Consider the following 144179-nt stretch of genomic DNA (forward strand, 5'->3'; position numbering starts at 1 on the left):
ACTTTCTCTGCGGTTTATTGCCCTCCAAAGCACAAAATAACAAAAGAAGACTTTAAAGTGTTCTTCGACGAACTAGGCAACCGATTTATTTGTGGCGGTGACTATAATGCCAAGCATCAGAGTTGGGGTTCTAGACTAGATACGACCCGAGGAAGAGAGCTATACAAAGCAATAAACAACGATAATCTAGAAGTAGTAACAACACGAGAACCAACGTACTGGCCAACCGACTTAAATAAAACACCCGATCTTCTGGACTTCAGCATAACTAAACAAATTAACAGGAACTATATGCATGCGGAGTCATGTTATGAACTTTCTTCCGATCATTCGCCAGTTGTTATAACACTAAATAAAAAAATTCTCCACAGGGAAAAACCATGTGTATTGCATAATCGAAAAACAAACTGGAACATCTTTAAACAACTGGTCGAGGAGCGACTTCAACTAAATATTTCCCTAAAGACCAATGAGGAGATCGAATATGCAGTAGAACACCTAAATTTAGTTATACAACAAGCTGCCTGGGACTCAACAACACCCAGCAACAATGAAATGAAGAATGAATACACTTCATTATCAATAAGAGAGAAAATAGCCCAGAAAAGAAAACTCAGAAAACAGTGGCAAGCAACTAGAGCGCCACAAACAAAAACGCAGTTGAACAATGCTGTTAAGGAGCTAAAAGAAATGATAGCAACAGAAAAGAATCTTCATTTCAGTGAACACATAAAACAACTAGATACAACTGAACAAACAAACTACTCCCTATGGAAGGCTACTAGAAAATTAAAAAGACCCCAATACAATATACCACCATTAAAAAAAGAGCAGGGCGGATGGTTAAAAACACCAAAGGAAAAAGCAGAGACATTTGCAAACCACCTAAGAACTGTGTTCATTCCCAATGAAACAACTGACCCCAACCAAGAGGAAACAATAAACCAAGCACTTGAAGAATCATACCAGCTAGAATTACCAGAAAAAAGATTCAAAAAAAGTGAAATAAAGGCCACAATAAGATTCAATACCAACCCTAAAAAAGCTCCAGGGTACGACCTAATCACAGGACAAATATTACAAGAACTGCCGGAAATAGGATATACATATTTAACACAATTATTCAATTCAATCATGAAAATCAGCTATTTCCCGCCACAATGGAAAGTTGCCGAAATAACACCCATTTTAAAACGAGGCAAAACACCTGAAAGGGTAGAATCATACCGGCCCATCAGTCTACTACCCGTGCTATCCAAAGTGTTCGAAAAACTTTTATTAACAAGACTAACACCTCTCCTAGAAGACGAGGGAATAATTCCAACTCACCAATTTGGATTCAGGCAGAAACATTCTACCATTCAACAAGTACATCGACTAGTAAACAGAATCCATAAAGACCTCGAAGCATCCAGATATTGCTCCGCCCTATTCATAGACATAGGACAAGCGTTTGACAAGGTATGGCACCAGGGGTTGCTCTATAAGCTGAGGAGTTGTTTGCCTCTAAATTATTACACACTACTAAAGTCATACCTTACAAATAGACGCTTTAGAGTCAAATACGACAATGAAATATCAGAACTTCAACCCATAACAGCGGGTGTCCCCCAGGGAAGTGTTCTGGGTCCTGTCCTGTACCTACTCTATACTGCCGACCTTCCAACATCACCTGCCACAACAACAGCTACATTTGCAGATGATACTGCGATCTTATGCTCCAACAAGAATCCAAACATCGCATCAGAACTATTACAAAATAACATAACTGAAGTCGAAAAATGGTTACAAAAATGGAGAATTAAACCAAATGAGCAAAAGTCAATACATGTAACATTTACAACCCGTAGAGGAACCTGTCCACCTGTATGTATTAACCGCAAACAAATACCACAGAAAGACGATGTAAAGTACCTTGGGATTCACCTGGATAGAAAACTGACCTGGAAAAAACACATTTTTTCCAAACGAAAACAATTGGGCCATAAAGTGAGAGACATATACTGGCTAATAGGAAAACAATCCCAGTTATCAACACAAAATAAATTACTCCTATACAAAGCGGTGTTGAAGCCAATTTGGACCTATGGGGTAGAACTGTGGGGAACAGCCGCAAATTCTAATATTGAAATAATACAAAGGTTCCAATCCAAAATACTAAGGATGATTTTAAATATACCTTAGTACATCACCAACAACGCCGTACATCGAGATGCAGAGGTAACTTATGTAAAGGAAGAAATTACATATCGAATAAAAAAATACAAGGACCGATTGCGGGAACACCCAAACCACCTAGCAAGGAACTTGATGCAGATGTGTGCAGTGCGCAGGTTAAAACGTAAAGTGACCAGTGATTTAGTGTGAGCTAAAAAAAAAGTGTAGTACTTATTTATGTTTTCCCAGAACCAATAATAGTTTAGTAGACTAACATTAAGAGCGGCATATTAATGGGTATGTTCGCCACATGTCAATAGTTTAGCCGACATAAATATTATTTAATGCTTATTACTTTGTAAAAAACGGCAGATTGTAATACATTGGGATGTCAATAAAAAAAAAAAAAAAAAAAAAAAAAAAAAAAAAAAGTATCTCGGAAACGAAGCATTTGCGGACATGTGTTTATAAAGCAAACGGCCATTATTTTTTCATGCAGATTTACCCCTTAAAGTTTGCCGCATTTGTTTAGAAACACCCTCTATTAATTAAAGTCCACTTTACATCAACAATAATTGAACAAGAAATTGACAACAAGTTATTCAAGGTCAAATTTGACTTATACAAAACACAATTCTACATCCAATTTTGCCGTGAATAAAAAGAAAATAAAGAAATTTGACAAAATAAAACATATCCAATTGTTCTATTTCATCAAATTCCTTTATTTTCTTTTACAAACCATACATTTTGTACACGCAAATTTGGCCTTGAATAACTTTGTCAATTTCTTGTTTAATTTATTGTTGATGTAAAGTGGACATAAGAACATGGCTAGTTGCATAGCCACCTTTACTTAACAAGCCATGAAGTTGAAACTTGGCAACATCTATTGGTAGACCGATTAATTCTGACAGTTCTCATTTGTTTTTAAATAATTTTCACTGTATTTACAGAGAAACTGAAATATTTTACAATACTTCGTGCTACCAATTATAAAGCACATTAAAAGGTATGTTATTAAGATGATTTTAGTTCAATATAATATATTTTTATATAAACTTGCGTGCATATAGAAATCCGTCCACTTAAAAAATTTGTCATTTTTAATGTGTTATATTTCCTAAACCTGTTGGCAGATTTAAGTGATTTTTTTAATATGTTATAGCCTAATTCTTTAACAATACCGCTGCAATAATATTGTTGCTAACCAGTTAAATTTTCATGGTGTACCGGGCATTTATAAAATACTGAAATTAAAACCCAACTATAGACTCCGGTTTTCTTAACATTCTGTTTTTTTGATTAATTCGCTTATGTTTAACAACTAGATTTGTTCTTTATCAATTCAGGGTGTTTCTAAATAAGTGCGACAAACTTTAAGGGGAAAGGAACAAAATGCAAAATTTTGACGCCTGTATTTTAAATGTAATCATTTTTTTCGAATTCTGAGAAAACTAATAAGTATTTTTGAAAAATTTAAACGCAGAATAAAAGATTACTTTATTACCGAGGGCCAAAAGTCCCTTAGAATGAATAAAAAGTTTTTTTAATGACTTATTTGAAACTAAAAATCACACTAAATTTTCTTAGTTTTTCACCCCTGTAACTTATTAAAATAAACATAGAAGTTTTCAGGGACTTTGGGCCCTCGGTCCTAACGTAATCTTTCACTCCGAGTTTAAATTTTTGAAAAATACTTATTAGTTTTCTTAGGATTCGAAAAAAATGAATCCCGTTTATATTCTTGTTATTGTTTTTTTTTTGTATAATAAACGTTACTTACAAGGAATTACTTTTAATATTATTTTGTACAAACTTCTAATTAATAATATTTTCTGGTTCGACTCAAAAGATACTATAAATTTTACCAGAATTTGTACTTTAAAATCGTAATTTCGAAAGCGGCAGTCCGAAAGTCGGACTACGGACGTCATCAATTGCGACGTTGCCTTTTTCTCTTCATGGCTTGTAAAGTAAAGGTGGCTATGCTAGTTGTTAAAGTACCTAACTTTTTAAACGCTAGTTCAATAGTTTGCGTCAAATCTTTAGACGTTAATTTAACTGCCTTATCTCCAATGCGAATGAATGAAAATTTGCAGACATATGCATTCGCGGGAACAATACACGAATAATCAATAAAAAAATGTTTTTATGTTTTTTAATTATTTAAATAAAAAAAAAAAAAGATTTTAATGGAAAATGCTTAAATTCTCCTGTTTTTTACAATGTAAAAACTTAAAAGTTTTGCGGATTGTAGCTAATGATATGAGCTATACATAATTTCACTTTTTACGTTAATTGTTTACGTTATGCTTCATAAATAAACAATAAAGTTTCAAATTTTTTGCCGACTCCGACTACTTTTCCTGTTAGAAAACATCATATGCTTTATACATATTTTAATAAACATAACGATATATTTTAATGTTTGAAAAGTGTAAGACTAAAAAGTAAAAAATAAAAAAATATGAAAAAAAAAACGCTTTTCTTTAGTTACGAGTGACTAAAACTAAAATTATTATAAAAAAATCAACTGAAAAGCAAAAAATAAAAATATTTGAAAAAATTTAACACATTCGTTAAAGAAAAGCGTGGGGCGAAAACCGTGTATTCGATGAAGACGCGCCACGCTTTTCTTTGACGAATGTGTTAGATTTTTTCAATTATTTTTATTTTTTGCTTTTCAGTTGATTTTTTTATAATATTTTTAGTTTTAGTCACTCTAACTAAAGAAAAGCGTTTCTTAAAAAAATTTTTCCATATTTTTTTATTTATTATCCAACATAAGCGAATGAATCAAAAAACAAAATGTTATTAAAACCTGAGGCTATAGTTCAGTTTTAATTTCAGTACATATTTTATAAATGCTAGAATATTCCATACAGTGTGGTGAACTTTGAGAATAAAACACAGTTTGATTGGTACACCCGGTATACAATGATAATTTACCTGTCTAGCAACAATTTTATTACAGAAATATTGTTAAAAGATAAGGCTATAACATATTAAAAAAAATCACTTAATTCGGACAACAGGTTTAGGAAATTCAAGACATCGAATATTACCCATTTTTTTGGGTTGCCGTTTTTTGTGCCGGTCTGTGTATATGACAACTACATGTGAACTGATTAAAAAACGATAGAAATAAAGTTTAAATTTAAGAATTTTAAGTAATTCTAGTAATTTTGAAACTATGTGTTGACTCGAGAAAATGTGTTGCATACGCGGGAAAATTTTCGTCTGTTTAATTGGCGGGGGAGTTATTAAGGTTCCATATTTCTTATAAATAAAACAGAAAATATTAAGACAAAAATCAAATCTCCCACCAACAGAAATCACAATACCCTGTATGTTGTGCTATTAAGCCTTATAGGGGAGTGCATTTAGATTTTCACTTCGGAAAAAATCAAACAAGATAAAACTTTTTGTAATTTCATTAAGAAATGTTTAATAAACAACATATCAAAAAGTTCTACTCGAGAAGTGGGTGCTTCATTTTTTATTAAACAAATGAACAGCGAAGTTAGATGTTTTTTTTAAATAACTCCGAGAATATAATTTTTAGAAAAAAACTGACTTGACCATTGAAAAATTCAGAAAATTTTACAAAAAGAACCTTATATAAAGATTTTTCTAAAATTAAATCTCTAGCTTCTGTAATTTTTTATTTATAACGCTAAAGTCACCCTTCTCACACACATTGGCGCACTGTAAACTAGCGTTGGAAGTGCACGGTTGAGTTTTTTAAATGTAATTCTTTAACTAATGTATCAAAAGAAAATTTACAAATTGGACATGAAAGAAGATGAAATAAGCTATCTTATGGTTGTAATAAAAATAAATAAAATGTATGGACATAAGTACGGTGTGGGCGGAAAATGAGCCTTACATGAAATTTGTTTAAAAATGATTTAAACATGTGTAACTAATACAATTTTACTTATAAAACTCTCAAATTTGCACAACTTACCTCTCAATCATCTTAGTAAACGATGTTTCATTAAAAAAAATCTCAAAAATTTAATTCAAATAATACGCTGTCTGAAAAAATGAAATTTTTGAAAACTTCGTAGTTTTACAGAATTCCCACCACTTTAAGACGGTATTACTCAAGTCTGAATAAATCTAATAAAAATTGTTTAATCTTTTTGTAAAGCTTAGGATGTAATCTTTAAAAAACACTGAATTATTTTAGTTTAAAAATGAAATAAACAATTTCTTTTTGAGAAAACTAAGAAAGATAACAAAAATGTAATACAAAAACCGAAATGTACCAGCTGAAAAAATGTATATACAGAGTGATCAAAACTTTTTTCTGTAAAACTTACCTAAAATATATTTAATAAGCTTAAACAATAATAAATGTTCAACAAAAATTTTTTTAGCTCTTATACAGTCTGCGTAACTTGGAACCTATTGATAACTTTTTTAATATCAGTTTTACGAAAAAAAGTTATTCTTTATAAAATACTCTGCATCGTATATAACATAAGATGCAACCATCAAATATCAAATTTTGTTAATTTTGTACGAGGTATGTAAAAAAATATGAATTTCACCTAAGAGTAAAGTACCTTTATATTTCACAATATCGAAAATTTTTATAAAGAAAAGTTGTTTGGAATTAACAACTATGTTCCAATATGTAATTATATCCTTCTAATCGAAAATTTGTTTTTTTTTTAAATATTGTTTCAAATTAATTATACCCAACATCATTAAATTTTCACTTATTATTTATGATAACTAATTTATTATTAATTTTATGAAGAAAGTTATTCGTCATAAATAGCTGTGCATGGTCTAACACTTAATATGCAAATATAAAATATTATAATTTTATCAATATTATACGAGGTAATACCTTGTATACCATACTATGTAAAAAAATTATATTTCGCGCAATAAATATTGTAACAAAATAATTATTGACCTACCCTCGTATACCAGCTCCCGTCTTAGCACAGACAGAACACTATCGATGTTTCGAGATACGCCGATGCAGCGCCGATGACGTGCAAGCGGTCACATGGACATAGCTGGAGATATATAGATATTTCTGGAATATCTGTATCGCATATATAAATAGGACATATTTGTAAATAGAGTTAGTCTTAAGCTAAAGTTTGTAAAGTAAACTTGTATAAATATAAATAAAGTCGTATATAAATTACGAACCGCTAGTTTTATTGTAATTAGAAGTAATTACACTAATCACGCTACAGTTGGTGTCAGGTGTGGGGTGTAAATAAATGAAAAGTGAAAAAAAAAGACTTTTGAACTTTATTCGTCGAGAATAATCGGAGTGCGTTAATTGTTCGGTATTCGGAAAGACTTTTAAAAGACTTTTGAACTTTATTCGTCGTTAATAATTGAAGTGCGTTGATTGTTCGGTATTCGGAAAGACTTAGACATTTTGAAAAGTACGTGTGTGCCGACCAAAGATGTTGCTACAAGAACTGACCATAAAACAGCTCCGTGAACAATTAGAAGAGTACGAATTAGACAGCAGTGGGTGCAAGATAGTCCTACAAGCACGACTCAAGGATGTCCTCACGAAGAACGGAGATGACCCAGAGACGTTCCACTTCCAGTCAGCAGAGCAAGTAATCTTATCGAAATTAAAAACTGTTTCTGAAACGATCGATGAAACTTCTAGAAAAAACAACGAAAAACTTGAAGAAGTTAGTAGAAAAAGCGACGATAAATTCGAAAATGTTGCTAAAAGATTCGACGAGACTTCTCAAAAGATCGATGAAACTTCTAGACAGAACAACGAGAAATTTGAAAGTGTTTCTCAAAAGATCGATGAGAAATTTGAAAGTGTTTCTCAAGTAATAAAAGACGTTTGTAGACAGACCGACGAGAAATTTGAAGAAGTTTCCAGAACATTCGATAAGATACAGAAAAGCGTAGACGACAATAAAGAAATGCTAGAAGAGAAGATCAAACAACTAGAGAGCATGATAACTGATACAAAAGTACAACCATCAGTTAATGCAGTAGCTTTAGATCTTGTAGTGAAGGATGAAACACCGAGAGACGAAACATCGCATCATATGAGATTTAAATTACCACCATTCGATGGGAAGTCCTCTTGGTCCATATACCTTAGACAATTCGAAGCTATTGCGACCGCCAACCATTGGACCGAACAAGAAAAGGCTGTTTCCTTGACTGCTGCTTTGCGAGGTGATGCTGCAGATATATTAAGATCAATTCCTAAGGGTCAAGAAAAATGTTACCAGACCTTGTTCACTCGTCTAGAAAAACGCTATGGAGATGCCCATCTACAACAAGTATACAAAGCACAACTGCGAAGTAGAAGTCAACGAGCAAGTGAGAATCTGCAAGAATTTGAAGCAGATGTGGCTCGTGTGGTGCGGTTGGCTTATCCAGAGGTGCCAGACAGCGTTTTAGAAGAAATTGCAGTAGATACCTTCGTCAATGGGCTGAAAGATAATGAACTACAGAAAGCTTTACGACTAGCAAGACCGAAAGTTTTAGATGAAGCACTTGCTATTGCATTGGAACACGAAACGGCTAGTCAAACTTCACGAGGCCATAGAGTAAGAACCATTGAAGAAAGTGACGAACACAACGATGAACGTCTGGAGGAAATGATACGGAGAGTATTAAGTAATCAGATGCCAAAGAGACGCGAGCCTAGATGTTGGAATTGTGGAGACGTAGGCCACATTCGTCGTAATTGTAAGAAGATCGTACAGCCGTCGGAAAACTAGAGCGGGTCGACACCAAGGGGCAACTGCCGACCTCGAGAACTAGAGCCCCCATAGTAACTGTCAACCTTACGTCCTCCGGTGGAATCCACAACTTATACATCGAAGGTCGTATCAGTAATAGATGTAGATCATTTTTGGTGGATACAGGTGCAACGAGAACTATCGCACGTCCAGATGTAGTACGAGACCATAATAAATTATCACCTGCAACAGTAAAGCTTAGAACAGCGACTGGTGAGCTAATTAATACATATGGCGAGGCTAATATGTCAGTATCCATTGGCCAGACCACAGTTGAACATCAAGTATTAATTGCCGAGATCTCCGACGAGTTCATATTGGGGATGGACGTACTACGAAAAGTGGGGGCAATATTGGATGTTCAAAATGGAGTTCTCAGGATCAACGGTGAAGAGTTGCCCTTTCACGACGACAAAGAAGATGTCATCCGCTTACTAACTACATGCGACGTAACCATACCCGGTAATAGTGAGAAAATTCTGATGACCATGCTTGATGGACACTGCCGAGAGGGAAGTTTAAGGATGGTCGAAGATGTAGAAAATGTCGAGTTCCTAACGGCGAAAACTTTGGTAAAAGTTCGAGATGTCATCCCTGTAAGAGTTATGAATTTAAGGGAAACTGCTATTAAGTTAAGTAGAGGAGCTTTGATCGGACAGTGTGTTCCCGTGGCTTCAATTTGCTCTATGAATACCAATGAGAAATCATCAAAGTCAAAGTATCCAAAAGACCTTGTCGAGATGATCATTGAAAGATGCCAAGACCTTGACTATGAACGAACGGAAAAAGTAAGGTCTATGCTGATAGAGTATCAAGATGTTTTTGCTATTGATAAGAAGGATAAGGGCAAAACAAGCATAGTAACGCATAAAATAAATACCGGAGACGCTCAGCCAATCAGACAACGGCCTAGACGACTTCCATTTGCGAAAAGAGATGAAGCCGAAGAGATTATCAAGGATATGGACAAACAAGGGGTAATTGAACCATCGAACAGTCCATGGACATCACCAGTAGTTCTGGTAAAGAAGAAAGATGGTTCAACGCGTTTTTGTATCGACTACCGCCAGCTCAATGCGGTAACAAAAAAAGATAGTTATCCTTTGCCCAGAATAGACGATACATTGGATACTCTCTCCGGTTCTCGTTGGTTTTCCACACTCGATTTAAAAAGTGGATATTGGCAAGTAGACATGGAGCCAGCCGATCGGGAGAAAACCGCATTTTCGATAGGATCAGGGCTTTGGCAGTTTACGGCTATGCCGTTTGGTTTATGTAATGCCCCTGCCACATTTGAAAGATTAATGGAGGCAGTTTTAAGAGGTCTAACATGGAAAACATGCCTGGTTTACTTGGATGATGTAATTGTGGTTGGAAGGTCCTTTGATGAACATGCCAAGAATCTAATAGAAGTCTTTCAACGATTGAGGGCAGCGAACTTGAAGTTAAGTCCGAAGAAATGTCACATGTTTCGACGAGAAGTTAAGTATTTGGGACATATTGTATCGAGTAATGGTGTAACAGCTGATCCCGAAAAGATTGAAGCAATTAAAGATTGGCCAGTACCAAAAGATAAACATGAAATTAGAAGTTTCCTTGGCCTATGTACATATTACCGACGATTTGTCAAAGGATTTGCCAATATCTCCAAGCCCCTAACAAAGTTGACGGAGGAGGGCAAAGAATATACATGGAGTGAAGAGTGCCAAAAAGCTTTCGAACAACTACAAATGGCTCTGATCAGTGCACCGATATTAAGCTACCCGGGACAGGCAGGAAAATTTGTTTTGGATACCGATGCTAGCAACAGTGCTATAGGAGCTGTTCTCTCCCAAATCCAGGACGGACAGGAAAAAGTCATCGCTTATTTCAGCAAAGTCCTGTCGAAACCGGAAAGAAACTATTGCGTTACCAGAAGAGAACTGCTGGGTGTAGTGAAGGCTTGCGAACATTTCCATAAATACTTGTATGGCAGAAAGTTCCTTCTTCGCACCGATCACGCTGCTCTAAAATGGCTCATACAATTCCGTAATCCAGAGGGCCAGATGGCAAGATGGTTAGAACGATTACAAGAATATGATTACGAGATAGAACACAGGGCCGGAAGAGTTCACTCAAATGCTGATGCCCTTTCGAGACGACCATGCAGTGCGAATTGTAATCACTGTGCCAAATTAGAGGAACGATTTTGCCCCGTGAGACGAACCACCGTAATTAATAAGCAATGGCAGCCCCAACAGTTACAAGACGCCCAAGAAGATGATCCATGTATAAAAAGAGTATTGGATTGGATGCGGCAAGGTGAGAGACCTAGTTGGCAGAACATTAGTGCATGTAGTCCAGAAGTCAAGGCCTACTGGAGCCAATGGAATTGCCTGGTACTAAAAGATGATCTTCTGTACAGAACCTTTGAGAACGATGATGGTACAGAATCTAAGCTTCAGTTAATTGTACCTAAAAGTAAAGTGTCAGAAGTATTGCGTCAGTTGCATGACGGTACATCAGGTGGACACTTTGGTATTACGAAGACTCTGCAAAAGGTTCGAGAACGGTTCTATTGGGTGAACTGTAAAGATGATGTAAGAAGATGGTGCCGAAAATGTGAACCGTGTGCATCCGGTAATGGTCCGGTTGGTAAAAAGAGAGCACCCATGAGACAGTACAATGTTGGAAGTCCTATGGAAAGAGTAGCTATCGACATTGCAGGTCCATTTCCAGAAACCGATGCTGGAAATAAATACATTCTGGTAGCCATGGACTATTTTACGAAATGGACCGAGGCCTATGCATTACCGAATCAAGAAGCTGCTACCGTTGCAGAGGTACTTGTTAAAGAATTCTTCAGCCGATTTGGTGTTCCCTTGGAGATCCACTCCGACCAAGGGCGAAACTTTGAGTCAGCTCTTTTCCAAAACGTTTGTAAATTGATTGGTGCCAATAAGACCAGAACAACACCCCTGCATCCTCAATCAGATGGAATGGTCGAGAGGATGAACCGAACGATGGGTAAACACTTGTCCAAAGTTGTATCTGAACATCAGCGAGATTGGGACCAACACATTCATTTATTCCTGATGGCCTACCGCTCGGCCGTGAATGAAACTACAGGTCAAACACCAACCTGCCTGATGTTGGGTCGTGAAGTTCGTTTGCCCTGCGACCTAGAGTTTGGCTGCAGACCTTCCGAGGAATATGTTGCAGGCGAAGAATACGTAGACCGCCTGAAGTTACGAATGAACAACATTCATGAACTTGCCCGACAACACATCCAGATAGCCAGTGACAGAATGAAAGATCAATATGATTCTCGCTGCAAGAATGAAAGCTTCGAAGTAGGTGATCTTGTCTGGCTTTATAATCCACAACGTCGTCGAGGCCTGTGTCCTAAACTGCAAAGACAATGGGAAGGTCCGTATGAAGTTAAGAAGAAAATAAATGACGTAATATACAGAATTAAGAAGTTACCAAACGGTAAACCAAAAGTTATTCACATAAATCGTCTTGCACCATATGCTGGCTCAAATGAAACAGAGGAAGCCCGAGTCCTCCAACAGGAGATGAAAGATGCACCACAGCCAAGTTTTAAGGAATTTATGTCAAATTACGCAGAAAGAAAGAGTGCTAGATTCGGCGTGACCACAGAAGTTCAGCAAGATCTGTTTGGTGTTCCAGAAAACGTCTCTCTAGCCCACTGTGTTGCACAAGACCTCGAGATGACTAAAGGAATCTCGTCCGTATTCAATAGAAAGTTCGGCCGCCTGGACGAGTTAAGGAATCAACAACCTAAAATTGGAAGAGTATTGCGATTGGAAGATGGTCCTCGATCTTTGCTGTATATAGTGACCAGGAAGTCTTATACGGACACGCCAAGCTACGAGAACATATGGCGTGCTCTAACTAATTTGAAGAAAATGGTCTGTAATTATGACATCAAAGATTTGGCTTTACCAAAAATTGGCCATGCAGTAGAAAATCTGGATTGGAAGATTGTGAGAAGCATGCTGGAAGTGATCTTCAGAGAAACTGGCGTACGGATTACTGTGTGTTGCATGAACCCGAAGATGTCATACCCTTCAAAGACAGTAGACTGTTACTTCTTTTCTAGGGGTGTATGCAGAGCTGGAGAATCCTGTAGATTCCGCCATCCTGGGCCATCTAGAGTTGCTGATCGGGACGCTCAGATCTTAAGAGGGGAGCAGTGTAACAAAATAATTATTGACCTACCCTCGTATACCAGCTCCCGTCTTAGCACAGACAGAACACTATCGATGTTTCGAGATACGCCGATGCAGCGCCGATGACGTGCAAGCGGTCACATGGACATAGCTGGAGATATATAGATATTTCTGGAATATCTGTATCGCATATATAAATAGGACATATTTGTAAATAGAGTTAGTCTTAAGCTAAAGTTTGTAAAGTAAACTTGTATAAATATAAATAAAGTCGTATATAAATTACGAACCGCTAGTTTTATTGTAATTAGAAGTAATTACACTAATCACGCTACAATATGTACCTTTGTAGTTCACAATATTTCGATTAGAAGAGTGTAATTGCATATTGATACATCGTTTTTAATTCTGAACAACTTTCCATAATAACAATTTTCAGTATTATGAAAAATATAGAGGTATTTTACTCCTAACTGAAATTTTTATTTATTGACATATCTTGTACAAAATTGATATTTTATGATTGCATTTAAAGTTTTAGAATATGCAGAGCTTTTTACTAAGAATAACTTTTTTATTTATGATCCCACTGCGACAATTTTTTGAATATTGAAGAGTTAGATTTTGAATAATTTGTTCTTTCTTTCTAATACATTTTAATTTTTAATATTATTGTGAAAATTATTTGTTTATCTTTTTTTTAAGAATGAAATTCCATATTTGTTTGATTGGATTCTACTTGTTTTTCATTTAAATATCCGCCATTTTGAAATTGAAATTTTTCATCTTTAATTCAGATTCAACAACCTGTTAAAAATAAAGACAATAAATGTTTTAGAAAAATGTTCTAGGTCTGGATCCCTCGTATGAAAAAAAAGTTGATTAATAGCAAGCTGAAAATTTGTTAATAGCTTAAGGGTGTCTAGTCGGATAAACTTTGATATATAGGAACACTAGAACAGGGGCAGTTTTAATTGTGGAACAGGTTAAAAATTTGGAACGGTCAGATCACGAAAACGACACATTTATTTTGTCCGACAGAACAGACTTTAACTCTCCGAATAGAGATTAAACTCTCATGCAAAAATCAGACTTCTATTTATCACCTGTCATAATTCCTGTCATTTGACATATTCTACATGTTCCACTCATTAAAACGCCCATTTGGTGATAAATAGCAGTCTGATTTTTGCATGAGAGTTTAAATCTGTTCTGTCGGACAAAATACATGTGCCGTTTTCGTGGTCTGACCGTTCCAAATTTTTAACCTGTTCCACAATTAAAACTTCCCCTGTTCCAGTGTTCCCATATATCAAAGTTTGTCCGACTAGACACCCTTAAGCTATTAACAAATTTTCAGCTTGCTATTAATAAACTTTTTTTTCATACGCGGGATCCAGACCTATTCTTTTTATGTTCTTTTTAGAAAATCCGCATTTTGGATCCGCCATTTTATAGTTTACAATGTTAACATTTAAGTTTATAAAAGCTCTCAAAAATAAATATATGTAGAAATAAATACATTTTGTAAAGAAATTATGATTTTACAACTATTTCTTAAGTTATCTCCCATTTTGGATCTGCCATTTTATAATTTAAATTATCAAAATTTGATTCACGTTCAGCAACCTCTCAAAAATATTCACATATATGTAAAAAAAAACACGTTTTATAAAAATAATACGGATTTTACAACTGCTTTTTAAGGATTTTTAGGAAAAAATCCGCCATTTTGAATCCGCCATTTTGAATTTGCAAATTGTAATGTCAGATTCGGATTCAGCATAATCAAAACTAAAATAAAAACATTTTTTATCAAAATAAAATGTTGAATTCACCCATATTCTTAACATTATTTATACAAAACAATTGTTATTGTTTAAACAATTAATAAACAATTAACGGCGAAATTTGTGAGTAGAACTTTTTACTTTAACATATTTAGAAACTAACAAAAAAAGTTTTAGAAAAATATAACCTTGTTTGATTTTTTCCTAAACATTGTATCTTTTCGTTCTAATTGCACTCCCCTATTAGATATAGAAAGTGTTTTTCGGAATTAGTGTATCGTGTTCGGGTAAGGACATTCCTAGAAAAAAACAAGCAATATATTGGTTTTTCTACCGGCTAGTTTTTGTAAATTTTGTTAACAGAATTTGACGTGGAACTTTCTATAAATTGTACTGAGTACCACGAAAAAAGACAAATCAGATAAGAGTAGGTAAATATCCTTTTTTCTTTAGAAATTGAAAATGTTTAATTTTGTAAGATAAAAGTTTTTTAATCCTAATTGCAACATTAATAATATTGAAAAATATTAAAAATATTACTAAAAGATTTTTAAATTGAAAACTTATTGGTACATTTCCCTGGTGATACCTACAAGGCTTCTACAATTTGCAAGCCAAATGGATGCTGCAGTGAAGACAAAAGGGAAGGAATTCTACACTATGCAATTCACAACCCCTGTCTGCAGCTTGGTAAAGTTTCAACGGAAAATGCACCTAGTTACTCTACGGAGCAGGGGCGGTTTCTCCATTGGTTCATTTGTGCAGTGAACACCCAACCAAATTTCATTAAAATACATATTTTTAAAAATCTCATAAATATCATTAAAATATTTTTTCTTAAATCTCATAAATATCATAGTATCATTAAAATATAACTGTATTTATTAATCACATAATTTGTTTGCACAACACCGCTACGCTAGATGCACGTGGTAAGTGCAGAATTCAAATTGAACCCAACGACTATACAGTAACCCTATAGAAGAACGAGAGCTCTTAAATCCGTGAACCAGGGATTCTCCTATCTTAACCCTCCGTTAGGCGCGTGGTCTACAATCGTAGACCACTCTCCTTTAAGTGGTCGCCAATTGCATAAAACTGCACATACGCCCCCATCCCGCTTAGTAGCTGTCACTAATACTTCCAACTTACTCTTCAGTTTGCTAAACGCCGCCGATCTGTTTGCATTATTTTTTTACCATTATTCAAAGAGCGCTGGTCTACAACCGTAGACCACGCGACTAAGCGCGTTCCAGTTTTTAGTTGTATATATAAAGCTAATATGTAGCCTGCTGTGTATATAAAGCTAATAACATAAATGAAAATGTTTCAAGAAGCGACTTCATTGAAAACTTAGCATGGGAACTAATCAAACAGCAAATTGAATATGGATCAACTATGTCTTCCCTGCTAAGAGAACTTAGACGACGAGCTCGCGTACTGCTCGGAGTTCAAGAAGTCGTACCCCCTTCCCCTAATATTCCAATAAATTACGTGGGACGAAGTTGTATTTGTGCATGAATTTGCAATATGTCAACAAGAAGGGCATGCCAAAGATGTGACACTTTTGCATTTAAGGATCATTTTGGGGATATTTGCACTGAATGTTTGACGGACTAAAATTGTGCCACTTTGACCATTTAATAGTTTTGTTCTTTTTTACTTTTTAGTTCTATTCTTTATTATTTATCCCTATTGGTCATTGTATAAGTTCAAAGATAAAAAATATTTTGTGTTTTTTACTAAATTGAGCTTATTTTTGTGACCATTTTCATTTACTTGCGAATAAAGACCCAAAAATCATGACTTGGTTTTTAATTTTACCACTCTCAAAATGAGAAAAGCCAAGGAACAAAACATATCTAATATCAAAGTGCGAACATAAATAAACATGTTATTAACCACTAATTTGTTAATTTTGCCAAAATCCGGTATTATACGACAAAAACTATTGGTCTACGATCGTAGACCACGCGCCTAAGCTTGTCAGCAATAACGACGCGCCTAACGTAGGATTAAAACATTGACCATTTGTGCACTGCACACAGAGACCGGGCCGGGGCCGAAGCGTTTCGATTCACAGTTTGGCATTTTCTGTTGTGGGATTTTATTAAATACAATATTGGTAGGTAGTTTTTTAGGATGGTGGAGCCTTATTCAGTAAAGTTTATAAAAGAAAATGCAAATAGTTTTGAAAATCGACTTCTTATAAAAAGAATGGACTAACTTGGCAGGACATAAACTTGGTACAGGAATGTGCAATAGAAACAAAAAGTTTAAACATTGTTTTAAAGTTGAACAATATAGAAAAACTTAGTGATTATGTGGGTGTGATAAACTACATTCTTTATTTTGTTTTCCATGTTTAGTATTTTCAAAGAATAAAACTATAATTTCAATCTCGGTCTTTGGATGCCGTTAAAATAAACGGATTTTTAAACAGTTTTGACAAAGCCATTTCATTATTCGTAACTTCTGCCTCCACCTTCACCACCGAAGAAGCGCCATCATTCAGTAGATATCATATTCTGCACAAAACAAAAAAAGTGTGTAGTGTGTGACATCCTGACTAATCGGGTCAAAGATAGGTTTCATTTTACAGAACATCTTTTGGCGAGGCCCCAAAAATTTTTCGCCTGCGGCGCGTATTCACCGTTCGCATAATTACATTCTTTAATTGAACACCCTCCTTAAATTACCACGAGCCGCCACTGCTACGGAGTAATACTACTATAAAATAAAAATGTATACCATTTATTATTCAGTTGCAATGCGAAGCCAAAAATGTCTTAATTTTTTAAGACAATAATGCCCGGTTGCACCAACAGATCTTAAGTTTAAGTCGAGAATATCATAATAATTAATATAATATAATTATAATATATTACAATAAGAATACCATAATATAATAATAGATATAATAGATAACAAGGTAAGAAACTAAAATTATAGTGCAACGTAAGTGATACTTAAGGAGGCCCTATTTATAAGTAGAGCTTATCTAAGCTGGAGCTTAAGATTTGTTGGTGCAACCAGGCATAAATGGTATATATTTTTATTTTGTTTAATTTTGTCTTTACTAAGAATGACTTACGGATTTTTGATAGTAGAAAGTTTGGTTTTAGATAAGACAGTAAAATTTGTTTGGATGCTGGTACGTTCTGATTGGTTAAAAAAAGAGAAAGGGAGGTTTTAGGATTAGATGGAGCTTTGCTACGGGAAGAAATGGCATTGTGAGATTTGAATACCGGGCGAGAACACTACAGTTTTGCTGAGACGACAGTGCTAAGTAGCCAAGTGTTATGAAAAGTATATGTTGTGAAAAGTTGTGTTTGTGGAAAGAGTTCGAACTGTGGTAGCAGGCAGAAGAAATCGAAGAAATAACTGACATGCTGTAAGTAATAAACATATGTATAGTTTTATACTGGTCTATGTCGATTAGTTGAGATATCCTCGTGTTTGTAGAGAAGGAGTTGTTCATGTAGTTAAGTGTTGGAGCAGAGGAGCTAGCAGGAGTATTTGGAGAAACTGATAAGTACGAGCAAGGTGAAAAAGTCATAATCAAAGGAGAGTGAGAAGTCAACAATTTTGGGGACAAAAGGTTAGTTTTGTCATTTTAGTAAACAGAGACTATCAATCACGACCACCTAGTTAAATTAGAGTTATTCGTTTCGTTGGTTTTTTATTGAGAATTAAAGTAAATTATAATTTATCTTGAATCGCTAAAATTAAGAAATCTTTGATTTGGATATAAGTTTAATTAATCTTTATTGATAATTTTGGGTGTATGATTTGATGGATGTTTGAATTTTTTATTATTCTGATCATTGTATATGGTATATGTTTATTTGATCTTTTTACTTTCAATACTTGATTGATTTTAAAATATAACTTGCTTTGTAATTTCATAATTTTGCTGTAAATTTATTTTCCTATTGACTATCCCTTTCCTCAAAGGCAACTACAGGGGCGTCATTTGAAATTTTGATTGGGGGGCAAGCATTATATATACCAGGGGTCACCAATTAGCGGACCGCGGTCCGGATCCGGACCGTGGGCTAGTTTTATGCGGATCGTCAATAAATTCAGAATATACCTTCTTCTTCTTCTTCGTCTAGCCATTCACGTTCACATCTGAACATAAGCCTCTTCAAGTCTTCCTTTCCATTGTTTTTTGTTGTACGCTACTTGTAGCCAATTTTTGGGATCATCTGTCCATCTCATAGGAGGTCTGCCTCTGGGTCTTTTGTGTTTGTATGGTCTCCAGGTTAGAATTGTTTTGTGCCATTTGTTTAGATCGCTCGTAGCTACATGTCCAGAATATAGCTTTGATTGCGTTTGGCGATTTTAAAAATGTTTGGCCATGAAATTGTGTACTATGTTTGACTCAACTTATGTGTGCGAAGCCGTTTTATCAAGAATGAACTTTATTAAAAATCGGTAGAAATCTCACTTAACAGATGAATATCTTAACTCCCTAATGAGAATCAATTGCACTAAACTCACTCCAAACTTCAGACATGTTGTACATAACAAAAATGTCATTTTTATCTTTGATAATTTAATTTTGTAAAGAGTTTTTCCCCTTAGCGTTATACTTACTATTGTAATCATTAATTTTGAAATTAAGTAAACTGTAATATAAAATTGTCATATGATTTTTATATATTCAATTCCTCTCTACTATAAGTAGAAGTACTTTTTAGATGTGCATTTAGTTAAAATAATTTTCAGATTTAATAAGTTTGCAACAAACACCTTGCATTGAAACTAATGTAGAAAAAATAACATGTTAATTAGCATTTTGTACTAAGACTATTTATTTTAAATTCCTCCGTTTCCTTTCTACAAAACTGAAGATGTCTAAAAACTTCATTAGCATTCAAAATATAAATTCCTAACTTTTAAAATATTCTCAGTAACAATTTACAATACTGCTGTTGTCAAAATATACTAACATCAAAACAATACACAATGAATTTATATTGTATTTATTGTACCAGGAAAACTTACAGAAAAGTATAAAGTAACCAAAAACAATCACATATTATTAGTTTTCCTTTCCATATTAGACCATGTGTGTGATGCCACTTTCGTATGAAAAATGTTTCCGACTTGATTTCTTTGCGAATTCCTGTTCAAAAATCCCTTTAAACAAATCAGAAGGGTGCCGGGCGAAACAATTTTTTTAAGCAAATTCAAAATAACTTTTTTGCCTCGGAAAATGTATTTTTAGGTTTCTTGGGTAGTTATAAACAAAAAAGGTATGTTGTGATATTTCTGAAAGTTAATAGTTTTCGAGTTATAAGCGATTTAAAATCTAAAAAATGCGAAAATATGCATTTGCAATGCTTGAAAACTGTTAAGTTTTAATAAAATGACATATATTTTTTGTTTAACATGACCCAAAAATGCTAAAAACATATTTTCGGGGACAAAAAAGGTGATGTTTTGAATTTGCTAAAAAAATGTTAAACAATTTCTGCCCAAACATTTCGCCCGGCACTCTTTTGATTTGATTTTAGGGGATACTTTTAACAAGAATCCGCAAAGAAACCCAATCAGAACTGCCAAACACAGGCAGCATAAAACCGGAACATGGAAGTGTCATAGGTTTTCGAAATGGACCCTCAGGGAAACTAATTGGTGACCCCTGATATATACAAATATGATGTAATGATGAAAATTGATGTATCTTTTGTAAATTTCAGTCATTTTCAGGGTCAGGGGGGCAAATGCCCCCCTGACCCTATCAAATGACGTCCCTGGGGAACTAGCAAAAAATACTTTGAAGCCACGTTTTGTTTTAATTCGTAAAAGAGCCCTGAGATATCGTATCTATTTGTTTAAAAAAAAATAAGTCCAAGTAGAGAGAACTTTAAAATAAATATTATAAACATACATTTGGGCAAATCATGACAATATATATTAATTACCTTAAACGGGGATGGGATCCCCTTAAACGGGAATGGGGTCCCCTTAAACGGGAATGGGGTCTTCCAGCTTTTAGAGGGTCACGTGTCTTCAGCACAACTTCAATAAAGAAACCCCTTTCTGGCCTCAAACCAGACATTCATTAGTTATCCAATCGAAATCGAGATGACACCAAAGCCGTATTGTATCCCAAAAATGAACCAAACTAGCGATTTATCACTCAAATAAATTCTAATTTCCAATAATCACTAGTGTACGCAAAAGCCTGAACTGGGTTTCCGAGACGTGTAGAAATCTATCAATCGACTCGTTTCTATACGACTGGTATTCCGTGCATCAAAATATTCGCCTCAAAGCGTACGCCAGAAAGCGAGGTGTCAAGACGTATCGTTTTCTATCATAATCGCCACGGGACAAAGAAAGAAGGTATTTTGTGTTCTCCTCCAAGTAACAGCTCAGCGTTGCCACATTCAGTAGATTTATATTTTTTGGAAAGATTTTTGATACCTATTTGGCTTTTGGTTTTTTACAAACATTCACATTATATTAATTTCGAGTTAAGTTAGATGTTGATTTTATTATATAAAAAACCTAAATTATATACAAATACGTTAATTAAGTTTTAGTATATTTTAGTTTTTGATATAGTGGATTTTAGCTAAACATGCAATAGATTTACTACATCAAATGTGACAACGCTGTAACAGCTGTCCTTACTGTATGCTTACTGTGTTAAACATCAAAAATGGCGAATAGAAGCATGCAAAATTTATTATTTTGGCGAATTTCAGCAATATTTCATTTTAATCCAGTATTCTAATAAAAAAATATGAACTATACCATACTAATATGATATAAATAAAAGGTTAGTACACAAAAATACTTCTATTTTATAAAAACATGTCTCAAATGAAAATGGAATTTAAATCGTACGGCATCCATCTTCATCCTATTTGTAAATATAATGATAATAAATTCTGAAATATACAATAACACACTGACAGTGACAGTAGTTTAAATACGAATATGAAGAAAAAATTCTAAATGTCACCAGATTTCCATGAATGTTTTTCGTAATACTGTCTTCTACTGTTTTTCGCTGCCTGTCGCGAAAAACTTCTACTGTCTCAGGAAGACATTCACACAAATACATGAAATTGTTTTTAATGCAAAGAAGGTACTAGATTATAAATACTTTAATCGTGTACCTGACATGATTTAAAGTTAATTAGTAATTTTGGCCATAACATAACTATAATATATTTAATAATAAACAGCAATAAAACATTTGAAAAAATAAATATTTTTTAATATTTTGTTGAGCTCCTGACCTTTTTCCTATAGAAAATGTTTGGGAGCTTTTAAAACGAGAAATTTCTAATGAAAAGGTCACCAACAAAATTGTTTTGATTGAAGAACTAATACAGTGCGGTGGAATAAGTGTTGCCCCCCCCCCCCCCCGTTAACTTGTTTATTTTAAGAATATAAGCAAAACGCTCGGACAGGTCGATTTTTAAACTAATCATAGTATATCATAGCATCAACGTTTCGAACTTTACGCGATCCCTCTTCAGGTGACAGGCATAACTTTGATTTTTTTAAATGGTAAAGTACATCATGTGACACCTCATTTAACAGCTTTTAAAATACTGATTTCAAAAACGTATAATACTTTAATCCTTTTTGAGATCGCAGGCCCAAAATTTCGGTCGAACCCTTTTTAAACGCATTTATTTTTTTCGAATTCTGAGAAAACTAATACGTATTTTTGAAAAATTTAAACGCAGAATGAAAGATTAGATTATTACCGAGCGCTGACAGTCCCTTAGAATAAACAAAAAGTTTATTTTGAATGATATATTTGAAATTAAAAATCACACTAAATTTTCTCTTTTTTCCACCACTGTGACTTATTAAAATAAACATTATAGGAGTTCTCAGGGACTTTGGACCATCGAGAATACTGTAATATTTCATTCTGCGTGTAAATTTTTCAAAAATATTTATTAGTTTTTTCAGGATTCGAAAACTCAAACAGGATTAAAGTATTATACATTTTTGAACTCAGTATTTTAAGAGCTTTTAAATGAGGTGTCACATGATGTACTTTCCCATTTAAAAAAATATTAAAGTTATGGCTGTCACCTGAAGAGGGATCGCGTAAAGTTCGAAACGTTGATGCTATAATATACTATGGTTAGTTTAAAAATCGACCTGTCCGAGCGTTTTGCTTATATTCTTAAAATAAACAAGTTAAGGGGGGGGGGCACCACTCATTCCACCGCACTGTATATCATTGGAACCACAACGATCAATTATTGAAGTACTAGTACTAGTAAAGTGAATTTAACTGCATTCAAAGTATGCTAAGACAGGTACTAAAGGTAATCAAAGTTAAATGGGACTCAACAAGATATTAAAAATTATAAATATTTATTTATTTTTTCAACGGGCTACTGACCAATATAATATGTGATATTTTCAAATGTTTTATTGCTGTTTATTATTAAATATAATATTAACGCAGTTTACATTTTTTATTGATAAGATAAGTTTGTTGATCTAAATTTCACGATTCTCAATTGTGTACCAAAAAAAGTGGAAAACTAAGAAAATAGTAACGAGGAGAGTAATAGAGAATTGCTTCACGAAGTGAATCTGATGAATTACTATAAACCTGAAATTATGCTTCACTGTAACAAAACAAAAGGAGTTGTTGACGTAATAGACAAAATGGCACATCAATACACAACACAGAGAAAAAAAATTTCTCCTTAACAAATATACCTTTTAAGGATGCTATGTTTTTTTTTTATTTCTAAACGCTTTTAAAATTTGGAAAATAAAAAATCCAAATTACGATGGGAAATATTTGTATACAAGACTAAGTTTTTATTAGTCTTAGGACGGATTTTTATTTTTTAATGGCATGGACTTTATGTCATTCAGCCAGTCAGAACATGAGGTACTTAGTGTCATGTGTAGTGTGTGTGTGTGTGTTGAGTAAGTGTCTTGTTATTTTGCAAAGTCGACGTCAATGTCTTTGCAAAGAGACTCTAATTGTATCCGAACGTCTGCGGTCCCTCCGGTGAGTACTAGGACAGAATTGGTGAAGGAAAAAGTTCACAAGATCCGTGTTACTTATGCCAGAGAAAAAAAGTCCCGGCATTAATGTATTGTGTATAAAAACTTTGTTTTTGTTGCACACTCTGTAAAAAATTTCATGTTTGTCTTGCAACGGTAATCATTTTTGGACATGTTGTACAAAGGGGCAATGAATATTAGATTTAAGCTTGACATATGACATCATTATCATATCCTCAATTTTTTCATACTATCACATTCCATAAAGTTACATTTAAAAAATAGTTTTGAAAAGTAAACAGTACAATATCAGTGTGAATACTGGAAACACAAATCTCAAAAGAGGCATTTTAAATTAAAGATAATTAAAAATGTTATAAAAAAGAAGATCAACTGATAAATAAAAAAGATAAATAAAGATAAATTTTATAATTTTTTTTAAATCAAAGATAATTTAAATTGTTATTATTGATTATAATTATTAATAGGTACATTAATTATAAAAAAAATTTGTAGATTACATTCAAAGTTAATTAAAATTGTTATAAAAAGGAAGATCCACTGATAAATAAAAAAGATAATTGTAGATAAACTGTATTAAATGTTTTTAAATGAAAGATAACTTAAATTGTTATTAAAAAAAGAAATAAATTGATTAATAAAAAAGATGAATGATTATAATAAATTAAGATAAACAAAAGACTACACTACCTTAAAGTAAACTGAAACTAAACTAAACTTATAAGCTATAATATAAGCTTATAAACTATATAACTTATTATTCTTGTACATTATCCCATTGACTGAAATTTTACATGAAATAAACAATAAAGTATGGCAACACTGTGACTCCTAAACATAATATCTCAGATGCCAAATGAATGAAGGTTAGGTTCACTGCCGTCTGATACAACCCGTCCTAATTTTTTTTTAGAAGAAATAAGTTCTGTTTGTAAAATTATGTTTTATAGTACAGTGGAACCCCGATAAGTTGGCCTCCGGTAACCCGGATCGATTTTGATCAGACAAGACAAATATTTTTTAAGTTTGACTGCGTTTTTAGCAAGAAATGAACAATACTGTATACGTAATTTAGGGTTCCATGACATCTCGTCACGCGACAGTTCGTAACCGGACAAGTGGTAACGGACAACTCGTAACAGCGACAGTTCGTAACGGCGACACTTCGTAATGTCCAAATTGAATTATTCTGTTTATTCTTGTTAACATGGAAACTAACTCTTACTACAGTTATAAATGAAATTATGTTTATCAATTAAACGAATCAGTATCAATAGGTATAAACATTTCATATTTCGCTGATTGAAAACCCCAACGCTATAACCAATCACAAAGTTTATTATAATAACAGGTAATTATAATCTTTCCTTAAAATGTTTACTTAGAAAGATGGGAATGTCTAAAGACGGTTGTCAGCTTAAAGATTTCACTAATTATTTCATTATTCCTTTATCTAGGTATCTGCAAATTTAAGGAACAATAAGAGGGATAAACTTTTAAAAATATTGTTAAAAGGTTTTTATGTATTTAAATATTTGCTTGTGTTTAAAGACTTTTAATATATTCAGAAACACGAAATATAAAATGTGTTAAACCTGTTTATCCCGGTACTGATTCGTTAAATTGATAAACATAATTTCAATTAAAACTGTATTAACAGTTAGTTTCAACGTTAACAAAAATAAACAGAAGAATTCAATTTAGACGTTACAAATTGTCCGTTAAGAGTTTGTATAGTTACGAACTATCGCCATTATGAAGTGTCGCTGTTACGAGTTGTCCGGTTACGAGATGTCTGGTCACGGTAATTTAGATGTATACAGGGTGAGTCATGAGGAACTGTACACGCTCCTACCTCGTATAGAGGCCCCCTATGGGGAATAACAAATAACCATTAAAAAGTGTTCTCATTGTTTAATAATATACAGGGTGAGTTTCGCATTTTGACAGAAATTTATATTCGTCATAATTTTTGAACGGTCAGATCGATGTGTCTCTTATTTTGGTCAATCGTTACACTATTACCACCTAATCAACTGATTTATTCAAACTAGAAAAAAATCAGGTCCGGCTTTAAAAAATTAGTTCGTTTGGGTCTTAGAGGAAATTTCACCCTGTATAAGTTTTTTCAAAACTCTAATATTAATTTTATAAATTAGACAAATAGGCAATTAAAATGACATATTTATTTTTTTCCCCACACGATTACTTAATTTTTTATAAAAAAATCAAATTTGACTATGAATTAAAAATTTGGTAAAGTGAACCATAGATTTAAAAAAAATTAACTTTTATTACAAAAATTAATTTTTTTAAACAAATATTTGATTTATGTTACGAACCAATCAACTGATTTATTCAAACTAGAAAAAAATCAGGTCCGGCTTTAAAAAATTAGTTCGTTTGGGTCCTAGAAAAAATTTCACCCTGTATACGCTTTTTGAAAACTAATATGAATTTTACAAATTAAACAAATAGGCAATTAAAATGGCATATTTATTTTTTCCCCACACGATTTCTTAATTTTTTATTAAAAAATCAAATTTGTCAAAATCGCAATTTTACTTAAATTTTATTAAATTTTTATTTTTCTTAAAATTAAAAGTTTCACCATTTTTTTTTTCTATAACACGTCTAGATCTAAAACTCCCCATAACACTTCTCTTTGGACTCTATAGTTTAACATAGACGTGATCAAATAGATGAATTTTAAATTTTTTCACTTAATTTTTGCGATTTAACTTTGCAATTCACGAATCTGCACCTTTTATTTTTAAAAATTCATAACTTTTACGAAAATAAGACTGAAAGTCTACAACAATTGTCATAGTCTTCACAATGGTAAGAGATATGTGCTGTAAAAATTTCATAAAAATTTTTTTTAAATGGAACGTTGTAGCGAGTTAAACCGTGATTTCATCTTTTTTTTTTCATTTTTAGTTTAAAATTCGATTTTGACAAATTTGATTTTTTAATAAAAAATTAAGTAGTCATGTGGGGAAAAAATAAATATGCCATTTTAATTGCCTATTCGTCTAATTTGTAAAATTCATATTAGAGTTTTCAAAAAGCGTATACAGGGTGAAATTTTTTCTAAGACCCAAACGAACTAATTTTTTAAAGCCGGACCTGATTTTTTTCTAGTTTGAATAAATCAGCTGATTAGGTGGTAACATAAATTAAATATTTGTCCAAAAAAATTAATTTTTGTAATAAAAGTAATTTTTTTTAAATCTATGGTTCACTTTACCAAACTTTTAATTATTATTCATAGTCAAATTTGATTTTTTTATAAAAAATTAAGTGATCATGTGGGGAAAAAATACATATGCCATTTTAATTGCCTATTTGCCTAATTTGTAAAATTCATATTAGTTTTCAAAAAGCGTATACAGGGTGAAATTTTTTCTAAGACCCAAACGAACTAATTTTTTAAAGCCGGACCTGATTTTTTTCTAGTTTGAATAAATGAGTTGATTGGGTGGTAACATAAATCAAATATTTGTTAAAAAAAATTAATTTTTGTAATAAAAGTTAATTTTTTTAAATCTATAGTTTACTTTACCAAACTTTTAATTCATAGTATAATTTGATTTATTTATAAAAACTTAAGTAATCGTGTGGGGAAAAAATAAATATGCCATTTTAATTGCCTATTTGTCTAATTTGTAAAATTCATATTAGAGTTTTCAAAAACCTTATACAGGGTGAAATTTCTTCTAAGACCCAAACGAACTAATTTTTTAAAGCCGGACCTGATTTTTTTTTGTAGTTTGAATAAATCAGTTGATTAGGTGGTAATAGTGTAACGATTGACCAAAATAAGAGACACATCGATCTGACCGTTCAAAAATTATGACGAATATAAATTTCTCTCAAAATGCGAAACTCGCCCTGTATATTATTAAACAAGGGGAGCAGACACTTTTTAATGGTCATTTGTTATTCCCCATAGGAGCCTCTATACGAGGTAGGAGTATGTACAGTTCCTCATGACTCACCCTGTATATATACTGTGCATATGTATTTCATGTTTTTTCAATTATAAGAGTTTATCTGTAAGTATACTGTATTTTATTAATGTTTACCATATCCTCTGGCTAAACCGGATTTTTGGATAGCCCGGATAGGCCGCGGTCCCGATTAATCAGGCTTATAGAGGTTCCACTGTATTATAAATAAGTGAATGGGGGTTATAAGAGAGAAGCCTGGGTGGATTGAGTAGCTCAGAAGCCGCATTCACGCTTACAGCCGGTCCCAGCCCAGATAAAAGAGGAGGGTTGATGGACCAGGTTAGCATCCTACCCAATGTAAAAGAAAACAAGGCTCAAAGAACCGATATAAAGCCTCTCAACCTGAAGGAACCTTAGATGACGAACCACGTAAAGAAAAGGAAAACGAGAAGGAAAAATAAGCCCACAATCAGATTAGCAACGTGGAACATCACTTCTTTCAACAACAAAGACCAAGAGATAATAGAAGAAATGATAAATAAAAACATAGACATTTGTCCAATCCAAGAAACCAAGAAGAAAGTTAAAGGCCAAAGAGACTATAACCAATATATTTTAGCATATAGTGGAGTGAAGAAAGAAGAACGAGCACATGCAGGTGTAGGTATACTTGTTCATAAAAAAATTTAAAGACAACATAAGTAACTGCTGTTATATCTCCGAAAGAATAATACATATGAACATCACAATGGACTACCAAAAATTAAATGTCATATCTATCTATAGCTCCGAGGACTGCAAACCTAAGAATGAACGAGAGGCATTCTATGAACAGTTGCAAATCATCCTGGATGAAATATCTCATGAAGAACCCTTAATTCTTATGGGTGACTTTAATGCACGAATCAAAAATGAAATAGTTCCAGGACTAAAACAAAGATTCAATGAAACGCATGTCAATGCAAATGGAATCTTTTTAGAGTAGATTATAGTAGATTTTTATAGAAAAATCCACCCGAAGCCGATTCTAGATATTCGAACTCAGCAGACGCAAAGAGTGAACACAAGCTAGTCCTGGCAAAAATAAGAATGAAAATAACACCACAACATTTTATACAGGAAATCGCCGAGGAAAAATTCAATGTAGCATCACTGTGGAACGACTCTACAAGAGAAATCTACCAAAGGAGGCTAGCACAGAAGATACAGCTGAAACAAATAGATCAATAATCGAATATATAAAAGTGAGCTGAGAGAAAATTAAAAACAACATTGAAGAGGCAGCAACAGAAGCTCTAGAAAAATGCAGTCTTTTTTTTTTAAATGGCTTTGGCAGAGCCAATTAGCCAGACTTGTTTGTGATTGATTGCAGATCATAGTCATAAAGGCTATAGCGGGATAAGATGGTCAAAATTGCACCAGGCTCGATTCAGTTTTGGGTTTAGCCATTTGAAAAGATATAATCGAAAACTCACTCAGCCAAATTTTCACGTCCCTAGGTGCTTCTGGGGGTCAGCTATGGAAAAAAACGTGTTTAAAAAAAAATTTTTAGACGCTGTGTTGCTGCAAAAAATCTGAAAAAATTAATGAAGGCGTATCTTAACAATACAAAGCTACCTGATTTTTTTCAGATTTTTAGCTTCAAAATTGTGCTCAGGAAAAATTTTTGAAATTTTCAAAAAAATTTTAGGTTATGTTGGAAATTTTTCGCCAACTTTATAATATTGTTTTTTGGTGAACTTTTTTCCATTCTTTCGAATGGCATAGGCATCATTATCATTTTCGACGTGGAAAATGCCTAAAAATTAAAAAAACTTTTTTATACATAACCTCAACAACATACAGCTAAATTAATGATCATTTACTTTTTTATATGTATTTTTTTACCATCAAAATAAAACTTATTTTTTTCCTACAGCATGCACAAAAACCCAAAAACCCCGTTTTTGGCGATTTTACAAAATAGCTTCAAAAATCAGCCAAAAAATAATTTTTTTAACGTTTAAAAAATAAAATTTTTGTAGTGTTCGATAGAAAATGTTCCCCCTTTATAAAAATACTCGTTGCGGTTGTGATTTTCAAAGCGTGCTTAGGTTAAAAAAAGCACGCTACTTTGGTGCCGTACGCAACAAAGCGCTTCTAGCCAGGTTTTTGGGAAAGACTAAGGAAAAACCACTCCTCAAGTACTGCCGTCGAAGCCACTAACTACTTAAGTAATAAAAATCTTTTTATTAAACGTTAATGAGGAATTATTATTTAAATAAATTACTAATTTATTTGAATTAGGTACTTAATTGATTAAATAGTGCAACCTAATGAGAACAGTGTTTAAAGGGATTAATAAATTAATTATTAAAAAGTTACTACGGACTCATGAAATTACAAAATTAAAATTGCTATTAATATACAGTATGATGCAAAGGAAAGGAATAAATTCGTTATTTCTTAAACTGTCGACTCTATAGAAAAATCCAGAAAGAGGTCGATTTTTTTTAATTGTGATTTTTTGGCATATATATCTTACTAGCAGTGACGTCATCCATCTGGGCGTGATGACGTAATCGATGATTTTTTTAATGAGAATTAGGGTTATTTGAAAAACCATAGTATGTAGTAAAAAACTTCGGTTTGTATAATGGTATAAAATTTTATTAAAAACTTTTAAAAAAGTCATCAAGAACGTCGAGAACGTTTTCGATCTACTCAAATCATCTTCAGTGACATTCTGTGTAGTAATTGAAACTAGCCCACTAGTTGCTATAGAGTCTTAAAAATTACATAATTTTATTAAAATTATACTTTTGGAATGACAAGTCAAGACGAGTGACACAGACCGAATTTCGTCTTGACCTCGAACTCGTCTTGACACTTGACAAGTACCCCTTCAGTTTTTCGAGCAGGGAAGCCATGCTGCTTTTGAGTACTAATAGTAAAATCCATTAATATCGACATTGTGCCGCATTTTAAAAGTATAATTTTAATAAATAATTATGTAATTTTGAAGACTATATATATCAACTAGCGGACTAGTTTCAATTACTAAACAGAATGTCACTGAAGATGATCTAACTAGATAGAAAATGTTCTGATGTTTTTCTATAATCTATTTGGATGAATTTTTTAAAAGTTTTTTAATAGAATTTTATACCATGATACAAACCGAAGTTTTTTGTTTCTGTGTAAGTTTTTTAACTATGGTATACAGCCAATCACTGGGACTTTACTGTAATTTGGTTATTCAATTTTCTATTCAGTAGTATAAACATTACCATTATTAGAAAAGACTAAGTTTTCAATCTAATAGCACATAAAATAACATCAAAAATATTACTCTACATCCCACCAGATTAAAAACAATGGAAACATTACCATTATTATTTATACAGAGTGACCAAAAAATATTTTACTTTCAGAAAACGAAAAAAAATGTTTATTCGAAAAATAAACATTGCTTTTCGCTTAAATTAAATGTTCAAACTTCCAGGAGGCAGGTGCCTGGGAGGAGCTGGCTTGAACATTGAATTTAAGTGAAAAGCAATGTTTATATCTCAAACATTTTCTTCTGTTTTCTAACAGCAGTAAAATATATTTTGAAGTAAATAAATTACTTAAATTCTTCTTTTTATGTCAATTAATTTAATTCAAGTGCAAGTGCAACTGAGCAAGTCAAGGAATTCACATATCTTGGATCGCTAGTAAACTCAATAAACACGACAAGCGATGAAATAAAAAGATGCATAGCAATAGCAAACAGAACTGTTCACGGTCTCCATAAACATTTAAAAAATAAAAATATAAAACGTGCAGTAAAGCTCAAGTCAAGGAATTCACATATCTTGGATCGCTAGTAAACTCAATAAACACGACAAGCGATGAAATAAAAAGATGCATTGCAATAGCAAACAGAACTGTTCACGGTCTCCATAAACATTTAAAAAATAAAAATATAAAACGTGCAGTAAAGCTCAATATATACAAGACCTTAATAAGACCGGTTTTGATATATGGAGCTGAAACGTGGACCCTATCTCAAAGTGATGAAAGACTTCTTGGTATTTTTGAGAGAGAAATTCTTAGAAAGATTTTGGGGGCAGTAAATGAAAATGGGCTATGGCGTCGAATATACAACTTTGAACTGTATCAGTTATACACCGATCCAGATATTGTGAATCGCACCGATCCAGATATTGTGAAATTCGTTAAAGTCCAGAGACTTAGATGGGCTGGACACATTGCTAGGATGTCAGATCACGAATACACTAATAAAGCACGAATAAAGTAGAGTGCTTTTTTTAATCTAAGCACGCTTTGAAAATCACAACCGCAATGAAGACTTTTATAAAGGGGCAACATTTTCTATCGAATACTACAAAAATTTTATTTTTTAAACGTTAAAAAAATTAATTTATTGATTTTTTTTATAAGCCTATGGCAGGGTGCCATTAATGGGACGATATTATTATATTATATGAAATTCAAACAAACGTGCAAAATAAAAAATCATTTATTTAAGTATTAATTGGCGGTACGGCGGGAAAAGTAGTAAAAATACGATAAAGATATACGATAAAGATTTTTGTATCGAAAATACGATACGAAAAATTGCACAAAATACGATAACTGCATAGGGGAAAGGGGGGTATGATGGGGTATCTAAGGAAAATAACAAAAATACAACAGAATTACTACATTTATTACTATTACTAATTGATGGCGCGTTACGTCATTAATCTAACTATGATTTGGTACAATCTTTGGAAAATCAACCTATCACATTTTTCAACAATTAGTCATTAATAAGAACCTTATGAAAAACCATCTTGCCCCATACTGTGGGGTATGATGGGGTAATGGAATTAGGGCATGATGGTGATGCTAATTAATTCTCACAAAACAAACAAAAATGTGTATTTGCTCCAGATCTTCATTGTCCACCCCAGCACAAGCATTGTGAGCTCAACATCCATAGATATGGCAGCCTACCCAGGGTTCTGACGATGTCACTTTATCTATGGCTGTTTTCATAGCATCTCTCGACCACTCTCCTCTTTTTGTTTTTTTTTCTTGTAAGTACGTACCATGGTATTATCTAAAACAATAATCCAATGTTATTTATTAAGAAATTTAAATTAACCCAGACTTACCACCAATTTCCCATCATACCCCGCACCCAATACCCCATCTTGCCTCAAAAGGTAACTTTGGACAAAAAAAAATTTCACTAATTAAATGCTTAACGTATTCACACAAACAATGTGCCATTATCAAAATAAGAATACTAGTAAACAACGATAAAAAAGGCATTAATGAGGTGATCATAATTACCTTAAAATAACGATGGTTGTCCTTGCACAAAATTAGATCAACGGACCGCTAAAACAGTTTTCCGTTTGTAAACAAAAAACGCGTGCACTTTCATTCACGGTTTCTCTTGCAGTGATCGTTAGTCGAATGACTCTTCCTATTGAGTTATTGCATGCTATTCACCAACGTGTAGTTTCTTGTTTGTGTGCGGTACCCCGTCTTACCTCGCGACCCCGTCATGCCCCCCATTCCCCTATCTGACATTGTCTGTAAGTTAACTTTGTTGGGGAAAGGTATTATAAGTCAGTATTATCCAGAACGTCGATGTAAAGGAACGTGGCTCATAATATATGTCCGTTTTATTCGTAATTGTTGGGAGTACTATAGTAGTAATAGGTATCTAAATAAACGTGAAAAGTAGTATAACTTAATATAACTTGTTTGGCGCAATAGTACCAAGGTAAACAGAAGTATAAGTAAAGAACCCGAAACCCGATAAGCCCGAAAAGATTGGTCATAAATTATACCACAGATTCTGGGGTCAAAACTAGGTTGATTGAACCTCACTTTCCTATATACAATAGTGCACACAAAAAAAGTTACAGCCCTTTCAAGTTACAAAATGAAAATCGATTTTTTTTTCATATATCGAAAACTATTAAAGATTTTTTATTGAAAATGGACATGTGGCATTATTGTAGCAGCAACATCTTAAAAAAAAATTTAAAGTGAAATTTGTGCACCCCATAAAAATTTTATGGGGTTTTGTTCCCTTAAACCCGCCCAAACTTTTGTGTACGTTCCAATTAAATTAATATTGTGTTACCGTTAGTTCAACAAAATGTTTTTAAAACTTTTTTGTCTCTTAGTAATTTTTCGATAAGCCAGTGTTTATCGAGATATTTTGAATATTTGTCGAATCCACCACATATTTGTATATGGTTAAGTACGATTATAGAGACCTGTTAATAATCTGAAAATTTATTTATAATTTACATTTTTAGGTATATTTTGAAAAAAAGCCACATCTCGATAAAACGTAACTTATCAAAAAAAGACTAAGAGACAAAAAGTTTTAAAAACACTGTGTTTAACTAATGGTACCACAATAATAGTTTAATTGGAACGCACACAAACATTTGGGGGGTTTAAAGGAACAAAATCCCTATAAAATTTTTACGTAAATATATTGAAAAAGAAGCCGCATCTCGATAAAAACGGGCTTATCGAAAAAATACTAGGAGTCAAAAAAGTTTTAAAAGCGTTGTGTTTAACTAATGGTAACACAATAATGAATTAATGGGAACGTACACAAAAGTTTGGGGGGGTTTAAGGGAACAAAATCCCCATAATTTTTTTATGGGGTGGACAAATTTCACTATAATTTTGGTTTAAGATCCTCCTGTCATAAGAATGATACATGTCCATTTTCAATAAAAAATCTCTAATAGTTTTCGATATATTGAAAAAAATCGATTTTCATTTTGTAAATTCAAAGGGTTGTAACTTTTTTTATGTGCACATTTGTACTAAGGTAAGTTAGGTTCAATCGAACTATTTTTGATCCCAGAATGTGTGGTATAATTTATGACCAATCTTTTCCGGACAGCCTGTATAATTATTAAATAATGGTGACTATGATTATAACTTACTTATTATTAATACTTATATTAGTTTTCCCATTTAAATAGAAGGGTAATTCTAACCTCAAAAACTGTCATTATACACGTGTAGGTATTGGGACCGTGCAAGTTCGGAAAAGCGACACCTGGTTTCTTCGCTCTGCACTTTTATTCGCACTTTTAATTATATTGGCCAATCATATGGTCCTGGTTACTGGATAATTGTCAAGGCCATAGTCCAAAAAAATAATAAGAAGAAAAAAATAAGATTTAGGTTATGTTATTAAAACGTAAACAATTGTATGTAGTAAATAACATTAGTTATTAAAATGCAGTACTGCAAGCAAAATAAAATTAATTAAATTTACCTTTATATAATAATTGTATATCATATCAATATTGTGGAGCAATATATAATTTTTCTTCTTAAATGACAATAGGTATGAAATGTACGTCAATTTGACAATTTCAATTGACAATATGAATTATTTAAGAAAGTTGCAATATTTCTCCGCTATTCGCGCACGATCGTTTCGCGTATCCCTTCCGAGTACTTGCACACCGCGAATACTGAGTGAGTGCATTGTTGATTGCAGCTTGTAGTGACAGTTATTACATATTTCGATCTACGTTTTTGCGAAAAATGTTTTCTAAAAGAACTCAGTTGATTATGGAAAAAGTGAATAAACCACATGAGACGAATAATCATAAAGGTAAGTTACACAGAGTTTAACATAATCTTAGAGCGGTACAAACTATTTGTGGTTGTATAGGTATACAAACTGTAATAGCTAGAGGGGCGATGTTATTCTGCTCGTAAAACGAAACAAAAATTTACATTCACTGTGTTGATATAACTTTAATGTTTTTTTAAATAATAATCTTCGTAATAATACTTCGTTGGTGTTCGTTTTGTGTGTGCAAAACCGTAGAGACCGCGGGAAGTTAATTTTGACAAAATATATTATTTCATAGTTTGTTATTAAGTACATACCTACATACCTGCTGATAGTAAATCAGAATTATTTTATATGATAAAATTTTCCGGAAAGCACGTGATGAATTGGCAACAGGTGGATGTATACAGATTGAGACCAAATTGTTACTAGGGATTAGACAAAAACATTGATTAAAAGAATACGAACGAAAATTTAAAAGTTTAAGTTACAAGTTTTAGTTTGTAATAGATACGTTTTACATTTTTAATCTGTTGACTTAAGAAGACTTCATTTTTTTATCATTCTGAGTATGACAGTATAAATCGTTGAAAAGTTGACTGTAGAATAAAAGTGATTGTCTTTAAGAATTGACTTTCACGTTAAAATAAAATAGAAATTGTTACTTCGTAAGGTTAAAACTATTTATTGTTTAATATTTTAGGGTCAACTAAGTTAATTACTTCTACAGGAGGACAAGAAGATCCTATCTTAGAGACTGAAAATACTGTTTCATCAACTTTATCTGTGGAAGTAAAACGTAGGGATGTTACTCCAGTGGATGTTGATGAAGCAGAAGTTGTGTTTACTGGTAAGCTCGTGGTTTTTTTCCATATTACGATTGAATAGTAAAAGCTTTTTGATGAAACTGTAATAACCATAAACTTATTATCAAACGATTTTTTTATTTATGGGTAAGCGGTCATTATCTTAGGTACACTAAAAAACCCGTGACTTAAACTTTTCGGTTTGTTACATGCCAAACCATCTTCAGAAATTTGATGGAAAAAACCAAACGTAAAGTCACAAGCTTTTAACTACAGTAGAACCCCGCAAATCCGAACTAATTGGGGGGACAGCCTGTTCGGATTCCGAAAAGTTCGGATTCCGAAAAGTTCGGTTATCCGAAAGTTAGCCTAAGAAGCTAACGACGATGGTTTTTAAAAGATATGGTCTACCACCGATCCCTTTATGAAACTTTATCCGCACGTTTATGCCTCCAATCCTCCAATATTCTAAAGCTGAAAAATCTTTAGATCACTGAAATATTAAATCACTAACGCCAGTAGTTTTGCTTCGTCACGGGACATGGGAATTCGGCCATGTAAATGATTCATTTAATTTGTAATCTGGATATTGATTACACTATGTTTCTCATGTTTCTTATCTTTTTCAATGTTTTCGTTCATAGTATACCACGGGAAATGCGTATTATGCACATTCCTTTATTGATTGTGTTTAAGTTTTTATAAGTATGTACATACTATGTGTATTTGTTTTCAATAAATTTCACATGTCCAAATTCCTATTAATTTTACATTGTTAAATTTTCTGGTTCTCTGTACATATAATAAACATGTTTTTAAATTTTTATTTTGAATTTTTAGAATTTTTTTCACTTTCCGTTGGTTCGGATTTTGCCGAAAGTTCGGATTTGCGGGGTTCTACTGTATACCTAAACACTGACCGCGTACCCACTAGTAAAGAAATTATTTGATAGTTAAACTTTGGTATGTTAAGAAAATTCTATTGCTATATACACTTGTTATTATTTATAGAGCTTGTTCCGGTTAATCCTTTTACTGACTCAGTTGCGGAATCAATTGGTTCGTCAAAAGAAGAACAAAGGATGTCCATTTTAGCAGGTTGGTAGTTTATAAAAGTAATGTAAAAAAACCAAGCAAAGAAAAAAACGTATCGAAAAGGAATATTGACGGCAAGAAACATAAAAATCGAACGATTACACATTCTTACTCCCTTTACATCAACGGAGAGAATGTAAACATCTGTAAGGCGTGCTTTATGACCACTTTTGATGTCACAAACATGTTTATGTCAGACGTAATAAAAAATAAGAATGCTTCTACTGCTGCCATTGTTCACTCTGATTTGAGAGGAAAAGGAGAACCATATAATAAAACCCCTCGAGAAGATATAGAATTATTGAGATCTCATATTACTTCAATTCCGACTTACGAGAGTCATTATGCAAGAAAAGAGTCAAGTAGAAGATATTTACCAAGCCACTATACACTTAAGAGAATATATGAAGAATATAAGATGTGGTTACAAAAAGAAAGAAGAAGTGTGTCACAAAAAATATATGAAAATTAATTTCGAAGTCTTGGTATAAAAATTAAAAAACCAAATAAGGATACCTGTGCAACGTGTGATAAGTTCGCCATGGTCATAAAAAATTCAAGTGAACAAGATAAACAGAGGTTGCGAGATGAACTAAAGGTTCATCAAACAGAAGCAGCCTATGAAGCAAAAAGAAGAGATAAAGAAAAATCTGCAACGGATCCATGTACATTAGTTTACACTTTCGATCTCCAGCAGTGCTTGCCTACACCCGATATAAAAACATCCGTAGCATTCTACAAGCGGCAATTGTGGACTTTCAATTTCACCATGAGAAGATGTGATGATAAGCAGTGTTTCTGTTACATGTGGCACGAAGTAATAGCAGGTTGTGGTGCTAATTAAATAGCATCATAAAATTCATACAAATATTTTATATTGTGTATAGGAATGACTGAAAAATATTTTTGAATGTTTTATTGAAAAACAACAGATATAAAATGAAAAACGCTAGTATAACAATTTGATCGATTTCATTTTCACTTCCCTCATCGTCAAAATAATTTTCATCGTCGCTAGGAACCATTTCCCATAATTCCAACAAATGTTTTTGTTCGGCTTCAAAGGACATCTATAAATAAGATTTGACCAAAACTTATCGATAAAATGCAATAATAAGATGCTAAATCTTTACCTGAACTGCAAGTTATGCCAATAAAGTAATAACCACACTGTTAGTCGCTACGGAGTCTTGCACCGAAAGTAGCTATAAAACTCGCACAACTGTAGCCAAGTAGGTAAGAATGTATACTAACACGAGGTTAGTTGATAGGAAGAGGTACAGAAAGTGGCGATAGAAAAAACCAGTTATTTTGTAAATCCCGAATGAATAATTCTGTCGTCGGTGTGTGACACCGATGGCGACTAACGGAGGGTTAATAATAGAATGTTTACTTTACGACAATTAAAAAAACACATTGTGTCTACTTCTATGGAATAACCAGATTTTTTTGTGGTTACGTATTTAAAAAATGCAAGTAAATTATACAAAACCTTTAATAACGCAAAACAATGTTTTTGTACTTATACTTCTTTTCCCGCCGTACCGCCAATTGTATTACAATCTATCGTTCACAACAGAATTTTAATTTTTTAAACGTTAAAAGAATTATTTTTTTACTGATTTCTGAGGCTATTTAGTAAAAACGTCAAAAAACGGGGTTTTTGGGTTTTTGTGCATGCTGTAGGAAAAAAGCTCTAATAGCTGATTTTGATTGTAAAGGTAAGAATATATATAAAAATGTACATGATGATTAATTTAGCTGTATGTTGTTGAGGTTGAGTCAAAAACCAGAAAATGCCAAAAAAACAGTTTTTTCGATTTTTAGGTATTTTCCACGTCGAAAATGATAATGATGCCTATGCCAGTCGAAAGAATGGAAAAAAAGTTCACAAAAAAACAATATTTTAAAGTTGGCGAAAAATTTCCAACATAACCTAAATTTGTTTTGAAAATTTCAAAAATTTTTCCTGTACTCAATTTTGAAGCTAAAAATCTGAAAATCAGGTTGCTTGTATTGTTAAGATACGCCTCATTAATTTTTTCAGATTTTTTGCAGCAATACAGTGTCTGAAAAAAAATTATTTCAAAAAAACACGCTTTTTTCCATAGCGGACCCCCAGAAGCGCCTAGAGACTTGAAAATTTGGCTAAGTGAGTTTTCAACTATATATTTTCGAATGGCTAAACCCAAAACTGAATCGAGCCTGGTGCAATTTTGACCATCTTATCCCGCAATACTCCGCTATAGCCTTTCTTATTTCATAACATAAGTACTACAATATTATTTTATTGATACAACATATTATTATATTATATTTTTTTTATTATATAATATTTTAATTTGTGGTAATCACTTTTTTTACTTCTTTTTTTTTGTTATTTCTTTTACTTGTTTTTTTATTTTTCTTTTCTTTTTTTGTTTCTGTTTTTTTATTTATTTATTTTTTTTGTTATTATTATTTTATTAAATATGTTCTTTTTTTTTTATATATTATTTTTTTTCTTTTTAATTTTTTCAAATCAAATTAACAAATTATGCCTAGTTTACAACTTGTATTAACATAATTTAACATGCTTATAAATGAGATGAAGAATTTCCATATCATTTGTAAATATTAAAGTATTAAGGTTTATTGGGAAACAACATTTTAAATTTTTTAATAGGGAACTTGCACATTTTTTTGTTGCATAATAATGTTCAGTTTTGTGTAAAAAGGAGATTTCCAAAATTTCACGCTTCAAAAACTCATAATAACTTAGAAATACATAAAGTCTTCTGCGGTATAAAATAGTTCAAACAACCCGTAACGTCACATAGTTTTATTATATATTTATGATTATGGTTATGTTTAGGTGTATTGTTCTTCTCCTTCTTTAGTTTATTGGCTTCCACCTACTTGGGTATGTGGCCAGCTCATCGTCACGGAATAAGTAAAAAATATTTATATTCTAATGACATTTATCCTGTCATTGTAATAATATATACCAGTTTGTTGAGATTGGAGTTTGATACAGTTTTTGAAGGAAAGGAAAGAAAGTTTACTATGGAAAATGGAACCATTTTGTAAAAGTACAAGTTTTCTATGAATAGTTCAAACGATCAAAAACACTTGTGACGTCACATAACTTCATTTTCTACTGACGCTTATAATGATTAATTTAAAATTATATACAATTTTGTTTACTTTATTGACCAGTTTGTAAACACATAACCCGAATACTTCATGATTTGTTTTGGGCTGGCTGGTATAATTTGAATTTTTGATCGTCTTTAGGGGCCAAACAAAAGACAAAAAAAGCTTTTTTATCTTTGATACATGTTTTAAATTATGTTCTGTTGTTATTTATAACATTTTTTTCGAATTTAAAATTTTATGCAAGTTCCTTATTCCTTTAAAGGTCGTTTATGTAATTTATCTGTAAATGACATGTGTTAGATCTCCGATATTGCCACAAGTACAATTGGGAGTATCTGACAAGCCGATTCTATGCATGTACGATGGAGTAAGAGCATAATTTGCTCTCAGCCGATTAATGGTCTTTATAAAATGTCTATTATATTCTGTGTAAAACCATCTTCATGAGGATATCCTAGGGTTACAATGAGCAAAATTTGAGCCAGTATTACATTCTCCGTAATGTAATTGCCAATTATTTTTAAATTTTTGTCTGCTAAAAGTATCAATATCTGAAGCTGGAATTCATTTTTGTTTATTTTTTCTCCGATTATATAAGCTGATTTAGCAAATTTGTCAACTATTTTATTGCCATTTATTCCCGAATGGGCCTTAATCCAAGCAATTGTTACATTTACTCCTAATTGTATAGTTTCAAACAGAGTTTTAAAAATATTCAGTTCAATGTGGTTTATGTGTTTGAATGTTACTAAATCTGACCACCACGCTTTTACTGCCAGTAAATAACATAAAATAACATAATTGTTAGTTGGATTCAGTAGTACATACTTAACAGCAAACATTACTGCTATCATTTCTGCTGTGTATATTGAGCATTCAATGGGTAAGCTATACTGATTATGGTAATTTTTGTTTTCGTGGAACACTGCACAGCCCACAAAAGAAACAACAACAACTGCACACATACTGAACAAAAGAAACAACAATACACCATGGTTCAGAAAAGAAATAAAAGAGAAATGTAACGAGACACGAGATGCCTACACGAAGTATAAAACATCAAATACTCCAGAATCCAGAGACACCTATAGAAGATTACGAAATGAAACAAAGCAGTTGGTAAGAAGAACAAAAATGAACACTGGGAACAGTTTAAAAAAAGAATGGAAAGTGACTTCTACGGTACACAAAAAAAAAATATGGAGATTCATAAGAAACCAACAGAAAGAAATGGCAAAATTGAAGGAATACAATAACATACCAGCAAACGAATGGGAAAGGTACTTGGTGGAACTGTTAAAAAAATAATAATCAACACAATAACGTACCAGAATTAAGACACGAAATAGAAATCAGTTTTAAGGAAGTAGAGATAGCCATAAATTCACTTAAAAATAGAAAGTCACCAGGACCAGATGGAATAACCAACGAGCTTCTAAAATACTGAGGAGAAAGTACAAAGTACTACAGATGACAAAACTTATACAAAAGCTAATATTGCACTGCAAGATACCAGACGCACGGAGAAACAGCATAATGATACCAATGTTCAAGAAAGGAGACAAAGAACACCCCAACAATTGTAGAGGTATAAGGTATAAATCTACTGAACACAGCACTTAAGCTAACCACAAAAGTCCTAACCAATAAAATAACAATTTTATCAGATGAACAACTGTATTTGTACTAAGACAAATCACAGAAAAGGCCATCGAGTACAATAAACCTGTATATATGTGTTTTATAGAACTGACAAAAGCTCTCGATTGCATCCAAGTCGAAGACGTCTTACACTTACTGTATAGAAGAAACATTCCAATCAATATTATACAAACTCATAATCGAATGCAGGCAAAGATAAATAAAAAACCAACACAGTTTATACCAGTACAAAGCGGAGTCAGACAAGGTGACTCTATAAGCCCACTGCTCTTTAATATAACAATGGATAAAATAATAGAAGTAGTACGTAAAGGTCATGGTTACAGAATGGGGAACAAAGAAATCCAAATATTATGTTATGCAGGCAATGCTGCATTAATCGCTGAGACAGAAGATGATCTCCAAAGATTAACCTACATCTTCAATACAACAGCCAAGAAATACAATATGATAATCTCGGTAGAAAAAACCAAATGTATGACAACATCTAAATACCCACTACGATGTAAAATCGAAATTGATGGGAAAATAATAAAGCAGGAAGCAAGGTTTAGATATCTGAGAATAGATATAACCAGTTACTGAGAGATGTTGAAGAGGAAGTACGACAACAAAGCTGAACAGCAAGTAAAGCAGTGGGATCACAAGACACAAAAGCAAGAATCTATACAGCAGCAATTAGACCTATATTGACATACATGGCAGAAACAAGACCTGGCACAACTAAAGCAAGACGACTACTAGAAACAACAGAGATGAAAATACTTTGATGAATATCAGGGAAAAGTCTACTGGATAGGGAGAGAAACGAAAACATAAGATCATGCAATGTAGAAGATATAAATGGATAGATAGATAGATATTTATTTATCATAATAGATAATACACAAAACAAAAACATTGCACTCCACACCTGTACAAATTACATAAGAATTGTCAAGGCAAGGAGCGCTGTATAATTATCATGAAGTATTACAAAAATTAAAAACATGAGACTAAACAAATAAAGAAATAAGCATTGTCAAATTAAATTAATCAGAAACATTCAATATACAAATAAAAAAAAGAGAAAATAAAATAAAAATAAAAACACTGGAAGTACAACAAACATTGCCAATTGGTTTCTAGGTCTTAGTTTTAATATAATGGACTAATAATCTCTTAAAGATAATTGCATTATGGCTATTTTTAATGTGATAAGGTATATTATTGAACTGTACAATTCCTTTATGAAACAAGCTTTTCATTGAACTGGATTTGTTGGTTGTTCTAACATAAAAATTTATTGAATTTGCAGCTCTAGTGCTATGCTCATGAACATTTGCTACCGGGACCAACTGACTGTTCAAATACTCAGGCAATAAATGGTTTACCATCTTAAATAAGAATGTCATAGATTGGACATACATAAAATGTTCAACTTTTAACAAATTTAAAGTTTTCAGCATATCTTGAATTCGGGTATATCGATTGCATCTCAATATTACTCGCATAGCCTTATTTTGGAGAATTTGAAGCCTGTCATAATTAGAACATCCTGTATAAATCAATGAACCACAATATAAAAAGTGAGGTAATATTAACGAATTATAAATTGTTAATTTAGTTTGAAATGTCAAAAATGGTGATACTCTTCGAAAAAAACCTATTTTTTCCCTATCTTTCTGCAAATGTAATCAACATGTTTACTAAAAGTTAGTTCCCTATCCAATATGAATCCCAAATACTTTATTTCCTGAACCATTTCAATTTTTTCATTATTTAATTTAATGTGAACATCCAAACTTAAGAATTTCCCGAAAAGAGTATTATTACCAATAAACATGTATTTGGATTTTAACTCACTGACTTTCAATTTGTTTAACTTAAATCTTTCAGTTAATAAATGCAATTCACAATTCATCGTGTCCACTACATCAACAAAATCTTCCCCATAAAAATATATTAATGTGTCATCAGCAAAAAGATGAATTTTACATTTGCTTAATAAGTTTCCCAAATCATTAATGTATAATATGAAAGTAGAGGTCCAAGTACACTGCCTTGCGGCACACCAATATCATTTAACTGTGGATTTGACATTTCACTATTTAAGTTAGTCCTTTGGTACCTATTTGACAGATAATTTTCCAGCCAATTAAAAACTGTCCCGTTAAAACCATATTTCTTTAATTTCAAAAGAAGTATATGACGATCTATTGTTTCAAATGCTCTTTTGAGATCTATAAAAACTGCGCATATACCGACCCCTGTCGTATCTAAAATACTTTTCATATCTGAGACAACTAACTGTAATGCGGTCTCACATGAATGAGAATTTCTAAATCCAGACTGGTAATTATACAGGATATTATTTGAAGTAATAAATTTAATCAGCTGATTGTACACCACAATTTCTAAAACTTTTTCACAAAATGGGAGCATATTTATTGGACGTAATTGATCAAGTTTATTAGTATTAGGAACTTTTGGAACAGGAACTATAGTTGATATTTTAAATTGCTTGGGCACCAGGCCCTTCTCTAAACTCATATTAATTAAATTTAATAAAGGATAACCTAACACATGAAATAGATTTTTGATAATATCAAGACCTACTTCATCCGTACTATTTTTTTTATATTGAAATTTGATTATATCATATAGTTGGTTTAGTGATATGCTCTCTCAAAAGTTTCAAAATTTACATCAGATGAAACAACTGTCTGCAAATTTAAATTAATATCACTATTTTGGTCAAAACTTACAATAATATCGTTAATACTATCAACATAATTTGATTTAATATGTTTGCCAAATTTACACTATATGTTACACCTTCATGTTCAAGACTTTGAAATTGTGATATAGTTTTATTAGTTCCTACTAACTGTTTGAGATGTTTCCACATTTGTTTAGAATTACCCCTATTCCTATCAATATTTGACTCATAAAATCTAATTTTAACTTGTTTTAAAATTCGAACACAGTTATTTCTTTCAATTTTATAGTTATTCCAATCTACGCAATCGTTTGTAAACAAAAATCTTTTATAAGCAAGATTTTTATTCTTAACTGCCAATTTACAAGTGTTGTCAAACCATTTATTACCAAAGTTCTTAACTTCCACAGTTTTAACTGGTGACACTCTATTCAAAACATCTACGATATTATTGATGAAAGTATCAGCAACTTCATCGATGTTTACCGAAGAATATGCCCAATCTTTTTCAATCAACATGTTTACCATATTATCATATATTATTTTAGAACGAATTTGTTTTGTTTCAATGACTTCACTTTTAGTTACTTTATTATTGAGCACATGGACAATACAGTGATCAGATATTATGTAATTTTTTTCTACATGAGCAGTTAACGTATAGTCATTACTTATGACAAGATCAATCATAGATTTTGAATCTTTAAAAATTCTTGTATATTCATTTACAAGTTGCTGCATTCCATTATTTTCTATATATTCTTTCAATTTACTTTTACCCTGACAATTTTTATCATAATGTATGTTGAAATCTCCAGCAATGACTATACTACAACTACTATGTGATTCATAATAATCATCCATCCACTTGAAAAATACATCAATGAATTCACTTATACTACCACTTGGCAATCTATAAATACCCACTATTCCATAATATGATCCATTAATTACAACATCCAAAGACAAAACCCACAAACTCTTGTCAATAATAAATGTTTTGATATTATTGACTTTTATGTATTCTTTCGTATAAATTAGAACTCCTCCTGTATGGCGACTACTAGAATCACAACGCGCCATTACATATTCAGGGATCTGTAGCTCAGAATCTGAAAAATCGCTAGTGATACAAGTTTCCGTTAAACATAAAATGTGTGGGTCATATACCTGAACATAAAGTTTGATTTCATCGCAATGTTTATAGTAACTTTCAGCATTAATACAAGAAAGAAGAAGATTATCTGTACACTTTTTATTTTTGCGTGTAATATTTGAAGGCGTCTTTGATGGCTAGATATTATACCCTATTCTTTCTTTGGCTTTTAATAACTGTATTTGATAACTACTACAATTTCTATCAAATACATTATGGTTATAATTAACATGTTTAAGTTTAAGAATTTCATTTGCATATTTACAGTTAACACAAGTAAAATTATCGTTAGTAATTCTGCACTCATCTTTTTTGTGTTGACCTCCACATAATGGACAAACATCCTGTGAAGTACATTTATCTGCGAAATGTCCAAATTTCCAGCACCGAAAACAACGAATATTTACGTGCTCAAAAAATCTGTAGCTATTCCATCCTATATGTATTTTTTCCTTTTCATTAATTAGATAATTAAATATATCTGCTGAAATTTCCACTATTACATTAAGTGCATTGCGGTTATTAGTTTTCGATTTATATTGGGTGACAAATGGGATGGGTGACAAAACGGAAACAGGACTGGAAAGAACACATTAGTAGAATGGCAGAGCATAGGATAGTACAAATAGCACGAGATAAGTCACCAAATGGACGAAGAAGTATTGGCAGACCAAAAAAAAAAGATGGTGCGATAATTTAAATAATTTAGGAGGCTAATATTGAAGAATAAACAGGCTTTAAAGAAGGAAGAAGAATATAAATAGGTGCTAATTATACTCAATTTTTCCGTTTAGATATAAAAAAATGGATATACAGATGGGGTGCAAATGCACCCCGCACCGTTGTTTACGTAAGAATATAGGCACCGTCTTACGAGGATTAATCAATCAGTTTTATTTACTTACTTTCTTCATTGGTTGTTTGCTTTTCTTCAAATGGTGTAAATTTATATTCATCTTGTTCTTCAGTTTTTAGGGGGAATTCATTTAAGTCTAAATAACCAAATGTCTCGTATGCAGGTTCTGTCTTGGGTTCTTCTTTAATTTCAACTTTGAAAGCATCCAAGGGACCATCACACATCTGTTCTACTTCTATTTTACAAGTTTTCTCACTGGTTTCATGTTTTATATCCATATTTAAATTTATGTATCAATTTCAGTTTTATGTTCACATCCAAAAAGTAAAATCAAAAAAAGTTTCTTTTAGCGATTCCAATAATCGTTTTGTTGTAATTTATTTAGCCCACATTCCATATCATACCGCCATATGAAAATTGAAACCTTGAAAATTGAAAATCTGACAGTTGACTACTTTGACTTGACTTTGACGCATAGGACCAACAAACCAGAGTTGCCACATTTAGTAGATTTCTACTGTTTTGGTAGATTTTTGCTACACTCTCCCCGACACAAACGGATTATCTATGAACTAAATTTTTATGCGCATGTGCCAGATCGGCCATTTCTCAATTTGTATGAATAGCAAATAATCTTGGTGACATTTGTCTTGTACAGGATCGGCGTTTGTTGTTACAGTTGTTTGTTTGGCTTGGCTTGGCGTTAGTATTTTGTTTTTGTATCAGTTTGTAGCTCATAATATTTTGTATAGACTTATTATCTATATATATTTTCTTATATAGCCTACAACTATTAATTGTTATTTTCCAACATTTATACAATTTAATTCTTTTTGAGATATCTTGTGATGTTTTGCAGAATTGCGTGGATGTTAATTAAACACCGAAGTACTTCTAGTCAGTTTTATTTTAAAAGAAAACTCAATAATTCTACAAATAACTTAAACATCAAAATCAACATTTATTTTTTCTTTGACACTTATTTTTGCTTACAGTTGACATCTGACACTTATATAACATTGTTTCCAACTACATCATACAATAACAAAAATCCCCTAGATTTGCCGTTGCTTATTTTTACTGGGTATTCAACACCCCCCCTCAACGGTAAATCTCCTAGATCTAAATTAATTTTTTATTCTAAACCTAGCAACTCTCTAAATTTTTTTAAACAGAGTTAAACCTAATGGTTTTGTACATATGTCAGCCTGTTGGTCACTTGTATTAAGATATTTTAATACAACAATATTTTCCTTAATTTTATCTCGTACAAAATGAAATCTAATATCAACATGTTTTAGTCTCTTATGGAATTCCGGATTTCTACTAACCCTTATAGCGCTTTGATTGTCTGCATGAATTAGAACCGCTACATAATCAGGTTTTATTTTTAAATCATACATTAAGTATCTTAGCCAACATGCTTCACTCACACATACACTTAGTGCAACATATTCAGCTTCAGTAGAGGACAAACTGACTGTAGACTGTTTCCGTGATGCCCATGACACCGTGCAATTAAAAACTTTGAATACATATCCTGATGTAGATTTTCTATCAGTACGGTCACCTGCCCAATCTGAATCTGAGTACCCTACTATCAAATTTTCCTGTTTATATTTATGTTTATAGTATATCAAACTCATAGTAACTGTGCTTTGAATATATCTCAATACTCTTTTTATTGCTACCCACAAATCGTTACTTGCACATGTTTGATACCTGCTTAATATACCTATAGCTATACACAAATCTGGTCTTGAGCATAACATTGCATACATCAAACATCCTATAGCAACTCTACATTTCTTTTCTATCTCTATGCTCTCAGATTTTTTTCGTTTGAGAAAATCGTGGTGAAAATTATTATCCATTGGTGTTGTTGATGGTCTGCAGCTTGACATGTCAAATTTCTTCAAAACATTTTTTAAGTAAACAGTTTGATTAATTTTTATTTTGCCTTCAGACAAATTTTGAGTTATGCACATACCCAAAAAATGTTTTATTTGACCTAAGTCGTTCATTTTGAAGTTTTTGTTTAAAATGTATTTTATTTTCTCAACTTCTTGATCATTTGTACCTGCCAACAGCAAATCATCAACATACAGCAAAATGTATATCCTACCTTTTTCATTTACTTTAATATAAAGACAATATTCATATTCAGATCTTGAAAAACTCAAATTTTGCATCAAATTATGAAATTTGTCATTCCAATTTTTAGGTGAACTTTTCAAACCATATAAGGATTTTCTTAATTTGCAAATAGTGCCCTCTTTTTCTTTAAATCCCTTTGGGAGTGAAATAAAAACATTTTCTTTAATATCCCCATTTAGAAATGCACTACAAACATCTACTTGATGAATTTTCATATCAAAAGTATTACACATGGCTAAGAAAATCCTTATTGATGGTAATTTTGCTACTGGACTATAAATATCATTAAAAAACATACCAATTTGTTGAAAACCTCTAGCTACCACACGAGCTTTATATTTCACTACTTTACCATTTTCATTTTTCTTTTTCTTGAACACCCACTTGCACTCAATGACTTTTTGACCATCACTACTTTGCACAAACTCCCATGTTTCATTTTCTAGCAACGCATTTATTTCTGATTGCATAGCTTTCTTCCAATTTTTACACTCACTACTGGCCACTGCATCATCATACGTCTGGGGTTCTTCATCATCACTAAAAGTCAACAAACTCATTTCGTCATCATCCAGAACATAATCATCATATCTTGAGGGTCTTTTTATATGTCTTCTCAGGTCATATCCATGCTCCTGCTCTATTTCATTCACATCTTCAACACTGCTATCAGTTTCGAGGTCACTCTCACTGCTTTCTTCTCTATTATTTTGAGGTTCTTCTGCTTCACTGTCATCTTCTTCTGACTTTATCTCCTCACATATCATCTGTATGTTTTTATTCATGTCTGTCTCCCCATTTTTTATTTCTATGGTTTTCTCGGGCAAAAATATGACATCTCGATGAATTTCAACTTTATTTTTGTCTGGGACAAATATTTTGTAACCTTTTACATCCTCACTGTAGCCAATAAAGAAACCAAACATATTTTTTGCATCCCATTTTAATCTCTTCTCTTTTGGGACATGCACTGATACTCTAGAACCAAAACTCTTGAGTGTAGAAATATTATTGACTTTCTTTTTGTACCATAATTCATAAGGTGTCACATTTTTTATGCTACTAGGGCCTGTTCGGTTTAAAACATACACTGCTGTATGTATGGCCTCTGCCCACAAGTTTTTATTCAACTTTTGCCCTTGTATCATAGTTCGGGCTGATTCAACTAGGGTTCTATTTTCCCTCTCAGCCCTACCGTTCTGCTGAGGCGTATACACTACTGATCTCTGATGTTTTATGCCTTGATAGTCAAGCATCTCCTTTATTTCTTGGTTCATAAACTCTAAACCGTTATCTGATCGTAAATTTTTCATCTTGCAGCCTGTCTCTCTCTCGGCTAATGATATAAAATTTTTAAGGTGTTTCTTAACTTCTGATTTATTTTTCATGAAATACGCGTACCTACAATTTGTATAGTCATCCTTTAACAACAGGAAATACCTATTTCCCCCTAAAGACTCTTCTTCCATAGGGCCACATACGTCTGTATGCACTAATTGTAATGGCTCACTTGCTCTTGATTCACTTAACTTGAATGGTATTCTGTGTTGTTTACCTGTTAAACACTGTTCACACACGAATTTTTCGTCTATAAAATCAATGTTATTTTGCCTTAAAAAGTTTCTCACATATGTAGTATTTTGATGTGCTAGTCTGCAGTGCCAAACTCTCAAACTTTCTGTTGTTTTTGCAGAATTACACTCTGATAAAAATATATCTACTAAACAGCTGTTTTCTTGAACTTGACCGTCAGACAAGTTTTCGTTAGGGGTGCGTTCCGAAATTAAAATATTTGCAAAGGTTTCAGTGTTTTGTTCTAGTGAGAATAACATTTTGTATAATTTGTTATCCCGTGTTGCCAATGCTCTTATTTCTCCTTTGTCATTATAAAATTCACATTTTTCATTGTTTGAAAACATCTTATAACCTTTATCTAAGGCACATCCAGCTGATAATAAATTAAATTGTAAATCTGGCACAAATAATACATCTGACAGGGTTGACTTTATAAATTTCTTACCATTAAATGCCCATAGAGTTATTTTTCCAATACCTTTAACTGGTAATTTTTCTCCATTTCCGACTTTTACTTGTTTTTTATAGCTTATCTCTATCAATTCTTCAAACAGATCTTGATTCCAGCACATATGTTCGCTAGCTCCTGTGTCCAAGCACCATTCATTTTTATTTTTCTTACTCCCAGTATATACCATGAATGCATTACTGTCAATTTTATTTTCTTCTCTGCTTGTCTGTTGTTTTTCATTTTTATTTTTATTAAACCAACACTCTTGTAAGTTGTGTCCTCGTCTTTTACATTGACTGCATACTTTTAAGTCTTTCTGGCTATTATTATCTCTCTCTTTCTTCTTGAAAAAGCAATTTTTCGCAATATGGCCACCTCTGCCACAAAAATGGCACTTTAATCTGGTTTTCTTTTGCCCTTTAAATTCTCTGCTTGTATCACTTTTCATCGCCAATGCTGTGCTGCCCTGTGCTGACTTACTTCTTTCTTCTTCGATAAGTAGTCTTGATGTAAGTTCATCTAGGGTTTGTTTATCAGATGGTACGGATTCCCATGCGGATCGAAAATGCTTATATTCCTCTGGCAATGCCATAAGTATTTTTGTCATGATCATTTTATCGGACAGCTCTTCACCAGCTTGCTTTAGCTTATTTTTTATCTCTTCAAGCTGTGATATGAATGAGGCAACATTTTTACCTGATGAAAACTCCAAGAGAAAAAACTTTTGTTGCATTAAATGAATGCTCACCTCTGACTCTTTGTCGTAGACAGACTTCAACTTTGTCCACATATCTTTCGAGGTCTCACAGGATAAAATGTGTGTCATAGGGCCTTGCTCTATTCTGGTTACTATAAATTCTTGTGCTTTTGAATCACTAGCATCCCATTTCTTTTGGTCATCTCCAGTAGTGCTCGGTCTCACAGACTTTCCTATTACTATGTCATAATAACCACGGCTTTTTAGCACTACCCTTGTTTGAAATTTCCAGGCTACCCAGTTGTCACCACCACTAAGTTTCAACGCAGCCGATGAATTTTCCATTTTTCGGATTTATGTTTTTCTTTTTTTATGTATATATACTCGAGCTTCTTTTTCACCTTTTTTTCAGCTTTTCTTTTTTTTATTTTCGTTGGCCGCGGCAAACTACCGACACAGGCTCTTCAACACTGACTTTTTTACTGGCGAAATACTCACGAAACAAGTGATCTGGGCCATAACCTGATGTTTTGCAGAATTGCGTGGATGTTAATTAAACACCGAAGTACTTCTAGTCAGTTTTATTTTAAAAGAAAACTCAATAATTCTACAAATAACTTAAACATCAAAATCAACATTTATTTTTTCTTTGACACTTATTTTTGCTTACAGTTGACATCTGACACTTATATAACATTGTTTCCAACTACATCATACAATAACAAAAATCCCCTAGATTTGCCGTTGCTTATTTTTACTGGGTATTCAACATCTTGATTATGTGAATTAATTATTTTAAGCTTTTTCATGAACTATAAACTATCGTATAAAAAATTAATTTTGTATTTATTGGGATTTCACAAAGAATTTGAATCTAAAATATACAAATTCTCTAACCTTTCTTTGACCTCTACTGTACCAAATGCATCTGCGGTGGGATCACGATCGGTAGAATGCTGACGTCACGTTGCCTAGCAACCGTCGATTATCGCCTGCAAGCGTAAATTTGGTATCACGATGAATAGAATGGTCGTTTCCATGTCGTTTCCAGTCGAATTTTATCCCCACCCTTGTAGAATAAAAATCCTCCTCAAACTACCACTTCTTAGCTGTAGAAAGGACGGTTAATCTCTTTCTTTCTCATGTTAATAAACAAAAACAGAACCAATATGGCAATATGACAGATATTTATTTTTCCCGCTTCCGTATTTTTTGTCTTGTTTATTGTTATTGTTTATGTTCACTAATATGTTTTACATAATATTTCAATCAACGGTTTTCCTCATAGACATGTAAAGAAAGTTTCTATGGTTTTTCATAGTGACTGTTTTTTCAAAAATACAATTAGTTTTTATTTTGAGATAACTAATAGCAGGATAACGAAGCAACAAACCTAAATAACATGTTTGGCTTTCCTTTATTTGGAGACATCAACTTTATTTCTTCGTGATACTGGTACCTTAAACCTCTACAGAATAGAATTTTGTCTCAAAATAGATTGGTGAATGTATCTACTTACACTGTATGTTTCTTAGATGAATAAAACTTTTTTCTACATAATTGTAGGTACATTTTGATTTTATATACTGTTTAACAACCCATACTTATAGTAAATATTATATAAACCTACCACTAATAACCCTAGTGGTTGATGCAGATAAAAAAAAGTTTGACCTTCACTGTGATTGTTTTTAATAAGTTATTTAAATTATTTGTAGTTTTTTTATAAAAATTTGTTTGAATTTGATCTTTTGATTAAAATTTAAAATGCTTATTCTTTTGCACATTATTTGTATTCTGAAAGCTTACCTATATAAAGATGTTTAATGCCTGGTTGCACCAACAGATCTTAAACTTTAGACGTGCCTTAAGCTCAGATTGCGAAATATATGTATGTGTGGCATCATTGAGTCTTAGATCAGTTTTCAGCTTGGCACAATGGATTATTTAATTTATTTATTTATTTAGATAAGAATCGAAAATTATGGTGCAATGTGAGTGAAACTTAAAGCGGCCATATCTATGAGCTGAGCTGAGTTTAAGATTTGTTGGTGCTACCAGGCATAAGTTTAGTTAATAAAAATATATGATTTACTATTTTATTGGGAAAAAGCCACAATTTAAGTGAAAAATTAAATTTATTGACGTTTTAACTTCCACTTCCGAAGCAGTTATCGAAATATAAAATATAAATTAATATAAGTAATCAATTTTTATTCAACTTATTAATGAGTACTAAAATATTAATTAAGATTTTGTATTTCAATAACGATTTCCGACTTGGAAGTTGAAACGTTAATAAATTTTATTTTTAACTAAATCGTGGATTATTTCACAATAAAATAGTATATTGCATACGATATCACAAAGAAGCAGCTTCAGAACAATATAAAAATATATGTAAATTAACTACAGAGGACAGTCTGACTTTTACAAAATTAACCTTAATTTTTGTGAAATATTTTTTCTCAAAAAATGCATTGTTTCTGCAGAAAAACCTCAGAATCCTCTTACTATTATCATTATAATTTTCAGGTTGAAATAAAAATCAATAATGGGTAAAACATAAACTTTATTTAAACTGAAGAAAACATAAAAACAAATATAATCCATGAACATTATAAAAATAACATAAAGACAAATCTTCATAACAAAGTTGTAGTACTTCTCTGTTACATCCAAAACATTTTCTTTCATAGGACTGAAAAAGCACACAGTATTGTCTTAACATTGTTTCATACCAAGACTAAAATAAGAACAAAGAATAAATCACAAATAAACCACAAATTTATGTAAATTGAAAAATAATGCAATTTTACTCTCTATGGCCAGTTTCACCAACAACAAATAAATAAGTGAATAGTGTGATAATTTAAAATTAAATTGACAAATTTTCTTTATATAGATATTTAAAGTGAGATTAACTCGTCAATTCATTTGAAGAGTAGCTATTTATTTGATAAATAAATAAAATAAGTACTATTTGACGTTAGAGAAACATAGTTGTGTCAGTTTTATCAGTTGAATAATTTTATTCATCGAATAAACTACTATTCATCTTTGGTGAAACTGGCCATTAGTCAATGAAGCTTTACAATTATTATTTCTAGTGCAAAAATAAGTAATAATATTAAACTACTTATAAAAATTATTATGAAACTTTAAATAAACATTTTTTTAAGATATTTGATCAATGCATCCATAAAACAAAAGTTTTATGTTCAAAATACTTCATAATAAGATATAAAGCTTCACCGTCCAGCAAAGATAACTAAGAAGTGAAAGTAATCTTTGCCAGAATAGAAATGGAAAATGCTTTGATCTCTATTTTAAACGATCTGCTGCAAAAAAGTTTTACATTTGAGTTTCTCCACATCATGTGTTGCAGCTCCCCATCTAGCATCGATGTTTAAAATTTTTAAGTCTGGATCACACGCCTAAAAGATTGTAATTTTTTACTTATTCTTTATTTTGTTAGTCAAAGTTTTTTCAACACAAATATCAACAAATACTACAAATTTTTATGATATTTGCAATATAATATATTATGTGATGATACATTATTTTTATAAATTGATTATTGGCAGCATATAGTACATAATATAATATTACAAGTAAGTAGTGTTATATAACGAGTGTTACAATTTCTACATTTTTAGAAAGATAACTTTTCTATTAAGATAGTTATGTTCCCGTTCCGTTGGAGCAATTATAGCAACATGTGTGCAAACTATGGCCCCTACACAGCCAGGAAAGTTAAACTTCTCCATAAATTTTCTTTTAAAATTCTCTTTTTGAACGAATGTAGTAGGAAAGATAATCGACTCTTCACTTAGATGTTCAAGTGTTAAATTTGTTACATCATTTAAACGGATGCTAACAGTATTTTAGGCAATTGATATAGTAGTTATATATAGGCATAAAGTGAAACGTACGCTGATGTGCTTAGTATATTAGTATACAAAATGTATATACACATCAACGTTCATTTCACTTTATGTTTTGACTTAATTTGTTTGAAAATGAACTGATAGCTCTGACCGACTACTCTTTGATAGGAACTTATTGCATAAAAATAAGTGAGGTAAAAATTTACAGTGAAGGCTCAACACTGCTTGGATGAACGGATTATCACATATTATGAGGTATAAGCCTCTCAAAAAAATAGTTCACCATGTCTGTTGTTAATATAAATAGATCTACAAACTCCTAAAGTAAATGCATCACTTTCCCTTCTCATTATTCTCCTCTATATTATACCTATTTATTTCGTTTCTTAATTGCTCATTTCTTTGTATATGAGCAGGAAGCATCTAAACGTCAAACTATATCAGTATTTAATATAAACATCAAAATATATTAATAATAATTAATAATTAAATAGTTCACTATGTCTGTTGTTGATATAAATAGATCTACAAACTCCTAAAGTAACTGCATCACTTTCCCTTCTCATTATTCTCCTCTATATTATACCTATACCTATTTATTTCATTAATTTCTTAATTGCTCATTTCTTTGTATATGACCAAGTATCCGAGCAGGAAGCATCTGAACGTCGAACTATATCGGTATTTAATATAAACATCAAAATATATTAATAATAATTAATAAGTGATATGAACCTACAACTTATTGTGTTATTTTTCCTTTACAGTAACAGGAATTTATAGAAAAAATACCTACATAAAAATACCTTAATATAACAATGTTCCCTAGTCACAGGTAAAATTCAAAAATTTAGTGATTTCTAATAAAATAGTTCCAAACAACCCAAGACAAAAATATACAAATTGAAAATACAGTGGAACCTCGATTATCCGTCTCTCCATTAACCGTCACCTCTGTTAACCGTCAGGGTCCGTACAATCGGAAAAATGAAAGAATACCCATGAACGATCACATCAATCACATATTTTGTATTTGCTGTTTTTTTTTCATAAATAACAAACGACAGAGATAGATTATTAAAAATCTGAATAATATGTGATTAATGTGATCGTTCATGGGTATTATTTCATTTTTCCGACTATACCTAAGTTGTATTGACTACATAAGCAAAAATTTATTCAAATTCATTTTGTTTGAGCATTGTGATAAACCAAATTGGCTAAAATGTACAGTTCATCATGAAACAATGCATCTAGTGGTATTCTCGACAAGAAGAAACAATAAAGTAGATTACATGATCTTACGCCGTTTAAAAAAAGTTAGCTGTTTCAAAATGAGACGCAACAATACAACAAACAAAAACTTCAGAATATTTTAAACCAAATTGATTCGATTGTACGAACACAAATCCCTCAAATACATATTGTCAAATAAAACATACAAATAAAATTTGAGAGGTGTTCTGTCAATTTTTAATTTTTTTAATTTTCTGTTAACCGTCTTTTCGATTATCCGTCATACCCTTGGTCCGGTGCCCTGACGGATAATCGAGGTTCCACTGTAATCACAAATAATAATCTTTCTTTAGGTTAGCTTTTTGAATACAACCACCACAAAATAAAGACAACCACACGTCAAACAGCAATATTTTTAAGAAGAAGAAGCGATATTTTTAACACGGCTAGTAGAATATCCGAACATAGGGCTTTTCATCGATTGTCATTTGTTTCGAGCTTCTGTCATGTGTCACATAATTTTAATATATCTACGCCATACGTCTTTGCTTTGTATTATTGTTATATACCAATAACGTATGACGTAGATATATTAATATTATGTGACACATGACAGAAGCTCGAAACAAATGACTGTGAATGAAAAGCCCTATTGCCGAGCACCGATTCTACTTTCCCAAGCGTGTTAACGTGATACCAAAATTGTCGATTGTAGAATTATTTTTGTGACGTCAGCATTCTACCATTCTACTGATCGTGATCCCACCACTGGTGTTCATTCCACAAGCCACGTGCTGTGTTTAAAAAGTTGAGAATCCAATACTCACAAAAACTTCCATAAAGTACTTTTATCAGCAAACCTAAATTAAATTTAATAAACTATGTTTCATTAAATTGTTTCTGTAGTTTGTATAAAACAATAACTTAGGTCAAATATATAAAACAATTTATGACTGACTACTTGAAATTCAGGATTTTCAGGAGTACATTATATAATTTAGCTAATTCAAAAAGTTTGATCCAATATCACTTGAAATTGTTTCAACATTCAAGTTAATGCTTGATAATTGACAATACACTCTTCATAATAGGTTTACATTCTCTTGATTATACTTGCGTTCCAACAAAAAAAGGTAAAGGTTGCTTTCATATGGAATATAAGCTTCTGACCATAATGATCAAAACGTTTCCATATATATATATATATATATATATATATATATATATATATATATATATATATATATATATACATAATTAATATATTAATTAAATATATTAATTAATATATTAATTAAAAAAATTACTTTTGCTTTAATTAATATATTAATTAAAAAAATTACTTTTTCTCTTTTCTCGATTGCTTATTAGTTTTTATTGTATACTATATATATTTTTCAGTTATTACATCTTTATATTTATAGAAATAAAATAGTACAATACTTATTGGTTTTTTATTTATTTACCCCTATATTCGACTTTAAAGAATGTACTGGCTGGTTTTGGCTGGAATGTACGGAATGTTTTGGCTGGTTTCCAAGACAATAAAAATTGAAAATATTGACATTCGATTTTAACATACAGTTTCTTGTTGTTGATCACGAACATTTGTCATCCAAAAAGAATTGGATTCCGTGACGGTTACAACGGCTGTTATTTTTCGATTATTTTACGAAATAACGAATATAATGAATTAGGAAATACCTCGACAAACAAGTAATTGGTCCTAGGTTTTCACCCAAAGTAATCGAAAGTAGAACTGGAAGTCGATATTGGAACTCTTCGTGTAACTTTGCGTCGATTGATCTACGATTTTACTAATTTTGTCATCTTGTTTTACATTCATATCATATTTTGAGTGACTTTAAAGCAGTACCTACGGTTGTAACTCTAAAACCGAAGTCCGATGTCAAATTTCTCATCTTTAATACCATCCATGGGTTATAAGCTTTCATTCGACACCTCATTTGTCATTCTATCTGTATTAGTAATTGAGGAGTTGTATTCGCGGTCGGGCGGACAGACAGTCATGAAACCAGAAGTATATATTTGTTCTCGTCTTGCGAATGCACGTCGAATAATATATCACTTGTGCTAGTGCGGTGACTTTAAAAGAGTACTTCCGGTCGTATTTCTAAAACCGGAAGTCCTAGGTCAAATTTCCCACCTTTAGTACCATCCATGTATTATGAGCTTCCATTCGACACCTCATTTGTGATTCTACCTGGTATAGTGACGGAGGAGTTACATTTCCGGTCGGACGGACAGACAGTCTAGGTCAAATGTCTCACCTTGAGTACCATCCATGGATTATAAGCTTTCATTTGACACTTCATTTGTCATTCTACCTGGTATAGTGACTGAAGGAGTTATATTCGCGGTCGGACGGACAGACAGCCTATTAGGTCACACCAAGTCGTTCAAATTCTCACCAACTTGTTCACACTTTTTCAAAATTGGTGAAAACAACAAATTATATTTTGTATCGTTGTATCAATATAAGCCAAAAAGAATAATTAGTGAATGTCACGCCACTATAATATATTTTATTATTGGTCTTTCAATGCTAAAATCAGGATAAAAAAGGTATTTTATCCATGGTTTTAATCAATATAATTCTCACCATTACTTTGTGTTGTATTTGCAACCTTTTGTAAATCAAAAATAATTCCACCATATTAAGAATGTCATCAAAAGCCGGCCCTGCATGCAACCTTTCTCTCAGTGCAACTAAAATTTTATTGATACACGCCAGAAATGTGCGAGACTTTTCTCAGTGTACTCGCGTGTACACTTGCCAACTCGATACTAAAATTAAGTACATGCTAACCACAGCAGACCCCCACTGCCCCCGCATAGCAATGCAAAAGGGATATTCAAGGTCAACGCACGTTTGCTAGTTTGCGCCCTTGCACGGGATGGCACCACTAGTCTCATTTCTGCAGGTTTCTGCACGTCGTTCGTTCAGTTCGTTCTGTATTCTGTTACTTTCTTTGTCAGTTTTAATTTCCTTGAGAAAAATACGATGCCATATTTATTTGTTTTATTTTTTCATAAATAGCGTTTAAAAATAGTGCAAAATAGTGCATCCAGCAACAAAAAGTGTAAAGTAAATTACAGCAGTTGTGTTTTATTCCAAATGTATACAATTTTGGTGTGGTTTAAACTGATGAATAAATAATAATATTGTGTAAATATATGTGTAATAAGGTAGTTGTGTTTAAGTTTTTACATTGATAATTGATAACAAACATATTTTATAAACATACATATAAACATTTTTATAAATAAAGATTGTATTTTATGTTTTATTATTTCATTTTTTAACCACTTTGGCATTTTAATGTAATGGAAAATAAATATAACCTAAAAATAACACAAGAAAATCCAAATAGTATACGAATTATTATAAACGTTGATTGATAAATACATACAGATATACTTTTATCAATCAACGATATAATAAGTATTATCGTATACGCTGTGAGCTCGTACGTAGAAGGGATATTTACAAATTCGCGAGCGCCAGTAGTGACAAGTCTGTAAACGATTACTGGAAATTTGACATAAATGTCAGTGATTAATTTAAAATTCAAAACATTAATTTTAAAAGGTATTAGTTTGTCAAAGCTGTGTTATATATTTTTACCTTAAATATACAATACGTTTTAAATACTGAATTTAAGTTTTTTTAATGCTCCGTAATATCTAATTATAAATTAATATATTAATCTTACCGCCATATACACGATAATTGTGAAAGTATCCGAAGTAAGAAATTCATATTTTATCAATAGAACGTCAAAATGATTAGCAAAATCTTAAAAAAATCGATTATAATTTAATTACTTTTTTGCGTTGTAAATATTAAGCGATAACAATTAAATAATAAATTTAAAAATTACCAGTGAAAGTTGATTAGTAATCCGCCAGGAGCGCCACCAGCGAAGCTCACAGCGTATAGGATAAGGATTTTGTTTTCTTTTGTTATTTTAAGGTTATATTGATTTTCCTTTACATTAAAATGAGTTCTCAATCCAAGTTAATTTTACAGCCCTTTTGAATTTACCGCCATATGGCGTATAGTTACGCGCCCTACCACTGGCTTATGCGACAATCGTCGTTTCACTCGTTAACACGGAACTTGCATTGCTATGTGCTAACAACAAAAGAATCGCCGTCCGTGTCGGTTCTTGTGAGAGATATGCAGTCAACAGTTTGTTCGGTTGACCCTTGACTGTCACAGTTCGTTGGTTAACTTTAACTTAACCACTAACGGCCGGTTTCACAAGTCGAAGTTAACTTGTGGTTAAGAGATAACCAGAAGTTACCCCGAAATATGTGTTTCACAATATTAGGTCAACGGCGAAGTTGTGGTTAACCGACAGAATTTTTAACCAGAGCTTGGAGTGATGGTTAAGCTCTTAACCAGAGGTTATCCTAACCTAATTTCGTTTTATTGACAGGACAGAGTGTATACACGTAAATTATTAATTACAGATATGAATTTATATGATGTACTTAAATGCGTTTAGCATTTCAGCGGCCAATAATTGTTCGATTTTTAAATGATTTGCTTCCTGGGGTAATTATTAATACATAGTATACGCTGTGAGCTCGTACGTAGAAGGGATATTTACAAATTCTCGAGCGCCAGTAGTGACAAGTCTGTAAACGATTACTGGAAATTTGACATAAATGTCAAAGTGATTAATTTAAAATTAAAATTAAAAACATTAATTATAAAAAGTATTAGTTTGTCAAAGCTGTGTTATATATTTTTACCTTAAATATACAATACGTTTTAAATACTGAATTTAAGTTTTTTTAATGTTCCGTAATATCTAATTATAAATTAATATATTAATCTTACCGCCATCTATACGATAATTGTGAAAGTATCCGAAGTAAGAAATTCATATTTTATCAATAGAACGTCAAAATGATTAGCAAAATCTTAAAAAAATCGATTATAATTTAATTACTTTTTTGCGTTGTAAATATTAAGCGATAACAATTAAATAATAAATTTAAAAATTACCAGTGAAAGTTGATTAGTAATCCGCCAGGAGCGACACCAGCGAAGCTCACAGCTCACAGCGTATAGTCTCTTGCTTTCTACATGTTTTTATATTAACAATTTAATTTTAACAATATTGGCGAAAGACCTTAAAACAAATATTATTCTTAAACAAAACTTAAAATGTATAATGTGCATGTAATATACAGTGTGTGTACTTTAGTTGGCCACGTATGGGAAGCATTTTTAATATTAATTTTACGAAAAAAAGATACTTCAAAAAAGTTTTGCATAGTAATTTTTATGGTCCAAAATCTAAGATGCAACCATCATGTATCAAATTTTATTAATCCCATAGGAGGTATGTTAAAATATATGAATTTTTAAAGCAAGCAAGGTAGCAAGAATCAACATCAAAAATATGATTATGCAAATCAACCACAAGTCTGACTGAATATCCTAACCACACATATACACACATTTATTTTTCCTTAATCTGCAAAATAAACTCCACAACTAAATATAAAATCCTTAAAAATATATATATACAACAAATTAATAGTCATAAAGAAATATAACAATTTATTGAATTTATCCTAATAGGGCTTTTCATTCACAGTCATTTGTTTCGAGCTTCTGTCATACGTTGTATACTCTGTGTATATTAATATTATACATGGATTATACGACATTTGACAGAAGCTCGAAACAAATGACAATCGATGAAAAGCCCTATAAAAATCAATGGAAACTCATCTGACTGATCAGCTGATTTGATAATTCTTCCATAAAAATGTTATTTCTGGTGATCATTGTCCATAATTTCCTACCAACATAAGAAAAATAAAACAAAACTTACGGTCAACTAACCATGATTGAATCTGTGGTTGTGAAACAGCAACTATGGAGACCTGTAAGAAGGAGTGGAAACGCAATGCATCGTTTGTGGGCTAACTTTTCAACCTCTAATTCAACTTTCAGCAATCGCCGCTAGAGGCGCAAGTGTTCGAATAGGTGTTACAAATACATTAGCTCTTATGGACTTATTTAATATTTAACTCATTTTATTTTTGTTTTTAGCGTAATTAGACATTAATTTATTGGTGGATTGTAGCTGAATATGTTTTATGCCAAAAATAAATTATTTTAACCTTATAACATATCGACGTGTGGTAAAAAGTGTATTCTTTTTATACCATTGTAGATGGAGATGTGACATCAAATTTAAATTTGTCATTACTTTAATATGTAGGACAGCTTATTTTGAAGCGGAAATATTTTGTCACATTATCTAACTGCCACATTTATATAATACCAATGGTATTTCAACTGCAAATTAATTTTTTAATATCTTTGTAACTGATATTAAAAAGTTTGTTAGTTGAAAAAATTGACTTAACTGTACGTAATTGTTTTTAAAAAGTTTAAAAAGTTATTTAAATAATTTGAAGTTTATTGATCAATTCTTTTTAATTATTCTTTTTATCAAAATTTAAACTGCTTTTTCTTTTGAATACTTCATTTATCTATATTCTGAAAGCTTACCTATCAGATGTTTAAATTTAGTTAATAAAAATATATGTCTATAAACTACGCAGACGATAGTCTGACTTTTATAAAATTAATGTTAATTTTTGTGAAATATTTTGTCTCAAAAAATGTATTGTTTCGACAGAAAAACTTTCAAGATCCTCCTACTATTATCACTATAATTTTCAGGTTAAAATAAAAACCAATAATAGGCACAAACTTTATTTACACCGAAGAAAATAACATACAAACGAATAGGTTTAATCCACGAACGTTTTAAATAACATAAAGACAAATCTTTATAAAAAGTCTTTATTAACTTCATGAAGTTCCCTTTTGAATTTTTTATCGGAACGATAACTCGATATAAATCCCGGTACGAAGCAAGTTCTTTTAGTGTAAGCTTTCTTGGCACTCATATTTAAATAATATTAACCACCAAAACCAATAATCTTATATTAACTACGAATAATTAATTATTTTCGAAATTTTCACATTCACTCCAATGCAAAAGTAGCATCTATTTCTACGCCACCGCCGCCCTAGCGAGAAACCAAGCAAACAGGCAAAATCGTGTACAAAAATTTCAAGGTCGTCCTATCTCGATTCCTCTCCTCTGTGTAGGTCTCCATAACAGCAACCACAGTACATGTCCTTTACTGTGACAGCAACTGTCAGTTAGACTGTGGGTAAAGGTCACAAACCATACATACTTATAGACGTTTCACGACCATGTTAATCTTTCGGATCGAATTAACGCCATCTCTTGATTGGAATGGGAACTAAATTGACAAATTTTAGTTACGTGAGAATTTCAAATTATAAATTTTGCGGGATTTTTGATGAAATTTCGCAGGAAATTAAAACAACAGAAAGACAATTCAATGTTTTATTCCATATTTTACTGAAAACTTCAAATATTCCAATTTGTTTTCAAAATGATAAACACTACTGCTATGTGTCACGTGAAAGCACTGATGTGTATCGAGTTGAATGAAAATTTTTGAAAGAATCTTGTACATAGGATGACTGTTTAGATAAATATTACCTTATAATCTTTTACAAACTTCCAAAAATATATAGGTCCGAAATGTTGATGACACACTTGTCTATTGGAATAATAATATGTTTCAGGATCTATTATATTGTTTTTTTAATGTGGAGAAACACAACACGGGATGATCAATGTAAACTAAAAATTCTACTCATAAAAATGGAGAGGAGGTTAATACACTTATTAAAATTGTGATTAAATCTAATTAAAAACGTAACACCACTATAATAAAATAATTAAGCCACAAACTGTAAAATAAAAAGTAAATAATAAATTAAGTTAATTGTCAACTGTCAGTTGTTAAATATGACAAGAGAATTGACTGACAGCGACATCTCTGGATTGGAATGGTAACTAATTTGCTGTCTTGACCTTGACAATTTACGTGAAACGTCTATAAGTATGTATGGTTTGTGGTAAAGGTTAGTTGACCGCTAGGGTTAAGTCCTAATTTATAAACTCGACGTTGACGTTAACGTTGCCGTTCGACGGTGACCTTGACGGTCGACGTTCGGGGGTGCATTTATAAACTTTTCGTTGACGGTGCCGTTGCAGTTAAGGTGGATTTTCACAGATCCGATGTCCGACGGTACGATGATACGATAGAAATTTCAGAGAATTTCATTGGCTGAAAAGTGACAGTTGGGTTTTCGTACGAAATTAAAAAGTCATCGGAAGAAGTTAAAATTATTTTAACTTTTGCACGAAAATCGGATGAATTTTGACATGACATTCTATCTTGAACGTCTTGATAACCTTACTTTTGTGAAGTGTTTATGTTTTTGATATATTGAAATGGAACAACAAAATCGTAATTATAAATGGATGTTGTTCTGAAACTATTTTCTTGTGGCATTTTTGTAATTAACAATTCTTAATGAGAAATAAGCCACAATTTTAATAAAAAAAATGATTTTATTTTTTAGTAAAATTGTATTTCCCATTAAAAACAGTTAATTATAAATGGATGTGATGGTACTTCTAACAATAACTCACATTTTTATCCTCTTCAAACAGATAATTTGACGAATCCATGATGATCCAAACAATAATAAGAATAAAATCGAAATAAAACTATCTATATGTTCCTGTTCAATATCCAACAGCAAACATTTGTATCAAATATCAATCCATGGAATAATCTGACATATTACACAAATGTCAAAAAATTTCGGATACGACAATCAAATATAATCGTACGAAAAAATTTCGTATTTCGTGTCTTCGGATATCGGATCTGTGAAAATTAGCCTTTAGCCGTAATTCGTAATGTCATGTCACATTTCTTATTTCTCTCTAATTACATTTTTTATTTTTTGGAATTTGAAATGGTTTTAGCAGTTTTAGAAACCTGGAAGTGTTGAATGTAGAATGTTGATAATTGCAAATGAATATGAAAACATGTACTGTTCCTGTTCAGCTTAACCAAATGGAGAAAAGAAATTATTAGAAATTAGAAATATTATTATAAATTTTTGAAGTTTATTAGAAATAGTTGGAGGAAGATTGTTGCAAAAAGGGTCCTATATTCTGTTAGAGATAGTTTATGTGAATTTTTTTATCTGACAAGAATCATATACGTACAGAGAATATTTTTAAAATAAATATCAACAATATTGTGATGAAATTAGTAGTGTACATAATTTTTGTATGCATGAAATTGAAAATATGTATGGTATGTACTGTTCAGATCAAACAAATGGATTTATGGAGAATTAATAGACCATGGATCAACAGAATCATTTATACATTACATCATAGTATAATCATACATTATATATTTTTCTTCTTCTGGCAATGCTGTACACAGATTATTTTAAAAATAAATATATCAAATAAATTTTAGGTAGTTTCTTATTGCTACTTTCAATATTAATAATATAATGTATATGTCTTTTGTAAGACAAAATTGTGATAAAATGCGAGTTCCTTTATATCATAACGTTTTGGCTTTCTGTTCCTCAGGTAGGACTGGGTTAGTAGTCACCCTGAGAAGCAAGGTCTTCTGACATTGTTATCACAAATGGTAACATTGCTCCAGTAGTGATCCTTTCTTGAGTTAAATTGCTTTTTTGGTAATTTGCTACATTAGTAAGACTACGTGGCTATGCTCTGAAATTTGCACAGTATATTTTTGGCTACTTTTTATTTACTTTACATAATTTTCCTATTCTATATTTATAGTTATACTCGATAGTAACAACGAGTTTCTCTTATCCTGCCCATAGAGTTATATATTAGCATAGAGAGAGTGTCATTCAGAGCGAAGTGACGACACCTACTTCTTTTTTATTTGGATTAGTGCTGTTTCACTCTTACGCATAGTACAGCTGTGACAGTTGTCCTCCCCTTCCGTACCTATACTCACACTTAATGTCATCTTAGTTTCTCGATACAATGTGTTAGAAAGAGATACCACAAACCAGTCCATGAGATCTTGTCGTCAGGAAGCGCGGAAGGTAGGCCCACTCTATGTTAATATTATATACCTCTATGATCCTGCCCCTTACAAATAAATGACTGTAACCTCAATAAAAACTAGAGTCTATTATATCAACAGTTAAATACTGAAACCTCAAAATCTACAACTTTTCAGGATAGTGAAATAACTTCGTTGTTTAGTACATGTTTTTATCTCTTCTGTGAAAAAGTATGTTTTGGTATTTTTTTTCAAAGTATTAAATAATAAATAATGAGAAAGAAAAAGCCTGTACTAAACAGAGAAGTTTTTCACTCTACTGAAAAGTTATAGATTGTAACTTATGAGGTTTCAGTATTTAACTGTCGATATATACCTATATGAATGGTACAGAAGAATGGCAATAGTTCATTTGAATTTATTTGGAGAAAATTTAAATTTAATATTTATTAACTTATTATAAAGTCAAATTTAAAGAATAATAATAATTACTTTGACTTTATAAGTTAAATCTTAATTTTCAATTTGTTCGAAATTAATCCAAATGTACTATTGCCATTCTTTGTCTATACCATTGTTTATTTACACAATTGGTCTAGTTATACAATGTCTATACCCTTCATACATTATTTATAAATATTAAAAAAAATTTATTATTTAAAATATTATTTTCAATCATTTTGTAAACTTTCCTGTTGTGATCTTTTATTATTACATAAAACATAAGCAAAGAAATAAAAAGACCGCAGTACAATGAATTGTTTTATTTATTATCAATAAACAAACTAAGTAATCTATAAAACATTAAAACAACAAACTAAATTAATAACAATGTAAGAAAAAACGCGAACATATCTGCTTCCTTGCCTCAAGGGCCGTTCAAGTATTACATATCAAGTATTATGCGGGAGGTCAAAAATTGGGATACGTAATAGTTAAACACCCATTACAGTGCTTTTCATAGGGTGGGTCTAAAATCGCGTTACGTAATACTTGAACGCTCCCTCAGCAGCACCTTCAGGATTCAATGCCTTGAAGCATGCACAAACATATTGAGAAAATGTATTATTTAAGATAGTTTTTTCTGCTTGAGAAACAAGACTATTTACCATTTTTTATGAAGCAGTGATTAAATTTAAGTGTAATGCCCTAATTGATACTGTAAGAAATGAAAACTCACTTTTAAGTACTGAACATAAAAGAAAATAACTAACAGACTAGGTTTTTCTGGAGTTAAATGTGTGCACATCTTGTGATGTGTCTGGTATTGGGACCGTGCAAGTTCGGCAAAGCGACCTCTATTTCTACGCTCTGTACTTTTATTCGCACTTTTAATTATATTGGCCAATTATATTAGTCCTGGTTGCTGGATAATTGTCAAGACCATAGTCCAAAAAATAATAAGAAGAAAAAATAAGATGCAGGTTATGTTTAGCAAACGTAAACAATTGTATGTAGTAAATAAAATCAGTTATTAAAATGCAGTACTGCAAGCAAAATACAATTAATTAAATTTACCTTTATATAATAATTGCATATCATATCAATATTGTGGAGCAATATATAATTTTTCTGCGTCAATGACAGAAGGTATGAAATATACGTCAATTTGACAATTTCAATTGACAATATGAATTATTTAAGATAGGTGCAATATTTCTCCGCGACTCGCGCACGGTCGTTTCTCGTTTCCCTTTCCAAGTACTTGCACGTCCTCAAATATAATTTCAATAGGTGCATAAGAGACGGTGGAAGATGTTCTGCTGCCTTCATTTTTTAAATTTCCTTTGTAGCCTTAAATGTCCCTTATAAAACAATTATAAGAATTAATAAACCACAAATATATAGACTGACACTAAACTTGGAAGAATGTTGTAAAAAGGTCCTTATATCCAGAGTGCTCACTGTGCTCAGTAAAAAAGTGTCGTTAATTGCAGGAAGGTCAGTTACTTTCTGATGCCTCAATTCTAGCACAAAAATCTTTTTTTCCTTTTCTAAAACGATCAGGATCACATCCACTAAAATCAATGAAAAAATTGAAATTTTACCAAAACGTTTTTTGTATTCTTACTACCACTAACTTTCTTTTGGTAATTTCCTCTCATGGTGCATCTTTGTTTCCTTGCGTTTTTGTAATCTTTATGGACTTTATGCTATAGACTATAAAGGAACTCGCGATTTTGCATAAGCTCTATGCCCTAATGTTTCCAATAGACATCTATATTGGCTGAAATAATAGAAATTAATAAAATATAGGACAAATCTTTTTTAAATTATTTCTTACCATTACCATAAATATAATTGACTGTACTTCAATATCATATTAAATATTAAATATTATAGGTATTTTAAAACTTGAGAATGTTTTCTGTATTTAGAAACATAAACAAATAATTATTTAGTTTGTTTTGACAAATCTTGTCAGTTTTTATTTTTTATGACACACCTTATTGTTCATGTCCTGTGATCGTGCCGTTGACGGCCAAAAAAGATGAATCTTCCCACCGTCAACGTCAACGGTGAACGAAGTTTATAAATGGAAGCGTGAGTTTTATGGGAAACTCACGCTTCCATTTATAAACTTCGTTCACCGTTGACGTTGACGGTGGGAAGATTGTGCCATAAGACCATCTTTTGACGTTAAAGTTGGATTTATAGTTTGACATAGCGTAGACGTAGACGTAACGTAAACGCACTGGAAAAGTTCAACACCGAGTTTTGTGTACTCTTGTTTATAAATGAACGCAAGCGCCTGACGGAACGTAAGAGAAACGTAACGTAACGGAAGAGTTCACCAACTTTCATCTTTTACAGTGCGTTTCTTATGTCTGGCCAATCAAGATCAAGAATTTTGTTCTGTCACCCAAAGCCCAAAGTGGACACGCCCTCACCCATTTTAGGTGTTTATTAACATCTTAGACAAGGAAAGAGAGAGGACGAGTAATCCTATGACCAAAAGTGAAGCCAAACTGACACCAGAGATTTTGATCATCGACGTATCTTTGGGGTATTGTTATGCATTGAGTATTTAAAATAAAAACATGAAATGTATTTAAAATGAAGAATTTGTGCACGGTAAATGTTTTATTAAGTTTCTCATATTACGTACATATGTTTCAATACATACATATGTTTTTATTACGAATTTTAGATGATGATTTACTTTATTTTTTATGAAATTTTAACCTTCAACGAACACCCACCACTGGCAACCCATTGTTATTTTTGACGTGACCGCCATGTTTCTGGTGACAAACAAACCAAAAACCGGCTTCACTTTTGGAACGTGTGTGTTAAATGAGTGTTACCCGTCCTCTCTTTTTTCCTTGTCTAAGATTAACATATTCGAATTTTGTTAATTATTTGTTACAATTAAGTTATTAATTTAATAACAATATATCATGGTGTAGTTTCAATATTTCAGATAATAGGTCTGGATCCCGCGTATGAAAAAAAAGTTGATTAATAGCAAGCTGAAAATTTTTTAATAGCTTAAGGGTGTCTAGTCGGACAAACTTTGATATATGGGAACACTGGAACAGGGGCAGTTTTAATTGTGGAACAGGTTAAAAATTTGGAACGGTCAGACCACGAAAACGGCACATGTATTTTGTCCGACAGAACAGACTTAAACTCTCCGAACAGAGATTAAACTCTAATGCAAAAATCAGACTGCTATTGATCACCAAATGGGCCTTTTAATGAGTGGAACATGTAAAATATGTCAAATGACAGGAATTATGACAGGTGATAAATAGCAGTCTGATTTTTGCATGAGAGTTTAATCTCTGTTCGGAGAGTTTAAGTCTGTTCTGTCGGACAAAATACATGTGCCGTTTTCGTGGTCTGACCGTTCCAAATTTTTAACCTGTTCCACAATTAAAACTGCCCCTGTTCCAGTGTTCCCATATATCAAAGTTTGTCCGACTAGACACCCTTAAGCTATTAAAAAATTTTCAGCTTGCTATAATCAACTTTTTTTTCATACGCGGGATCCAGACCTATAAATATATGAGTTGTTTATTAGTCTAATTCTGGGTTATCCACACATATACGATAGGTAAATCCAATAAACATTAAACATTTTAAAGACTAGGAAATGAAACAAAATAGTTGGAAATACGCTGTGTCTAGGTACACGCTAACGTGTACGCAAATAAAAAAGTTAGGTACACGCTTAAACGTCATTAAGTCAGTGACGTCATTATTTAGCGTGTACTATGACTGGGCTTTTTGGTACACGCTAATTTGAGCCGCGTGTATGCTGTGGTATTAAGAAGTATCTGTAAGTATCGCGAGTCTCCAAGTTGGTGTGGTTAGAATTTGTCTAATCGCGTTTATGTTTACACTTTAATATTGATTTATAAAGATAAAGAGTTTCCTTATTTTTTACTTGTTTAGTGTTTTTTTAATTAACTATGGAGTGTGGACAATTATTTAGTCCTTTTAATGAGTTTAACAACATTCTAAAACAGTATGAAAAAGATAAAAGACAAAAATGCGTGATTAACGGTAGCAGAAGCAATAAGATAAAATATACGGGGCGATTGATTAGTGTGATAAAACTCAGTAGATCCGCTAGGCTAGAGTAATAGATAGCAATAAAAGTTAGTAACAAAAATTTTAGCAAACTTTAAGCTTCATATTACAAAATTACTAAAATTAGTTAGAATGTTACAGGGCGTTCGATAATATAGTGACAGACCAAACTTATGTTTTTTAAATGGAACACCCTATATTTTATTTTATGTTCGAAATCTTCTTAACTTTCATATCCATATCACCAAAATATAAAGTTTTATTATGTTATACAGGGTATTTACAAAGTTATAACCAATTTTCTATTAAAATCGTAACAAGTTCAACTCTATAAATAAAAATAAACACCACAGGAAAAATAAACAACAATATAAACTGGTATAATTAACTTACGTATAAAAATTATTTTAGCAGTATTTTTTATATATCATGTTAACTAATATTTATTTTGCTAACCTGAATATATATTTTTATATACATATATGAGTATACATATTGTTTTATTACAATTAAGTTTAAAACATCTGAATAGTTTTGCTTCCCTTCCACTTCCCTTAATAAAAATATTTTCTATCAAACAAACAACAAACACTAAACATATCAAAATAGCGTGTACCAAAATATAAAGTCATTGGGCACGCTAAATAATGACGTCACTGTCTTGATGAATTTTAATTCGCGTGTACCTAACTTTTTTATTTGCGTACACGTTAGCGTGTACCTAGACACAGCGTTGGAAATACCACGGCACTAAGGAGCATACCTTCGTGTATTTCCTAATCCATGTAACACCAAAACGGATACCTATATATTATAATAAATAATAGTATAAATAAATAAACACAAAGTTTGTTTACGGTTCGTATAATGTATAATTTATAATTTATAGCATAGGCTATGTTGTTGAATTAAGTAATTCTTTCTACTCATGCGCAAAAATTCCGCTACGTCGAATTATAAATTGGCATATTATTTTCTACGTTTCCAGTCCGTTTCTTCCGTCTCCGTTGCGTCTACGTCTACGCTACGTCAAACTATAAATCCAACGCCGTTCGACGTTGACGTTGAGTTTATAAATAGCCCTTAACCACAGATTGTGAAACTGGCCGTTAACGAACTGTCTGTCATCTGTCATAGTTTGGTTGACCCCAATGAACTGTCAATACGGATGGAATCGGCAGGAAGACAATTAATGTAGCCACGATACAAGAGAGAGGTCCTAGAGAGAGACAGACAAGGTGCTGGAAACTTTGACAGGCCGTGTAATTTGAGTTGCCTATATCAACTTAAATCGGGGAAATATAAAAGTAACATAAAAACATAATCAAGGACTACTTCTTCACTTTATATAAAACAGTCACTAATTTAGTATTTAAATAGTTTTAAAATTATTTAACTCCCAAATACTTTAGGAAAGTAGGTATTTGTTTTGATAAATACAAATAACAATTCTGAAAAGTATTTAAACTGATTTAAACACCAAGTATGGTACTCTGTTCTCTATTTACTCTGTAAATACAAAAAAGTATTTAAATTTTGAAATATGTACTACCAATCAGCCCTGAAAATTAAAATATGAGGTCCATTCAACGAACTGTCAATACTGATTCAATCGGGTCCATTTATATAGGCAACTCAAATTACACGGCCTGTCAAATTCTCCAGCACCTTGTCTGTCTCTCTTTAGAACCTCTCTCTTGTATGTTGGTGGCAATCTCGCTTCACTATTTGAATGGGACAGGGCCATTCCATCCGTATTGACAGTTCATTGGTTGACCCTGAGATTTGTATTTATTTTATGTTTTTATCTAAAATATAAAAATAATATATTTAATTTAACAAAAATATTAGTTTATTGCTTCTGTTAAATAAAGGCATTATTTGTGTTGTTCCTTATATATAGAATTTCAAAGTGATTTCACTTTTTTGGTGTAACATTATTGAAATACATAATAAAATCAAGTGTAATCAAATGGAAGTAGAAGTAAAACAAGAAATTAGTGAGGAAACGTATAAAATAGAGTATAATCCGTTGAATGATGCTCTTTTGGATAGCATTAAATGTGAAATTCAGGAGGAATTCAATAGGCAAAGTACTCATGACACAGAGACTTTAGACTTAAAGAAATGCCCCATAAACACTGAAATAGAACAACATGGAAATAAACTTAATCCGTTTGAAGAAAATAAAGAAACTGAAAAAGGTTAGTAACAAAATATTTAAGTCATTCTATATTTAGAAATAGTATAAATAGGAATAAAGTCGATTCACTAATCTGGGACACAACTGTCTAGTGACGTTGGCAATTTATTTTTTTGGGAAGTTAGGTTGCTAGACGTTACTGGAAATTACTACACAACCAAACATACCTGCTCATTGCCAATATTATTAATAGTAAACAGACCTAAATAACATAAACCTTAGGCCAATCCATAATTATTTATTTACACCATGATAATGTATTGATAACAAAGGAGAAAATTATTTATTGTACAAAATAAAAATATTTTGTAGAAATAAATTCCACAAAATTTTATGAGTTTAGTATACACTCCCACCATTTCCAATAATTCTTCTTTTTTAATGAAAGATTAAGTTGATTTTGAACAGTTAATAGTGCGAGGTAGGAATTTTTGTGTTGTATGTTTCCTAGTCCGATTGTGTCAAATTGAATCCTGGCTGAGCGAATTCAGCATAACTGTTTCACAATGTTATTATACTGAAATTCACATTCAGATGGCAGCGTTACAGAGATACACCTGTGCTTTCTATATAGCAGAAATAACTACAATGTTGTCAAAGTTTTTAATCGTACATTATGGGCCTGCTCCTATAAAAGATGTTTATGAATGAATAAAGAAATATTTATGAATGTAAAATGGAAATATACTACACTTTTGTGAACTTTTTTTTTAAATTGGCTCTGCCTTTTTAAAAAAGTAGCAAAATTTACAATGGCAGTAGGATTGGCAACACTGTTATCCTATATCTGTCCACTGCCATCTGAGTGTGACTTCCACTATAGTTTTTTTTTTGTTGATTTGAATGTGTTGAGGTAGGCATTAGAGACAATAGAATTGACTAAAGTTCTTCCACTGCATTACCAGTGCTAGTGTATAAGGTGCCAGCCTGAAAAACTAGCAAAGGCGCCCTTCAGTTATTTAAATTGGTATTTTGTATACCTAACACTAGCCGAAAAAAGCTCATTTTGGCACCCCCCAGAAAGAGGCGCCCACCTGCAGCGCATCCCTTGCAGGCCCGTTATCTCCGGCCCTGTTTCACTGTATCTTTGACATACAGTGGAACCCCGATAAGTCGGCCCCCGATAACCCGGAAGTCCGGCTAACCCGGACCGATTTTCATCAGACAAAAATTTAACAAATAATTTAACAATTTTATCAAATAAAAATGTATGTAGGCCAAATAATATTTCAGAGATAGGGGTGTATTCTGTAACACTTCCGTTAAATTTTAGTGGCCTCTAAAATTTTAGCGCCCGCTAAAAATATTTTGGTATTCTGTAAATCATACATCCGTTAAAATCATAACCTAAACCGTTAAAACTCCCTCTAAATAAAAATATTTTAGAGGATGTCAAAACGTACCCGCTAAATTTTTAGCAGTCCGTTAAATGTGGTTTGATTATTTTTGTTGGGTTATGTTTGTATGAATAGTAGTTTGTTATTCTTGTATTATACTGGAGATAAATATTTAAAAATGGAAAATGGCTTTTTATAATGTATTTGGTGAAGAAGTACTTAAATAATAATGAAAGGTAAGTCTCATTTTTTACTTTACAATTGACACACTACACCTATAAGTAACAAAATTCAAATGTTTGTTTCTTTTTGTAGAGCTGATTTCAGATTACAACATAAACACAAAGTAAATAATTGACCCGAAAGAAATAACTACAATTACCATTTCAAAGAAAGTAGGTACCTACCTAATTACGTAGAAATGTTATTGAAAAAGTGTTGGAAGTCAAAGATGTTTGTCAAAGCAATTAAATCCTATTAATGCAGGTAAAATTATTTAAAGTTATTGTGGAACATTATAAAACGTACCAAATGATTACAAAGGTAAAGTTTCAGAAGGTTTATAACCAGATGCAGATTAATAAGATGACCTTAATGTTATTGAAAATAGACCATTTGACCAAAATTAGTGTCGAAGGGGAGAAGAAAAAATAAGATATGCATTTTTTCAGCAATATTTTAATGTATAACTTTATAAATAAAAATGTTTAATTGGAAAATATGAGTTTTACTAAAAAATAATTAAATATAATAAATATTATTTTCTAGGAAACTGCCATGTTCTTCTTCTTCTTCTTAAGGTTTTTGGCCTCTAACAGTCAGTTTTCGGTCAATTTCTAGGTTAAAAGTAGTTCAAAACGATCAACGTGCGACGTTGCCGAATTTGTTCCAAAACCTTTTAGAGGATTCCTCTAAAATAATATTATTTTAGCGGTCCTCTATAATATGTGTTTACAGAATGACAATCTAACCGAAAAGTTTTAGAGGACCGTTTAAAGTTAAATTTTAGAGGCCTCTTAAATTTAACGGAAATGTTACAGAATACACCCCATAATGTGTATTTGTGTAATTTGAACACATAAGTCCAAAATAGTTTCTTCCGTTACATTGCTTTTAAGCTTCATACCTATCAAGATTACGCTGTATGGCAGCATCAACTGCAGGTCCCTTCTCTTGCAAGCAGGAGAAAACAAAGGGACCTTTTGCTATTATTCAAGATCTTAAATGGTATATGCAGTTGTTCTCAACTACTTAATAAGATCGCACTGTTTGTACCACCTCACACCACTAGACAAGTGCGAACATTTTATGTACCATTCCACAGGTTTAATTATTCACTTTTTTCATTCGTACCTAGAGTCTTGAATTTAGCAAACTCCCTTTGCAATTTACAACTGTTCGACAACTCCATCAGTCGTTTTAAAAGAAATTTAGATGGGATCAATATTTGAGTGAAGCGTCTGTAATTTGTTAACTTGATTTTGTAATTTGTTAACTTGGTTTTATGATATTATTTCATAGTACATATTTACTTCTAATATTATATTTATATTTCTGTATGTCTGTTTTTTATATTATATTATGTTATTGTTTTTTTTCTGTACACTATGTATTTTTGTAGAATTGGGCTTGCCCGTAAAAAATAAATAAATAAATAAATAAGTACAATAGTAAAAATGATTCATGCACACGGCGGCAGCCAGAGCGACCGTCTCAGCTTATCGGAAAGAACAGACACCTGTCTGTATTCCTTTTTCTTTATTTATGTCAAACTGTCTTAGTATTGTTTAAAAAAGACGTGACTATTTAAAAATTCTTGTATTGTGTGTAGTACAGCCTATTAATCACTTCCGTTCTGTAATGTAATCGTGCTTCAGATTGTGTTTGCTTTGTCTACGTAATGGTAAAACGTAAACATGTTGCAGTGACAATGGAAAAGAAACTAGAAACATTAGGTAGGATTGATAAAGACGAATCTTTAAAATAAATTTATTGCAGCATCATAATATGATATTATGCTACCATAGGTCTGTATCCCGCGTATGAAAAAAAAGTTGATTAATAGCAAGCTAAAAATTTATTAATAGCTTAAGGGTGTCTAGTCGGATAAACTTTGATATATGAGAACACTGGAACAGGGGCAGTTTTAATTGTGGAACAGGTCAAAAATTTGGAACGGTCAGAACACGAAAATGGCACATTTGTTTTGTCCGACAGAACAGACATAAACTCTCCGAACAGAGATTAAACTCTCATGCAAAAATCAGACTGCTATTTATCACCTGTCATAATTCCTGTCATTTGACATATTCTACATGTTCCACTCATTAAAACGCCAATTTGGTGATAAATAGCAGTCTGATTTTTGCATGAGAGTTTAATCTCTGTTCGGAGAGTTTAAGTCTGTTCTGTCGAAAAAAATACATGTGCCGTTTTCGTGGTCTGACCGTTCCAAATTTTTAACCTGTTCCACAGTTAAAACTTCCCCTGTTCCAGTGTTCCCATATATTAATGTTTGTCCGACTAGACACCCTTAAGCTAATAACAAATTTTCAGCTTGCTATTTATCAATTTTTTTTTGTACGCAGGATCCAGACCTACCATATTATGGTGTCGGTACATCTCTACAGTATGACTGAGTTTTTTACCAAGAAATGAACAAAACTCTACACTCTATACAACTATACGTAATTTAGATGTGTACTGTGCATATGTGTTTCATGTTTTTGTAATTGTAATGGAGGTTATTTATTAATTTTTACTATATTCTCCGGCTAACCCGGATTTTCGATAACCCGGATCGGCCGCGGTCCCGATTAATCCGAGTTATCGAGGTTCCACTGTACTTGATATTATTCACAAATTACTTTTTATATGGTTAATGCTGATATTCAACCAATTATAATACTGGTGATAGCTCAGATTCTGACAGTAATGAGCTTTTCTACAGGGCGATCGATTAGTGGGGTATAAGTGTATATATTTATATATATTATATAATAATATAAGCTAATATAAGCTCAATAGATCAGCTATAGTAATAGATAGCAATAAAAGTTAATAACAATAATTACCGGCAACATTGTAGAGCCAAGAGAAGGTTATTGAAATACCACCTACTATTTTACCGAATTTTGGATGTAGTAGTGGAAATTAAATAACAGTTTCCAATATAAAGTGTATATAATAGTGCATACTGACGATATAATTGAAAAAATAAACAAAAATTACTAATTAAGTGTGAATTTAAGAGTGTATAAACAAACAAACCCAAAAAACGAGCATAGGAAGTGAACGAGTTTCAACAACCAGCTGGTAGATGGGTCACGCTCCACGTCACGGCGACGTTGCCAGACTGTAGTAAAAGTCACGGAAAAAGGGATACCTATAAAAATTAAAATACTTAGCGAAGAAAAATAAAATACTCAAAGAGGAACCTAGCTTTTGAAGAGTCGATCTGGGCGAAGTTCCTATCGTTGTGATACCAACTAAGATACCACGAAATAAACAAGAACATGGCGGAAGGCAATAATAAAATAAGACTATATAATAATAATAGTAAAGAACAAAAACTAGATCTATTAATAGAGATGGTGTCGGAGCTCAACAAACAGAGTGACAAAACAAGTGAAGATATAAAACTGATAAGAGAAGAAAATAAGATATTGAGACAAGAAAATCAAAAACTAAAAGAAGAAAATAAAGATATAAAAGAGAAGCTAGATGAAACAAATGATAGAATTGAATGGCTAGAGAGAGAGAGAAAAGGAAAAATAATATCGTGATGTCAGGAATTGAAATTGAGACAGAAAATAAAACAGAACTTAAACAATTCGTGGAGAACATGATAAAAAACACTCTACAGATAAATATTAATGTAAAAACAACTCATAAAATAGGAAGAAAAGTATGCTTAATTGAAATAAATAATGAAGACGAAAAAGAACAAATCATGAAAAACAAATACAAATTAAAAGAACTGCAACAGGAAAAGGTCTACATAAATCATGACATGATAACAAAGGAGCGTGAAAAGAACAAGCAAATAAGAAAAATGGCAAAAGAAGAAGAATTAAAAAGGAAATAAGGTGAAAATTGGGTACAATAAAATAACTATAAATGGCGAGATATGGAAATGGAATAAGACTACGAAAAAACTAGAAGTAATAAATCTAAAAAACGAATAGCAGAAATTGAAGGCGACATGAAAACAAACACAACGAACCTGGCAAATAAAATGGACACGAATAAAAATATATATTAAGCTACAAATATAGCGAGGAACAAAAATGGTGGGATATATAAAAATACGGAACATAAGAAAAATGAAAAGGAAATCATAAAAATGGCTACATGGAACGTGCAAGGTATTAACGGTAAGGAAGAGGAAATAATTGAAGAGATGAAACTACAAAATATAGACTACCTGGGAGTAACTGAAATAAAAAAGAAGGGTAGAGGAATAGTAGATCTAAATGAGGATTACCGCTTATATTGGTCAGGAGTGGACTTAAAAGAATGGGGCGCGGAAGGTGTAGGCCTAATAGTAAGAACAGAAAAGACAAATAACATAATAGGTGAAAGATATATAAACGAAAGATTATTGGTAGTGGAAGTAAAACTAGAAAATACAAATATAACCAGCATAATCGTAGCATATGGGCCAAATGATAATGCCAAAAAATGGCATGAGGAAAAAGATGAATTCTTTGAAATATTACAAGCAGAGATGGATAACGAAGGAGAAAACATTATATTAATGGTAGACCTAAAGGGTAGAGTGGGAAGAGACAATAAAGGGATTGAACGATACCTAGGGCAACATGGAGAAGAAATGAAAAATGATAACGGAAACAGAATCATAGACCTATGTATAGCAAATGATATGGTTATAACGAATTCAAAATTTATGCACGAAGACATACACAAATATACTAGAGAAATCCCATTGAGAAAAGAAAAATCCATAATAGACTATTTCCTAATTAAAAGAAAAGACCTAAAGATGATAAAAGGCGTAAAGGTAAAAAGAGAGGCTGAAATAAGCAGTGACCATTACTTGCTTATAATGGAACTAAGGGTACACACACATAACACAACAGAAAAAAGAAAGAAGATAACTAAAGAAAAAATATAAAGCTACAAATTAAGAGAAATAGATAGTAAAGAGGAATACCAGAAGAAGTTAATCAAACAGTTCGAGACTATAAAGGCAATTAACACAGGAATAGAAAATAAATGGAAGCAATTTAAGGAAATCATATTGAAAACAGAAAATCACAAACATATATTCGAAGAAAAGTAAATGGTGGACAGCAGAAATACAACGTTAAGTGAAAGAAAAGAAAAAAGTATGGAAAAAGTATCTAATAACCAAATCGGAGAACGATTATGAAAAATACAAAATGGCCAGAAACGACATTAAACAAGAAATTAAAACGGCAAAAAAGAAGTCTTGGGAAGATTTTGGACACAAAATGAATGAAAACTATTTTAATAACCAGAAATTGTTCTATGGTACATTGAAACAGCTAAGACAAAAGAAATCACATAGATTAAGAAATATAAGAGATAAAGAAGGAAATATATTAACTACAGAAAGAGAAATAATGCAAAGATGGAAGCAGTATTTTGAAGAACTAACAGAATGGAAACAATATCAACAAGAAAGAGAGGAAGACATGATCGAAAATACAAAGGAAATGCAACAAATAACAAAAGAGGAAATTGCAGAAGCCATTGACAAATTAAAATTGGGAAAATCTCCAGGCCAAGATGAAATCACAGCTGAAATGTTAAAGTACATGAGTGAAAATTCAAAAGAGAAATTCCGAGAACTACTAAATGAAATAATCACAGCAAAGGAAATACCATCTGATTGGAAAACAGATATAATAATACCACTGTTTAAGAAGGGAGACGCAAGAAATTGCGAAAATTATAGGGGTATTACATTGACAAGCGTTCCTGCCAAAATATTCAATAGGATAATTGAAAAAAGGCTAAGGGAAAAACTAGAAATAAAATTAGAAGAATCCCAGCATGGCTTCAGAAAAGGAAGGAGTACCCAAGATCTGATTTTCATATTGAGACAAATAGGAGAAAAACTATTGATGAAAGGCAAAGATATATGCTTTATTGATCTGAAAAAAGCTTTTGATAGAATAAGAAGAGAAGATTTTAACTATTTTAACTATTTATAATGGGAAATAAGCCACAATATTATTAAAAAATGATTTTTATTAACGTTTCGACGCCCAAATCGGGTGCCGTTGTCAAAATACAAAATACTACTAACATAATCAAAAATGTTGTTGCTTAGTAAAAAAATTCTTCTAATAATTTATTTAATTTGACTCATTTATATCGGCAATTCAGATACATATGATACATTTTAAAGTAGAAGACTTTAAAATGATATTGCCAATATTTATGAGTTGCGTTCCTGGGACGACTTTACTGAAAGATAGTTCATTCGATTACATGAAATCAACCCCAACTCAAGAATATCCGTCACAAAAAAATCATAGCATGTGATCTGTCTTTAAAAAGACAACCATATGCAACAGTGACATTAAAATTCTCGCGTTAGAGATCTCATAAAATAGCTTCAGAACAACATTAAGATTTTAACTATTTATAATGGGAAATAAGCCACAATATTATTAAAAAATGATTTTTATTAACGTTTCGATGCCCAAATCGGGTGCCGTTGTCAAAATACAAAATACTACTGGATTTTTTCTACTTTGACAACAAAATTCAGTAGTATTTTGTATTTTGACAACGGCACCCGATTTGGGCGTCGAAACGTTAATAAAAATCATTTTTTAATAATATTGTGGCTTATTTCTCATTATAAATAGTTAAAATTGTAAAAATGCCACAAGAAAATAGCTTCAGAACAATATTAAGAAGAGAAGATATATGGAAATGTTTAAAGAAAAATGGAATAGAAAAGGATATGATAGAAATAATTAAAGCCTTGTATAAAAATAATAAAATAAAAATAAGGACGCACAATCAAGAATCTGATGAATTCCAGGCAAAGATAGGACTAAAACAAGGCTGCGTACTAAGTCCATTACTTTTCTCAATGGTACTAGATGACGCAATAAAGCAATGCAAGGAGAAATCTAAAGACATGATATTGGGAAAATGGAAAATGAACAATGTACAAATACAAGAATTACTATTTGCAGATGATATGGTATTGTTAGCTGACACGGAAGAGAAACTGCAACAAATAATAAACACTTGTATAAAAGAACTAAAAAAAATGAACATAAATAAACACCGATAAAAGTAAAACAATGGTTATGGCAACTACAAAAAAAGTGATAAAAATTAAGGTAGAAGGACAAGTGTTGGAACAAGTAAACAGCTACAACTACTTAGGTACAATTATTGAAGAAGATGGTAAAATAGACAAAGAAATAAACAATAAAATAGGAAAAGCAGGGACAATTTATAATACATTAAGAAATACGTTCTTTGGAAAGAAAGAGGTACCCAAAGAAGTCAAAACACAAGTGTACCAAAAAGTGGTTCGACCATCAATCATCTATGGGAGTGAGTCGTGGACGCTAACAAAGAACAACAAAAGAAAAATCAAAGCTACAGAGATGAGATTCTTGAGAAAAATAGAAGGGGGTCACACGAAGAGACAAAATAAGAAACGACACAATAACTCAAGCTCTAAAGATAAAACCCATAGAGACAAATAGGGGAACGACAGTTAGGATGGTTGGGACACATCCATAGACTAAACGACACAAGAATAACGAAAAAAGTATATGAAGTCAGAGTACAAGGGAAAAATAAAGTAGGTCGCCCAAGAATGAGATGGGAAGAACAAGTTAGACAAGAAGCAGAGAAGAGAGGACTGCAATGGAGTATGGCAAAACAATTAGCTCAAAATAGAACAGCATGGAAAAGATGTATCAAAGAAGCACCACAAGATTAAAACATATGGACAGAAAGATGGGTCAAATAAGTAATTTATATTCATTAAAATTGTATTGTTAAAATAAGTATTGTATTGTATTATTGTATTATAAACTATAACTTATGTAAAAATACAACTTATATCTCGATATTACGTGAAATAGCTCAAAGAAATGAGTAAAAATACACGGTTTTGTTCAATTGTTTTGTACAATTGTTTTAGTTTCTATATGGACGGAATAACAAAATTTATGTAAATCTGATCAATTTTTTCTCAATTTAATTATTTATTGACAATTTAAATGAAAAATAGCCGATTTTAATAATTTTCGTCTATAAGTTACAACATCTTACCAAAAAACTGAAAAAAGAACCGATTAGTTTATTGAAATAGCCTTAAAATGAGTTGAAGTAAAATAGAATTGGAGCTTTTTTTATCAATAATCATTAATGAAAAGTATACATTTGAAATAGGCTCCGTGTTGGCTTAATCCGTTACTGTTCAAATTTATTTCTTACGTTTTAAGCTAACTACCTGAGGTACCCCTAAACCCTAAAAATGTCATCAAAACGACGATTTTGAAGCTCTTCCGACTGGATTAAAGAAGCTATTATCGATGGTAAAAAATAATATAAATATTTGAATGATATGCTTTTTATATTTACGCTGACAAACATTCTTTGTGATTGCACACATATATTGTGTAAATTAGTTGTAAGATCATAAAAAACGAAAATATTAAAAGCTCGTCATCAACTAAATCCATATTTTCAGAGTTACCAGACATCCTTTTTTAATAAAATTAGAAAAAGATCGTTCGACAAAAATTTATTTTAAGAAAAATAATTAACAGCACAAGTGACAGTGACATAAAACAGCTGTTTACCTTTTAATTGTGAATCTGCTGATGCTTTCAGTTTCCGTTCTCGTTCCCGTTTAGAGCTCCATTTTCCCGGCCCATTTTGATTTCCCGGGAATCGGGAGTCCTAAATTTGGATTTCTCGGGAATTCCCGGGAATCGGGAAATTTAAAAATAAAAAATTGTTTTTTTAATTCTTTATTATATTGTTGTAGAATTGTTTTTTTTTTGGAAAACCACAACCACAAGATCATAGATTTTCTTCACCCTGTATATGACCAAAAATTGTATAGAGTCTAATTTAGTTAATAAACAGTGCTTTGTCGGGGAAAGTGAAATCGTTAATGTGGTTTTCGTTAATGGGTTTTTTGAAAGGATTTACAGACAATGCTTCGAAAATATTGGAAAGTGCATGGTATTTCGTTTTGTAATCATCAATAGGATTTTTGTAAATAATTCGTAGAAGTTTTAAACGGTAAACAAATTTTATTGAGTTTAGAATGTAAGGCCTTTTGTTTAGTTCTTTGAAAAAACGATAGTAATTTGATGTTTAACAAAATGGAAAGTTGGATACAAATTAAGTTGGTTTCTTATGAAAGGAAAGTAAGAATGTTTTGAGTAGAGAAAGATCGATGGAAGGGATGAGAATGTGGAGTTTGAATTTGAGAGAGAAAAGATGGTCACTGTGTGATGAATATCGGGAGAGAGCAGTCCAGTTTTTGAAAAGTGAGAAGTCAGTGTAAAGTGGTGAAATCGGCCTTTGCGAGCAGAATCAAGTTGAATCGAAATTGTAGACCGGTTGAGAAGTAAAATTTTCCTGTGCCCGAGGAAGATTCCTTTATTCTGTCTAGAACGAGTAGCTGATTGGTATCTATTTGCACAAGAGATATCGAGCAAGGAGAAACTGAGGAAAATTCGAGCGAGTCCTGGTTTTGTTTGTTTATGAAGCAGTTTGGACGAGAGGGACCTTTTCGCAACATCCAAAGAGTACGTGTGGGTGAATCAAGGACGAGGCAATCTGGGAGAAGAAGGAGTGAAGAAACAAAAAGGTTAGTCAAATCAATTGTCGAAACGGAGAGAGCTTGTTTATATCCATACTATATATGCTCATTTTTTTTTGTATTGAACAGTTGTATAACTCAGTTAGTCACTCCAACTTTAAGTAATCAATTCAAAAGGAGAAAAGTAAATTTTATTAAATTTAATATGAACAAACAATAATTTATTTAAGTACTTTTTTTTTGTTAAAACAAGAAGACATCAGAATTAAAGTTTGATTTATTAATTAAGAAATTGTTGCAACAAATTTAGATTTTAGTTTTTTTTTTCAAATCCACAGAGAACGACAGTTCTCACCAGTGGCGCACAACACCCCTACAAGCGACACTATATATACACGAAATTTTCGATTTTCTAAACCTGACTGAATTGAAAATTGGGCCAAATCCCATCTTAAAGTTTAGGAAAAGACTCGTCCATCCATATGTTACCTCTCCATTTTGGTCCAAGGGTGTGGATTTTACGGCCCTTCCCATTTAAAGCCTGTTTTTCGTTCTCGTCCCCAAAACTCCCAAAAATTTCAAAAATTTAAGCCCGACCTTTGCGGCTTCTGATAGCACAGATCATTACCTTTCCAACGCATGTTTAATTTTGAAAATCGGTTATACCATTCAAAAGTTATCGAGCTCAGAAATATGACTCAATTTTTATTTAAAAAATGGAAAATGTTTGTGGATATGTATGTATGTATGTATGTATGTATGTGTGTGGAAAAGTTACACCGATCTGAATTTTTTTTTCTGTGTTTCAAGAAGGTGTGAGGGCCGATTCAGAACCGGTCTAATTTTTGACTTCTGACTACCCGTAAGCCAGCTAGAGGACTAGGTAGATACAAAATAGCATATTTTTTGGGCGTATATATCTTAGGTTCAAGGAAAGACAGGAAAACCGCAAATACACCAAATCAATAGGGTTGAGTTAAGCTTTCAAGTGGCGCCTAAGCGATCAAGCTGAGACATACACACTGCTCGCCATAGCCAAAAAACTGAAAAATTAAACTTTGAAAATTTTGGTTTTTCGACAATTACTCAAAATTTCAACCTACGAATTGCACCAATAACTGAGCGTTTGTAGAAGGACTCAGGACGCGTCTAACGGTGTATACCTCATATCTGGGAAAATTCGAATTTTTAAGTTATAGGCTTCATAAGTATAATCAAATCTATTTCTTACGGGAAAAACGGTTTTTCAAGCTCAATAATTCCTGTAATACGTTCAGTTATCATACTCGATCTTGGATGCTGGTCAGATACTACTTGTCAATACGTTTCAAATTCATGTTTAGTGATCAACATCAGGTAAACCGTTCAGAAGTTATAGAGCTCCAAAAGTATAATTAGTCCAGGAACTGAAATTTTTCACTTCGCAATTTTTACAGAATGGATAGATTTGCTTGAAAATTTGACAATAAGTAGTGGATAGTCCAAGGATCAAAATCTATATGATGCCGAAAGACGCTTTTACCATGGGGTTGTTGCCACCTCATCTCGAGGGTGGAAATTTTGTATTATATTTTGACCGCAAATGCTGGTAAAAATATTAATTATAAGCAAAAAAATGTTCATTATACATTTTTTTGATAAAATTAATAGTTTTCGATTTATTGGTTATCGAAGCTGTTAGTTTTATATCGAAAAAATTACCAGAGAACGGCAGTTCTCGCCAGTGGCGCAGAAATACGCCCCCCTACACGCGACACTATTATATACACGAAATTTTCAATTTTCTAAATCTGACTGAATTGAAAATTGTGCCAACTCCCATCTTCAAGTTCAGAAAAAGACTCACCCATTCATATGTCAACCATCCATTTTGGTCCAAGGGTGTCGATTTTACGGCCCTTCCTATTTAGGTCTGTTTTTCGTTCTGGCCCCCAAAACTCCCAAAAACTTCAAAAATTTAAGTCCGACCTTTGCGGAGTAGATGATCTAAACGGGTGTCACTACAGATATAGGGAATTCTGTGTGTTAGAGAGAGAGGTATGTGATGTCACAGCTGATATAGGAAAGTATGTGTGTTAGAGAGAGAAACATGGTATCTCTGCTGCTATTGGTCCGATTTAAACGTACGACGGCTCGTTGGAATGGGCGGGAGATAACGAATACAAAAAAACATGGCGGCATAGTGTCAAAAGGGCGCTTTCCGATGTGACGACGTCCGATGGGGCGCGTTCCGGCGTTCTAGCGCTGATCGATCGGTGCGCGATACCAGATGTGCGATCGGTACCTTAATTTTTCGCGGAACGCGAAGCAGATGCGCGGTCGGTACCTTTGTCGCGGATCTCGTAGATACGAAGCGCGCGGTAATTTTGGAATTTAAATAAAACAACAACATAATGCAATTTTTTAAAAGAACTTAAAAGGAACACAGCGGCGCAGCGGTGCGCGATACCAGATGTGCGATCGGTACCTTAATTTTTCGCGGAACGCGAAGCAGATGCGCGGTCGGTACCTTAAGTTTTTCGCGGATCTCGTAGATACGAAGCGCGCGGCTGGTAATTTTGGAATTTAAATAAAATAAAAAAACATAATGCAATTTTTTTATTAAAAGAACTTAAAAGGAACACAGCACGTCAACGCGTCACGTAAAAACGTCACATCAAAACGTCACGTAGTCTTGTGAAATTTCGCGTAGGCCTTATTGTCACGTAAAATCATCACGTCAAAACACGTCAACGCGTCACGTAAAACGTCACATCAAAACGTCACGTGGGCTTGTGAAATGTCGCGTAGGCCTTATTGTCACGTGAAAGCGTCAGGTAAAACGTTACATCAAACCGTCACGTGGGCTCGTGAAATGTCGCGTAGGCCTTATTGTCATGGGGAGCTCAGTCGCAAGAACTTATTGTCACAGCGCGACGTGAGGTAGTAACATCATGTCTTTGAATGAGTATAGACGTAAATTAGCAGAATTTAGAGAAAAACTGACACAGTTAAGAAGTCAGGTTTTATTTTATGAGGATAAAAATAAGGTTATAAAACAAATAGAGAACCTAACACTGGGAAGCAGCATAGACTGGACACCTAAGGAATTTAGCCAGCAGCTGCGACAAGAATATTCAAGTGCTGCGGATTACTTATTTAGGGAAACTCCAACAAGGCGAATTCATCCAATTACTATTAATGATGTTATCGACGCCGGCGCCAACAACGATGAACAAAGAAAGCATGAAAAGTGAAATAGATAATGTTTTTGCAATGACTTGTGTAATATTAGCTTCAGTGTTTATTTTAATTATAAAGATTATATTTAAAATTGTTAAGAGAAAATTTGAATCATCATGTAATATAAGACTTGAACAATAAATAAGGCGTTTAAATAAAAAACCCATAACTCTAAAAAATATTTAGTTGAAAATAATGAAAATAAATGTTAGCAGATAATTTACATATCGCATAGGAAATAGCGGTTGAGGGTCTAATCGCATTACTATGCAATTTTCGTTATCATACCCACATTTTGTTATTGAGTTATATTTCTTATCATGTGCATAGAAAATGTTGGAATTTTTAAAACCAATGACAATGATAAAACTGAATATAATTTTGCACACGCACACTTTCTACAACACGTCATAGGGTGGGGCACGCAACCGTATAAATTTCAAAATCCACCTCAGGACGGTCTATTCCATAGTCTATTCCTTACTGTTAGTGTACTGTTGTGGTTCAACTAGTTTTGCAAGGTAAGTGTTCTCTTAATTATTTTTTGTTAAATATTTTTTATTTTTCTTGTTTGATTTTGAATAAAACTTAATGTTTTCTGTTCTGCTATTTATAAAATCTCTTCATTCCAGCTGAGATTTATTATTTCGACATTAAATAATTATCTAATTGTCAACATTTTGAATGACATTTATTTTTTATTTTCTCGTAATTATTCGTTGTTAAAATCTTTTCGGTTTTTCAAGTTTTTGGTTAGCTATTTATAAAATTCCTTCATTCCAGATGAGATTTATTATTTTAGCACCTGATTGTCTACAAGACCTCATGTCAGCATGACAATTATTTTTTATTTTCTCGTAATTATTATTTGTTAAATCTGTTCGGTTTTTTCAAGTTTTTGGTCAGCTATTTATAAAATTCCTTCATTTCAGATGAGATTTATTATTTTAGCACCTGATTGTCTACAAAAAAGACATGCTAGCATAACAATTATTTTTTTATTTTCTCGTAATTATTCGTTGTTAAATCTGTTCGGTTTTTTGGTCAGCTATTTATAAAATTCCTTTATTCCAGATGAGATTTATTATTTTAGCACCTGATTGTCTACAAGACCTCATGCCAGCATGACAATTATTCTTTTTTATTTTCTCGTAATTATTCTTTGTTAAATCTGTTCTGTTTTTCTTTGATTTTTTTAATTAATGTTTTCTACTCTGCTATTTATCCCTTTATTCCAGATGAGAGTTATTATTTCGACATCTGATTGTCTACAAACAAAAAAGACTTACTGTTAGCATGCTGAATGTCAATTATTCGTCATTCTTCGTAATTATTCTTTGTTAAATCTTTTCGGGTTTTGATTTTGAATACAACTCAATGTTTTTTGCTTGGTTATTTATATCACTCCTTCATTTCAGATGGATTTATCAAAAATTAATGCCTCATCTGTCGTAGCGAGGAAACCCGTGAAGAAACTCAAAGAATTACCGATCGACATTCCAGTACCCATTACGGGAGCCAAAATTGTGAAGACAAAGTTTGGGCAAGCTGTTCTGTTAGATTTGGGGGAAGAGGTGGTGTTTCTACCGCCTAGAGTCACAGATACCTACAGCCCCGTCATTGAGGAGTTTTCGAGCGGGAAGTATTCGATAGTTTATCACGGCCTGGTGGACTGCGGCCAACAGTACCAGCCCATGACATCATTTAAAATTATCTAAGCGAAAATACTGAGAGAAAGAGAGGTAAGCAATATGGATATTGTTAAACAATGTAAAAATTTACTGTTATTCATCAAAAGAATCAGAAAGATAGTTTTTGATAAATTCACAGCTAAAGACAAAGAAATTTGGGTGAAACGCTTAACGAAACAAATCAAAACTTGTAATAAAGTAATAAAAAAACGCACTTTGCCTATAGGTACAATTAGAAAACTGCAAACGCATGTAGGACATTTTAAACATTTTAAACAGATTATTTTCAATAGACATGTCGGTATGGGGCTAGACAACAAACTAAAACATAGAGTTAAATGGGAAAATGTAGTTTCCGCGTTTAAAAGTCGAATTAAAACTGGAGTTATAGTTAATTTATGGCATAAGGACTTAGCACATTTCCTAAATGATTGTTATATTATTTTTAAAAATAAAATCAGAAAAATTTTAAAAGCAGATAAAGTTGTTAAATTTAATGTTTGTTTTTGTGGAGAATTTATTAAAAAATCGGGGGAGGAGGAAATTGTAAATTTTAAATATTTTAATACAAAAAATGCTGTACTAGACGTATCTACCGATACAGAGCGGTGGTTTTTTGAGAATGTTAAAGATAAAATAAATCTTAAATTATCCGAGTTTCAGGAAAGGGACTCCGGTTTTGCATTAAATAGAATTGTATCTTTAGAAGTAAATATTAATCGATATGAAATTGGAAATGGTTCCTCGTATATTAAACTTCCTGAGAGTATTCAAAAAAAGCGTGCTTGTATTAATGTAAAAAATTCTGATCAAGCATGTTTTTATTGGGCAATAGTTAGTGCCCTCTATCCAGCTAAAGCACATAAAGAACTCCCATCCTCATACCCATGGTACAGTACAGTACTAAAAACAGAAGACCTAGAGGCACCAATGCCGTTACATCAAATTTCAAAATTTGAAAAATTAAATAATATATCAGTCAATGTATTTGCTTTAGAATTAATAGAAAATAATGAAAAGTCATTTTTCACAGTATATCCAGCTAGATTAACTAAAACAGTCGTTGCCAAACATGTAAATCTTCTTTTAATTCAGAATCACTATTTTCCTAAATTAAACGATTATGAAGCACCTCCAGTGGATAATGATAATTCAGAAATTAAGTACCACTACTGCCACATTACGGATATGTCTAAATTAGTTGCTGGTCAATTAAATAAAAGAAAGGCCAAATTATTTCTTTGCAATAGATGCTTAAATTATTTTTCAACTGAAGGGAAATTGTCGGAACATGAAAAAATGTGTGCAGATATGAATAATTGTAAAATGTCTTTTCCTAAATATGATGCTGTTAGTTTTAAAAATTATACTTATAAACAAACAACGCCATTTGTCATATATGCAGATTTTGAGTGCATGTTAGAAAAAGTTACAGACCTCCAAACATCCTGTTGTACTAAAAAATATCAAAAACATATTCCGTATAGTGCTGGATACTATGTAAAATGTAGCTATGATGAAAAGTTGTCTTTTTTTAAGAGTTATAGAGGCATTGACTGCATGGAGTGGTTTGCTAATGAATTACCAAATTTAGCTCAAAGTATTCATTCGAAAATTAAGAAAATTATACCAATGCAGGAAAACCCGAGTACCAGTAAAGCCACAAGGTGTCACATATGCGAAAAATGTTTTTCTCCTACAGATATCATTGTTAAAGACCACGACCATTTTACGGGGGAGTTCAGAAATTTCGCCCACCAAGCCTGTAATTTAAATTTCAAAAAATTGTTTGTCGTCCCAGTTATTTTTCACAATATGAGTGGCTACGACAGTCATTTTATAATTTCAGAGTTAAGCAAAAAAGGAGATATTAGTCTACTTCCAGTCAATAAAGAAAAATACATTTCATTTACACTTAACGATGCTGTTACTAATATAAAATTTCGATTTATTGATTCATTAAGATTTTTAGGAGCCTCTTTAGATGAATTGGTCTCAACATTAAATAAAAATGACTTTAAAATTTGCAAGCGAGAATTTAGCAGGTTAAGTGACGATGAATTTAAATTAATAACTAAAAAAGGGGTATTTTGCTATGATTTTATTGATTCTTGGGAAAAATTAAACATTACCGATTTACCTCCAATAGAGGCATTTTATAATAAGCTAAACGATACGAATCTTACAGATGAGAAGTATGCTCATGCTAAAATAGTTTGGGATACCTTTAACATTGAAAATTTAGGTCAATATTCAGATTTGTACTTAAAAACCGATATTGTGCTTTTAGCAGATGTTTTTGAAACTTTCCGCAAAAAATGTTTTATAACTTATGGGTTAGATCCAGCCTGGTACTACACAATGCCCGGTTATTCTTGGGATTGTATGTTGAAATACGTGGGGTGTAACCTCGAGTTATTGCGTGACGTTGACATGATACTATTTATGGAGAAAGCAATTCGTGGAGGAATTTCAGTATGTAGCGGTAGAATGTCGGAGGCCAATAATAAGTACATGTCTAATTATGACCCCGCACAGCCCTCAAAATACTTAATGTATTTTGATGTCAATAATTTATATGGGTGGGCTATGGGAGAACCCTTACCCTACGGAGGGTTCGAATGGATGGATGCCAAAGACATTGATGTTATGTCTGTACCTGATGACTCTCCCGTAGGGTACATGTTACAAGTTGACTTGGACTATCCTCGCCAATTACATGATCTGCACTCAGATTTTCCATTCGCTGCCGAACACCGCAAAGCTTTGGGTTCAAATCATACTAAACTAATGACAACACTTTATAATAAAAAAGAATATATCGTTCATTATAGAAATTTAAAACAAATGCTGGCTAATGGGTTAGTTTTAAAAAAGATTCATAAAATTTTGAAATTTAAGCAGTCTGCGTGGCTGCGACCCTACATAGAATTAAATACTCGACTTAGAGCTGCAGCTACGAACGATTTTGGAAGAAATTTATACAAATTGGCCAATAATAGTGTATTTGGAAAGACTATGGAGAATATAAGGAAACATAGAATAGTAAAACTAGTCAGATCATGGAATGGGCGATATGGTGCTAAAAATTTAATTTCTAGTGCCAGGTTTCATAGCAGAAAGATATTTAATGAAAATTTAGTAGCTATAGAACTGATTAAATCAGATCTAGTTTTTAATAAACCCTTATACATTGGCATGACTGTTTTAGATATATCAAAATTATGTATGTACCAATTTCATTACGACTATATGCTTCCAAAATTGGGCGCAGATAAATGTAATTTAATGTATATGGATACCGATAGCTTTATTTATGAACTGTACTGTCATGATGCATATGAGGAAGTAATAAAACAAGATCTATCAAAATTTGATACATCCGATTACGCTGTAGATAATATCTATAATATTCCTCGCGTAAATAAAAAAGTTTTAGGAGTAATGAAAGATGAAAATAAAGGAGAAATTATGACAAAATTTGTGGGATTACGATCAAAAATGTATACTTTTAAAGTTCAATCTGGTCGAATCACTAAAAAAGCAAAAGGGACTAAATATAATATAGTAAAAAATGTTATAAAATTCGATGATTATGTAAACTGTTTAAATGATTTTAAGGAACAAACTGCTACTCAACACTCCATTCGGTCATATAGCCATAACGTCTATAGTATAGAACAAACAAAAATTGCGCTAAGTCCTTATGACGATAAAAGATATTTAATTCCAAATAGTTTTAGAACCCTACCATTGGGACATTACAGTATTTTAGAATAGATTTTTTTTTGTAGATGAATGTTCCATCATTGACCGACCTGTCTATCAAAAAAATCTGTGAAACAACAGTATCAGCATCATATTTCATCGAGCAGTCCCCCTTGCCGTGGACATTAACAAAAATAATATTAAAAAAATTTCCTTTATATAAATGGGAAACGATGATAAGCAGTGCTAAAAATGATCCTATTCCTTCATATAAAGGAATAGAATTTATTGCTTGCTCTAAACACATACCGTCACATTTAAGAAATGTCGTATTAGGAAAGTCAGATTGGGGGAGTATATTTGAAGATGAACACTCCAGTTATTGTGTATGGGCTAATGGATATTATCTTAAGCAGCATCGCCTAAACGTATGTAAATCATGTTTTTTTGCATTCAAAAATGCTCATGAGACCTTAAATAAATTTTTACTGGTGCGTTACGACCATACTCACGAAGTTTATGATGCTGATGATATCGTTGAATGCGTATATCAGCAACCATATTATTGGTGCAATAGTTGCTTTACTCAAGTTTTATTCGATTTAAAAGATTACGAGTCTTGCGTTAATGCATTACATGAAATGCCTAGAAATAACAGGTTTGATGATTCTGAACCAGAAGTCTGAAGTAGGCAGTAATATTGATTCTTTTTTAAGGAACAAACTGCTACTCAACACTCCATTCGGTCATATAGCCATAACGTCTATAGTATAGAACAAACAAAAATTGCGCTAAGTCCTTATGACGATAAAAGATATTTAATTCCAAATAGTTTTAGAACCCTACCATTGGGACATTACAGTATTTTAGAATAGATTTTTATTGCAGAAGAACGTTGAAATGTCTCACAGATGTGTTACACCAGACCTATGGACTCCCGCTAATCTGCAACAAATAGCAGCCAATAAAATTTATTGGGATGTAGTTGATGCTAATACAAAGACATTTACGCTTCCAAGTGGAGAGCAACATCCTCTCCCTCAAGATGTGATTGGTATTGAACGATGGTACAGCAAGCAAGGATGTACCGCGAATTTTAAGATTCCCAAGCAAATACGATTCAGTTTAAACGTAAATTGTATAAGAGAATTAAAACTACAAATTGTGAAGAACTGTGAAAAAGTGATGTCATGCGGGTGTCGAAGATGCGGGGCTCCCTATGGATTCCCCCCAATTTACAAAAAATAGCGAATACAATCCTAAGTAAATTGTCTAAGAGAATTAAAACTACAAATTGCAAATATTTAAAAATTGATTTTTGAGACGAATTATGTTCATAAGCTACTATCTCTCTTTTGTACTAAACGCATAACAATATCCACTTGCTATCTCTCTCTTTCTTGTATATATATTGTAAAATAGTGTGTAATATATATATATTATGGTAAAATAAAAACTCTAAATTGGTATTTTTTTTTTATTTATTCAAATCATTAATTACCCTAATTTTATAAAAATAAATGAACTCCCTAAGAGCATTGTTTGTCATATCATCTGACATTATAGAACAAAAAGCATACAATATTTGCAAGGGGTTTAAACTATCTGCAGCATTTTTACAAAAATCTAAAACATTATAATAATATTCACAAAAGTTCAAATTTTCTAACAACTGCATACGAGGCGATAGCACACTAGTGTTAAGTTCAACAATTTGCTTCACTTCTTCTTCATCCATATAGTACTCCACACCATGCTTCTTAACAATAATGAATTTACAATCATCGTAAACTATCGGGGTAACAGTGCAGTATTCTTCGCATGGAAAAGTTGGGTGCATGAGGTCATCAGTTGATTGGAAAAAATCAATTAGTTGTTGTGTAATGATTGAAATAAAGGAATACCATTCGTATGCGCTGAGTGATATTCTGGTTGGTTTATATTGCTGAGATAAAATCACTGCAGGCGAAAATGATCTTGCAGGGCTTATACCACATTGTACTTCATAGCCCGATAACGTGTATTTTGTTGCAAGCAGGTAGAAAACTTCTGATTTGGCGGCAGCCTCATAATTTTCCAAAGCTCTATCTAATTCTTGATTATAGTCTTCGTTGCTAGGCATATCGATGCTAAATTCACAACCACCTGAGGAATACCCACTATCTTGAGAGCCACCTGAAGAATACCCACTATCTTGAGAGCTCATGTTCACTTGTACTGACATTGATACTGAAGCATGAGTTCTTTTATATTCCCCTACTCCTTGTGGTAAAAACAACCTCTTTGCAAAAAATGTATTGCTACGCGGCGGATTAAAAGATAGATCCTCCTAAACTACGTCATTAACGTTAATCCAGCTGTTATGTTTGCTGTCCATACCGAGCCATTTCACATACATCTTATTGCCTTTTCGTCTAAGTACTTTTTCAACCAAGTAAATGTCAGGGTTTAATGTTTTCTGTAATTCTTCTTCGTAAAACCCCCCGCTAATCGGTATACCGTGCATGTCTTCAAGCAAATACGTTATAGGATTTGTTATCTTAACTTTTACAATTTTAAATAATTCCGTCGTCCAATTGGGCGTGTAGGCCTTTTCAAATAAATGTTTTGTCTTTGAGACACGCACAATGTCACCAATTTTATATTTTCTTGGACCAGCAATTTTTAAATGACTATAACTCTTGTTTAAAATAGCTTTTTCGTTGGATTTGTTGACCTGAGATGGTTTGTATCCCGTTTTACTGTGCCTTGTATTGTTGTATTCCTCGGTAATTACAGGTAGAGCTTCTAACCATTTGTATGATCCATGTAAACTGAAATACTTGTACAACTTTGCTTTTAACGTTCTAATGACTCTTTCACAAATGGCGGCTTTTTTAATCGTGTAGGTGCTGTAATGATTAATTTCGTGTTTTTTCATTAAATTTTGAAATTTTCTGTTATAAAATTCTGTTCCCTGATCGGATTGGAGGTTCTTCGGAAGTCGTCGAGTATGGGCGAGAATATCCGAAAATGCTTGAGTAATTTCCTCGCCAGTCTTGGTCTTTAGAGGGCGTGTCCACACATATTTTGAAAAACAATCAATTACGACTAGTATTAGTTTAAAATTTTTATTTTGGTGTGCGTAAGGACGCATTTCGGCCAAATCCATTTGCCACAAGTCATCGATTCCTTTGATTATTGTTCGTCGACGAGGATAGATTTTTCGTGCTGGTTTATGCAATTCGTTCACCACCTGTTCCTTTTCTGTAGACATTTTCTTATTAACGACCAGCATCTACATCTACAACATGTGTGCGCAATAGATCAATATTACGTACTATATCCTGTAATGTTTGCTCCACTTGTTTTAACCTCTGTTCCATCTTCATATCGTGCATCGTATGGTTTGCAAATGTTTCTGCAGCTTCTTTTATGCTTTTATCCGCATCCTTTTTTAGTGTATTCACATCATCTTTGATTATTTTTTTCAATTTTTGCTCGAGAAGTGGAACTGTGGTTTTATGAAGCTCTTCTCTTACTTGATTTAGTTCGATCGCTAAATGTGGAACTGTGGTTTTATGAATTTCTTTTTGTACTTCGTTTAGTCCGACGGCTAAATCCTGTATATCATTAGTTTTTTGTTGCAACAACTTATTTATATTGTTCTCCGTATCCTTTTTTAGTGTATTCATAGCATCTGCGATTATTTTTTGTAGCTTTTGCTCGAGCAGTGGAACTTCTTTTCTTACTTCGTTTAGTCCGATTGTTAAATCTTTTATATTAATAGATTTTTGATCTAATATCGCATCATGGGCTTTAATTATTGGAAAGTATACGCTACGCATCTCATTTATTAGATTATCAACGTATTTTTTCGTTGCAGCATCACTATATTCTGATGGGTCCTTAACATTACAAATTTTCACATTTTCGGCATTAATGTTTCCGGCAGGAGTATGTGGAAATGTAACTCGTACTGCCTTTTGGGTGATACTGTTACGAGAGTGATGACCGAATTTGTCGACACTCATAATGGAAATGATGCCATCATTCTCAGTTACTCTATTATATTGGCTTCTTTTAGTTCATTGATGATAGCCACGATTTCGTTGTCGTGAGATGTGTTGCCGGCGTCTTTCGAAGCCACCAAGAGTTTAAGACGATCAACTAACTCATTGACGTCATCCCAATAAATATACTCTAAGGGTGCAGCGTTGTATGTTAAACGAGAGTCATCCAACCCCGTTCCTTTGACCGTAGATGAAGATGCTGACCGAGCTGTTTTCGTTCTGTGGTCGAGTTCTTTTTGTGATCGAGTTGCATGCTTTTTCATTGTTGCATCAGATGGTTTGAATAGAGGTTTAATAATAGAATGATATTTTTCTCCGCTGGAACCTTTAAGGCGTCCTAAGGTATCCAGATGAATCTCTGTGTTAATCAGCAGTGTTTTATACTTTTGTAAATCCTCATCATTATACTGTTCTGGGTTTGGGTTGGCATAAAATAAAAGGTGATATAGGCCTGGCGTACCACTTAACCTACGTTCTTCAAAATCCCGTTCTCGAATTATTACTATGTCTCCATTGTCTTTGTCAAAGTTTATTCGACGTTTTCCCAATATCCAGCCACTAATACTATCGTAGAATGGACCATAGTTTTTATCGATTTTATCGTCTTTTATCAAATATTCTTTTATGTACTTGTGACTTATTGGAGGATAGTGGTCGATATATTCGTCTGTGGCGTCCATCGGAATCTCGTTAGAACCGGAGATTGGCTCTTGAATGTTTTCATCAGGTGCCTCGGGTGCATCAAGAAATACATCCTCATCCTCCTCCTTTTTCACCTCTTCTTTTTTAACATGTCCAAACTTGTTAGTGATAGTATGATGTAACGTTTTTGATGATTGAGCAATATCCTTGAGAGGCTTCGAGATTGGTTTAAAAAGTTTATTTAGTGACTCATCTTGCTCTGTTCTACCTAACTTCAATGCCAAATATTTTTTGCGAATTGATCTAGCCAATTCGGTAACTTTCTTCTTGCGAAGGGCAATGGCGACCGTATCATCTGGCATTTTGCTGGCGACTAAACAAACACCTTACAATTTTATATATTTATCAAATCCTTTGCGATATCGTCCATTGTTGAGAGCAAAATCTTTCATAATTACCACAGTACCATACCTATCTCTCCAACATTCTGAACACATTTTTTTAAATTCATCAAATGACATGTCTGGCGATACGTGTTCATCAAATATATGTTTCAAATTTATCTCGTCTTGCTTGAACAGCACAATCATGTTACAATTGTCTCTTATTAGCTGCTTAGGTATTTTTGAATATGTTTGACATAAGTAAGCCGCATCGATATCTTTATGTCTGCACATGGAATAATACTCACGAATCTTGTGTTGGCCATCACATGCGACATCGTCAAATAAAAACACAGAGTTTGGTTGAGCTTTGTTGGGATCAATAATTTCTTCATTGTCTTTAAATGGAAAATACCCTACACCTTTGACTTGCGCTAATGCATCTCGCAATAGTTGGTATTTCGGTTGAAAGAGGGATTTTGAATAAACATAGACATTTTTAAACTTGACGCCATTTGGACTAAATAAAAGTGATAGCATGGCGTTAGTTTTTCCACATCCACTTGGACCACAAATAATGGCTCTGAATGAGTTTGGTAATAATTTTCCATGTTTACTGTTGGTTGCTTTCTGTACAATATCTAGATTATCAATTGGTAACGTCTGCTCTTGTTGAATGACTCTCATCGTGTGTTAAACGTAGTAAAAATATGAACAATATATTACCAATGTCACCAAATGCATGACCATCAGTCCAATGTTGGTGTTCAAAGGGGAAGGTCTTTTGAACTCTCTAATTAATAAACTTCCAGTTGAGCTTCATATTCCTGGTTATCAGTATTGTGGACCTGGAACAAAACTAAAAAAACGTCTTGCACGCGGAGATCCGGGAATTAATCCTTTAGACGCAGCTTGTAAACAACACGATATCGCTTATTCGCATCATACATCTCTCGAAGAACGTCACAAGGCCGATAAAGAATTGGAAGATAGGGCTTGGGAGCGATTCAAGTCTAAGGACGCTAGCTTTGGCGAAAAAAGTGCTGCTTTACTTGTAACCGGTGGAATGAAAACGAAAAGAAAGTTGGGAATGGGATGTCCTCGTCGTCGTGGAAGAAAGGGACGTTATTCTTTCAATCGGGATGTGGTACCTAAAATTGCAAAGTCCATGAAGAGAGGAGCATCGTTAAGAGATACTGCTTTGACAGCTGTACGAATAGCAAAATCGGTAATTAAAAAACTTGGTGGACGAAAAACAGTTGATCTTCCACGAGTGTTGCCACTAAAATCTGGAGGTTTCCTACCCCTCATACCCCTATTTGCAGGTCTTTCTGCATTGGGGGCTTTAGCCGGTGGTGCAGCAGGGGTGGCGAAGACTGTGGTTGACGCAAAGAACGCCCAAAAGAAATTGGAAGAGGATATGCGCCATAATAAGGCGATGGAACACATCGGCTCAGGTCTGTACTTGCGTAAGAAACCAAGAGGCGGATTCGGTTTGTATCTGAAAAAAAACTTCCAATAAAGCTACCCAATCGTCCGCTGTACGACTTAGAGATTGCGCATTACGCGAAAACACTTAAAATCCCACATTTTCGAGGTGTTTTCATGAATGACACTCTGCCTAGACACGGTCCTCGAAAACGTGAATGCGCAATAGTTAATCTAGATGCATCATCACACAGCGGAACACATTGGGTAGCATATAGAAAGATAAACAACGACGTAGAGTATTTCGATTCATTTGGTAATTTGAAGCCGACCAAAGAACTTGTTAAATATCTAGGTACACATACAAAAATTTTCTATAATAACCATCAGTATCAAACCTACAATCAAATCATTTGTGGACATTTATGCCTAAAGTTTTTATATAATGGAGCATATTAAAGGCATGGAACTGCTTCTGGACCATATGTTTCACAAAAAACGTTTTGAAGGATTCAGTGAAGAAGAACTAAAATTAATACCGCTAGATTATATTATACGAACTGTAGAACCTATAGAATTGTTATATATATGGCATAAATTGCCTGGGGAATATCGACAAGAATTTAACCTGCAGATACTACTTCCCTGCTTCGTGCATTACAACAGACCTGATTGGAGGACTCATTGTGATGGCCCACCCGGTTCTCAAGCATCTTGTCATTTATGTAAACTTGCTTTAGAACAAATAAAAAAAATGTGAATAAATTTGTTTTTTTACTGTATATAAACCTATTAATCTCTTGACCTGAATCAGTCATCATGTCGCAGTTGTTGAGAGTAAACAGCACGAATAACATATTCTCGTTTCAACCTCCCACACCGATCGTATTAGATCCGAAAAAAGATTACGAAATAGCTCTTCGATTTTTCCATTCTTACAACAGTATACCAAACATCGAAAATTGCAAGTTTTATTACTACGATGTCAATAACCGAGTGCAACATTTTGATTTCCCCGATGGATGTTATGAAATTATCGATATTGAGGAATACATACAAAAGAAATTGGGGGCTGCCAATACATCTAAACCTGACATGATATTTAGTCTAAAACCTAACCACAATACGTTGCAGTGCGAAATCTTCAGTCAATTTAAAATTTCATTTCAACCAAATGACAGTCTTGGTACAATATTAGGGTTTTCTCCCGTAATACTAAATCCTAGACAGACACATTCTTCAGATCTACCTGTTAGGATTATTAAAGTATCTAGCATACGCTTTGAATGCAACATTAGTACCGGAGCCTTTGACGGTAACAGACCTGCTCACACGCTCTACGAATTTGTCATACAATCAAATCCTGGGTACGCAATTGACGAAACCCCTCACAATTTGTTGTATTTACCTGTTGTGCCACAGCGTGAAATTACCAATATCACTGTGTTGGCTGTCGATCAAGAAGGACGACCTGTGAACTTTAGAGGAGAAGAGAGCACATTGGTGCTGGAACTTAGATCAAAAAGCAGATGGGATTAGTAATAGAACAATCTACCCAGAGAACGCCATTAGTTGTGCAACCATCTCAGCAGCAATATCTTAAACAATCTACCTACAGAACACCATTAGTTGTGCAACCATCTAAGCAGCAACATCTTACGTCCGCAAACAAATTGTTTTTACAAACGTTGGGTTTTAAACTGAAAAAATGACTACAATGTATGGAAAGAGAGCGCGTTCAAACAACATCACAATGCCTCCAATATTTGATATTTATCGTAAGCCAATATTTGATGAATCGATTCGAAAGGCTGAATACCGAACTTATGCACCATTCATCAAATCATTCAACTGCAATGATATTGTCGAATTTAGCATTAATCAAGTTGACTCGTTTTTTGCAATGAGCGAAACCTTGTTATGCATTAAAGGATCACTCGAAATAACTGGAAATGGTGGCGTCAAACTAGCAAATAATGTGGGTGCCTTCCTTTTCGATTCGTGTACGTACAGCGAAAGCGCAAGGGAGATGGAAACAGTGCGGGATCCTGGCATCGTAAGTGCTGTACGTGCCATGACATGTTATACGCAAGAAGATTCTAATTATATGGTTATGGCTGGATGGAATTACCCTAAGGATCCAATTCTAAACGCTGCAGATCATTCATTCAGCATACAGATGCCTCTTAAGCATGTTTTCAACATTTTTAATGATTATCCATTGATTACGTGTGGTCGTCAAACAATAAGACTAGTTCGAGCTCGAAATGATAACGATTGCATAGTTATTACAGAAAAACAAAACGCTGACAAAACTACAACTGTTACAACCGCTAAGATTAACATTACCAATATTGAGCTTAGAGTGAAGCACATATTCCCCAATGATGATATTAAATTGGAACTCATGAAATCTATTCAACAAGATCAACCTATAGTTATTCCGTTTAGAAAGTGGGAATTACATGAATTACCTGCTATTACGAGAGGTGCCAGGCGTGAAGTTTGGGCTGTTAAAACTAGCACATCAGTTGAAAGACCTCGTTATGTTATTGTTTTCTTTCAAACCAACAAACGCGACAAGATTACAGCTGATCCTACTTTATTTGACAATGTCAACATCCAAAGTATTAGATTATCGTTAAATGGAGAATACTGGCCAAACGAGAGAATGCAATTGGATTTTAGCAAAACCGATTACAATGAAGCCTATTTTAACTATACCGAATTTTATCCTAGCTACATACATTCCCAACAAAAACGACCTCTACTCGATTTCTCAGCTTTTAAGAATCGTGCATTGTTCGTTATCGATTGTTCGAAACAAGAAGAAAGCATGAAAGCATCCACCGTTGACGTAAAACTCGATATTGAAGCGAATAACGGTTTTCCCGACAATACCAAGGCCTATTGTATTATTATTCACGACTGTGTAATGGAGTACTTCCCTCTCACCGAAATTGTAAAAAGTCTAAATTAGATGCATGAGGTGCCAGTAGTACACGAGCAATCATCATGAGAATAGCATTCGTAGATATTCAGGGATTCGTTGTGGATGGGTGGTTTGTTCCTAAAGAACTTTCCATTGAAATAGGTTATAAACGAAGTCATTACATCTTTTTGCCTCCGAAACCATTCAATGCGCTAAGTAATGTGGATAAGAAGACCGCATCATACGTGGAGAAGAATCTGCTAGGCATCCGGTACTCTGATGGAGAAGTTGAACTATCTGAAATAAATAAGATACTGCAAACCGAGTTGTTATATACAGCTGACTGTATCTACGTTCGAGGGAAACAAAAAGCAGAATATTTGGATAAGAAACGCCACGTTTTTGGAATTTTTCCTCATATTATTGATGTTTGCAAGTTCGATGGTACGCCTCGTGCTGCTGGAAATCTTGGTTTTACTGCAAACCCCCCATGTCATGCCGCTGGATTATTTTCATGTGCAGAAACAAATGTGAATCGCCTGCGTGACTGGTTTGTCAATAAAATAATGCCAATGTAATTTTTCTGTGTACAAAATAAATATTTTTTAAAGTTATGGGTTTTTTATTTAAACGCCTTATTTATTGATCAAGTCTTATATTACATGATGATTCAACCATGACAATAAGGCCTACGCGACATTTCACGAGCCCACGTGACGTTTTGACGTGACGTTTTTACGTGCTTTGACGTGACGTTTTACGTGACGTGCTTTGACGTGACGTTTTACGTGACGTGCTTTGACGTGACGTTTTCACGTGCTTTGACGTGACGTTTTACGTGACGTGCTTTGACGTGACGTTTTCACGTGACATTTCACAAGCCTACGTGACGTTTTGATGTGACGTTTTTACGTGACGCGTTGACGTGCTGTGTTCCTTTTAAGTTCTTTTAATAAAAAAATTGCATTATGTTGTTGTTTTATTTAAATTCCAAAATTACCGCGCGCTTCGTATCTACGAGATCCGCGAAAAACTTAAGGTACCGACCGCGCATCTGCTTCGCGTTCCGCGAAAAATTAAGGTACCGATCGCACATCTGGTATCGCGCACCGCTGCGCCGCTGTGTTCCTTTTAAGTTCTTTTAAAAAATTGCATTATGTTGTTGTTTTATTTAAATTCCAAAATTACCGCGCGCTTCGTATCTACGAGATCCGCGACAAAGGTACCGACCGCGCATCTGCTTCGCGTTCCGCGAAAAATTAAGGTACCGATCGCACATCTGGTATCGCGCACCGATCGATCAGCGCTAGAACGCCGGAACGCGCCCCATCGGACGTCGTCACATCGGAAAGCGCCCTTTTGACACTATGCCGCCATGTTTTTTTGTATTCGTTATCTCCCGCCCATTCCAACGAGCCGTCGTACGTTTAAATCGGACCAATAGCAGCAGAGATACCATGTTTCTCTCTCTAACACACATACTTTCCTATATCAGCTGTGACATCACATACCTCTCTCTCTAACACACAGAATTCCCTATATCTGTAGTGACACCCGTTTAGATCATCTACTCGGCTTCTAACAGTACTGATCATTACCTTTCTAACGCATGTCTAATTTTGAAAATCGGTTATACCATTCAAAAGTTATAGAGCTTAGAAATGTGACTTAATTTTTATTTAAAAAAGGGAAAATGTTTGTGGATATAAAATATATGTATGTGTGTTTGAAAGTTAAACCGATTTGATATTTTTCCTCTGTGTTTGAAGAGGGGGTCATGGTCGATTTAGAACCGGTGTAGTTTGTGACTTTTGACCACCCATAAGCCAGCTATAGGACTTGGTAGGTACAAAACGGCATATGTTTTGGGGGTATATATATTCGGATCAAGAAGAGCCAGGAGAACCGCAAATACATAAAATTAATAGTGTTGACTTAAGCTTTCAAATGGTGTCTAAGCCGTCAGAATCAGACATACACACGGCTCAGTATAGCCGAAAAACTGAAAAACTAAACTTTGAAAATTTTGGTTTTTCGACAATTACTCAACATTTCAACCTACAAATTGCGCCAATAACTTAGCGTTTATAGAAGTACACCAGACGAATTTAACGGTGTATACCTCATATCCCGGAAAATTTGAATTTTTTAGGTTATAGGCTTCATAAGTATGATAAAATCTATTTCCTGTGGGAAAAACGGTTTCTCAAGTTCAATAATTCCTGTAGTAGCTTCAATTTTCATACTTGACCTTAGATCCATCAGATACTACTGGTCAATACGTTTCAAACTCATGTTTACTGATCAAAATCGGTTAAGCCGTTTAGAAGTTTTTAAGCTAGAAAAGTATAATCCAATTTACGATTATTCCCGAAATGGTTTATGTAGTTGTAGTGGTTACGACGCTAAATTTGATCTGGCAACGGGCATCTCAATTTTTTTTCAATCTATTTCGAATAAAAAAAAATCTAGTGTACATTCGATGGACACTAGATCATTTGGGAGATAATGCAACAAAGGTGACCATTTATAAAGCTTGACGTGTAATAGAGGAACATTGCATTCAACTTCATACATTTAATTTATAAATAACTTTGAAAAACTCCTGATACAAGAATAAAAAACCGCTAAACGCCGTAAAAATGAGTGGCGCATAAAATATTCCAGCTACAAAAGATCTGATATGAATATTACGTGGCGCGAAAATGGATTTTCATTTGATGCAAAACAAAATTCTAGTTTTATTTTAAAAGATTTTTCCATAATATTTGCTAAATTTGAAGTAAACGCGCCACAAAAGAGTAACTTTGATACAGTTTGAATTTTGAAACTCTTTTGTGGCGCGTTTACTTCAAATTTAGCAAATATTATGGAAAAATCTTTTAAAATAAAACTAGAATTTTGTTTTGCATCAAATGAAAATCCATTTTCGCGCCACGTAATATTCATATCAGATCTTTTGTAGCTGGAATATTTTATGCGCCACTCATTTTTACGGCGTTTAGCGGTTTTTTATTCTTGTCTTATTTATACGGCGTATTGGATAAATAAATAATAGATTACATTTATGTGATATTGAATGTGTTTAATTTCCCTGTCTTATCCTGGAAGGAGTAAGCAACTAGAGATACTAGAAGCCACGAATTAAAGGTATTGCATCGAATACAAAATTAGCCCTGAGAATAAAGTTTATTAGAAATTTAATTTGAATTTGGTTTTGTTTATATAGGCAGAAATTAAATTAATTAAGTAATTAATTAAATTAAGAATTTGCTAATCAATCTAATAACAGAGATAAAGTAGAGCATAACAATATTTTCAATGCAAAATATTTTCAGCACTAAAAAATTTTAAAAACTAGTTTTAAAGAAAATTGTAAAAATTGGAAAATTATAAATTCGTGTTGAATCTGAATTTTCGTTGTTTTTGTTATTGTAATATGTTTTAAGAAAACAAATTGTTGAGTGTTTCATCCTTCAGGCTGGCTCTTTTTTTGTACAGAAATTTGCTGACGTTGAAAATGCCCGTTCGCTTTCTATTGATGTAGGTCATATACATTTTAATGCAGTGAGTAATTTTTTAAATGCCCGGTCAGCTCATTGAGTTGTTGTGCAGCGCAAGCTCTTGTTTAATGACATTTTCAAGATCATGTTCATCAACATTTGAATTCTTTTGAGACGCATAGCTGTGACAGACTCAATTGCAGACGATAACTTTTTTTTTCAAATCATCAGTATTGGTATCCGATGAAACTGATGAATCCGTATCACCTTGATGATCGGTTGTTTCAGTAGATTTATCTTGACCCTGAGAAACCAAAATTTTATCATATCAGTAGCTAATCGATTTATTGTTCTTTTATTAGATAGTGGCAAATATCTGTTTTCAGTCAAGTCCTTGTTTTGAAGATACCTCACCAATGTAATCAAATCAAAAGTCAAAGGTGTCATCCTAATAAAAATATTTAAAAATAATTTTAAAATATATTTAATTGAAAACTTATTGGACCATTTTCCTGGTAACACCCCCATGACTTCTAAAAATTGCAAGCCAGATGGATGCTGAATCGAAGAAGACAAGAGGGAATTCTAAAATTTGCAATTCACGACCCCGTCTGTTCAGCGTGGTAAATTGCAACGGAACATGGACCTATGTTACTCAAAGGAGTAATACTAATATAAAATAAAAATGTATACCATTTTTATTCAGTTGCAATGCGAAGCCAAAAATATCTTAATTTTCACTTAGTTCAGAGGGCGCAAACCAGCACTCTTATCGACGATTTCGCCTCTAAGAGTCGAAAATGAAAGACAGTGGTTTAAAATATATGTAATTGAAAAAGAAATATTTTAAGGGGAATAATTTAAAATGGTTATTAAGCAGACAGAGATAATAATTGTATCATGATCATTTATTCATTGTGAGTTAGTAATATGTATCTCTGCTGATAATTTAAAATATATTAAAAAATCTCGGGAAATCTGTAAGAATTCCCGGGAATCGGGATTACTATTTTTTACTTTGTCCCGGGAATATCCCGGGAATGGGGCTCTATTCCCGTTTCTGTTCTCGTTCCCGTTCCCGGTCAATTGTGCAGCTACCTTAAGAGATATTCTATATTGGCAATTGCAGAGCTGCAGTTCCACTGTAAAATGTTAAGTTCGTTTATGGCTGAGAAGACGACGAAGTAGTTGGTCTATTGTGCATGTTTAATAATTGTTTACTAATTAATATTTGTTGTAAGTCTTGTTTTGTAATGTTGGAATTATTAATTTCCCTAAAATTTTTAAAAAGTTCCGTAACAATAGTAAAAATTTGAATTTAAATTATTTTTACATGAAGAACTATTTAGAATTGGAAAATTTGTTCCTGATTGTCTAGAGTTAAATGTGAATTCTGGATCTGACTCTGTTAAGACAGGACTATTTGGTCTCTGCCTTTTGCTACCTTTAGAAGTTTTGACGACGGTATATTTATCATGATTACTATTGGCTGAAAAAGTGAATGGACGGGTAACAGAAGAATTATTTAAATTTTGGTTAAAAAGAGGGTAATTAGAAGAAGGCAAAATTGGTTGATGAGAATCTTTAATGTTATTTGATGCTACGTCTGCAAAGATTTGGTGGGAATTTGTTTGTTGGCATCATGATAATTGATATGTATGCTATTAGTCATGCATTCTTTTAATTTGTGCCTTTTAAATTGTGGACATGATTTAAGATTTGTTGTGAAGTGGTCTCCCATACAACTAAAACATTTTTGGGTTAATGTTTTTCCTGACACTCTTTTGTATTATAGTCTTTCTGACAATTGTTACATCGGGGATTACTTCTACATTGCTTTCCCTGATGCCCATTTCGCAAACAGTTAAAACAAAGTAGGACCTTTTGTTGATATGGTTCAATTTCTTTTAACACCTTATTTATGGTAACGTATTTAGGTAGTACATGTGTTTTAAAACTTACTACACACGATTTAGTAGGAACATAATTTATTTTACCATCGGTAACCGTTTTTCTATTTATTCTAGTAACGTTTACTACCTAAAAATTAGAATTCATTTCGTATTTTTTTATTTTATTTTTAAAATATTCATCGGAGAATTCCTGTGAGACATCCTGTATAACACCCTGTCTAATAATAATAAATTTAAGATTTTAAATTTTAAATGATAATATGTAATTTAATAAAAATATATTTTATTAGAACTAATTTAACAATAAGGTAATTTTAGCGTTTTTATAATCCGTAAATTTGATTCTTACCATTGAGAACAATAGAAGTATGAAAGTATTGAGAAGAAGACTAAGAACGAGGACAAGGCAGATAATAAAGATTAAAGATAGAAATATTAATATTAAAGATAGAAATATTACAACCAACAGAAAGGAAACTCATAAAATAGTTGAAGACTTCTACAAATTGCTGTACACAAGCCAACACAAAGTAAGTAGCAAAGAAGATCAAGTACCAGAAATATTAACAAGGAAAAAGGGCATTGTCAACCAAGGATCAGAACTGCTACCGGAAATCACAATAGACGAAATAAAACTAGCCCTAAGAAAAGCTAAGAATAACAAATTTGCAGGCGAAGATTGTGTAGTTACTGATGCAATCAAAATCGGAGGCACTTGTCTTCTTAAGAAAATAAAAAACCTTTTTAACATGTGCCTTTTGGATAGTAATATACCCGACAAATGGCACAATGCTGAAGTAATTATATTGTACAAAAAAGGAGATCCCCATGAATTAGAAAACGACAAACCTATAAGCCTCTTAGTCACTTATACGAACTCCTTATAAGAATAGTAACTGGCTAATTAACTAATTAATCGTCTTGAGAAAAAACTTGATTTCTACTAGCCAATGGAGCAAGCGGGATTTCGTACCGGATTTGGAACAAATGATCACCTACAGAGCATTAAAACGGTAATAGAAAAGACTATCGAATGCAATTGACCACTCGTTTTGGCTTTTGTAGATTTCCATAAAACCTTTGACACAGTAGAATTTGATAAAATTGTGGAAGCACTACAAGCATGCCGCATTGGCTACCGATACACAAGGTTAATTTACAATACATACAAAAATGCAACTATGTCGGTGAAACTACATAAAAACACGGACCATATCCCAATCAGCAGAGGAGTCCGACAGGGCGATACCTTATCGCCTAAACTGTTTACCGCAGTACTAGAATATGCTTGTAAAAAACTTAACTGGGAAGAGCGAGGCCTGCATACTGACGGTAGAAGATTAACAAATTTGAAATTTGCAGACGACATAGTTTTATTCTCTGACAACCTCAAGGAGATATGTACAATGCTACATGAACTTCAGTTAGTGTGTGTCAATGTAGGTCTTAAAATAAACATCTCCAAAACAAAATTCGTGACAAACCTAGTACCTAGCAGAAATATCAATATTGGAGACAACGAAGTAGAGCTAGTGGAAAAATACATATACCTTGGTCACGAAATAAAGATCACAAGAGACAACCAAACATGCGAACTACGAAGAAGAATAAACCTAGTATGGGCAGCCTATGGAAAACTCAAAGACATCTTTAAAAGTGATATAACAATTTCTTTAAAACGTAAAACATTTGACCAATGTGTGTTGCCTGTGAATACTTATGATGTCGAAACTTTGACATTGACAGCTACAACTTCTAAAATGTTGTAAATAGCTCAGAGGAAAATCTAAAGGTCAATGCTGAGTATATCGCTTCGTGACCGAGTTAGAAATGAAGACTTAAGACGAAGAACAGGAGTTATCGATGTAATCTCCCGAATTGCCACCCTGAAATGTAACTGGGCCGGACACGTAGCCCGAATCAGTGATGGAAGGTGGACGAAGAGATTATTTGAGTGGAGGCCGAGATTAGACAAAAGGAATAGAGGAAGACCCCCTACTCGTTGGACTGACGATCTCAAGAAAATGTCAAGAAATTGGATGCAAAGTGCTCAAAAAATAATACATTGGGCAAAATGAGGGAGGCCTATGTCCAGCAGTGGACGCGAAGGGCTTGATGATGATGATGAAATTTGATTCTTAATCTATGTCTTCCAATTGTATCGATATGTCACCTATTTTTAATGCATTAAGTTTACCTTTAAAATCGCTATCATTATTTTCAACATATAGATGAAACGGCCCACGATCATTTATGGTATACTTAAAAATTTCTTTTTGTTTGTTTAAATCTTTAGATTTAATAGGATCGGAAGTACTTACAGTTTGAGTTCAGCCTTACTAAAACCTCTAAAATTGCTGGAGGATTACATTTTAACATCTGAACTACTAAGGATACTATTGGGAGGTGCATCAAGTTCAGGTGGGGTTTCTCCCGTGCCCACACGCATTTAATTAAAAAATGGAAACAAGAACGCGAGTTCTAAATCTGTGTATTACTTTAATAATTATCAATACTTATTATTCGTATTAATAAAGCGTTTAGATTACTATTCAGCACCGACTATTGACACATCCGACTAGCACGAGAACTAAACCTAGAATGATGAACAGACAAAAAACACAACACATATTAAAAATGTGTATAATCAATGACATACATGTGCACATTGGTGAAGGCATCATGTGGCTCCCATGTATGCCATCCGCACGGAACGTGGTAATTTCTTCATCCCTCTTGTTTTGTTTAAATGCCACACATTTTAAGAGTCTCTGTTGAACTCTCTCAATAGCTTGAATATAGGTGATATCGCAGAAACAGACGAGCCACTCTGCAGCTCTACTGAGTGGAGCCACAAAGTGGCTTAGGCAGGCGATTTTGTAGCGCCAATTATTTTGTAATGGACTCCACAGCAGTGAGGATCGGCGAGAGTGGCTGTTTAATGGCACGTTTAATTGAGGCCATGAGAGCCAGAATGCCATAACTGATTATAACATTACTTTACATAATCAAAGAAAATGATCAGAAGCTATCAATGTCCGATTGTTTTAGTAATTTATGTTGACCAATAATGATTCTTGGTCAACATAAAACTACTAAAACAATCGGATATTGTTAGCTTCCGATCATGTTCTTTGATTATGTAAAGTAATTTACATAAGAATTTACGGCTAATCATCGGAAGCTACTTTGTGGCGCCACAGAGTAGTGCTGCCGAGTGGTTCGTCTGTTTCTGGCGTTATAGTGAGGAGAGCAAATACATGAACAGTAATCGACCAATCGACGTGGGCCTCACAAGTAAACAATACAATATTTTTATGGATGGAATATTTAGAAACTCTTTAGCACAACGTTTGATAAACCCTAAAAGTTGAAGTGATTTTGAGACAACAGATGAGATATGGGGGGCGTAGATAAGCTGGAATCGAGCACAACACCTAGGTCTTTTATCTGAGATACATAGTCTAAAGGCAACTATTAATAGTATAGATATGATTTGTAGGAGTTAGTTATAAAGGGGTCTACAGAAAACAGGCAAAGCACCCATTGTTATTGTGCGAACGACTACTCGAATTTTTGATTGGAGAGCTGGGCGTAGATACGTTTAGGGGTTAGGGGATTAGGAGTACTAACTACTGAAAATAATAAAGATACTTACAGATGTGCTTACTAAAAATGTACAGGGGAAGTTCCCGATAATATTTGTTCGGCGCCTTTTTCAGGAACTTCTGGAAAATTCAAATAGTGGATTATTTTTCTTGCCTTGGGGTTTAGTTTGACTAAAAACTTTCAAATGGTTAATAGTTTTCAATGGGATATCCAATCTACGGAAAAGTAAAACACTTGCTATTCAGTGTGTTTATTCATATTTAATTTAGTTATAAACCAAAAAGAACAGAGTCGTCTCTAGGGGTTGCTGTTAATATTCGATTTTTAAAATTTAAAGATTGAAATTTTAAAAAACATTATGTAATGGAAGATATGGAGATGGAGATTAATACTTAATGAATAGAAATTTCTGTAACTAAAATTTTAGTTAATAAACTCGTCACTAATTCTAGTCAATGAAATGCTCGTTGTAATAGGAAGGGCATGTCAAAAAATTTTGATTATTCCCTATTATTTTTTCAAATCTAGAATATGGCAACAAGGGGAAAATTAAGTGCAACCTTTATTGTTTGACTTTTCCTATACACTTTAATTTTATTATTGCATTCATTTTCCCTTTTACTCAAATATTTATATTATAGTTGGTTTGTATTTTAGGTTATCTCCAAGATGAAAACAAAATGGAAATTGTGGAGAAACTCATCGAAGATTCATCTTTCGAAGAAAATGACATGAGTCAACACTCTGAAGAAAAAACATTAAATACAAATATGAAAGTTGTGACCAGAAAAAGACCATATAGATGTGAAATTTGTTTTAAGGCGTTTTCTCGAAAACATGTTTTGACAATACATATGAGAGTACACACTGGGGTAAAACCATACAAGTGTGAAATTTGTTTGAAGCAGTTTAGGCAAGCAGGTCACTTGAATTGTCATATCAGATTGCACACTGGAGAAATGCCCTACAAGTGTGAAATTTGTTTTAAGCAATTTAGTCATGTAAATTCCTCTAAAACACATATAAGAGTGCACACTGGGGAAAAACCTTATAAGTGTGAAACTTGTTTAAAACAGTGTCTCACTGCAAGTGATTTGAAAAAACATTTGAGAACACATACTGGAGAAAAACCATACAATTGTGATATTTGTTTTAAGCAGTTTTCTCGAATAGATATTTTGAAAAATCATTTAAGGATACACACTGGGGACAATCCTCATCAGTGTACAATTTGCTTTAAGCAATTTAGTCAAGCAGTTAATTTGAAAGGACATTTGAGAGTGCACACTGGGGAAAAACCGTATAAGTGTGAGATTTGTTTAAAGCAATTTAGTCATGCAAGTTCCTTGAAAACTCATTCGATAGTGCACACTGGGGAAAAACCTTACAGGTGTGAAATTTGTCTGAAGCCGTTTATTGCTGCAAGTGATTTGACAAAACATTTGAGAACTCATACTGGTGAAAAACCTTACAAGTGTGAGATTTGTTCTAAGCAGTTTATTCAAAAAGTTCAATTAACTTGTCACGTGAAAGTTCACACAGGAGAAAAACCTCACAAGTGTGAAATTTGTTTTAAGAAATTTAGTCAAGCAGGTCATTTGAAAGATCATTTAATGACACACACTGGAGAGAAACCTCATAAGTGTAAAATTTGTTTCAAACACTTTAGTCGAGCAGGTCATTTGAAAGAGCATTTGAGAACACACACTGGAGAAAAACCTTACAAGTGTGAAATGTGTTTTAATCAGTTTAGTCATGCAAGTTATTTGAAAACTCATCTGATAGTACACACTGGAAAAAATCCTCACCAGTGTGAAATTTGTTTAAAACAGTGCATTAGTGCAAGTGCTTTGAAAAAACATTTGAGAATTCATACTGGAGAAAAACCTTACAAGTGCGAGATTTGTTTTAAAGAGTTTGCTCAAAAAGCTCAATTAACTGCTCACATAAAAGTTCACACCGGTGAAAAATCTTACAAGTGTGAAATTTGTTTTAAGCAATTTAGTCATAGAAGTTCCTTGAAAACTCACTTGAGAGTGCACACTGGGGAAAAACCTTACAAGTGTGAAATCTGTTTTAGGCAGTTTTCTGTGAAAAGTAACTTGAAATCACATTTGAGATTGCACACATGAAAAATTTCTTTTTACAAGAAGGCAAAACTGGATTAAAATGGAGACAACACCTAAAGAACAATGTAGGTGTAGTAATGTTATAATTGCAATACAATAAGTTACTTGGATCAAACATTTTTTGCTTGTGACAAATATGTGACACAAAGAAATCTAATGAATATTCAGCTATTACAAGAAAACGTTTATCCCCCGTATAATCTTATACACTTAGTAGCTTTGAACAAACCGTAAATGTTTAGGATTCTTCTAGATAATGTTAAGTTGTGTAAATTGAAACTGTAGATTAGGTCTAGCTTTGCCACCTTGGTCAGCTTGGCCACCTTGGTCTTTTCTCCCTGGTAACAGTGCCCCTTATCCCTACTTAGGTTGTGGTTAGTCACCCTGAACGACGCCTGAGTGCGAAAAGTTTTTTTCCGTCTCTACCCTTGATTGTTCGATTAGATTCTTGGTAGTCTTGGTGTATGGTAGGTTCAGTTGGGCGTTAATTTTAAGAAATATTGATGGATAGCTGAGTACAACTCTTAAGGGCCATAAAAGAAGAAAAAATGTTATATTATAAACCAGATTTTACTTTTATGTGCCCTTATTCTTGAATCGAGAGGAGATTTTACTCCCCACTAAGCTAACTCGATTTTCTACACCTTCATAATTTCTCTCATTTTAAAAAGCTGTATTCTTGAATAGGGGGAGCAGAAAGCGGGGATAGAAACTGAGAACAATGTTGACGGGTTTTTGTTGAAAATTTCAACCAGTCACAAAAGTTAATTTTTGGCAAATGACATGATACCAGAGAACTACGAACACATGGAGTCAACCTGATCTTCATTTGTTATTCGTTTACATTCTTTTTCAACAAACAGTTGTAGTTGAAACGTGATTAAAAGTTGACAAAATTAATCTAACTAGGATTTTTATTTTCAATTCTTTAACTAACTATATTTATCACATTTTAACCTTGTTCATTTATATAATTTTATAATTGTAATAAATAATTTATTGAGATTCGTTTTGCCTTATTATTAAATATCTCTTTCCACTTCCACTTCACAGGGTAGTTAGTTTAAGAGCAAAAAACATAAATTGAATATTAGGAAATTTAATTTAGTTAGGTAATCCACAGATTTGTTAAAAGAGTAAATTAACTGGCGCCCCTTTTGGTTTGTTCAGGATCTCTATCTGCTTTTATTTATTTGATTTTCAGTTTTATTCCTTTTTTCTGGCTCTCGAATCCCACCTTGTTTGTGTCTTTTATCACTCGAGCTTATTTAGCCGGTACTTTATTATATTCATTTCTCCTTTCCTATTCCATACTTTATTTCAAATTGCACACTAACTTAGACTATCGTTCCTTTCTAAAGCCGAATTAGTGTGGCATTATGTTTTGTTATTTTCATTCACATTTCCAATTTCTCTTACATACTACCAATAGAAATTGTTACTCACTTGAGAATGACCTTTTTCTCACAGATTAAGAGAATTTTTTTCAATAATACAGCTTTTTCAGTTTTAGTGAGCCACGCCCACTTTTACGTCATTTTCTCTAAATATTTTGAAAAATCATTTAATAATGCACACTGGAGAAAATCCTCATCAGTGTGCAATTTGTTTTAGGCAATTTAGTCAAACAGTTAATTTGAAAGGACATTTGAGAGCGCACACTGGGCAAAATCCGTATAAGTGTGAGATTTGTTTTAATCAGTTTAGTCATGCAAGTTATTTGAAAACCCATATGAGAGTGCACACTGGAGAAAATTCTCACCAGTGTGAAATTTGTTTAAAACTGTTTATTGCTGCAAGTGATTTGACAAAACATTTGAGAACTCGCACTGGGGAAAAACCTTACAAGCGTGAAATTTGTGTAAAACAGTGTATTAGTACAAGTGATCTGAAAAAAAAAATTGAGAAATTATACTGGGAAAAACCCTTACAAGTGCGAGATTTGTTTTAAAGAGTTTGCTAAAAAAGTTCAACTAGTCACATGAAAGTTCACAGTGGTGAATAACCTTGTGTGAAATTTGAAAGTGTGAAATTTGTTTTAAGCAATTTAGCCATGCAAGTTCCTTGAAAACTCGCTCGAGAGTGCACACTGGGGAAAAGCCTTACAAGTCTGAAATCTGTTTTAAGCAGTTTTCTGTGAAAAGTAACTTGAAATCACATTTGAGATTGCACATATGAAATTGATATTCAATCAATTATAATATGGTATTAACTACTCAAATAAATTGAATTGTTTATGTATACGAATATTTGGTTATTAAGTTACAATTCATTAGTTCTCAAACTTAATTATGTTGTTCTGATTTTGTTGAGGTCCTAACCTATAAAACGTCGTGAAGTGCTTAAAGTGCAAGAAATTACTGACGAATTGCGATAGCTGTGGAAGGGCTATTCACAAACTTGTTTGATTAGGTTTAAATTCATCAGAAGTTAGTTGAGCTCAAAGGACAACATACCTTGAAGTCCCTCTGTGAAAACTGTCAGTCTGGATTCCTCCAAATACCATCAATCCTGAAAGCTATTGATTAAATTGGAGCTGAACTGAGTGATTAAAGCTTTAAAGGAGTCCAGTAGGAATAACTTAGACTATTATGAAGTGCAGCAACGCATTGATACAGCCCAAAATCTCATGGTGTATAATGTTTCTGAATGTAATTCCAATATTCTTGCAGAACGTATTAACCATGACAAAAAGCAGGTTTTGGAGGTATTTCGTATTCTTGGTTTACAGAAACATGAGTCCACCATTGAACATGTTTTTTGAGTTGGAAAATCACATGATTGATTAGCTACAGTCGATTTTACATTACATGATTTATCATGTGATTTTTCATATGATTTGGTCATGGAGTGAAATGTACATGTTTACACTATGTGATTTATCATATGATTTTGTCATAAGCATTGTCATGCGGCTTGTCAAAGCTCGTCACAGAAGAATAGGACGCTACCTATTCCACATGATAAAATCCGTGACCCGTTAAAATAACCCGGTCAAAACAGCCTCGTCAAAATAGCCCGGAAACAAAATAGCCTCGACACAATAGCCCGTGAACAAAATAGCCCCGACAAAATAGATAAAAGTTTTTAACGGAGTACCATTTATTTTATCATAACATGAAGTAAATACATTCTCGTCGAAAACATTTACATATCCCAAAAAAATTAGTCATCATCATCATTCAACCGGGATATATCCACTGCTGGATACAGATCTCCCTCAGTCAAAAAATTAGTAAACAATACTAAATAATAATTAGATAATGTTTCAATATAAAAATTAAAAGGTTCAGTAGATTCATTCGAATATGATAAAAATATTTATAAAACAAAATAATAAAGAATTGACGTTTATATTTCCAGATTGTATGAAATCCTTCTAAGTTAATCCAGAACTGTGGAATGATCGTAACTTTCAATTAGTGTTTCAAGTCTTCGGCTTAACTGAACATATTTACATACGTTTAGACTAATTGGGGTGATTAATACCTGCAGCGGGTAAGCTGTAATTCCACGTGGTCCTATTCTTTTATAAACTGCCCAATAACTATGAAAAGAGATGGATGGTGATAGAAGTCTGTTGAAAAGCGCGATGCCATCCCTCAACGAAATTAATCGTACGTGGAAGACCATTTTCGACTCTACTGTAAATATTCCAAATTACAATTGCAAAGCGAGGATCAACTCTATGATTTCGTCTAAGTCATCCAATGTAGTTGTCTTCCCAGTAATTTACAATAGAGTCCAAACAGTTTTGATGATTTCTGAAAGGAGCTTTTTCGTCGGGACTATTTTGACGAGGTACCGATAAAATCATATGATTCTCGGTAATATCTCCTCCTGCGTACCGGTAACACCAACATATAATTTAAATATCGCGCCATATTCTTAAGCCAATTCAGTGAAATTCCCTTTTCCAGAGACAATATCCTTTTATCTATGATTAATTTATTTGTTTTTTGTTGCTTTGATATAGAGTCTATTGTCTTATCAATGCTATTGTGTCGTATTTTCCATTTATTATTTATTTTATTCTTAGTTTGGTGTTTCTATAATCTTCTTAGTCATACAGTCAACAAGAATTTTATATTCATCATTAGCGCGCGTACGGGTAATGGTCTGAATTTTTTGAAGAAAAAAATAGTACGCCACTGAGATATGTCAAACTAAAAATCATTTTTGAATTCCTCGTTCAATTGACGACAAAAAATCTTTCTTGCCTTTTTTTCATATGCGGCGCCGTTTTTATGCAAAAAATTAAACATCTTAACGTTTACAAAGTATTTGAACTAAGTTTCTATGCATATGGAAACTACCTCAAATACTTGGTAAGCGTTAAGATGTTTTATTTTTTTGTATAAAAACGGCGCCTCGTATGAAAAAAGGAAAGAAAGATTTTTTGTCGTAAATTGAACGAGGAATTCAAAAATGATTTTTAGTTTGACATATCTCAGTGGCGTACTATTTTTTTCTTCAAAAAATTCAGACCATTACCCGTACGCGCGCCAATGATGAATATAAAATTCTTCTGTTATCTGTAAAGGAGATCATTTTAAACATTTCTTGCAGTTTTGCACCTAGTTGAAATCTTATTAGTAATATTTTCTGTTATTGTTCTAGTTTAGTATTATTATATTGGATAGTTCTTGATGATGTATTAAGAAATGAAAAATACGCGCCAAGATGTTTTATTTTTTTGCATAAAAACGGTGCATCATATGAAAAAAGGCAAAAAAGGTTTTTTATCATAAATTAGACGTGGAATTTAAAAATAATTTTTATTCGAAATATCTCAGTGGCGTACTATCTTTTTTTACTTCAGATCATTGCCCGTAGGCGCTTCAATGATGAATACAAAATTCTAAATTGTATGTCAAAAAATTCGTAATAACTACCTCCTAAAACTTACCAAATTTCATTTTCATAGCTCAACTGGTCTTAGAGCAATAAATAAATTGGCAGTTTGAAATAAAAATTTCAACACCCCGTATCTCCGAAACTAAGCATTTGCGGACATATGTTTATAGAGCAAACTGGTATTAATTTCTCATGCAGAATTAGCCCTTAAAATTTTTCATACTTATTTACTAACACCCTGTATTTAGGTATATTCTTCTTCTCCTTCTTTAGTTTATTGGTCTCCACCTACTTGGGTACTTGGCCAGCTCATTTTCGCGGAATAAGGGAAAAATATTTATATTCTAATGACATTTATCGTATGTCATTGTAATAATATATACCAGTTTGTTGAGATTGGAATTTGATACAGTTTTTGAAGGAAAGGAAAGAAGGTTTACTATGGAAAATAAAACCATTTTGTAAAAGTGCAAGTTTTCTATGAATAGTTCAAACGATCAAAAACACTTGTGACGTCACATAACTGTATTTTTACTGACCTTTACAATGTCTAATTTAAAATTATATACAATTTATTGTGTTTACTTTGTTGGTACAGAATGTAAACATATAACCGGATGACGCCATGGTGCGTTTTGGGCTGGCTGGTATAATTTGAATTTTTAATCGTCTTTAAGGGCCAAAGAGAGACAAAAAAAGTTTTTTATCTTTGATACATATTTTAAATTATGTTCTGTTGTGATTTGTAACATTTTTTTAATTTAAAATTTTATGCAAGTTCACTATTATAAAAAATTTACATATCTTAAAGAGAATCGGTTTTATAAGTCTTTAAATTCACAATAACAAATAATAATACATTAACAAAAAACAATTAAAATTATCAGAGATGTAAGGAAATATTAAATTAGATTTTAAAATTGATGGAACAAGATTTATGTCAATTTAGGGTCAGAATGTTTATTATTCTTCTATTTCTTTAGAAATATCCTTTAGCCTCTTACATATCAGGTTTTCATTATTACATCTATATGACCGATATGACCATAAACAAAAAGAAAAACCAACGTAATCTCATTATTACTCATATCATAAGAAGTCACAACTTGTGAACTTACCATGCAGTGTAAACATGATTTTTTAAAACATAATCGTATTTAATCTCATATGCTATTGTCATAAGATAAATCATGTAATGTAGAGTCGACTTGATCCTTAATCGAGCTAGACCAGCTAAAGTAATATGTAACCCTAGCACTGTTAGACTGTGACGGGTAGTTCTTTCAGGACAACAGACTCAGTAAAACACAGGTTAGAATAAAATAAATTGACGATATTTATATACAGTTCAAAGTTAAAAATAACAAAATAAAATATAATTCTATCATCGCCCCTTCCGTAGAAAGCTCCCTCCCTATAACAACAATATTAGAATAGTAAATGATGGTTTTGCTTGTTTTTGATTCAGAGGGATGCACAATCGCCGGACAGCTGTTTCCACCGTTTCAGGCTTTTTCAACAGCGCTAGCGTGGACTCCTCTGAATCGAAAAACAGCTCAACCATCAATTTTAGGGGATGTCGACAAATGAATGACTGGCCTATTGATATGCCTGTGAAAGTTGTGTGCTCTGTCTTTGACTTCTATTTTTGTGGGTATAGTGTACGTGGAAAATTCTGTGTTTTTGCTTACCGTAAGTTTTGAACTTTCTATGCACACTATTGTAAACAGAATTTGTGGATTTTGTCTCAAAACTGCATGTCTGGCTTTCATATCTTCATTGGCTTTGATTTCAAGTTGTTTTATCTTATCGAGTAGTGTCCAGCAAAAAATAATAACAACTTTGATGTTAGGCCAGGATCTTAACACAGTTTATTCCTAATTTATGTCCTGCATATAAGCAAGTCTGATCAGAATGTCAGATTGTGCCAAGTGTAAAACGTATAAAAAAGACTCTCATTTAATTGGCTGTGAAGGACCCTGTGGTCGCTGGTTTCATGGACCTTGTGTTAATTTATCGGACTCTGAATTCCGATTTCTCTCCAAGAAAGACAATGTCTTTTTCTTGTGTGAGTTCTGCAATGGTAATTGTGAAGTAGTTGAGAAGTCTGTCGCTGCTGTTATGACGCAATTAAACAGTTTTCCAGATCTAATGGCAAAGAAGATCGATGTGATGTTTAAATCATTCAAAGACGAGATGCTAAAAATGTTAAAAGATCAAATTCCTGATGTCCCAAGACCTTCGTGCAGCTCGCCTGAATTGTCATTTGCGAAAGTAGTCCAGAAAGCTCCTACTGTGCTAATTACACCCAAAGATCCAAAACAATCTTCTTCTTCTACCAAATCCGAGTTAATCCGTAAAATTGATCCTATTAAAGAAAATATCCAGGTTACACAAGTAAAAGAAATCAACAAAGGCGGTATAGCGATCCGTTGTGGTAACGATTCGAAATTTCAAGATTTAATGAACTCTACAATGAACAATAAATATAATATTAAAGTAATTTCTCCTCTTAATCCTCGTGTACGTATTGTCGGTATTTCTGAAAATTTAGATAAAGTTATCCTGTTAAATATGCTTAAAGAGCAAAATCATAGCGTGCTATCAAGTGACTGCGTTTGTGATGTAATATCGGTCAGTCCCTTAAAGAAAAATCAAAATGTATTTCAAGCTATACTTCAAGTAGATCTGGCTACCTATCATCGTCTTTTAAATTATGAGCATGTTGTTGTGGGTTATGATTATTGTAGAGTATATGATGCTGTGGAGGTTAGGCGATGTTTCAAATGCTGCGGTTTTCATCACTTCGCAAATAATTGTCAAGCAAATCAAGTAGTCTGTCCAAAATGTTCTTTAAGTCATCAAGTCTCTGAATGTAAGTCTACTGCTTTAAAATGTATAAACTGTGTTAATTATAACAAACGTGATGGAGTTCAGACGATTAATACTGACCATGCAACATGGGATAAATCCTCATGTCATGTATTCAAGCATACGCTGGACTCATTTAAGGCTAATATACTTGACATTAAATAGCAACCACAGAAACAATTTATTAAGCCCCAGGTGAAGAATAATGGAAGCCCAAAACTAAATATTGAAGTATATTACCAAAACTGTCGCAGTTTGCTAGGTCGGACTCAATTGGTTTACACTAACCACGGCTCCGTTCCTGGTACCCATAAAATTTTTGCGTTCACTGAAACTTGGTTAAATTCTAGTGTGTATGATTCGGAGCTTTTTGATCCTGAATTGTTTACTGTGATTCGTTCAGATCGGGACTTTTTAGCCACTGGGACAACTAGAGGTGGAGGTGTACTATTAGCAGTTAATAAAGCATTAAATGTTATTCCTATTGATGTCTACTCTATATGTGCTGCTATTGCTGAAGTCAAATTAATTGATGTAGTCATAAGCAAAGTTGTATCAAAGAAAATAGTTTTTTATCTCGTGTTAGTATATATACCTCCGCAAACACCTCTAGCTGAACTAGAATTATTCCTAGAGTGTTTAGAAACAGTTGAATGCCTTTTTAACGAAACAGTATTAGTCTTGGGTGATTTTAATATACCGGAATATACTCAAGGCATTACTACCGGTAAATCAGTGGCCGTGCAGAATGTTGCAAATTTCTTTAATCTATCGCAATATAATCATGTAGTTAATCATAATGAACGAATCCTAGATTTGGTATTTTCTAATATATTTTGTAACGTATATCAGGCAATTGACTATGTTGTTCCCATGGATAACCATCATCCACCGCTCATCATTGATTTTAGTATTAAAAAAGAATTTAATGAAATCAAAATCGACAGTAAGCAGAATTTTAACTTTAAGAGAGCCAACTTTATAGAACTTTATAATGAACTCTATTTATCTGACTGGTCTTTTCTTTCCACTGATCTTGATATCAACAGCAACCTAAATGCCTTTTATCAGTATATTCACAGCATCTTCTCTAAACATATTCCTCTTAAAAAGAAGCAAACTAAACGTTATCCGTTTTGGTTCAATGGTGATCTGATTAATCTTCTGAATACTAAAAATAGAGCTTGGAACGCGTACAAAAAATCTCGTAATATTCAAAATTACACTGAATTCAAGAGAATTCGTTCAGAATTCAAATACTTTAATCAAATAATATACAAGCGTTATGTGTCTCAACTAGAACTCAATCTTAAACAAGATCCTCGTAGCTTTTGGTCGTTCATAAACTCCAAGAAAACAAATTGTTCTATTCCTGAAACTATGTCGTATAATAATATAAAGCTAGAGACTTCACAGGATATTGCCTCATCATTTGCCGATTTCTTCTCAAAGTCATACACCGATATTTCTCCTCCCGACCATATCACTCCCAAATTAAATACATATATTGCCGAACAATTGCACATTCCCGCTTTTACAAAGTCTGAAATTGAACAGGCCATAAGGAAGATTAAGCCGAACATGACGATGGGACCAGATAATATTCCTGCATTTCTCATAAAAGATTGTGCCCACGTATTTTCAACTCCTCTGTGTACTTTATTTAACTGCATATTATCCAGTTCGGTCTTTCCCACACAATGGAAAGTTTCTAAAATTGTCCCTGTGTTTAAGAAAGAAAATCGAACTTATATCCAAAACTATAGGCCTATTGCTATCATATCCAACTTTAGTAAAATTTTCGAGATATGTATAAATAAACACCTTTACACCCACATTTCACCATTCATAGTTCCCCAACAGCACGGATTTATCAGTGGTAAATCTACTTTAACAAATCTTGTTAATATCACTCAATTCCTGTGTGAAGCATTAGACAGAAATGCTCAAGTCGACGTCATATACACTGACTTTTCCAAAGCTTTTGACCGCTTAAGTCATAAAATTCTACTGAATAAGCTCAGTTCTATTTCAATCACACCTACGCTGTTACAATTATTTAACTCTTATTTTACAGATCGATGGCAATATACACAAATTAGAGGTTTTAAATCAACCCCTTTTCCTCAGTTATCTGGAGTACCTCAAGGTTCAATTGTAGGGCCGCTACTGTTTGTGATATTCGTTAATGATATTGTTGATGACCTAGATGTTCATTCACTAATTTATGCGGACGATTTAAAATTATTTTTTGAAATTAAGTCACCCTCCGATTGCATTAGACTTCAAGAAAATTTAAATAAAATCAGTATATGGTGTGACACTAATTGTTTGCAGCTAAATGCGTCTAAATGTAATGTTATGTCTTTTTCTAGAAGCCCTTCTCCAACACACTACGATTATCATATACATAATACTTCCATTTGTCGCCCCAGCTCTGTTAAGGACCTGGGGGTCATATTTGACTGCAGAGTATCATTTGTTCCACACATCACTAATATCGTTGCGGGTGCGTTTAGTACTCTAGGTTTCATTTTACGAAATGCGAAAGAACTTACCGATATTGACACTTGCAAATTTTTATATTCATCTCTTGTTCTCCCCAAACTCGATTATGCATCGATAGTTTGGTCTCCAATTTATCAAAATCACACAACTGTTTTGGAATCAGTACAGAGGCGGTTTTTAAAAAGTATGCACTTTAAATCCACTGGCATTTATCCTGCTAGGGGATTTTCTGAAGAGCTACTTCTCGATAAATTTAAGATGCAAAGTCTTCAGCGTCGTAGAATAACTCAATCTTTATGCTTTTTATTTAAAATTATTAACAATCAAGTAAATACTCCTGAGTTATTGCAACTTCTTAATCTCCACGTACCACGTGTTGCTTCTCGTACTTCACAAACGTTTTATGTTAACAGAGCCAGATCAAATATTTTGGTGCAGTCACCTCTAGTACAAATGCAAGCTCACTACAATGCGAACTCTGATCTCTTTGACATCTTCAATTTTAATTTACGCATCATTAAGAATACTGCTAACGATATTAGGTTGCAACCAGTCACTTTTTAGCATCTTGCTGTTATATTATATATTTATTCTGTATTTTTGTATTTAATTGTTTTACATACTATGTATTTTCTGTTTTTCTTTAATTACTTTATAAGTTTTTGTTCGTCGTTGTTCGTATGTGAGTGTGTTTTTCTCATTTTGAGTTTTTTCACACACTTACATATAAACGGCGTTTATGCAGTCTATGTATTTTATACTGTTTTGTTGTTATGTTTATGATCTGTAAACGGTAAATTTACTAATACGCTTAATACACTAACCCAGATTGTAATTGGTCCAGTACTGTTATTTGGGTACTAAATAAATAAAAAAAAAAATAAAAAAAAATAAATGTTGAAAGATCATTCAAATTCCCATTGGGATGCGATCCAGCGACATCTCTTAACAAATTGAAGAGTCTCAAATGCAGAATCCACCATTAAAATGGTAAATAGTAATTTAAATCTGAGACTTTTCATGTTGAAAGTTCTTTCTGGTACATCCTTAATCTGCGACTTTAACAATTTATAAGACCGCAGACGACGAATATAGAAAACAAAAAGGATTCCTTGCAATCACATTCCGTTTTCATTCGTCTCGGAAAAGGACAGAAGAGGAACTTTCTAGTACTCAAATCTGAGTAAAGATAGAAAAGTAAATGATGGTTTTGCTTGTTTTTGATTCAGAGGGATGCACAATCGCCGGACAGCTGTTTCCACCGTTTCAGGCTTTTTCAACAGCGCTAGCGTGCAGGTCTTATAAATTGTTAAAGTCACAGATTAAGGATGTACCAGAAAGAACTTTCAACATGAAAAGTCTCAGATTTAAATTACTATTTACCATTTTGATGGTGGATTCTGCATCTGAGACTCTTCAATTTAATATTAGAATAATACAATACACAGCACAGTATATACAATAGCCATGAGCGCCCATACCCATGGGAAGGGAGGGGCCTAGCGTTTCGGGTTCTTTAAACTAGGTATATATTGTTATCCAAAGTAAACACAATGTAGGAAATGTGCAATATCCACATGCCCCCCCTAAAAAATTTTATATGGGCGCCTATGACAATAGCAATCACGCTACACGGAATCAATCTATCTACGTAATTACTCACACACTCATAGCCCATCACACTTCAATCCAGTGTGATCACAATCAAACATCGACATACAGCTCCCCATCCGCCAGCTTCAGGTCGGAGATCCGCCAGCTTCAGATCGGCCCACTGCGGTCACAGTTCCGGAAAAGCAGCTTTTCAGTCCAAAGTACCTTTGCCACGGCAGAGTTCCAACTCACTCCATTGCTTAACTGCCGTTTGAGTTCCTTTCCCTTTCAATTCAGTACATTGATTGGAACTGATTTCATGATCCTCGATTCTTTTCGGTAACCACCACTCCTTGGATTCATCAAAGAGCTAGGACGTAGTGGACCTGCGCTGATATGGAAACGCGTTCGGTCCTCTGTTGACGAGCTGCCGAACAACGGGCGGACAGCACATCGTTACACCCCCTTCTCTTTGGAAAACAAAAAAAATATAGCATACATTTGTTTGTGCCGTGTATGCTACACGGCTTACACTCATCAACGGTGTGGTCTTCTTCGGTTCTTCGTTACTTCGTAAACTGGTCCTGGATGGCTGTCAAGAAGATGCTTCCCTCTGTAGATCTTGAGCGTGGTCCCCTCAAATCCATTGGGACAGTGTGCCAAGGCCCAAGCCTTTTCTACAGCAAATGGTCACATTCTTCCTGCTGGCTACATCTGCGATGGTTTACCCGTAAGGCATATTCTTTAAAAAGTGTTTCTCGGTTTTCTCTTCGCAAACTGGTCTGGGATTACTGTCAAGAAGATGCTTCCCTCTGTAGATCTAGGGCGTAGTCCCCTCAAATCCATTGGGACAGTGTGCTAAGGCTTTTCTACAGCAGATGGTCACATTCTTCATACCTGCTCCAACAAAATGTGAAGAGCTACAAAAGGTTCTCATTGAGGGATGAACCACTTTCCCCAAAAGGAAATCCAACACGTGATCAGTTCTATTATGCCAAATCTAATGATGAGTGGTATCTAGAATCCAAAACGTGATCAGTTCTATGCCAAATCGAATGATGAGTGGTATCCAGAATCGTGGCAAACACACATTATTGAAGCGAGTGATACTTGTCTTTTCTTGACTCTATAAAATAATTGAAGAGTGGAAATATACAGGGTGTAACAAAAATACAGGTCATAAATTTAATCACATATTCTGGGACCAAAAATAGTTCGATTGAACCTAACTTACCTTAGTACAAATGTGCACGGAAAAAAAGTTACAGCCCTTTGAAGTTACAAAATGAAAATAGTTTTTTTCCAATATATCGAAAACTATTAGAGATTTTTTATTGAAAATGGACATGTGGTATTCTTATGGCAGTAGTATTTTAAGAAAAAATGATAATGAAATTTGGACACCCCATAAAAATTTTATGGGGGTTTGGTTCTTTTAAACCCTCCCAAACTTTTGTGTACGTTCCAATTTAATTATTATTGTAGCGCCATTAGTTAAACACAAGTTTTTAAAAACTTTTTTGTCTCTTAGTACTTTTTCCAAAAGTCAGTTTTTATCGAGATATTTGAATATTCGTCAAATCCACCACATATTTGTACATATATGGTAAAGTACGATAATGGAGACTTGGTAATAATATGAAAATTTATTTATGATTTACATTTTTAAGTATATTTTGAACCATATTAAAAAAGAAGCCACATCTCGATAAAAGATACTTTATCAAAAAAATACAAAGAGGCAAAAAAGTTTTAAAAACACTGTGTTTAGCTAATGGTACCGCAGTAATATTTTAATTGGAACGCACACAAACATTTGGGGGGTTTAAAGGAACAAAACCCTCATAAAATTTTTATGTAAACATATTAAAAAAGAACCCGCAACTCGATAAAAACTGCCTTATCGAAAAAATACTAAGAAGCAAAAAAGTTTTAAAAATATTGAATTTAACTAATGGCATCACAATAATAATTTATTTGCAATGGACACAAAAGTTTGGGGAGGTTTAAGGGAACAAAACCCCCATAAAATTTTTATGGGGTGCACAAATTTCACTATAATTTTTCTTTAACATGTTCTTTCCATAAGAATGCCACATGCCCATTTTCAACAAAAAATCTCTAATGGTTCTCGACATATTCAAAAAAATCGATTTTTATTTTGTGACTTCCAAAGGGCTGTAACTTCTTTTGTGTGCATATTTGTACTAAGGTAAGTTAGGTTCATTCGAACTATTTGTGGTCCCAGAATATGTGGTTTAATTTATGACCTGTATTTTTGTTACACCCTGTATAATGAGGTAAGCGAAAAAAATAAATTTCTCTGATTTTGCTATTATAATGATATATACAACAAAGCCGTTAACCTGTATTATGGGCAAAGTAATAGTCGCATTGGAAATAGTTCTAAATAAATTCAACAAATAGCGTCCGCCGTTAAGTATAGTGTTTCGTTTCCAGATAAAAACTCATTTTTCTCGATTGTACATTATTGTCGCTTGCCCCGTTATATTATCTTCACTCTTCAATTATTGTTATAACTGTAACAGTAGTAGTACACCGAAATTTTCAATACATATTTAATGATGGCATGCGTCGGTGTATCCTAGTTCAGTTAGAGAGAAGAGCATATGTGTCTACTGATAAAGGGCAAAAAAGGCCCGAAACCGGTATAGACTCTTGCTGCACTCTCTGATTGAACTACAATATAATGCTGCTGCATTTTCGGGTTGCAACGAAATTGAAAATATTTATACATTTTTAATGTTTAAATTGAATAAAAATGGTATACATTTTTTTATGTTTAATTTATTTACTCTTTTTGGAGTACTTATGAAACCTCCTCGTTGGAGCTTTTACCACGCTGAGCAGATGGGACGTGAATTACAAATTTTAAAATTCCTTCATCTTCCGATAGTCAAGAAATAAAGCAAGAACGATAATTAAATCATTGAACGGAGTTTTGTGGAGTACCGAGATAGGGAAACAAAGAAAAATGAGAATATACACCATGATTAAGAGTACATTGGTATACGGATCCGAAAGATGGAGAATAAAGACAAGCGTCCACAGACCCGCATCGTACGCAACGGATTTTAGTTTGCCTTGTACAAAAACTTATGAAACTGCGTCCACTGATCCGCATCTTACGGATCGAATCATCGGTAATGCCGAAGGGTTGCTTCGAGAGGCAACTTTTGCGATGCGTACAGATGAATCATACGGAATGCCGATCAGTGGACGCACCCCGCGCGCATTTAATATATGTATATAATAATTATTTTTAATGTATAACTTTTTGTAGTAATCAGACAAGTAAACTCAGTTTTAACTTTTAGTTTATACACAGGTATATTTAGAAAAAATATCACAGGCCATGATGAGTTAATTATGGAGATTCAAATGTCATACACATTACTTATTTTTCATGTTTATTGGTCTTTCTCAAGATATTTCGAATATTTAACTATGAAGATTATTCTCGTTAAAAAAACAACACATTTTTCTAACTAATTATATATTTGAATACAAACTTTTACCGATACCGATATACATAGTTACTATTTTCCATTTAAATCAAATTGTAACGGCTTTGTGTATTCCTTTATACTCAAATGTATAATTAATTTGAAAAATGAGTGCTACTATGCAGTCTACCGTCGTGTTTCTTCTATAGCTTGCGGTCTACTGAGAGAATCGGTGTATAAGCTGTAAAATTACAATGCTGGCAAAACAATGTTTACAAAGTGAATAAAAATGTGATAGTGTGTGACATTCTCCATGTTTCGATTTCTTGTTGAATATGTTGTATATCCAAAAATTATGCTTCCTTTTTCTAGATTTTTTTCTTCTTCCGCTTCTGCTAACAAACAAGTAATAATGACTTATTCTTCATAGGATTTCGTCCATTCTCACAAACACTTTCCGCAGGTAGGCATCGGCAATCCGATTGCTGCCGATACAGTGGACGCAGTATGAAAAATTAATCCGTTTGATGCGATCCGTCCGATGAGGACCTGTGGACGCTTGCCTTAAAGGAACACCAAAAAAGAAAAATAGAATCTACTGAGATGGATGCCCTAAGAGAAGCAAGTAGAACATCGAGATTGGACCGGGTTAGAAATGAGGAAGTAAAGCGAAGAATGAATTTACAGGAAACGGTCGTAGAATGCATTGAGAAGAAACAATTAACGTGGTACGGACATGTTCACAGAATGGGGGAGGAGAGACTGCCAAAGAAAATTATGAAATGGATACCTACAGACAACAGGAAAAGAGGAAGGCCAAGAACGACGTGGATAGAAGGAGTAAGACGATCAATGAGTGTACGAGGATTAGAAGCAGGTGAAAACTGCAATGATAGAAGATATTGGCAACAAGGCATCGGACAACGTCGGAGGACATTTTGAACAGGAATTTATATATATAATTTATATTTTCTCAAATGTTTCCTTTGTTTTCCATTTATTACTAATCATAATGTCGGATTATATGCTACAAAAGTAGGTAACCGACTGAATACAAAATACATTTAATTTGATATAAATCAGAAAAAAAAAATAAAATATTTCTTAAATTTTGCGGCTCGACCATTTTCTCCGACGCGCAATTTATTTATATTCTGTTTTTTTAAACGTAAACACTCGACCAATGGACCGTGATAGTCGTGACGTTAAATCAATGTTGGCTACTCTTAAAAATGTTTCCAAGCAAAGCAAACAGCGGTCAAGCACACGTGGTTTTTATGGCAAAGTTTTATTTTCCTTTTTATAAATGGAATATATATTGCTTGGACGTTATTTAATTTTTACAAAATGGTAATGTGTTGGAGCTACCCGATTGTCACTGCTCATGCCCCATAGAGGAGAACTTCCAAGTCTTTTAAGTTTCCGAAAGAGATTGATGTTCAAAAACAATAGGTTTGTTCCAACACAACGAAAACCGTCATGAAACGATCACGAAACTGCGCGCATATAGCAAAATAATACGTTCCATGGGTTATTTTGTTTACTGCGCAGGTGCGCAGTTTCGTAATCGTTTCATGACGGTTTTTCGTTATGTTTAACAAACATAATGATTATCATTTGACGTTGTAAGTACTAAAATATATTGTATAAAATATCTTTAAAACAGTTTAAAACTTCATTAATTTTGATGAACTATTTTTTGCCGTTATTCCAATTAATCAAATGCAGATGATTTTTAAAACAAAATAAAATTACAAATGATTACACAAACCATGTACGTGTATAATCAATTGACAGATCTTTCTTTTGTTTGGAAACCTTTTTGACGTCACACAATCACGGTCCATAGGGAGTTATCATTCACATGTATATAATATCGCCGGTCCGGAATAAGAATGACGTAACTGCAAAAAGTCAAATTTCTCAGGAGAGCAAAAACGATTTTTAAATATTTAGAATAGGGATTAAAATGAACAGTAATCGTCCATGAGCATCGGTATGGCGTTTATTGTTACAATGATGGCTTCTATTTTTATCCCTAATAGTTCGAATTTCATTATATTAATTTAATCCCCCCATTTCAACCCTTTTTACAGTTGCGTCATTCTTGTCATTATTCATCTGAAACAAGGTGTAAAATGGTGCATATTTTAATAACAACGCAACTACCCTGTGGTGGCTCAGCACATAGTTACAGTTCTGTCGCTTTTGTATCATCTGTGTATACAGTATTTTAGAAGTTAATTACGCAATAAACAGGAATTGACAAAATTTGCAGTTACGTCATTCTTATTCCGGACCGACGATATGTACACCAGCGTATTCTAATCTAAGTAGGAGGCTATTCAGACATTATACTGTTGTATACGTTAGTCTTTTTGTTTTCTGGCCAGGGTTTGAACCATAGATCCACTAACACTAGATCATTCACAGTGAAGTGTGAACCACGATTTTATTCTAGTCGTAAATAAGCCTTTAATGTATTTTAGAAAGATTAATAAATAGTTGAATAGATAATCCAACAATGGATAAAAGATATATTAATATAAAAATATTTAAACTTACCACATTAAACTTTTATGCTTACAATTTGGTTTATAAATCATCAGAATCCCTTGAATCTTCTGACTCGTTGGCACCGACAATTAGGTACTATTACAGATTCAACAGCATTTTCCAACATTCCAATCTTACTTCTACTTCCACATTTTCTCTTCCATTTTCAAGATATGGGCAACAGCGGGTTCTCCCAATTTGTGGGATGTATGTAGATACTCTATCTAATCAGCTCTAAACATCCATCCTTGGACATAGACCTCCTCTTTCTTTTTTATGCGTCTATATTTTGGGTATTTTGCATCCATTTTGACCCGGTGTGTTTGTTCAGGTCATCTGATCACCGCATTTTCCCTTCCCCTTTCTCGTTTGGGGCTCCTCGGTCTCCATTGTATAATCATCTTAGTCCATATTTTGCCTTAGCGAACTTTAGGTGAACTTGTCCGGCGAACTTCCATTTAAGCTTTGCTATTTGGTTTGATACATATCTCACTTTATTTTGTTACAGATCCATTATTCTTTTCCTGTCTGTTAGTTTAATGTTCAGCATTTGCCTTTCCATTGATATTTCTGTCTTCGCTATTTAAATAGCATGTAATCAGCTATAGTCCAGTAAATGAACGGTAAATACGGTAATACCGTGTAATTTTGAGGGGCAACTCCGAATTGCATTAAAATTTGGATTTAGGTTCTACTTACCCTCCACTTCAAAGTTGAATTTATGCCGTTGGTTGCTTTTACTTGTGGGGTGAGTCACCCCTTCACGTGGGTGAAAAAAACATATGTTCAAGGTAAGCCTGGAAATGGATAAATTGACTGATTATAAGCAACTTTCATTCTATAAGGTTTTTTATGCAAGTCACTACTTTTCGAGTTCTTTGCGATTGAAAATGTTTATTTTTCGACAAAAAAACTATGTTTTCAGACCGTTTTTCGCAAATAACTCAAAAAGTAAATATTTTACCGAAAAAAATATTTTTAGCAAAAATATAGCTTAGAAAAAAAGGAAAAGAGTTGTGTATTCGTGAAGTCTATTATAGATCCATCAAAAGCAAATTTGTAGCTCATGAAAAATACGTTTTTATTCGTTCAATCCCAAATCGAATATTTCATCGTGAAATAACCAGAGAATGAAACACTTTTCGGGAAAAATCCGTTTAAACTTTTTTAAAGTGTATAAAAAAAGCTTTATTTTAATTGTCAATGAAAGTTTCTAGCATTAAAAAAAGAAAATCATGAACTCCCTGTGTTTAGCTCTCCAAATGAAATAAATCGTTACCGCTTTACAAAACAATTTACTTTCCTTATCTATTTTTTATATATGTCAGTTTCGCCGGTTTAAAGTGCTTATTTTTGAAAGGACTTAAACGAGTCACTAATCATGAGTGTATGCAAACTTTTAACAACCATATCTTAACCAATTATTGTCTTTCAGAAAAATAAAATGAAATTAGTATGGAGGGACGCCGGTGTTCAACATTCCTCCATGGAGAGTTTGGAGTAGTTCCAATGTCTCTTTCCAGCGTTTTGCACTTGCAGTAAGTTCAATGTGTCGCTAAGCCTTCGATAGCTAAGAGGAGAACTTTTAATGAACCGTAAGATGCTGTAATTCTGGCCTGTTGAATAGTTTATGTAAATAAAACACTTTCTATTTTGCTATGACTGTAATGAAGTTGAAAAAGGGCAAGAAATAGAATTTTACATGTGAACAATTGAGTTACAACTATCCGTGAAAGACGCCACCACACATAATTTTACACTTTATGTACCGGCTTTTTGCTAATTGCCGCGTGAAGAATTCTCTTCGAACAAGCGTAGTGAAAAAGTGCGTTCTTAAGAAGTGTCGATAGTTGACTGACTGTTGCACCCTTGCATCCCGTTAACAAAACTTTCCGTTGGGGGTGCTTTGGGTAAAAAAAAGGCGGAGAGTAACATTCTTGGAAGAGTTCTTCAGGCACTGCGTAATGGAATTATTTTATGGTTGTTACAGAGGCGGCGCGGAAATTTGTTGTTGGTGAAATAGAGTTTATTTTGGGTGGAGAATACAGTTCTCCAACATTCCCCCCGGCGTTAGAGCCTTGTGGTCTAACCTACTCTTCTTTACCTTGATTAGGGAGAACCGAAATTTTAGAGATTGCCCTTGTGAATTGACCATCGATGGTCTTCAACTTGACCACTCTGACTTTGCCATCTTGCCCGGGCATTGTATCAACTACCCGTGCTAAAGGCCATTTTAGAGGAGGTACATTATCCTCTCTCAGAAGAACTAAATCATTGACTTTTACGTTTTCCCTTGGTCGGGACCATTTTGGAGAATTTTGTAACCGGTTCAAGTAATCAACAGACCACTTTTTCCAGAAACTTTGTTGTATTTTTGCAATTTGCTGAAACATGGATAGTTTATTTTCCGGAATTTTTTGTAAGTTTTGCTCAGGATGCGCTGACAGGCTGGAGCCAATTATAAAATGCCTAGGACTGAGAAAGGTGTAATCTGAATGGTCGCTGGACATGGAACAGATAGGCCTTGAATTCATCACAGCTTCAATTTGAACCACGACAGTGTAAAACTGTTCGAAAGTGAAAGAAAAACAGCCTATTAGCCTACGCATATGATATTTTGCGCTTTTTACTGAAGCTTCCCAGAGCCCAGCCCAATGAGGAGATCTAGGGGGGAAAAACTTCCATGAGGTTTGATTTTCAGAAAGGTATTCCATAATGGTTTGAGAATTAGACTTATTTTGAAAAAATTTGTATAAGTCATAGAGTTGGTTTCTTGCACCAGAAAAACATGTAAATGACAGTTGGGTTACCACGTCGGGAAATGAACCTCTTATGTGTTAATAGAAAGGAAGAAGTTGTTAGATCAGAAACAACCTCAATGTGCACAGCTTTGGTCACCATGCACACGAAAATGGCTATGTATGCCTTGATTTTTGGCGCTTTTCGGAGTGAAGAAGATTTTAACAGAAAGGGTCCACCATAATCTACACCCACTTTTTGAAAGGGTCTTGTTGTAATGGACAACCTATCTTCAGGTAAATTACCCATAAGCTGTTGTGCAGGAGCACACGAAAATCGGAAACATATGGTGCAGTTGCGAATGATTCGTTTTGCTTCCTTTAGACCATTGAGAGCCCAGAATTTCAAACGAAGATTTGAGAGAACTGTTTGCGCACCAGCATGTCCCAATCTGAGATGTTCATTTTTGATGATAAGATTGACGATAGGATTATTGGATGTAAGCAGTATCGGATGTTTTTGCAAATAGTCTATGTCGGGACAGTTCGTAAGTCTGCCTCCAACTCTGAGAAAATTAGAAGGATCTAAAAATGGATTTAGTGAAATGAAGTTTTTATTCGAAATAAATTTGTTATTTTTAAGCGCCGAAATTTCTTTTGAAAATGCATCACCCTGTATTTGCTTGATGATGAAATCCATTGCATAATTTAACTCCGCAACAGAAAGAGGTTCAGAAATTTTTTGTTTTTTACAATTAGAAATAAAACGAAATACGTACGCTACTGTACGTTTTAAGCGTGAAATATTTGAGAAACGTGAGAAAATTTTTATCCAGAAATTTTCCACATTAGAATTTACCACGAGGCTTATTTTTCTTTCCTCGGGCAGGTTTTCGAGAACTCTGTCATTTACTAGATTGGAAACATTGAAATTTTTATCTCGCAAGCATTTGGGACCTTGCCACCAGAAGTCGCTATTGAGAATTTCAGAACCAGACTTACCTCGAGAAAGAAGGTCTGCGGCATTTTGCGCAGACTTTATGTGAAGCCATGTAAAGTTTTGAGTCAACTCTTGGACAAGAGCTACCCGGTGAGCCACGAAAACCGACCACCGACTTGGATGACATTTACACCACGACAGAGCTACTTGGGAGTCTGACCAGAGGCTGACTGAATGAAATTTTATAGATTGATTTTCAAAGATAGAAATTATTTTTGCAACAAGTTTTGAAAGAAGAACCATTGCGCACAGCTCAAGCCTAGGAAGTGTTACCGTCTTTAACGGAGTTATCCTTGATTTGGAAGAAACTAATGCACAAGAGATGGTCTCATCCGAATAGAAAGTTCTTAGGTATACGCATGCGCCATAAGCTGCCATGCTGCTGTCTGCAAATCCATGAAGCTCAACCTTCAGAATTATTTTTTCAGAAAAATAGAAACGAGGAATTTTTAATTGTTTTAATTGTGACAAGTCCTGTACAAAGTTGTTCCAATCGTTTAGAATAGTTTTGTCCGAAATTTCTGTGTCCCAGTGAATTTTTTGCAGATAGAGTTTCTGCATAAGCATTTTGCCTTTAACAATAAACGGACTGATGAGTCCCAGAGGGTCGAAACATTGCGCTAACGCAGATAGGATTTTTCTTTTTGTTATTGGTGGGCAGAAATTATTTTCGGGGACGGAAATTGTTATTTGGTCTTCCGCAGGGTCCCATTTTAGGCCTAGAACCTTACTGGAAGTGGAATCGAAATTTAGGTCATATTCCTGAGTAGTATTTTTTGAATGTTCTGGGTTGATTTGTTGTAGGAATATGGATGAATTTGAATGGAATTTATGTAAAGTAAACCCATGGCGGTTTAGAACAGAATTTAATTGCTGAAGTATTTCGAGCAATTCTTCAATATTATTTGACCCACATAAACCATCATCTACGTAGAATTGGTTTTCAAGAAAGTGTGAGGCCAATGGGAATTGAATTTTATTTTTATTTGAAATTTCTTGCAAGACTCTCGTCGCAAGAAACGGGGCGTTATTCGTCCCGTATGTGATAGTATTTAATTGAATACATTTTATAGAATCGTGGGTATCATCCCTCCACAGAATATTTTGTAGAAAGCGTTGATCTTTGTTGATCCACGTCTGCCGAAACATTTTTTGAATGTCACAGGAAAATATGAATTTGTATTGCCTGAAACGAACCAGAATGTCGAATAAATCAGGTTGAACCTGATACCCTTTTAATGAAATGTCGTTCAGACTTTTTCCTGTAGAGCTTTTACAACTAGCGTCCATGACGACACGCAAAGTTGTACTTTTATTTTGTTCGTTGATGACACATAAATGTGGAATAAAATATTTTTTGTCCGAATTTTCATTTACGAACGAAAGAGGTACATATTCAGCATGCCCTAAAGAAATATATGTGTCAATAAAATTTTTGTACACGAAAAATAATTTTTTATCTTTTTGGAATTTATTTTTGAGCGACAGAAAACGCCGTTTGGCTATAGAAAATGAATCACCCAGTAATTGGTGTTCTTGTGCACTTTTTAATGGAATATCTACTTCAAAGCGTCCATTTTCAAGGATCTTTGTTGTAGTTTGAAATATTTGTTCGGCCAGCTCGTCAGCTTCCGACAGAATAGGTTTTTGAGAAAGTTCTTCCATGTTCCAGAATTTCGTGAGCAGCTCGTCCGTGCTACACGTAGAAAGTAGAGCAACATCTCCAGAAGCATTGTTTGCTACTGTAGGTGCCGTCAAGTGAGGAGCAATTACGCCGGCTATTAGGTACCCCAGATGAGAAGCCTGCAAAATTGGAAGCCTAGGGCCCAGAGGAATTATGTCAGGAAGAATTAAGTCGTAGTACAAATCAGCCCCAACCAAGATGTCTACCTGACTAGGTTTGTGATAGGAATTGTCGGCGAGAAAAACGTCCCTTGGAATTGGTAATTTTTTTGTAAGAATGCGGAACTGTGGAAGATTGCAAGTAATATTTTCTAAGATGGCACATGAAATTTTGAAAGACTTTTTATTATAGCTAGAATACATTTTTATGTTGACCATCTTTTTTGAAACCGAATTACTTTGGCCTATGCCAGAAATGTTTAGAGATATGTCATATGGCTTGTAGCCCAGCCTATCAGCGAGACACTGGGTACAAAAGCTGTTTTGACTTCCCGTATCGAGTAACAATCGGGCCGTTAAAGGTTTCCCGTTTTTGTCGAAAATGGTTACTTTGGCCGTAGCTAGAAGTATGTTTAAATTTTTTACGGACAAAGCAGAAAAAGAATTTGTAAAAGGTTCTTGCCCTTGAAACGAAGGACCTTGAAAGTTTGAATTTGACGAATGTTCGCGTTCGTAATTGTTTGAATTTGTAGAAGTGGACGGACTTTCATTTTTATGGGTCGTAGAAAAAGTATTATGTTTACCCGAATTATTATTTGGTGCCAGAATGTGCAAAATTGTATTATGGCGCCTTTTACAAACGGTACATACATGTTTTGATGAACAATCTTTAGAATTATGCCTACCTAGGCAGTTTACGCAGAGACCTTTTGAATTCACGAATTTTATTTTGTCATCATGCTGAATGTTTTTGAAAAAGTGACATTTGTAAATTTTATGACCTTGCTTTTTGCAGAAAATGCAATAAAAGTCAGAAACTAAATTATTTGACGTATTATTTTTATCTGAATCCTCTGATGTGTTATTACTGGATGCATGATGTGAAACTTTTACGTTATTGGCTTGCCTAGGATTTGTATTTTCCAGGCTTTCCAGAACAATGCACCTTTTTCAAGAAATTTAAGAAAAACATCTAATTTTGGTACATCTGAATGATTTCGCTCAGTTTCAAAAAGTCTCCTTGTTGAAAAATCTAATTTGCTTTCTAGCAGGAAAACTAAAATTATATCAATGAGCTCTGCACTTGAAAATTGCAAATTTTTTAGCAATTGCATATTTTTTGTTACGGTAGTTAGAAAATTTCTGAGGGCTTGCGGTGAGCTGTTTCTCAGTGTAGGAATGTCTATAATCTCTGTTAAGTAAGAATTTATGATTGTGACCTTATTCTGATAGCGGTTCTTTAGAATATCTAAAGCAATCGAAAAATTTTCATTTGTGACTTTCAAAGAATCCACCAACTTAAGAGAATCACCCTGTAGGTAACTTTTCAAATAAAGAAACCTTTGGATGTCAGAAAGGGACTGATTTTGTATTATCAGTGTGTCAAAGAGCTCAAAAAAACTTTCGAAGTCCCCTATTTGCCCGGAATATTTGCATATGCTTATTTCCGGGAGCTTTACGGCCACTTGCTTAGCGGCAGCGACGCTCCCTGTATTGGTAATATCCAATGCTCTAATCGAACTTTGTATTTTTGACAGAACCGCAAAATAATTTTCTTCAAATATGGCACGATCACATTTTTTAGAATCGTCCAGGAATTCAATTTCATCCTGTACGTTATTGTAGTCAGAGAACAGGTATTGTAAGCGACCTTCTCTTGTTTTGAATGAGAAAACATCTTTTTCCGAGTCATGGTTTGCTTCTAGCCATGTTTGAATTCTATTAACAGAATCTAGAATGGAATGCTTTTTGTTTACTAATTTATTTAAACCTTTTTTGCTCATTGTAATAACTTTAATTTGTTTATTTTTGAATGAAATTATTATTTATTTTTGAATTTTAATAAGCATGCAATATTAAACCAAAAATTCAACCCTGAATAGTTCTTTAAATAGTGTTTAACTTTATTAGAGTATCATTTCGCAAGAGATCTTTGAAAATTAACTTTTTGAATTTACAATATATAGAAAAGTTTATTTTGTACGTCACCCCTGGGCTCTTGGTACTTGAATGTGGGCTGCTTTTCCTGGAATCAGCTAGTCCTTGAACACCACTTCTTGAAGTAAACTATTATCACTGTTTTTGTTCACAGAATGTTTATTTGTCCGTAGAATAAATAACGCAATCACTTTGTCTCTTGGAATTATTGTCTATTCGACGAGAATATCCGAAAAACGCGACACTTATAATGTCTTTTAGAAAGAGTTGGCATTAGCCAGAAATGTTTTTTAACAAAATAATAGAATTAGATAGAAACTTGAATTGAGTGTTTTTAGGCCAGAAAAGTTCGGTCGATCGATCAAATGTGGCTCTAAGGGCCAAATTCGGCTCTTAGAAACAAAATCCGGTCTCGGAGGAACAAAATGGAGGGACGCCGGTGTTCAACATTCCTCCATGGAGAGTTTGGAGTAGTTCCAATGTCTCTTTCCAGCGTTTTGCACTTGCAGTAAGTTCAATGTGTCGCTAAGCCTTCGATAGCTAAGAGGAGAACTTTTAATGAACCGTAAGATGCTGTAATTCTGGCCTGTTGAATAGTTTATGTAAATAAAACACTTTCTATTTTGCTATGACTGTAATGAAGTTGAAAAAGGGCAAGAAATAGAATTTTACATGTGAACAATTGAGTTACAACTATCCGTGAAAGACGCCACCACACATAATTTTACACTTTATGTACCGGCTTTTTGCTAATTGCCGCGTGAAGAATTCTCTTCGAACAAGCGTAGTGAAAAAGTGCGTTCTTAAGAAGTGTCGATAGTTGACTGACTGTTGCACCCTTGCATCCCGTTAACAAAACTTTCCGTTGGGGGTGCTTTGGGTAAAAAGAAGGCGGAGAGTAACATTCTTGGAAGAGTTCTTCAGGCACTGCGTAATGGAATTATTTTATGGTTGTTACAGAGGCGGCGCGGAAATTTGTTGTTGGTGAAATAGAGTTTATTTTGGGTAGAGAATACAGTTCTCCAACATAGTATATTTATAACAGTAATACCTACCTACATTTTTTTACTCTTTGAGATTTTTCGTATCACTTATACTTTTTGAAGGTACTTTGAAAAATGAAAATTTTTCCAAAATTTTTAAAAAATTTTGTTTTTACTATAAAACTATTTTTTTAAATAAGCACTTCAAACCGGTCTAACTTACAGATCATATAAACAATACACATATTGATTCAGTGAATTTGTACTCTACGAGCCCCCTAGTGGGAAAGTTTTGGGGTAGTTCTGATTTCTTTCATTTTATATGGATTTTGGGCTGCTGAATCCGAATCTGAGGTTTGCGGACAAAATTTCGTGACGGAACACTGAAAAAATCACGAAAATAGCGAAAAATTCCTGATTTTTCCCGCTTTTTTGCTTAAATCTCGAAAACTATTAACTTTTAGTAAATGGTGTGTTAACAAAAATTAAAGTACATAAAATTCTCTACAAATCTCAGTATTTACTTTTTTTTTTCAGATGAACCGTTCGGTCTAAAGTGCAAGTTGAAAATTGCTAATTTTCAACGGTCTCTGTAAAACCCACTTTTTACATTCCAAAACTTTATTTTTTATTAGAATGCTGTCATTTGATACATTTCTGCTAGTTTTCTGCACAAGTAATTAAAAAGAAAAGAAAGTCGAAATTGTACAAATTCAGTATCACAATAGGCCAGACAGGGGGCCACGTTCTGCAAACGGTTGAAGCTTGAATTTAAATTCTTCTGGCACATATTTTACAATATTTTTACATCATTAGAAAGAATCACTGTTCTGTCTAAGTTGAACAAGATCTCCTCTAATTGATCCCCCATTGTTGATGATAGGGCCATTGACTTAATCACTGTTTTGGCCAGAGTTCTGTGAGCCAACATATGAGCTCGTACTGCCCTTGTGTAAGCGTGACCAGACATAATTTTTTCGGTTGATTTTGCCATATATATGGTATTTAAAAGTTCAGCCAATCCACCACCTTGCATAATGTAACCAATTGCCCCCATGAAGGACATCAATAGTGAAATCCATCGAGCCTTATAACAACATTTGACAGATCAGGATCATCGGGACGACTAACAAGGATGTCTCTTGCCTTGAGGTAGAGGGGTTGGTCAAATGTCACCAGACATGTAACTTGCTTCAAGGATTTAGTTTTCTCTACTCCGTTCAACAATAGGGAACTTGCACTAAAAATTTTTTTTGCATAAAATTGTTAATTTATGTTTAAAAATGTTATATTCAAAATATTACGACTTAACAATGAATAGTGTACGTACAACATCTGATCAAAGTTCTGCGCCTAAAATTTCCGTTTCAAACAACTTCAAAAGCGCGAGCTTGGGTCTGACGTCACAGGCCACTCCCCAGGCAACCAAACGACGTTTATATAACGTAGATAACACGTCATAAAAATGACCAATTGACGTGTTTCTATGACGTAGTACTGACGTTGAAAATCACGTGTATTTGTCTCATCGGTTTGACGTTATAATTGTGACGATTTTAAAACGTAATCGTATCTACTTTTTTCTGACGTCGAGATCGTGACGATTTTCAAACATGAAATTTGACGATTACATAGGTAACATGAAACCTATAGGCCTACTTCCCATATGTGTCGAAGATATACTACCACTTGTTTAAGATCGCTTGTGCGCTAGAAACAACATTGATTCTGGATGATTGTACCAGCCCTCACATTATAGAATTTTCACTAGTTATATATACCTACTTACTGTGTCAAAACTGAAACAACATATATATCAAACTAATAAATAATTTATTAACAAATTATCCAGCATACTTAATATCTTAATTTAACGCTGTCTTAATATCTTCATTTAACGCTTAATTAAAAACAAATAAACATAACCTCAAATAGTTGTCAAGAAGAATTACTGCATTAAACTAACTCACTGAGCAAAAACGCATAAGAATCTCTGAATTAACACGTTTCGTCAACTAAATATCTAAATGAAAAGTCTTATTTTATCACACAAGACACAAACCGCGTAAACAATAAATTATGAGAAATTTCTTATGAACATTTTAGCGTTATACCTAAACGAAATTGTTTGGAGTCAATACAAACAAGCAAGCTCCTCCCAATTCTGTGACGTCAGACTTAGGCTGTCTGAAATTAAAACGTTTTTTAAACGTAATTTTAACGTCATTACTCTTACGTATTTAAAATCGCATACAAAAGACGTCTATATGACGTAATGTTCAAACACGTGTTATATTCAACCAAAAACTGACGTTTCCTCAACGTTATATGACGTCACTTGGTTGCCTGGGTCTTATCGTTTTTGCCCGTTCGGTGGGCTATTGATTTGAATGAAGTTTCCCAGCAAACAGACCGACGTGTTAATTACGTGAATTTTGGGTACATTTGTCACCAATATACGTAAATTGATAACGTGAATTTCACGTGAAAATTTGGTTGGAATGTCACATTGAAAATACGTCTTTAAATTACGTGAATAACTCGTCTTCAATAGACGTGTTATTTACCTTAAATAGCAATAAAATGTTTCGGGAAATTCACGTTGCAAATACGTGTTGATTAACGTATCTTTTAGGGAATATATATATATATATATATATATATATATATATATATATATATATATATATATATTAGTATTCACGTGAAAGATACGTCCCCGGTTCACGTAAATAATTCGACCTTAATTAACTTATGAATCACGTAATTATTATCCTCATAGTATGATATAAATAAAACAAGCATATAAAGTATTAACAATGTATTTATTTAGTAGAATTTAGAGACTTTAAAACATTTGTCCTGTATAATTATTATACAAGATAATGAACCAAAAATGGCACCGACCTAAAGACACATTAAAAAATTTGCCAACACAAAACACAACACAGGTCACTTTTAATTTCGAGGAGGACACTTCGACACTTTCTTGTTTTTTCTAATTGCATCATGGCACTTCAACCCTCGAGCAGTGAGGTAAACGTTAATACGAAAGACATTACTATAAATAAACCCGCCTAAAATAAAACGAGGGAAATAAAGCTCTTCACGTTTCACTTTTTGTTTTGTTGTGAGAAATGTGAGAAGCCAGAGAAGCTGATATTAGAGATAATGATCATCGATTATAAAAATCGATTATTTTTAAATTACAGTTAAACTATTCTACTTACTTTAAATTAGTATTACGAATTTTCTTTTTGTTTTTAAATTTCTTCTACTATTAACTAATTGGTCTTACTAAAAATCTATTTCAATACCAGAATAATATAAAAAAATAATCCTATCGAAACGTACCTATCTATTATTCGATAAATCGATTAATTTAGTTTTCGAACCAACTTTGTTAGTCACGTGATGGTATTTAAAGGAGGAGACGGAGGAGAAAGGCATCCCTCCGACACACAAGAATCTCTCAAATGTTCCTGTTCATCTTCCGGCCACGTACTCTACCGAAAGCCCAAACACAAAAAGATTCATTTATCGTCTGCTCTAATGCAAACATGCATTGACGAACTCCCGGTAGAGTACGAAAACATCCTCGAGGCTACCCCGTTAGCCTTCCGTACCCACCTATAACATATCCTCTTCCCTACCCCGAACAGGGAGAAGTTGGTTTTTTGCGGTTTCCCAACTTCATTGCACAATTATACCTGTTCGTCCCAAGAAAATAGCCGCAACTATTTTCACCACTCGAACGCTCACTGTCCACGCTGCGCTCAAAAGCCACCTCCTGACCGCCG

General features: G+C 33.1%; 2 protein-coding genes and 4 long non-coding RNA genes across 6 annotated transcripts; 3 read left to right on the forward strand and 3 right to left on the reverse strand.

Annotated features, from left to right (window-relative positions):
- Nucleotides 1-47786: 47786 nt before the first annotated feature.
- Nucleotides 47787-52545, reverse strand: LOC126886932 (uncharacterized). Its single transcript, XR_007698833.1, has 2 exons — nucleotides 52377-52545; nucleotides 47787-47818 (listed from the first exon to the last, which is right to left on the reverse strand). It is a non-coding gene; the product is annotated as an uncharacterized LOC126886932 (long non-coding RNA).
- A 1788-nt stretch (nucleotides 52546-54333) lies between these two features.
- On the reverse strand, nucleotides 54334-56800 carry LOC126886933 (uncharacterized). Its single transcript, XR_007698834.1, has 2 exons — nucleotides 56475-56800; nucleotides 54334-54524 (listed from the first exon to the last, which is right to left on the reverse strand). It is a non-coding gene; the product is annotated as an uncharacterized LOC126886933 (long non-coding RNA).
- Nucleotides 56801-67676: 10876 nt separating this feature from the next.
- On the reverse strand, nucleotides 67677-69449 carry LOC126886934 (uncharacterized). The gene is made up of 3 exons (XR_007698835.1): nucleotides 69212-69449; nucleotides 69009-69154; nucleotides 67677-68945 (listed from the first exon to the last, which is right to left on the reverse strand). It is a non-coding gene; the product is annotated as an uncharacterized LOC126886934 (long non-coding RNA).
- Nucleotides 69450-72494: 3045 nt separating this feature from the next.
- Nucleotides 72495-115031, forward strand: LOC126886935 (zinc finger protein OZF-like). Its single transcript, XM_050654096.1, has 2 exons — nucleotides 72495-73670; nucleotides 112555-115031. Exons 1-2 carry the CDS (start codon nucleotides 73439-73441, stop codon nucleotides 114027-114029), a joined length of 1707 nt encoding a protein of 568 aa, XP_050510053.1. The 5' UTR covers nucleotides 72495-73438; the 3' UTR covers nucleotides 114030-115031.
- On the forward strand, nucleotides 73677-75725 carry LOC126886937 (uncharacterized). The gene is made up of 2 exons (XR_007698836.1): nucleotides 73677-75242; nucleotides 75322-75725. It is a non-coding gene; the product is annotated as an uncharacterized LOC126886937 (long non-coding RNA).
- On the forward strand, nucleotides 89646-94904 carry LOC126886936 (uncharacterized). Its single transcript, XM_050654097.1, has 2 exons — nucleotides 89646-89778; nucleotides 93522-94904. Exon 2 carries the CDS (start codon nucleotides 93522-93524, stop codon nucleotides 94119-94121), a length of 600 nt encoding a protein of 199 aa, XP_050510054.1. The 5' UTR covers nucleotides 89646-89778; the 3' UTR covers nucleotides 94122-94904.
- Nucleotides 115032-144179: the final 29148 nt, after the last annotated feature.

Source organism: Diabrotica virgifera, chromosome 6, assembly GCF_917563875.1.
Source record: "Diabrotica virgifera virgifera chromosome 6, PGI_DIABVI_V3a".
NCBI classification, from domain to species: Eukaryota; Metazoa; Arthropoda; class Insecta; order Coleoptera; family Chrysomelidae; genus Diabrotica; species Diabrotica virgifera.

What these genes read in the sequence shown, in the direction of transcription:
- LOC126886936 (XM_050654097.1), top strand. Translation starts at nt 93,522, where the DNA reads ATGAATGTTCCATCATTGACCGACCTGTCTATCAAAAAAATCTGTGAA.
- LOC126886935 (XM_050654096.1), top strand. Translation starts at nt 73,439, where the DNA reads ATGGAAGTAGAAGTAAAACAAGAAATTAGTGAGGAAACGTATAAAATA. An exon ending in AAATAAAGAAACTGAAAAAG is followed by an intron (nt 73,671 to 112,554) that starts GTTAGTAACAAA and finishes TTTGTATTTTAG; the next exon opens with GTTATCTCCAAGATGAAAAC.